The sequence below is a fragment of the Dendropsophus ebraccatus genome, chromosome 3 (assembly GCF_027789765.1).
Source record: "Dendropsophus ebraccatus isolate aDenEbr1 chromosome 3, aDenEbr1.pat, whole genome shotgun sequence".
NCBI classification, from domain to species: domain Eukaryota; kingdom Metazoa; phylum Chordata; class Amphibia; order Anura; family Hylidae; genus Dendropsophus; species Dendropsophus ebraccatus.
In genome coordinates, this window is record NC_091456.1 from 108000854 (window position 1) to 108124813 (window position 123960).

The window sequence follows — 123960 nt, forward strand, 5'->3', positions numbered from 1 at the left end:
GCAGAGGCCGGAGTGATCAGGACAGGTGTCACACTGGAAAATGGTGTCCTTCCTGATCCCCCTGTTACGCCCCACACTGCACTTCTTCTGGGGTCTCCTGTTTTCCAGTGTGGGGGACGTCACCTGGAAAATGTTGTCCTGGTGCGATACGGGGTCCTTCATATCCAGAAGCGCTGGGTCCGCTCCATGGCTGCTAAATATTAGGGCGCTATTACTACTTCTGATATTTTCGGATCGTGCCGCAAGCTACAGGGCAGCGAGGGACTGGAAGAGGGGGCGCTGGTATAAAAGTTATCCCCGTAACCTTTATCCAGCAGTGGGAAGATCAGTTCCCGGACGATCTTCCCACTTGTTCCGAGGATGGGGGGGGGGGGGGCATCTGGGGGCATCTGGGGCTGGATTCGGGTGTCCCTTCCTACATACACTCTAAGGGTACGTGCACACTGCGGAATCGCGACAGATAACCCTTCGTGCATTCCACAGCTGGCACCCACCGGCGGACTGATGCGGGCGCACGTCTCCGTCTGTGTCATAGACTCCATTCTATGCACGGGCGGATTCCGCTCTCTGTCCAACGTATTCATTCTTTGGACGGACGATGGAATCCGCCCGTGCATAGAATGGAGTCTATGACACGGGTAGAGACATGCGCCCGCATCAGTCCGCCGGTGGGTGCCAGCTGCGGAATGCACGAAGGGTTATCCTTCGCCATTCTGCAGTGTGCACGTACCCTAAATCTGTAAGTGTACCCTGAGGTACGCTCACACAGTTTGTAGAATTTCACTCCATACCGTCATCTCTTATTGGGACGGTACTGGCGGAAAAGACGTGTCTGGGGGGCAGCGTACGCTACGCTACCCCCAGACACGTCACTGGATGATGAGGATGAATGGAGGAAAGAAGGATCCCCCCATTCATCCTCACTGGCTGTTTCGGTGTCGGAGGCAATAATAACGTATCCCTCTGACGCCGAAAACACCCTGGGGGCCATCTTTATATGAGGATTGGTATATGGAGTATGTAGTGGTGTAGTGTCAAACTTTATTCAATGTAGTGTGGTGTAATGTAGTGTTTTTTTACAGTAAGTATAAAAAAAAAACCTACGCCAACAAAGGAGTTGCTGATAAATGCCGCACTTATGTGCGGCACTTATAAGCAGACCGTGGCAGTAGAATATAGAAAAAAAACACCCTACGCCAAAAAGGAGGAGTTGCTGATTAGCAGCGCACTTTTGTGCGATGCTGATCAACACTCAGCGGCGATAGGGTGCGGAAGATAGAAAAAAAAATAATTTGAAAAAAAAAAAAAAAAAAACTTTCTACATTCTGAACATCCCTGTAGCTGCTGATAAGTGTATTACACATATCAGCCGCTAGAGGGCAGCAGAGCGCAAAATACGGAAAACGATGCTGGAGCCGAAAATAGCCGAGAGAAGCCGAACGTGACGTCACGGAGGAAGCCGAAGAACCGAACGAAGACGAGGACGCCGTGAACCCGGAAGACGCCGATCAGGAGCCCGGGACAGGTGAGTAATGTACAAATACCTGCTCTGGACCCCTCGGCTACCTAGCTGAGGGGTCCAGGGAAGGTATTTACTATTTTGTGGGACTCTGATCGCCGTGCCACCGGCCCGATCGCCATTACTTTTTACAGTAATGGCGGTCGGTGCCGTCCTCGGACAGCACCGACCGCCATTTTTTTCCGGGTCATCGGGTCGCCGATGACCCGGAAAGGTTCGGATCGCCGCTATTGGCTGATCTGAATTGATCAGCCTATAGTGGCGATCGTAAGCACGGGGGGTGTTAACCACCCCCCGTGCCGTGAAGCTAAGATGGCCTGCTATGATTTATAGCAGGCCATCTTCCCCGATCGCTGTGTGCGAACACGCAGCGATCGGGGAAACATCGGGCGTAAATTTACGCCCTGATGCGCCAAGTACCAGGGCGCGAGGTCGTAAGTTTACGCCCGATGTCGCTAAGGGGTTAAGGCAGGGCAGATCAGATGTGGTGGATTTATTGAAATGATTACCTCTCAATATTTTGGTGCTAGGGTGCACACTAAATACGAAACAAATACAGTAAATTCTGGTTAGGCGACCTGCACTTAGGCTTAAAGTGTCACTGTCATAAAATTTTTTTTTGCAAAAATCAGTAGTCCAGGCGATTTTAAGAAACTTTGTAATTGGGTTTATTAGACCATTATAAATATGCCATTATCTGCATGTAAAAAGCCTTTTCCCAGGTCCCCCCTCCTCTCCTTTCTGTCATCCACTGCTCAGAATCAGGAAATCTCGACTGTTTTTTCATCAGTCGGATCATTCTGGTCTATAAAGGCGGGAGGGGGAAGGAGAGAGATTAAATGGCAGCTGAGAGCCAAGAACAAAGGATTGCTCAGCTGGGGAGCGATTCACAGTGCTATTCAGAGGTCAGAGAGGTCAGTGGTGACTGTCAGAGGAGAGAGCCCCTGATGTGAATGTAAATTAACTTTTTGTTGTCCTGTTTTGCTGCCTCTACTTTCTCTCTTCATAGGAAAAACAAAGAGAGGGAGAGCTTCAAACTGCTTTTTCATGATAAAAAAGCATTTTTTGGCTAATAAAACAAATTACAAAGTTTCTTAAAATCGCCTGTACTATTGATTTCTGCAATAAAAATTTTAACGACAGTGACACTTTAATTTAGTAAGCAACTCCATGTAAACGGGTCCTCTTTCAGGCTATGTTCCCACACAGTATTTTTGGTAAATATTTTGCAATCGAAATTAGGAGTGGATAAAAAACACAGAAAGTCTATGTTCACACACTGTTGAAATTTTATGGATGGCCGTCATTTAACCCCTTGTTGCAAAATGACATTCCAGGAATGTCATGTTGTCCCTGCCTCCCCCCGCTGTCCCTGACAGCGATCGGGCAGCAGGAGGAGGCTGTCTCACATAACAACCCAAACACTGCCCAGTGCGTCTGGGCTGCTATGGGTATAACGATCGGGCCCCTGCACTGATTCAGGGGTCTGATCATGTGAATGAGCTGTCAGTATACTGACAGCTCATCCACTCTATAATACATTACAGCACAGATCATGTGCTGTAATGTATTATATATGTACCTGCAAAAGTGAAAACACACACAAATACATACATAAATAAAAATAAATAAATATACATATTTCCCATCCCCTCTTTATAAATGATCTTGTATAAATAAAATACAAATATGTGGTACTGCCGCGTCCGTTATGACCCCATCTATTAACCCGTTTCATTAATTATACTGCCTGATTTACGCCGTAAAAAAAATAATAAAAAACTAACCCAAATGACATTTTTTGTTAATTACGCTCGCTAAAAAATATAGAAAAAAGCTATTAAAACATCACATGTACCCAAAAGGTGTACTGCTAAATATGTCAGCTTATGCTGGAAAAAAAAAAGCACTCACATAACCCCATTGGCAAAAAAATAAAAAATATTACTGCTTTTACAATATGCAAGACACAAACAGTATTTATAGTATAAATGTCATAAACTATAACAAAAGCTATATAAAACGGACATTGCTGTAACCGTACCGACCTGAAAAATAACAATAACATGTTATATGTAACATATAGTGAACGGCGTACAAAAAAAAAAAGGTGAAAAACAGATAAATTGTGTTTTTTTATACATAAAAAATAAAATAAAAATTGATCAGGGTGTCACAGGTCCCCCAGAATGGTACAGATGGAAACGTCAACTTGTCTTACACAAATATTTTGGCACCTCAAGGCCTCTGTGACATGGTATAATGACTAAAAAAAAGGCCTGAAAATTAAACAGTTCTCTGTCATTTCTGAGGCAGTCACACATGGGGGATTTCTAGAAACATTGGAATAAGGAGAGTCAATAGTGAGTGGAATTTCTCAGTTAGTATTTGCTGTGTTAGAGGGGAAAAAATGGATTAAAATGGAATATCTGGGGGGCGTGGCCTGGCAATGGCGGCATGAAGACCTGTTACTGCAGAGCTCCTGCCACACGGAGGCCGCATTAGCTTTTGTCCCTGCTCCCACCCTCCCTCCTCCGGCCATATGCACCGGCACAGAATCGGGGGCCATCCCAGCACCCGCCGTACCCGTTCCCAGCCGAGACAGAGCAGCCTGGACGGCTTCCTCCGCTCCGACGCCGGACGCTCCACGGAGACCGCAGCTGCTGAGCCTAGGCGCGCGGTTCAGAAGCAGACACCCGGAGGCACATTGCAGGGCGCCCGTGCCCTCAGGTCAGCAGCGGGCACAGTAGGTGCGGATCTTCCCTCTCCCATCAGCTGCCCCATGCCCAACACTAACCGGGTCCTGGCCGGCGCCGCGCCACGTGCAGAGAGCCCACAGGCGCCATCTTCCCCTCTCTTGCTGACAGGCTCCTCACAGACTGTTCAGATGGAGCAGGCCTCCACACAGGTTTCTGCTTCCCCCTCTCCTCAGTGGGATTGGGAGGAACATGTGAAATTGTTACCCACTAGGGCAGAAATGGAGGGTTTTGTACAGCAGCTGGAGAAGTCCTACAGGCAGGAGCTGAGCACCATTAAAGCTGCCATACAGATGACTGAGGACAGGGTGGAGGAGCTAGCAGCAGATCAAAGAAAGCTATCCACACAAGTGACTGATACCTCTAATAAAGTGGAGACTCATGACTATCATATCGCCCACCTTTATAAGCTACATGATGATAATGAAAATAGAAGTAGGCGAAATAATATTTGTATCAGAGGACTGCCAGAAGCAACTAAAACGCCTGACCTCATTCCTACTTTACAGGGGATTTTCAGCTCACTACTAAACTGCCCGGTTAATGATGACCTAGAGATCGACAGAGCTCATAGGGCACTAGGGCCGGTCAGTAAGGACCCTAACAGGCCGCAGGACGTTATTTGCCGCCTACATCATTACGCCATAAAAGAGGACATTATGCTTAAAGCCCGGACTCTAGACACAGTGGGCTTTGATGGCGCTTCCCTGATCCTGCTTCAAGACCTGTCACGACACCTTGGCCCAAAGGCGGGCATTAAAGCCGCTACTAGAATTGCTGCGTGACAGAGAAATACCGTATGTGTGGGGCTTCCCGTTTCAGCTGGTCGTACGCCTCCATGGCCGACGGCACGTCCTTAGAGATCCGGCTGACCTACCTGATTTTCTTGCTGCCTTAAATTTGCCTGCAGTTCGGCTGCCGGACTGGTCTACGATACCTCAGTTCCCAGAAAGACGTGGCCCTCCACCTGCGCACTCAAGCGGTTTAGAAGATGAAGGTTGATGACCTGGACACGTGTGTGTCTCACAGTGGATCCAGTACAGAGACTGCACAGGACACTTCTGCTTAGCCGATGGTTCCTGCTAGTTCCTAATTATCGGATACCAGTCTCTAACTAAACAGTGTTCTAGTTATTTTGTTTATCTCGAATCTCAGATGAGGGGTTCCATTATGTCTTCTTCTGTGTTGTCTCAGATTGAGGGATGATAGTCCTGCTAAATTTAGTTCTTACTTTGCTGTTACTTCATTCATGTTATTCTCTGACTTGAGTGTTTATTGCCAATAAGGGGTGGCCAGTTTTAATTTAATGCGGGTTTTGGGATGTTGGCGGGGGGGTGGGGGGGGGGGGACTTATTCTACATTGCAGAAATGCTGACCTCCCTTGGGGGGGGGAGGGGCTCTGTGGCTGTCATTGTCAGTCGAGCTCTCAAATAGTGTTAGCGCCTTAGGCGCGGTGAATTTTGGTTTTCCTGTGGAGCCTAGGCCTCCACAGTGCGAGGGACCTTCTTCAGATCCCTTGTCATAAGTGTCCTTTTGGTGTGACTCTCTCTCTGTTTCTGGAGCGAGTCTTCATTTGTGTTTTATTCTTCCGTCTCGGATCTTACTCCTCTTTTCCTACTCTCCTTTCTCTCTTTCCCCTTCTACTCGGGTGCCCGGATGTCTACTCTCAAAGTTGCCTCATTCAACGTTAGGGGCCTTAACGAGCCAGCTAAACGATCCAGGGTGTTATACTCTATGCATAAGCAACGTGTACATATTCTTCTCTTGCAGGAGACCCACTTCCGTACCGGTCATGTGCCTCGGCTGCAGTCTCGTCATTTTCCGTACTTTCTACACAGCACCAATCCAGACTCGAAATCAAAGGGTGTCTCCGTTGGTGTCCACAAGTTTCTCCAGCACGTCCTTCTTGACACGCTTGTAGATCCTAAAGGCAGGTACACATTCCTCAAACTGACTATTGCCTCCACACTATACACCATAGGAAATGTATATCTTCCCAACTCTGGCCAGGGTAGGGCTCTCAGTGATATACTACTTGAGACGGACCATTTTATCGACGGCATTTTCGTACTGGGGGGCGACTTTAACATGACGATGGAACCTCTCTTAGATTCCTCCACGGGTACATCACTAGTCCCCAAATCCTCTCGGGTCCTGGCGAAAAGGGCACTAGACTCACAGAGTTTGGTAGATGTGTGGCGGGTTTTACACCCAAAGGATAAAGACTTCACTTATTATTCTCCTGCGCACCAATCCTACAGCCTACTGGACGTGATTTTTCTATCACAATATGCTCTCCTGCACACCCCACATGCTTCTATTGGCACTGGAATATGGTCTGACCATTCTCCTGTCTTTCTATCTCTCTCCATTTTTGGTGGCGCACCTAAAGAATGGTCATGGCGCCTCAATGAAACTCTCCTGCAAGATGTGGTGTGCAGGGCAGCAATTGAAACCGTTATTACCGACTTCCTTTTGGTGCACGCTGACGATCCCACATCCCTCCCTATACAGTGGGAAACCTTAAAATGTGTTCTCCGCAGTGTTCTTATACAAAATGGCGTGCGGTTGAAGAGAGAGAGGAGTGCCAAACTACATAAGCTTCTTACCAATCTATCTGACCTCACGGCCACTCACAAACGCACGCTAGACACTACCACCCTACAGGCTATGACCGTAGTGAGGGAACAGGTCAAGACCTTGATTCTGAAAGCAGAGGCCTCCCACAAACTGAAGTTCCAGGGATATTTATACGCCCAGGCCAACAAATGTGGTAGGGCACTTGCTAGATATATCCACCCACGAACTGCCCCCACTCATGTCCCTTTTATTCAGGATGCAAACGGCACTGTCCATCATAATCCGAGGCTTATTGTCAACACATTTAAAGAATATTATAACTCTTTGTATTCCATTTCTGGGCACTATGCTGAGGCTCCACAGCGTGTCCTTGACAATAGGCTTTTGGATTATATGAGAGAGACGGCATTGCCAACGATAGATGAAGAAACTAGAGAAGGCCTTGATGCACCTTTCACAGAGGAGGAAGTGGGAACAGCTATAGCGGCCTCTAAGAGTGGCAAGAGTCCTGGGCCTGATGGCTTCGCGGCACCGTTCTATAAGATTTTTAAAGAACGCCTACTTCCCTTCCTGACTAAGGTCTTCAACGCTGTATCGGCTGGCGTACAGTTTCCGACACAAGCATTGGAGGCTCATGTGGTGGTCCTGCCCAAACCAGGGAAAGATGCAGCTCTGTGTAGCAGCTACCGCCCTATATCCCTTATCAATTGTCACATTAAAATGTATTCAAAACTGCTGGCAAACCGCCTAAACCCTGTTATTTCGAAAGTGATACACCTAGATCAAGTGGGATTCGTTCCTGGACGTGAGGCAAGGGACAACACGCTGCGCACCATTTCTCTTATAGCTCATGCCCAGACATCTAAAAGCCCGTTGTGCCTGATATCAATTGATGCGGAAAAGGCCTTCGACAGGGTCCATTGGAAATTCTTGGCAGCGACTCTGGCGCAGATAGGTCTTAGCTCCGCTTTCATTGATAAAATCATGGCGCTCTATACCTGTCCTTCTGCCCGTGTCAGAGCCAATGGAGTCCTGTCGGAGGTCTTCTGTATTAAGAAGGGGTGTCCCTTGTCTCCCCTCCTATATGTGTTGACTATGGAACATCTGGCTGTCTCCCTCCGCAATGATCATAACATAAAGGGGCTGGAAATTGGGCAGGACCACCATAAGCTGGCGTTGTATGCAGACGATTTGCTGCTGTATGTTTCATCCCCGCACACATCCCTACCCTCAGTTCTAAAGGCCTTTGAAGCCTTTGGACGGCTTAGCAATTTTAAAGTAAATCTATCCAAGACGGTGGGTCTAAATATCTCCTTGTCCTCATCTGACCTGGCCCAGCTGAAATTTAATTTTAACTTTCGCTGGCAAACAGACAACCTCACATACCTGGGTATACAAATACCGAGCAAACTTGATCTGTTGTTTTCTCTAAACTACGCTCCCTTACAAAAAACGACATTGGAACGCCTCCAAGCTTATCATAGACAATTCTTATCATGGTTTGGCAGGATGAGTGTGCTCAAGATGGACATTCTCCACCGCTTCCTCTATGTTTTTCAAACGGTCCCTATTACTGTGTCGGTGGCGTACTTCCACACGTTGCAGAGGGCCTTTTCAAAATTCATCTGGGGAGGCAACAGAGCCCGCTTGAGCAGGCTGACTCTAACAAAGCCTAAAACTGACGGTGGGGTGGGCCTTCCGGACCTGCGCCTTTACCATGAAGCTGCAGTGTTGGCTAGAACACTAGACTGGGCACACAAGGGGGTTTCCAAGAGATGGGTGGGTCTGGAACAACAGCTCACGCCAGGTAATTTACTCACATCCCTATGGATACTACCATCAGACAGAGAAACAATGGTGGGTTGGCCATTCCTGGTTAAACATACCTTCCGCATATGGGACAGATGGGTGAGGCAGTTTCATATATCATCCCGCCCAGGTCCCATGACGCCCCTACTTGGGAATCCGGCTTTCCCGGCCGGCTTAAATTCGGGGGCCTTTCTAATATGGCACCAGAACTCTAACCCTCGCCTCCATCAGATTGTGATGGACAAACGGCTCCCCGCGTTGCAGGCCCTGCGGGAGGCTAACCCTGAGGGAGCTTTGTCCTGGTTAGCATACAACCAATTGCAGTCATTCCTCCACACACCCACAATACAAGCAGCATTAGATCTTCACCTGACAGACTTTGACCAATGGACGCTAGATTCAGATGGAGGTACCCGTATGTTATCTAGACTTTATTGTATGCTTCTCTCTCTCAGCAACCCTGGCATTGCTTCTTATTTTTCCTCATGGGAGCAAGATCTGGCAGTCTCTTTCACTGCGGAGGACATCGCGAAGATGTGCACCTTCGCGCATGGCATGTCCATGGCATCCCATGCAAAAGAAAAAAACTTCAAAATTTTGTCACGGTGGCATCGCTGCCCGACCTTGCTCCATCACATATACCCCGACGTGTCAGACGTGTGCTGGAGGTGCAATCAAGAAGAGGGGACCTTATTGCACATTTGGTGGGGTTGCACCCGCATCAAACCTTTTTGGGAGGGGGTCCTAAGAATGTATGTGGACTTCTCGGGGAAGCAGGTTGCTAACTCCCCTCAAACTACCCTGTTGTCCCTAATGCCCGGTACACTGTCCACACTCAAGAAGGGCGTGCTAAGACATTTTTTTTACTGCCGCTAGAATGGTGATTCCACGCCATTGGAGAACTGTAAACGCACCCACCCTGCCGGAATGGTTCACGGAACTGTGCGCCATACAACGTGCGGAGGAGATGGTGGCCGAGGCACAGGGCCGCTTGGACGCTTTTAAGAATGTATGGTTAGCATGGTCTTTACATGTCGAGGCTCCTGGCTTCGCAGAAACCCTGAGGTGAGTTGGGAGCGGCCGTTTGGGTCCCCCGTGTGGTCCCTTACTGAATCTTCTCTTCTTCTTTCCTTCCTATCTATGTGTTTGTCTTTCTTTCTTCTAGTGCTTTGTTGTTGGTCTTATATGGGAGAGCCTTAGTACCCTAAGCTTGTTCAGAGGAATTTAAGCAGATGACAGGATGTAGTAGAGTACTATATTGTGCAACATCCAGAGGGCTAAGCCCTCCTCTTATGTCTCCTTGTCTGTAATGCGAGTTCATTGGCCTTACTATGTGCAAGCTCTACATTCTGTTTGTATGTATATTGTGTTTCTTTTTCCTAAAATTTGCAATAAAATAAGAGTAAACATAAAATGGAATATCTGCCAAAAAAAATGAAAATTTAAAATTTCTCCTTCAACTTGCATAAATTTCAGCAAAATACCTAAAGGGTTAATAAACTTAAAATGTTGCTTTGAATACTTTGAGGGGGGCAGTTTTTACAGTGTAGAGATTTATGGGGGTAACTAACATACAGGCCCCACAAATCCACTTCAGAACTGAACTGGTCCCTAATAAAATCAGAATTTGAAATTTGTCTGAAAATTTGAAAAATCGCTGCAAAATTTCGAAGCTCTCTAACATCCTAAGGCTGGGTTCACACTACGTATATTTCAGTCAGTATTGTGGTCCTCATATTGCAACCAAAACCAGGAGTGGATTAAAAACACAGAAAGGCTCTGTTCACACAATGTTGAAATTGAGTGGATGGCCGCCATTTAATGGCAAATATTTGCTGTTATTTTAAAACAACGGCTGTTATATTGAAATAATGGCAGTTATTTACTGTTATATGGCGGCCATCCACTCAATTTCAACATTGTGTGAACAGATCCTTTCTGTGTTTTTAATCCACTACTGGTTTTGGTTGCAATATGAGGACCACAATACTGACTGAAATATACGTAGTGTGAACCCAGCCTTAAAAGTAAAAGATAAAGATGAAGAAGAGTCTTCACTCCAATTTATAAGCATACAAAAATTTGTTCTAGTTGAAAAGGGTTAATCTGGAACAAATGTTTGTATGCTTATAAATTGGAACTTTGATAATATGTTTGACATTCACAGAATATTATATGGAGTTTATATGATGATTATTATGTACACTTATTGGATTCACATTGTATTTTGATGAGCTGTTGTACACCTTGTTTACATGTAAACCTTTAACCTGGGCACTTAGATTTGAACACAGCTGCTCGCTTGAGGAATAATACTTTATATAAAGGGTTAGTGCGGCAGCCCCCCCCCCAAAAAAAAAAAACAAACAAAAAAAAAAAACACAGACACAGAATATATACTTACCATCCCTCCGGTAAAAATCGAATCTCCCGCTGGTCACGTCCCCGCCATCTTCGGCCACCGCCCTCACCTTTGGGTCCGGGTCCAGTGAATTGGAGAGAAAAGGCTGCTGGTGCACATGCGCACCAGCAGCCTTTTCATTGGCTGGAGGGCACCAGGAAACTCAGCCAATCTTGTTCCATTCACTGCAAAAAAAACAGAAAAAAAAAACAGAAAAACCCCCCCCAAAACAAATGGATTTTTGGTAGTTTCAAAACTGGAATAGATAGGTAAGTAATGCTTTATGCTTCTGCAGAAGTTTAATTTTTTTTAACCTCTACTTGGAGTTCCCCTTTAACCTCTTAAGGACGCATGACCTACCCGTACGTCATGCGTCCGCAAGAGGCGTCCAGAGCGGGGCGTCTGAACTGCCGCGATCCCGGGTGCCGTGTGTAGCCCGGGACTGGGGCTATTAGCAGGCACGGTCCGATCACCGTGCCCGCTAATAAGGTAATCAGATGCAGCTGTCTCAAAGTTGACAGCTGCATCCGATTACCTTCTGCAGCACCCCACTGGTGCCTAGTGGCGGAAATCGCCCCCCCCCAGGGACGTTGTCCCGGAGGAGCGATCTCCGTATCTTCAGCCGGGCGGGGGTCTCCGCCAAGATGGCACTGATCCCGGCTCGGTTTTCGTTTGTTTTTGGCTGCAGCAGCCGAAAGCAAATGAGTGCCGATCTCATTGATCTTTACTGTATAAGTATACAGCAAAGATCTCAATGAGAGATCAGTGTGTATATACTAGAAGTCCCCCAGGGGGGCTTCTAGTATAAGTGTAAATTTTTTTTTTTTTAAAAGTGCTCATTAGTAAAAAGCCCCCTCCCCTAATAAAAGTGTGAATCACCCCCCTTTTCCCATGTTTTAAATAAAAGTAAATAAATAAACATGTTTGGTATCGCCGCGTGTGTAATCGCCCGAACTATTAATCACATTCCTGATCTCGCACGGTAAATGGCGAAAGCGCAAAAAAAATCCCAAAGTGCAAAATTGCGCATTTTTGGTCACATCAAATCCAGAAAAAATGTAATAAAAAGTGATCAAAAAGTTGTATATGCGCAATCAAGGTACCAATAGAAAGAACACATCATGGCACTTAAAATGACACCTCACACATCCCCATAGACCAAAAGATAAAAGCGTTATAAGTATGGGAATGGAGCGATTTTAAGGAACATATATTTGTTAACAATGGTTTGAATTTTTTACAAGCCATCAGATAAAAGAAAAGTTATACATGTTATATATCGTTGTAATCGTAACGACTTGAGGAACATGCACAACAAGTCAGTTTTACACCAGGGCAAATGGCGTAAAAACAAATACCTCCCCAAATAAAAGAAATGCGTTTTTTGTTCAATTTCACCACACATTGAATTTTTTCCTGGTTTCGCAGTGTACTTAATTCAGCCTGTCATTGCAAAGTACAATTAGTGACGCAAAAAATAAGGGCTCATGTGGGTTTCCAGGTGGAAAAATGCTATGGCCTTTTAAACACAAGGAGGAAAAAACGAAAATTGGCTCCGTCCTTAAGAGGTTAATTACAAAGTCTTTGAATACAATTGCTTAGCTGGCTTTAGATAAGGAGTGGATTAAGGGATACTTCATGGTTTTCAGGGTCTACCTAGACCCTAAGGTACTCAGCTGTGGGGGCTTTAGGAGAAAGTACCTACGCTTGTGGGTATGAACTTCCACCTATCGATGTCTATGGGCACGGAATGACATAGAAATAGGAACGTAGGCCCCACCTTGTGGACAGAGCTAGCCGTCGGAGTGACTCCTAAGGAAACCTAGCAATCGCACTGGTGTATTTCAGCTTACAGCATTTACCTAGCCACTGTCTTGTTATCCTGTCTTAGTTATCAAGATAGAGAGAGAATAGGGTTATCCCTTTAGTCCTGTTCACCTCAGCCTCCTATGTGATGTTAGCCAGACATGGATGACTTGAAGCAGTTGCAGAAAATATAAAATAAAAGAATCCTTTCTCTCATAGTCCTGCACAGGGGACCTGGCATAAGCCAGGCCCTGAAAGAAAAACCTCCGCAGGAGCTCTCTCTGGTGTAGTCCTCTCTTAGAGAAAATCCTAATTAGACTGACTAGATCTCCCTCAGGGAAATAATTTAACCTTGATTGGCCGGACACAGACTGGAAGGCCTTAATACTGGACAGATCACTTGAGGGGATTGGTCAGATACCTGACTACAGGTGGGCAAGAAACATAGCAGAGACCACACCCGCTCTTGGACACTTCACTAGGGTGAAAAGCATTGTGTCATTGATCTAGAATAAAGAAGGCTTTATCAGCACATCCTCCTGCCTTGTGTGATGCTTTAAATTAGAACTGCAGCGCCAAGGACAACTCTGCATTGGATCCTCTGGACACCTCACAGGATTCCCAGCACCAAACCCTCAATTTACCTCTTGTCTGGGATCCCTTTGGCTAGGACATTGCACGCCTTCCAGAGTTTGGCTGCTCCAGTGTAATACATGCACTTTCAGAAGTTGCGCTCTTAGTACAGCATCTATAGGTGAGTCTGACTGAGCTCACCCCCTCCCCGTTCCTCACGTCGGCACGCCTACGTTCATAGCACGCTGCACATGCGCAGTAGAGCAGGTCCGGTCCATGCTGTACTGCCCAGTTACAGAATACCTCAAACTCACCGCCTGTCGAGATAGTAGCTTCATCTCCAGGACTTCTATTTAGGTGAACTTCGTATCCCTCACTTCCACCGATGAACATTTTAACACACACAAAAATAGACTTATATCAGCTCACCATACTTCATTCTGTGTAGTTATGGCACTCCGTTTTGGAAGCTTTCGGGACCTTTATAGCGGGCCGTCTCCCGTATGGTATTGCAGAAAAAGAAAAAGTATTGGTTCCCGGCTTCTTAAAATTAATACACTTTATTTAAATCGTCCACATCTAAAATCCACACTGTTAAAAACACGCCGACGCGTTGCGAGGTAGACACCTCTTAATCATGCGTCGGCGTGTTTTTAACAGTGTGGATTTTAGATGTGGACGATTTAAATAAAGTGTATTAATTTTAAGAAGCCGGGAACCAATACTTTTTCTTTTTCTGCAACATTTTAACACCCCCCTTCCCCCCACTGCCACCAATGTTCATTTTAACACCCTCATTGCCACCAGTAAAAACTTTTTAACCCCCGTGCCACCAATGATCAGGGTAACCCCCCCTACACTGCCACCAATGATCAGGTTAAACAAACCCCACCTCTCCCCCCCACTGCCACCGATGATCAGGTTAACCCCTTCCACTACAACCAATGATCAGGTTAACCCCCCCTCCCCATTACCATTAATCATCAGGTTAACCCCCACTGTCCCCAAAGACTGTATTAACCCCACTCACTGCCACTAATGACTATCAGTAATCCCCTCACTGCCACCAACGCAATGACTATTAGAACCCCCCACTGCCATCAATCAGTATCCAACTGCCACCAGTGACCATTTTAACCCCATCAGTCCCGCCAATGACAATCAGTAACCACCTCACTACCACCAATGACCATTTATTTTCACTATAAGAGCATCTATGAATACTGTTAACCCCTGCAATAGCAGTAACAAATACTGTTAACCCATACAAGAGCACCAACGAACACTGTTAGACGCTGCAAGAGCATCATTGAATTACTGTTAAACACTCATGCATCCTTTTAACCCCTACCAGGGTCACCAGTGAATACTGTTAACCATGACCACATTCCTCTTTGGGTCCTGCAGTACACAGCAGAGTACACAGCATTGCTGTGTACTGTAGGTACACCCACCGTGCCTCCTCCTCCTCGCTTTATAATAGTCTACAGTGCTGCCGCTAGTTGTAATCTCAGGATCTACACCGCAGCAGAAGATACAGCCAGGATCTTTGAGTATTTGTGACAAAAGGCTGTGATGCCACTTTGCTTTTTTTAAAATGAAGTGTGGAAACACAGCTTTTCAGCACTTCCTGTGTGCTCTTCCCATTCGTATTTGGCGCAAACTGCAGGCAGGCCTTGGATTTTTTTTGTCCAGGTACCTCCTGGTGTTTGCAATTGCATGTCATACTAGTGCATCTGGGAAGAGCAACCTCATCCTTGATTTTAACGGAGGATTTATCTATTTAAAGTTAGATTTTCCTGTTTGGTATTGTTGAAGTTGTGGAAAATACGAGTATCCATGCTCACCCAAAAACATGTCCAACCCCCCCCCCCCCCCCACACACACATTTTTATTTTTAAAACACCGCTAATCTATGAACTACGTCCATGACCAGCAGATTTATTTCTTTTAATAAAATGGTCAAAGAGATGTGGGGGTGTACTTATTTCAATTAAGAAAATTATCACTGTAGGCATGTGTTTGTTTTTTATTATTAGCTTTACAGGCTTAGTAGTTGAAACCTCATCATGGATGGCAACCATTACTAAGCCAGGGCTTAGTGGTAAGCTCTAATTTAGCTCACTAACTAACCTCAGAATTATTACTCCAGTACCCAACGCCACAGGAGTTCTGGAAAGAGCCGAGTACCAGCAGACTAAGAGCGAGACGGTAACAGACTGGTATTATTAGGCTGGGAGGGGCAAAAGTTAATGGCTCTTCCCATCCTGGTACTACTAGGCTGCTGCTGTTTTTTTTTTTTTCTTTTTAAACCCAGCAGGTTATGAAGTATGGGGCGGGTCCTACATGCTTCCCCCCCCCAAATAGCATTTTATCTTTGATATTGAGATACAAATTCTTTTTATTTAAAATAAAACTTTAGTAGGATACCTCCTCATTTTCCTTACCAGCTGGGTGAAAAAAACAAGCATCAGCTGCTTGGTAATACCGGTGTTTGAAAGGCCATTTATTTTAGCGCTTCCCATCTTAATTTTTACAGCCTGCTACCATCTCAGCGACACAGTGACATATTTTTTTTTAACACTGCTTGTACTTGGCTTTTTCCAGAGCTCTTCTGGCTTTGCTTACTGTGAAAGTAATTTAAGGGTTAGTGATAGCTGTTTTACAAGTTAACATTAGGTGTTGGCCTACCAAGAGATGCCGTTAGGCATGAGTGAATTTACAGTAGTAACGAAGTGAGGCACTGCCAGATGCTTCCCTTCATTCCCAATGTAAATTTGCTTATCCCTAGATGCCATCCATCAGACAGCTTTCGCTTCTGAGCCAGTAAAGTGTGCAATAAAAAAATCTGCATTTATAATTTTTAATTGAAATAGGAACCCCCAAACACACCTCTCTGACCTTTTTATTCCAAAAATAAGTATATTGGTTATCAAATTACGCCTCCGCATCGGACATAGTCCTCTGTAGAAATGAGCAAATTCTGTGCACAAAGTAAAAACACTGAACAGGCAGGGGGTGGGGGGAACATGCTACTGAATATATTCTCACCGGACCCCGCATCAATGAGCTCCTGGAACCCACCAGATCTACTCTCATTCTCTTTTTATTGACTGCGTCACAGCTGGGAGGCTGGGCGATAGCACGCCCAGGCAGTCAGTGACTGCATCGGTGTCACGCCCCAGCCACGGACTGGCAGAGTGGGGACACAGCAGGATAGAAGAGAAGAAGAATCCCGGCGGGGGTACAGGAGTGAAACTCGGCACTACAAAGGCTTGGGGTCCAGTGAGTATATGTTCTGTATAATATTCCCCACACCCCCTGCACATTTGGTGTTTTTACTTGGTGCACAGAATCTTGAAGTAAAGTCCTTTATCACAGCAGTCGAGTTCCGGCTGCCTTTGAAGCCCATTCTGCTCTGTGTTGCTCCTCCCCGTGAGTCTGAAAAAGCTGTATCTAGTCCTGTGAAAAATGGGACATTTTTTTCTAGGACTGCATTCAGCTTTTAGTGGCACTCGGAGGAATTGAAAGGCAGCATTAAAAGCCGACTGCAGTGCTAGCTTAGCGTTTAACTTTGTTATTTATGTAAATTCGCTCTTCTCTAGTTCTCAATATTCCCTTGTTGTAAACTAATTATTGTGTTTTGGGTTGCAATCGCTGCATTAGCCATTGGAACATCATTTTGAAGTGGGAACCTTAGAAGTATGCACTTGGTACAGTAAAAAAAAATAAAAATGTAGTTTACTGTTTACATTTTTTTTCATAGCTGTCTGAATATAATATATTTTTTTTAAGGTTGGAATTTTGCGGATTTTATTTATTTAGATATTGATTGAGTTGTTTCTTCTAGTTAGATTTTGGTACATAAGTATATTTTTTTATAAATGTATTAGCGTACTAAAATTTAGATTGCTATACAAATAAAAAAATATTTTATTATACAGTTTTCAAACAAAAATACATTATATTGTTGTTTGAAAACTGTATAATAAAATATTTTTTTGATTTGCATTGCAATCTAAATTTTAGTAAGCTAATACATTTATAAAAAATATACCTAAATCTAACTAGAAGAAACAACTCAATAAACTCAAGCAATATCTAAATAAACAAAATCTGCAAAATTCCAACCTAAGGGAAAAAAATTATATTCAGACAGCTATAAAAAAAATGTAAATAGTAATTTACCAAGTGCATACTTCTAAGGTTTCCACTTCAAAATGGTGTTCCAATAGCTAATGCAGCGAGTGCAACCAAAAACACAATAATTAGTTTACAAGAAGGAAATATTGAGAACTAGAGAAGAGCGAATTTACATAAAGTTAGTTTTGACGTCAGTATTAATATTGTTTTTTTTCTTTACATTAGAAGATCGATTGGATGTCCTGTTCAAGATGACTAAAATTTTTGATTGACACAGTGTCTAAGATCTTATTAATATTAATCTTAATTGATTAATCTTATGGTGCATTACACGTAACGATTATCGTACGAATTTGCGCGATAACGATCGAATTCGAACGATAATCGTACGTGTAAACGCAGCGAATGATCAAACGATGAACGATACATTGCTCATTTTGATCTTTCAACAGGTTATCAAATCGTCGTTCGTAAAAATTCGCAAATCGTTCCGTGTGAACAGTCGTTCGCCGATTTAACCAATGTGTGAGATAGGCTTAAGCGTTCGCAGAACGATCGCAAAACGAATTTTCCATGTTATGGAAAAAAACCCCGTTACTCCGACATCGTTAATCGTACGATCGGGCCAATTATCGTTACGTGTGAACGCACCATTAGTAACCAAATTTCTCTTTTCCTTTCCCTAGCAGGTCTTCCAAGTCAACAAGATGCCTAGTTGTTTAGTAAACTACTGCACTAGCAGTACTAAAGGTTCTTAGTTGCAAATGCAAAATGTAATTCTTTATCCTTTCCCATCTGATGTCCAGAGCATCAAGTTATGGCTAAGTCAGACAGGACAGATCTACAACAATATTGAAGAAATGACAATGCAGATCAAGGAAGGAAACAAAACTAAAAAGTACCAAATGTGTTCTTTGCATTTTGATTCCGACAGCTACATTGTCAATGTGGGTTCATCTGCCAAGATGATGAAGGAAGCTTGCCATTCGTTGGAATAGAAGATAGTGAAAATGTCCCAGGAGAAACAAGTCTGGATGTTTCCTTCAGGTCGGGGATTGCTGATCTTTGTCCTTCAGGACATCCTAAAGCACCACTGATGCAGGACCTTTCTGAAGAAGATCAAGTGAAAGACTGCAAACTTCTAGTATTATATTCCTGCCTGGATGACCTCCTGTATAAGGTAAAATGTCAAGAATCAAACTGCCGCTACTTGGTGAAGAGTTTCCAGAAGAAATTTGACTGAAATTTGACTGCTCTTTTAAAAGTTGTTGGTCAGTGCTACAATGGTAAATTTGAGATTTTTAAAAGTCATCCATGAACAGGTACGTACTATTTTGAAAATCTTTCAATTGCAGCTTCCATCTTATTTAGTGGACAGAATGTCCAGAAGGTAAAGGAGAGATTATGAATATCCTTGGCCTGGTAAGTATGTCTAAGTCAACTTACTTTAGATATCAACCATATATTGTATGTGGCAAGAACAACGTCACATAAATATTGAAGAGTTGTCTACGTTAGCCAGCTGCATCTCTGGGGATGGGCAGTGTGACAGCCCTGGTCACTCTGCAAACTACTGCGTCTACACTATGATGGACTTTTAAGTAGTGCAGCGCAGTTAGTGCACTTCATCAGTGGAAATAGAGAGGGTCGGCTTCTAAATGTGTCTTATTGTCCTTTTCAAAGATGAAGTTATCATCAAGATCTTTGCCTCTCATTGACATATTGGCGTCTGCAAAATTATGGCAACAAAACACTAGGAGATTAACCACCAATTTGATATCTGGCACTAGGCTAAATCTTTGAAAAAACAACTATCAAAAGCCAATGCTCAGAAAAATTTGAAGTATTAGGACCTGGCAAGAGGACCCGGATTGGCTTTAAAAAAAAATGGTTATCACCTCTTCATCACATCAGTGACGAGCATGAATGGGAAGGAAGAAGATAAACTGTCTGTGGTCATGGGAACCTAACAATGGTAAGTGAAGATAAGAAGATACTGTTACTAAAGAAGGAAACACCACTGTACACAAGCATCGAGAAGATAGTGACAAGGAAACAACTTATCAAAGACTTGCCACATCTGTCGTACAATTGCCACAGTGGGTCTTTGGAAGTGTTCCACAGTTCTGCTCCGAAATACTGGATCAAGAGGATCCACTTTAAGGGCCCTATTACACAGGACAATTATCGTGCAAAAAATCGTTAAATCATTCGAATTTAAACGATAATCGTTCTGTGTAATTGCAGGCAACAATCGAAAAATGGTTTGTATCTTGTTGATCGTTAATTTAGATCTGAACCTAAAATTATTGTTAATCGTTCGCTGTAATTCCACATTTGTTCGCTCAAGTTCCGCATTTTTTCACTAATCGTTCAGTGTAATTACACATTGCCCATTGTTTTGCTGGGATCAGAAGGAGTAAACTATCATAGTAATGATTGCAATAACGATTGTAATAACGATCATAACTAATGATTATCGTTCTTGGTTCTTTCTTTTTAGTTCATCCTCAGTATTTTTTTTTACTTGATGTTATGGGGATAAAGTTTATCTCATATAATGTTAGGGGCCTCAATACCCCAGCCAGAAGGTCTTTCATGCGGTCCGAAGTTAGGAAACTACATGGAGATGTTCTCTGTGCTGTTGAGACCCATATTATAGCGGCAGATGCCCATACGATCTGTCGCCAAGCTTACCCTCTTATACACCAGGCACATTACTCTTCTAAATGCCGAGGGATTTTAATTGCTTTCACCCCTTGACAGATTTTTATGGCAATCTGAATTGGTAGACATTTGGAAAGCCCAACATGCATCCGAAAAAGATTAAACTTATTTTTCTCATACTTTTAACTCCTATTCAAGAATTGATCTTGCTTTAACCGACGCTCAAACCCTTATGATGATTGAACAATCCTCCATTGAGCTGCGGTCATGGTCAGATCATTGCCCATTAACATTTACGATAAAAGAAACTGACACCCTTCCTCCTATTTCAATGTGTTGGTGTAACAACTTTATCTCACACCCTACTCATAGGAAGGTTGTTGAATAAGCATTGAAGGAATACTTCCTCCTCAATAAAGTTGATGATATTAAGCCAACTACATTGTGCAATGCCCACAAACCAGTGATAAGGGGGATCTTGATAAAGCTGGGGAGTCAAGTCAAAAAAGAACAGCAGCAGGCCGTCAAATCTCTGCTTTCTGAAATTGCGGCCTTGGAAGCTGTTAAACGCCTACAATCTACATCTCTGACTATCCAAATTAGACAGCTAATATTTTTTTCCCTGGTTTCACAGCATATTTTATAGAAATTAAGTCTTTCATTGCAAAGTACAATTAGTGGCACAAAAATAAGGGTTTGTGTGGGCCTGTAGGTTAAAAAAAGGAAGTGCTACGCCCTTTTAAAAGCGAGGAGGAAAAAATGAAAGCGCAAAAACGAAAATTTGCATGGTCCCGAAGGGGTTAAGGTATACGCTAGACATCTTTCCAACTGCCTTACGGAGGTGCTCCCATCTGTCATCAGAGGAGACCAAACAGGGTTTATTAAAGGAAGACAGGCATATGATAATTTTTTGTTTGAATCTTTCTTCCAGTACTTTGGTTTGTTCTTCAAATACTTCCTTTTCTGTGCAGTTTATCCTAAACATTTTACCAAACGGAATATCAGTTTTCCAGTCCTTTTTATGGTCGCTGTGATAGTGTGAATATCAGTTCACATCAATACGTTTAAAATATGTTTTCCTATGTATTTTTCCATCCTTAATATAGATATTCAGATCCAAAAATGAAATTTCAGTATAACTTCAGTGAACCACAGGCCCGATTAGTTATTATTTTAAAAACTCAAAATCCATCAATCATCTTTAGTAGCCTTCCAAAATATTAAACAATTATCTATAAATCATCCAAAAAAATTAATATATTTCATAAAATTACTATTGGAAACCAATTCCCCTATATAAATTCACGAAAACTGGCGCGCATTTTGCCCCCATTGCGGTCCCGAGGTACTGTTTTAAAAACCAAATTAATTTTCTAAAATGAACTTTACCCCTTAAGGTCAAAGCCAATTTAAATTTTTGCGCTTTTGCTTTTTCCACTCTATATTTTTAAAAGGCCATATCACTTGCATTTTGTCACCTAGAGACTCACATGAGCCCTTATTTTTTGCGACACCAATTGAACTTTGCAATGACAGACTTTATTTTCCTATAAAATATGCTGCGAAATCGGAAAAAAAGATTATTTGCGCTGTCAAAAAAAAAAAAGGAATTCGTTTTCATTTTAGGGAGTTTTGTGTTTATGCCGTTCGCCCTATGGTAAAACTTATCTATGTTCCTCACATCAGTACAATTACAATGATATGTAACTTGTATAACTTTTATTTTGTTGGCTTTTAAAAAATGAAAACCTTTTTAAAAAAACAAAACAAAGGGGGGGCATTTATCAAGGGCTTTGCGCCTGATTTTTGGTGAATAATTGCACCCATTTTTGGTCTAAGTTCTATTTATGAACAAATATTCGACAAGTAATATTTTTAGATGCAACTTTTTTTTAATATGCCTGTTATAAAGAGTCACTGTCGTATTTTTTTTTTTTTTTTTTGCAGAAATCAATAGTCCAGGCGATTTTAAGAAACTTTGTAATTGGGTTTATTAGCCAAATCTGCCATTATCTGCATGTAAAAAGCCTTTTCCCAGGTCCCCCCTCCTTCCTCTTTTTCATCCACTCTGAAAAATCTGAAAATTGTGACTTGTTGCAGGAGTCGTACCCTGTCTGCTCTAGGGAGAGGGGAGGGGGGAGGAGGAAGGAGGGAGTTAGCCGGCAGCAGAAAGCAGATAACAGAGGATTACAGGCACGGAGCTGGGTGACAGCTGTAATCTGAGCTCAGACAGGTCACTGGTGATGGTCAGAAGAGATAAAGGGTGAGGGATTTGTAGATTAACTCTTTGTTGTCCTGTTTTGGTCTTTTCTTTAGCTCTCTCCATAGGAGAACAATGAAGACAGGGGGGAGAGCTTCAAACTGCTTTTTCATGATAAAAATGCATTTTTCGGATAATAAACCCAATTACAAAGTTTCTTAAAATCGCTTGGACTATTGATTTCTGCAAAAAAAAAATTCACGACAGTGACACTTTAAGTATTCACCCAAAAGTTCACATAATCTGGGATTAGCGCCCAATTTATCATTTGCGACTTTTTAAAAAGTCGCATAAACAGGCGCAAGCTTACGTCTGGTCAGAATCAGGTGAATAAAGTTGCTCAATTTTTTCATAGTTGCGCCTTTTTATTTAGATGCATTTACTATGGCATTGCTACATGTTAATGAATCACTCACAAGATATTGGAATAAAATACACACCAATCCCCATTAGAATAGTTGCACTTATTAGACTCCTTAGTAAATGTCCCACAAAGAGTTTAAAATTGCTCTATTCCCATCCTTATAACACTTTTATTGTTTGATCTATGGGGCTCTGTGAGGTGTCAGTTTTTGCGCCATGAGCTGTACTTTCTATTGGTACCTTGTTTGCTTATATATGATTTTTTTTATCACTTTTCCTCAAATTTTTTTTCTGTATTTGATGCGACCAAAAATGCGCAATTTTGTACTTTGGAATTTTTTCACACTTACGCCGTTTATCTTGCGAGATGTGATAATTTAATAGGTTGGACAATTACGCATGGAACAAATATGTTAGTTTATTTATATTTATAAAATGGAAAAAGGGGAATGATTTGGACTTTTATTAGGGGAAGGGATTTTTTTTATTAATAAAAAAAAAAACTTTTACTTTATTTTTTACTTTAACTAGAAGTCCCCATGAGGTTTGACAGCTGCATTTAAATGCTTAATTAGCTGGCGGCAATGGGACCCGGGTCGGCTAATGGAAGCGCTCCCCGGCAGATAACAGCCGGGAGCTGCACTGTTCAGGGCAGGGTATGTAATGGGACGTGAAGGGGTTAAACCGTTTAAAATAAATTGTTTCTGATTATCTGGCATTAAAACATCCTCTTTTAAAACCTGGCCTACCTCTGCAATTTCTATGTTGTGTCGTATATTTGAATATAATGATGCTACATCTAATGTTACAAGAAGGTCTCCTTCCTTCCAATTCGCATTTCAGTTGGGATAATAGATGTCTTGAGTCCTTTAAAGTGACACTTTCACCCCCTTTTTGCATTATGACTTCTCTACACATGTGTAAAGGGTAAATATTGCAGTTTTAATACATCATGGTGCTTGTTCCAGAAAAAAAATAATATTTCATCATCTGCTGTTTGTTGACCGCTGCATCCGATTACCGTATGCAGCCCTTCCCTGGTGTCTAGTGGCGGAGGTTGTCCCGGAGGAGCGATCTCCAAGACTGATGCCGGCCATGCACTCTGCAGCAGCCGAAAGCAAACGAGTGCCGATCACATTAATTTATGCTGCTTATCTATGCAGCATAGATCTCAGTGAGAGATCAGTGTACTTATATTAGAAGTCCCCTAGGGGGGCTTCTAGTATAAGTGTAAAAGTTAAAAAAAAGTGATGTTTCCAATCAAAAGCCCCCTCCCCTAATAAAAGTCTGAATTACCACCCTAATCGCCCATACTATTACTTTATCACATTCCTGTTCTCGCACTGTAAATGGCGTAAGCGCCCCAAAAATCCCAAAGTGCTAAATTGCGCATTTTTGGTCGCATCAAATCCAGAAAAATTGTAATAAAAAGCGATCAAAAAGTCGCATATGCGCAATCAAGGTACCAATAGAAAGAACACATCATGTCGCAAAAAATGACACCTGACACAGCCCCATAGACAAAGGATAAAAGTGCTATAAGCCTGGGAATGGAGCGATTTTAAGGTACATTTATTTGTTAACAATGGTTTGAATTTTTTTACAGGCCATCACATAATATAAAAGTTATACATGTTACATATCGTAAAACTGACTTGTTATATATGTTCCTCAAGTAGTTAAAAAACGACTTGAGGAACATATATAACAAGTCAGTTTTACCCCAGGGCGAATGGCATAAAAACAAATACCCCCCAAATAAACAAAATGCATTTTGTTTTTTTTTCAATTTCACCATACGTTTATTTTTTTTCAGGTTTTCCAGTGTACTTTATGAAAAAATTAAGCCTGTCATTGCAAAGTACAAATAGTGGCACAAAAAATAAGGGCTCATGTGGGTTTCTAGGTGGAAAAATGCAAGTGCTATGGCCTTTTAAGCACAAGGAGGAAAAAACAAAGACACAAAAATCGAAATTAGCTCTGTCCTTAACCCCTTAAGGACAGAGCCAATTTCGATTTTTGCGTTTTAGTTTTTTCCTCCTTGTGCTTAAAAGGCCATAGCACTTGCATTTTTCCACCTAGAAACCCACATGAGCCCTTATTTTTTGCGTCACTAATTGTACTTTGCAATGACAGGCTGAATTTTTGCATAAAGTACACTGCGAAACCAGAAAAAAATTCAAAGTGTGGTGAAATTGAAAAAAAAAAAGCATTTTGTTTATTTGGGGGAAATGTGTTTTTACGCCATTCGCCCTGGGGTAAAACTGACTTGTTATATATGTTCCTCAAGTCGTTACCATTAAAACGATATGTAACATGTATAACTTATATTGTATCTGATGGCCTGTAAAAAATTCAAACCATTGTCAACAAATATACGTCACTTAAAATCGCTCCATTCCCAGGCTTATAGCGCTTTTATCCTTTGGTCTATGGGGCTGTATGAGGTGTCATTTTTTGCGCCATGACGTGTTCTTTCTATTGGTACCTTGATTGCGCATATATGACTTTTTGATCGCTTTTTATTACAATTTTTCTGGATTTGATGGGACCAAAAATGCGCAATTTTGCACTTTGGGATTTTTTTGCGCTGACGCCATTTACCGTGCGAGATCAGGAATGTGATTAATTAATAGTTCGGGCGATTACGCACGCGGCGATAGCAAACATGTTTGTTTATTTATTTACTTTTATTTATAACCTGGGAAAAGGGGGGTGATTCAGACTTTTATTAGGGGAGGGGGCTTTTTACTATTAACAACACTTTTTTTTTAACTTTAACACTTATACTAGAAGCCCCCCTGGGGGACTTCTAGTATAAGTGCTTTGATCTCTCATAGAGATCTCTGCAGCATAGATATGCTGCAGAGATCCATGAGATAGGCACTCATTTACTTCCGGCTGCTGCAGCCGGAAGTAAACGAGTGCCGAGTCGGGGACGGCGCCATCTTGGAGCGGTCCCCGGCCGGCTTCAGAAACGGAGATCGCTCCTCCGGGATAACATCCCGGGGGAGCGATCTCCGCCACTAGACACCAGGGAACAGCTGAATCCGGTAATCGGATGCAGCTGTCATGTTTGACAGACAGCTGCATCTGATTACTGTATTAGCGGGCATGGCGATCGGACCGTGCCCGCTAATACCTACGGTCCCGGGCTGCTTTATTGAATGAATACATCTATGGAATACTTTGGGGAGCAAGTGTCCTTGCTCCCCAAAGTATTGCATAAATGTATTCATTCAGTACATTAGAATATTACAGTAAGCCCGCCGATCCGCCGCATTCCCGCCGCCCGCCGATCCGGACTATATACACTGAACTACAGCTACCATCATCTGCTCATAGTATGAGCAGGTGATGGGAGCTGTAGCTGGGTTATGGCTATGACTTGCCTGCCGCCGCTGATGCCACGGCTTATGCCGCCGGACACACGGGGGAGCCGCTCAGTACACAGGAGCGCTCCCCCCTTCTCCTCCTTCCTGGGAACCTCCCCCCTATCCCAGGGATGACTCCCCGCCTGGCCGCCGCTCTCCCCCCACACATACCGGCTCCCGATGCATGCAGGATCCCATCTCCTGCTTATACTATGAGCAGATGATGGGAGCTGTAGTTCAGTGTATATAGTCCGGATCGGCATGCGGCAGATCGGCGGGCTTACTGTGATATCCTAATATACTGAATGAATACATTTATGCAATACTTTGGGGAGCAAGGACACTTGCTCCCCAAAGTATTACATAGATGTATTCATTCAATAAAGCATACTGTACACCAGCGCTTCTCAAACTTTTTCAACTGGAGCCTCACCCAACACACCAAGGCAATGCCTGGGCCTCACCAGACTGGCCAGGAGGATGCCTGGGCCTCACTATCTGTGGTGAAAGTCCATTTAAAAGCTGAAAATAATGCCAGGGCTGGCTTTCACCCGTCTCCCAAGCTCTATATACTAATAGAGTAAATACAAAATACGGTGAATTATACTCACCGATAATTCTCTTTCTACGAAGTCTCCACGACAGCACACCTGAGACTGCCTCCTCCTGATCAGGGACAGGAAAAACACCAGAGAGGTTAAAACCCCACCCCTTCCTCCAAACACCAGTGTATCTTAAAGAAGAACACCGAGAAGGAAGACTTGAATTATAATATTAAATGAAAAACCGTAACCAAGTGAATAGGGTGGGATGTTAGGGTGCTGTCGTGGAGACTTCGTAGAAAGAGAATTATCGGTGAGTATAATTCACCGTTTCCCCCCTTGTTTCCACGACAGCACACCTGAGAACTAACAGAGAAACACCTAGGGTGGGACGACAGCACTAAGGACTTTACGTCCAAAAGCAGTGTAATGAGCAGAAGAGACATCTAGACGATAATGCTTAGAGAAAGTGTGCAAATTCGTCCAGGTAGCTGCCCTACAAATTTGTTCAACTGAGGCTGAAGCCTTTTCTGCCCAAGAGGTGGACATTGCACGGGTAGAGTGGGCCCTAACTGATATATGGGGAGTCTGTTTCATGACACTATAGGCTTCAGATATAGCGAGGCGAATCCATCGGGAGATGGAGCTCTTAGATGCTTTTTTCCCCTTGTTCAGCCCCGCAAACTGGACAAAGAGATTCTTATCTACCTTCCAGGACTTGGTAGCTTCTATGTACTGTAGTACAGCCCTTCTAACATCCAAGTTATGAAAAGACCTTTCTTTTTCATTTCTTGGGTTAGGGCAGAAGGAGGGGACCACAATATCTTGGGACCTGTGAAATGATGTCACTACTTTAGGTAAAAAGTTAGGGTCTAATTTAAAGAGAACCAATCATCAATGAAAATAAAAAAAAATTTTTTCCCTAATTAGATGTATTTACTTATTTTATTAATATTTGTAAATATAATTTATTACTTTTTTTGCTTTGTTTTTAAAATATTTACTTTTTACTTTCCTATCTCGCGCCGGCTCTTTTCAAAAGAGCCGGCGCGAGACAGGAAGCTCCCGTCATGCAAAGCGGCAAGGCCGGGCGCCGCCATCTTGGTGACGTCACTTGCGTTCCACCGCTGGAACGCAAAAGACTAAATCAAGATGGCGGCGCCGGTCTTGCTGTAGCGGACCAGAGGATCAGGTAAAGTATAAGATACAGACTGCAAAGGCAGTCTGTATCTTCATTCTGTCTATTTATTAAGATACAGACTGCCTTTGCAGTCTGTATCTTATACTTTACCTGATCCTCTTGTTCGGTGCAGGAAGGCCGCGCGCCGCCATCTTGAATACGTCACTTTGCGTTCCAGCGGTGGAACGCAAGTAGCAAAATCAAGATGGCGGCGCCGGCCTTGCTGTAGCGGACCAGAGGATCAGGTAAAGTATAAGATACAGACTGTAAAGGCAGTCTGTATCTTTCTGAAGTCTATTTATGAAGATACAGACTGCATTTGCAGTCTGTATCTTATACTTTACCTGCTCCTTTGTTCCGGTGCAGTAATGTCGGGCGCCGCCATCTTGATGACGTCACGCTGGAACGCACCGCTGGAACGCACGTGACGTCATCAAGATGGCGGCGGCCGGCATTACTGCACCGGAACAAAGGAGCAGGTAAAGTATAAGATACAGACTGCAAATGTAGTCTGTATCTTCATAAATAGACTTAATAAAGATACAGACTGCCTTTGCAGTCTGTATCTTATACTTTACCTGCTCCTTCGTTCCGGTGCATTAATGCCGGCCGCCGCCATCTTGATGACGTCACGTGCGTTCCAGCGGTGCGTTCCAGCGTGACGTCATCAAGATGGCGGCGCCCAGCATTACTGCACAGAGGAAGAGGAATTAGGTAAAGAATAAGATACAGACTGCAAAGGCAGTCTGTATCTTCATAGATAGACTTAGGGAGAGAGAATCTTTGATAATAGGGATAGTAAATTTTAGGTGATTGGTTCTCTTTAAAGACTAGTTTGTCATCCAGAATTCTCAAGAAGGGTTCTTGAATGCTGAGGGCCTGGAGTTCACTTACTCTACGTGCCGACGTAATAGCTACCAGAAATATAGTTTTTAAGGTAAGTTGTCTGAGTGAAATGGAATCTATTGGTTCAAAGGGGGGGCTAGATAGACCAGACAGAACCGTATTGAGATTCCATGGGGGATGATGATTCCTGATTCTGGGTCTGATGCGTTCTGCCGCCCTCAGAAATCTAGTTACCCAGGAGATGTCACAAAGCTTAGAATCGTATAGGGCACTTAGAGCAGATACTTGCACCTTCAGAGTACTTGGGGCAAGACCAAGATCCAAGCCTGATTGAAGGAAGTCCAGAATGAGTGGGATATCTGGAGAGTCAAGGGAGAATTTTGGACCACACCAGGAAGAATATTTTTTCCAGATTTTTAAATAAATTTTCTTGGTAGAGTCCTTGCGGCTGAGGAGAAGGGTATTAATAACCTTTGTAGAGAATCCCTTCCTTTTTAGTATGGATTTTTCAGTATCCATGCTGATAGGTGCATCCTCTGGACTGAGGGATGATGGACCGGGCCTTGCATGAGTAGGTCTTGTTTTGCTGGAAACAATATGGGATCCTCTATCGCCAGGCTTTTTAGAAGAGGATAGCACACTCTTTTTGGCCAAGCCGGTACTACCAGTATTAGCGTGGTCTTTTGAGTCCTGAATTTTGCTAGTACTCGGGATATTAGTGGAATCGGAAACTGTTGATTTAACGCATCTATCCCTGCTGGAGAGTCCCTTGGATTGAGGGAGTAGAATCGTTTTACCTTTGCATTTTTCTTTGTTGCAAACAGGTCGAGTATCGGAAATCCCCATTTTACCTTTATCATGTCGAAGGCCCAAGGGGCTAGGGACCACTCCCCTGGGTCTATAGTCTGACGGCTTAGGAAGTCCGCTTCTAGGTTCCAAGACCCTTTCATGTGAACCGCTTTGAGGGATATTAGGTTTTGTTCTGCCCATTCGAACATTTTCTGTGCTAGATCTTGGAGTGGACTGTGACGAGCCCCTCCTTGATGCTGAATGAATGCCACTGTTGTCACATTGTCGGAATGTATCAGAACATGATGATTTCTTGTGAGATGTTCTGTTGCTTTTAGTGCCTTCCATACCGCCATTAGCTCCCTGAAGTTTGAGGATCTTTCTTGAATCAACTGGCTCCATGTTCCTTGAAGCGACAGACCTGGTAGATGAGCTCCCCATCCTGTCGCACTTGCGTCGGTCGTTATCTCAATTAGGTCGGGTTCATGCCAGTGTACTCCCTTCTCTAGATTTTCCTTTAGAAGCCACCAACGAAGAGACAACTTCGTGTCTTTTGGAAGACAAATTGTTTTGTCGAGGGACGTTTGTTTCTTGTCCCACTTGGACAGGATTAACTTCTGGAGTGGCCTTGAGTGGAACTGGGCCCATGCCACCGACTGGATACAGGATGTCAGGTGACCCAGAACTGACATGGCTAGACGTATCGGGCAAGTTTTTTGAGATACAAACTTTCTTATGAGACTTTGAAGGTTTGATTGCTTCTCTGCTGGTAGGAAGGACATCTGGAGACGGGAGTTTAGCAGGGTCCCCATGAAGACTTGGGACTGGGAGTTAGATTTGACTTCTCCATGTTCAGGATCCACCCCAGAGATTAAAGAAGTTGTAGGGTTCTCTGTAGGTGGGTCTGTAGGATAGACTCTGAGTCGGCAATCACCAGTATGTCGTCTAGGTATGGAATGATTACAATTGCTTCCTCTCTGAGAATCGCCATCACTTCTATCATGACTTTTGAGAAGATTCTGGGAGCAGAGGAGAGACCAAATGGTAGACACACAAACTGGTAATGAAAAATCTGTTTGTTGACCTTTATTGCGAACCTGAGATACTGTTGGGATGTCGGATGTATGGGCAGATGGTAGTAGGCATCCTTTAGAACTATCGTTACCATGACAGCCCCTTTTTTATTAATTGTGATGCTGTTTTCACCGTTTCCATTTTGAGTTTTCTGTAGGTCACAAATCTGTTCAGTGGCTTTAGATTGATGATCGTGCGTGATTTTCCATTTGATTTTTGGATTGAGAACAGACGGGAGTAATGACCCTGACCTATCTGATTCTTTGGAACGGGACAAATTGCGCCTAGTCGGATAAGCTCTTTAACACCATTCCGTATCTGACTCTGATGGCCCTGCGTTGTTACCACAAAATGAGAGGGGGGGGGGAGAGTTGAACTCTATTATATAGCCTTGAGAAATAAACTACAAAAACATGTGGTATGTGTCAGTCTAAAACATAACGTTTAATACTACTATTAAAATATATGGACTTACAACAAAGAATAAATCAGAAAACTCTGCCACAGCAAAATCAATAGCCACAGTTCATCTATATTGCAGAGTGGGGACAGAGGACAGTAACACTTACGGTTATGGTGTTATTCAAGGTCAGTCGACCCCAAGCTCAGTGATGGTCTGGGAAACAAAAAATCCCACAGTGAGTCACAATGATTACTGTACCTCAAAAATTAAAAGGACCTTGATAGCTGGGAAAATGCCCTAATCAGCCCTAGATATAGTCCAGGCTCTCCCTAGCCTGTCCCTGTCCCAAGACACAAGGCCATTGAAAAAATCCTACGGGGTCTCATAAAGACGGGAATCGCAGGCTGCCTTCCATCCATGGTGCCAGGTTCCGCTGTGGGATTTCATCTATCGGTATCCTTTACCCCAGGGACGTATTTATCCTTTTGTATTGACCTCCTGATGAACTCCTAGAGACTTTTATTGCTTAGGAGGGAAACGCGTAGAGGTATTTAGAGGTATTTAAATGGGGTCTGGACAGGATCGCATCAGATTATAACATTATGTTGCGATTCCCGTCTTTATGAGACCCCGTAGGATTTTTTCAATGGCCTTGTGTCTTGGGACAGGGACAGGCTAGGGAGAGCCTGGACTATAACTAGGGCTGATTAGGGCATTTTCCCAGCTATCAAGGTCCTTTTAATTTTTGAGGTACAGTAATCATTGTGACTCACTGTGGGATTTTTTGTTTCCCAGACCATCACTGAGCTTGGGGTCGACTGACCTTGAATAACACCATAACCGTAAGTGTTACTGTCCTCTGTCCCCACTCTGCAATATAGATGAACTGTGGCTATTGATTTTGCTGTGGCAGAGTTTTCTGATTTATTCTTTGTTGTAAGTCCGTATATTTTAATAGTAGTATTAAACGTTATGTTTTAGACTGACACATACCACATGTTTTTGTAGTTTATTTCTTTTGGACTAGTAGGTGGTTGACTTTGATTTTTTCTTTTGCTGTGACTCTATTATATAGCCTTGGTTGATTATTTTGGTTATCCAAGTGTTTGGGATTAGAGCACTCCATGTAGGGCCAAAATGACGAAGTCTGCCCCCCACCTGTATGGCGTCATTGTTTGGTAGCGGACTTATCTTGGTTGGAGTTAAAGATAACGTTTTTTCCCTTACCCCCCTTATTGTAGGACCAGCAACCTGTTTTACCCTTATTACTTTTCTGGGACTGGTCTGATCGGGATTGGCCACGAAAGGAAGATTTAGTAGGTTTAGGCTTATCTGTAGAAAGAACTTTCTTTCTATCCCCAGCCTTTTCCAGAATTTTGTCTAAGTCTGGACCACAGACAAACTGACCGTGGAACGGGAGGGAACACAACTTATTTTTAGAAGCCATGTCCCCAGTCCAGGATTTCAGCCATACAACCCTTCTAGCAGAGGTAGCTAGGGCAGAAGCTCTGGCCGACATCTTAACTACTTTTGCTGATGCATCAGCCAGAATGCTAGTAGCCATTTTAAGGACTGGTAGAGACTCTAATATCTTAGCTCTAGGAGTTTTGCCCTGGAGATGTATTTGTAGCTGGTCCAGCCATACGATCAGGGTTCTGGCTACGCAAGTAGATGCAACATTCGGCCTTAGCATAGTTGTTACTACCTCCCAAGTCTTTTTTAGGAGACTCTTAGCTTTACGGTCCATGGGGTCCCGCAGCTGGGTAGCATCCTCGAATGGAATAGAGGTGTTTTTTGCAACCTTGGCCACTGGAATATCAATCATTGGTACTGTATCCCAATCTGTACTGTCCTTTTCTTCAAAGGGGTAACACCTTTTTAACCCTTTGGGAAGGACGGAGCTTTTTTTTGGCTTAGCCCCCTCAGATTTAATCATAGCATGAATATTTTCATGTACTGGGAAGGCAATAGGTTTACTGGAAGCAAGACCACCAAATATTTGATCTTGAATAGTTTTTGGCTATGTCTCCGCTCCGGACAGTTTAACCCGTTAAATGCCGCTGTCAAAGCATGACAGCGACATCTAACGGGTTCCGGTACCGGATGGCGGCGCAGGTCCACTTACGTGATCAGAGGTCCTGCGGCGCCGTCCAGTCCCCCCGACGTCTCCATGGTAACTCCGGGGGCCTAATGAAGGCCCCCGGGCTTACCATGGACAAGCCATCCTGCTGACAGGGGTGGCTGTGCTACTGCCTGTCAGCAGGATGGTCACATGATACAATACACTGTACTGCAGAAGCAGTAGTGTATTGTATAATGTAATCTAAGTCTTACACTAGTGTACAGTAATGTACACTAGTGTAAAAAGTAAAAAAAAGTGCACCAAACACAATCCCCCCAGCCCCCCCTCCCCCATAATAAAAATGCATTACATTCCCCATACACTATAAAACATTACATAAGTGATAAAAAACACAAATCCTATACATATTTGGTATCGCTACGTCCGTAACGACCCAATCTATAAAACGATATAAATAATTATATCGCACGCCACACGCTGTAAAAAAATAAATAAAAAAACAGTCCCAGAATAGCTGTATTTTATCAATCTGCTTTAGAAAATACGTCATAAAAGAGATCAAAAAGTCATATACATATAAAACTTGGTATCAATAGAAACTACATATCTTCCCGCATAATATAAGCCCAAAAGCAGCTCTGTCGCGCAAAAGATAAGAATGCTATGGATCTTGCAATGTGGCAACAGTTTTTGTGGGTTTTGGCTAGGAAGATAGTTTCTATTGCGCCAAAGTGGTAATAGTTAAAAAAAACCTACACAAATGTGGTATCGTCGTAACAGTGGTGACCCAGAAAATACATGTATTATGTTATTAGTGACCGCCGATATGAATTTTTATGGCGATCACGAATGGGCTCTATTCTGCTGCCATCAGCACTTTATGGCGATGGCGCAGAATAGTGCAGCAGCGCTGGTAATGCCCGCAGCCCCCTCCTCTCAGCTACCGGAGGTCGCTGAGAAGTTGGGGCAGAGTGTGGGCTCAGTCCCGGCCAGTCCCCGCACCGACGATCGCTGTTATTACCAGTATAACGGCGGCCACCGGTAACGGGCATTGCATGCTTTCATGTCCTCTCACAGTTATTCCACAGTGAGAGGAGATGAATACATGTCCACCCCTGTCCCCCCTGGAATAACCTTAGTGTTCACAGTGAATAATTCCTTAGGGTACAAACACGCTTGCCGCATCAGCAGCGAGTATCTCGCTGCGTATTCGCAGCGAGACTCGCTGAGGATCCCGGACCTGTGTACTCAATGGCAGACAAACTTGCAGCAGGGATGTACATCCCTGCTGCAAGTTTGTCCAAAGGCCGACCCGTTAACCCCCCGCCGGAGACTATAAATCACCTGGTCCCGACTATACATCATCTGGTCCTTCGCTGATTCCCGGCACGTCCCGCTCAGCCAATCAGTGCGCTGCCCCACCGCAGCACTGATTGGCTGAACGGGCCGTGAAGACGTCGGGAGCCCCGTAGCCGGGATTACCTGGTGTATAGTCTCTGGCGGCCGGGGAGTTAACGGGGCGAGCTGCGGACAAACTCGCAGCAGGGATGTACATCCCTGCTGCGAGTTTGTCTGCCATTGAGTACACACGGCCGGGATCCTCAGCGAGTCTCGCTGCGAATACGCAGCCAGAAACTCGCTGCAGATACGACAAGTGTGTTTGTACCCTTAAAAAAAGATCAAACTCTCATTCTCTCCACTACCAGCGAGACTCGCTGAGGATCCCGACCGTGTGTACTCAATGGCAGACAAACTCGCAGCAGGGATGTACATCCCTGCTGCGAGTTTGTCTGCCATTGAGTACACACGGCCGGGATCCTCAGCGAGTCTCTGGCGGCCGGGGAGTTAACGGGGCGAGCTGCGGACAAACTCGCAGCCGTTCTGAGCCCGGCTGTGTGCCCATACAGTGGTTTATGTCCACATATGGGGTACCGTTGTACTCAGGAGAATCTGCGTTACAGATTTTGGGGTGCGCTTTCTCTCCCTTTCCTTGTGAAGTTGAGAAATTTCAAACTAAACAAACCTATTATTGGAAAAATTCTAGTTTTTCATTTTTACTGTCTAATTTTGAATACTTTCCTCTAATACCTGTGGGGTCAAAATGCTCACTGCACCCCAAGACGTATTCTTTGAGGGGTGCACTTTCCAAAATGGGGTGACTTATGGGGGGGTTTCACTCTGCTGACACTACAGGGGCACTGCAAACGCACCAGGCGCTCAGAAACTTCTACAGCAAAATCTGCACTGAAAATGCTAATTGGCGCTCCCTTCCTTCTGAGGCCTGCTGTGTGCCCATACAGTGGTTTATGCCCACATATGGGGTACCTTTCTACTCGGAAGAACCTGCATTACAGATTTTGGCGTGCCTTTTTTCTCCTGTTCCTTGTGAAATTTAGAAAAATTTCAAACTAAACATACATATTATTGGAAAAATTCTAGTTTTTCATTTATACTGTCTAATTTTGAATACTTTCCTCTAATACCTGTGGGGTCAAAATGCTCACTGCACCCCAAGACGTATTCTTTGAGGGGTTAACGTTCTAAAATGGGCTGACTTATGGGGGGGGTTTCACTCTGCTGGCACTACAGGGGCACTGCAAACGCACCTGGCGCCTGAAAACTTGTACAGCAAAATCTGCACTGAAAATGCTAATTGGTGCTCCTTCCCTTCTGAGCCATGCTGTGTGCCCATACAGTGGTTTACGCCCCCACACGGGGTACCATTGTACTCAGGAGGACCTGCGTTACAAATTGTGGGGTGCTTTTTCTCTCCTTTTGCTTGTGAAAATTAGATACTTTAATCTGAACGAACATATTATTTGAAAATTTCTATTTTCCATTTTTTTCCAGCCTAATTGTGAATACTTTCCTCCAGTCCCTGTAGGGTTAAAATGCTCATTATACCCCTAGATTAATTCCTTAGGGTGTTTAGTTTCCAAAATTGGGTCATTTATGGGGGTTTCACGTATACAAGCCTCCTAAACACACTTAAAAAAAGAACTGGTCCCTAAAAAAAAATTAGTTTTGGAAATTTCATAAAAAATTGATAATTTGCTGATACATTTCTAAGCCCCGTAACACCCAAGAAAAGTAAAATATGTTTACGAAATTATGCCAGAATAAAGAGGACACATTGGTAATGTGACCTAGTAACTAATTTATGTGATACGACTTTCTTTTTTTAGAAGCAGAGAATTTCAAAGCTTGTAAAGTGCTAATTTTTCACATTTTTCATAATATTTTTATGTTCTTCACAAAAAACACAAAAGATAAAGACCAAATTTTGCCACTAATATAAAGTACCATATGTTACAAAAAAAACAATCTCAGAATCGCTAGCATATGTTAAAGCATCACTGAGCTATAAGCGCATAAAGTGAGACAGGTCAGATTTTGAAAAATGAGCCTGGTCATTAAAGAGTCACTGTCATATATTTTTTTTTTTTTTTTTGCAGAAATCAATAGTCCAGGCGATTTTAAGAAACTTTGTAATTGGGTTTATTAGCCAAATCTGCCATTATCTGCATGTAAAAAGCCTTTTCCCAGGTCCCCCCCTCCTTCCTCTTTTTCATCCACTCTGAAAAATCTGAAAATTGTGACTTGTTGCAGGAGACGTACCCTGTCTGTTCTAGGGAGAGGGGAGGGGGGAGGAGGAAGGAGGGAGTTAGCCGGCAGCAGAAAGCAGATAACAGAGGATTACAGGCACGGAGCTGGGTGACAGCTGTAATCCGAGCTCAGACAGGTCACTGGTGACTGTCACAGGAGATATCCCGTGAGGGATTTGTAGATTAACTCTTTGTTGTCCTGTTTTGGTCTTTTCTTTAGCTCTCTCCATAGGAGAACAATGAAGACAGGGGGGAGAGCTTCAAACTGCTTTTTCATGATAAAAATGCATTTTTCGGATAATAAACCCAATTACAAAGTTTCTTAAAATCGCCTGGACTATTGATTTCTGCAAAAAAAAAATTCACGACAGTGACACTTTAAGGCTCAAATAGGCTTGGTCCCTAAGGCGTTAAAGGACAACTACGGCCAAAACCTATTTTTTAATATGTTATTACTTATGCAAAGTTAGACAAATTCCTAATGTACATTAATTATAAATTATTTTTTTTACAGAATCTGAAGACTCCCTGATCTACTAAATTAAGGGAAATAGCAGTATATGTGCATTTCCCATAATTAATGTACATTAGGAACTTGTCTAACTTTTCATAAGTAATAACATATTAAAAAATACTTTTGGCCAAACTTTTCCTTTAAATTCAAAAGATAGAACGATTATTGTGCCGAAAATCGTTATATGTAATAGGTCCCTTCGTCTTTGTCTTATGTGGTGTTTTGCTTGGGTGTTCCCTGTAGGTAATTCAGGTTGTTCGATTAATGCCATGTTAGGCGGTGAGGTTAATTGGGTACCTTTCAGATCCATAGAGATTTAACGGTGGGAAGAGATTAGAACTCTACCAAGATTACTGACTGGGCTTACGACTCGACCAAAGGGGATGAAGTTTATAAATTGGTTTTCACTGCTTCTCCTTCTTCCTGGGTAATTTTAGGATACTGGATGACGTTTTGTTATGTTCTGCAGCTCAGCTCCTAGAAATGTCTCCTTTTCCAGCATATGTACATCTAAACCCAATATAGATGTGAAATTTGCTACCATATATGCGATATTATAACCTGTGTTTGTGTTTTTTTTGTGGTTTTTACTATAAAAATGGTAAAACAGTTTTAAAAAAAAAAAAAAAGTGGTTAAGAAAGACCTATTTAAAGACAATTCTGAAGAAAAGTGTTTAATTATGTACACGTTGCAATGGTAATGATTATATATTTACTATAACTGAAAAATTTACATCTAGCTATTTTTAGAAAACAAATGCATCAAGTAAATTAAAGTCCATCATTGACTGTAGCAGGCTTTCAGGCTCGGTATGTGAACTGCAAATCACTGATCAGGCAAGTCCAACAGTTTGGTCTCACTGATGGTATGAATAATGCCCTAAAACACATGGTCTGGAATGCAATTACATCAAAGTGTAAGGTGCTGGTCGGCAATGAAGAAAGATACCATTTTGTAAACTATCCTAATGTATGTACACATAGATTGTGTTAGAGTTTGAAGAACAGCTTAAAACCAAAGTGGAACTGACTAAAAACAAAACAGACCAGATACACGCATACAGGTCTCTTAAGAGCATAGATTTTAAAAAAGGGCTCTTGATCCTTGGTTTTCAAATTCTGACCAGGCATCATTTAATTCCATGAATATCATTTTGGCATACTGTTCATAAGGCTGTCCAGTGGCCTACAAAGGAAAAGACAATTTTATTATTAATCTAATAGCACATCTGTAAATATCACACTATCTTACTTAATATTACATTACTTTAAAGGGGTTATCCAGTGTTATATTAACATGGCCATTTTCAGAGACAGCATGACTCTTGTCTCCAGTTTGGGTGGGGTTTTGAAACTCCAGTTGTTGTTTTTTTTAGCTACATTCACTTTAATTTAATGATCTGGAGACAAAAGTCATGCGGTCTCTGGAAGAAAATGGCCACGTTTTTCTAATGCTGGTTAATCCTTTTAGAGTGCGTTCACACGTACAGGAGCCGCACCTAATTTGATGCTGTGTTACCGTATTTAGTTATATAGATATCTGCGCTGGATCCTGTAGGTGTGAATGCACCCTTAGGGTAGCTTCACACGTAATGAATGAGGAAGGTGACAATATAACATAAAAGGGTATATTCATACATCTCATATTCTATACAGTCATTACATACAGAGTGAACTTTTTCTAGCGTTTATTTCTGTTAAAGTTGATGATTATAGATTACAGCCAAGAAAACCCCAAAAGTCAGTATTTCAGAAAATTTGAATAATTAACCCAAAACACCTGCAGTGGCTTCCTAAGTGTTATAAACGGTCCCTTAGGGCCCTTTTATACAGAAAGATTATCTGACAGATTATCTGCCAAAGATTTGAAGCCAAAGCCAGGAATGGATTTGAAAAGAGGAGAAATCTCAGGCTTTCATGTATGACCTGATCTCTGTTTATAGTCTGTTCCTGGTTTGGGCTTCAAATCTTTGGCAGATAATCTGTCAGATAATCTTTCTGTGTAAAAGGGCCCTAAGTCTGGTTCAGTATGCAACACAATCATGAGAAGACTGCTGACACTCCACAAGGAAGGTAAGCCACAAAAGTTCATTGCTAAAGAAGCTGGCTGTTCTGAGTGCTGTATCATAGCATATTAATGGAAAGTTGAGTGGAAGGAAAAAGTGTGACAGAAAAAGGTGCACAAGCAACTGAGAGAACCGCAGGATTGTAACGAAAATGCCATTCAAAAATTTGGGAGAGATTCACAAAGAGTGGACTGCTGCTGGAGTCAGTGCTTCAAAACCCACCACATACAAACGTATGCAGGACATGGGCTACAAGTGTTGCATTCCGTGTGTCAAGCCAGTCCTGACCAATAAACAAGGCCAGAAGCGTCTTATCTGGGACAAGGAAAAGAAGAACTGGACTGTTGATCAGTGGTCCAAGGTGCTGTTTTCAGATGAAAGTAAATTTTGCATTTCATTTGGAAATCAAGGTCCCAGAGTCTGGAGGAAGAGTGGAGAGGCACACAATCCAAGCTGCTTGAGGTCTAGTGTGAAGTTTCCACAATCAGTGATGGTTTGTGGAGCCATGTCATCTGCTAGTGTAGGTTCACTGTGTTTCATCAACACCAAAGTCACCGCTGCCGTCTACCAGGAAATTTTAGAGCACTTCATGCTTCCCTGTGCTGAAACGATTTTTGGAGATGGAATTTTCATCTTCCAGCAGGATTTGGCACCTGTCCACACTGCCAAAAGTACCAATACCTGGTTTACTAACCACAGCATCACTGAGTTTGATTGGCAAGCAAACAAGCCAGACCTTAACCCCATAGAGAATTTATGGGGTATTGTCAAGACGGAGATGAAAGACACCAGACCCAACAATGCAGACAAACTGAAGGCCGCTATCAAAGCAATCTGGGCTTCAATAACACCTCTGCAGTGCCATCAGCTGATCGCCTCCATTCCACGCCGCATTGATGCCGTCATTCATATAAAAAGGCGCCCCGACCAAGTATTGAGGGCATTTACTGTACAGACTTTTCATTTGGTCGACATTTCTGTGTTAAAAACATTTTTTTCAGTTGGTTTTATATAGTATTCTAATTTTCTGAAATACTGACTTGTTTTTTTTGGCTGTAATCCATAATCATTAACTTTAACAGAAATAAACACGTGAAAAAGTTTACTCTGTATATAATGACTTTATAGAATATATGAGGTCACTTTTGGAATTGAATTACTGAAAAAAAAAAAATAATTTTTTGTTGATGTTCTAATTTATTGCAAACCACTGTACATGTGAAGTCTGCCCATTATTGGATCAGAGCGACCCCCTTCTCAAAAAGGTTAGAAGTATCTAACCTGCTGACATGTCCACAATTTGCACTGGGTGCTGAAGATGAAGGGAAGTTTCTTGCCTTCATCCTCTGCGCCGGTTCGGTGCTATTAGGAGTTTAATCTTTAGCTAATTTGGCGTTCTGGTGCAAGAGGGCAGGATTTCCACTTCCAGGGCACCCATCCGCCCCGTCATTTCTAAGGAAATCAGTGGAGCAGACTGGCCAGATTGGTGTACTGGGGGTCCCACCAGTGCGAAATAGAGACATATCAGCAGAATAGATACCCTGCCTATAGTTTTCCTGACTGGTAAGACAGCCGGGCTCCCGCTGTAACTACCCAAGGCTGAGAATCCTCTGCTCTTGGTAGTTTGCTATGTTAGGGCGGGTTCACACTACAGAATTCTCGCGGACAATGCGAATTCCGCGGAATTCCGTCAGCTGTCCGCCCGCACATATGGGCGCCTTTCCTCCGGCCCCATAGACACCATTCTATGGGCCGGCGTATTCCGCTATACGCTGAAAGAAGTGTCATGTCACTTCTTTTAGCGGATCGCGGAATACGCCGGCCCATAGAATGGCGTCTATGGGGCCGGCGGAAAAGCGTGTGCCTGTGCGGGCGGACAGCTGACGGAATTCCGCGGACATTGTCCGCGAGAATTCCGTAGTGTGAACCCGCCCTTAGGGTGGGTTCAGACTAAGAAATCCGCACGGATAAGTTCCGGCGGATCCTGTCACCTGTACACGCTCGCGGCATGGTGCATCTCAGTCCTTCCCATAGACTCAATTCTATGGGCGGGCGAATTCCGCATTCCGACAAAAGAATTGACATGTCACTTCTTTTAGTGGAATGTGGAATCCGTCTGGCCATAGAATGGTGTCTATGGAGCCGGAACTTATTCGCTGTCAAATCATGAACACAGGCAAGGTCTGCCTTCTAGTCTGTGTCCACGGCAGTCCCAGGGGCCTTCTATGGATATTGACTTAGCAAAATGCTGACATATGCAATATATTATATACAATACCAGCAGATTACTAATTAATGTAAAATAGTGTACATTAAAGGTGGGGGGAGAATAAAGCATTCCCCTAATAGAACCCCCCCAAAATAATAAAGAGACATTTAATTTCCCATACAAAATTAATTGTTACATAAAACTTAAAACACAACTATACATGTTTGGTATTGCCACGTCCATAGCGACTCAACCTATAAAAACTATACCATTATTTATGCAGCATGGTGCACGCTGAAAATTGCTGAGTTTTGTCAATCTTCCTCAGAAAAAAAAACATCATAAAAGAGATCTTTAGCATGCGCTGCACAGACATTATTAGCGATGTCCATGCAGCTCTTGCTTTTAAACTGTATACATTACATCTCCAGGGTCCCCTGTGTTGTTTTGCTCTCTGAACACTTCCCGAAGCCGTTGCTGTAGCTTCAGCGTGGGTCTCTGAACTGACAGGCTGCTCAGCCAAACATTAACTGGGACCACCACAGCCACTGATTGGCTGATTGGCCTGTCAGTTCAGAGACCTGCTCTGAAGCTACAGCGGGTGCTCTGGGAAGCAAGCAGAGGAAAGCACATCACTGGGGAGCATGGAGAGGTATGTATACTATTTTATTATTTTCTTTTACAAAGTCATCAGCCACCGACTGCGCATTGCTATTACATGTAGTGATTCGTGGTTGGCATCGATTATTTTAGGTGAAGGCCAAAAGACATGATCAGCCGATGAGAACAATCAACTGATCACAGTCTTTATTAGGGTATGTGCACACTACACCGTGTGCATCTCCGTTGCTCCCATTCTGTGGTTTGCCAGATTCTTCCGTCCGCCTAAAGAATGAACCCGCTCATTCTTTGGGTGGACAGCAGAATCTGGCAAACCATAGAATGAAGTCTATAGGAGCAGCAGAGACGCTCGCTACCGCCAGCCTCTGCGAGCAGGTGAGAGCTGCGGAATCTGCGGCAGGTGTTCCATCAGGATTCCTTAGAGTGCACATACCCTGACACGGAGCAATAATTGGCCTTATTCAGCCGATTATTGATCCGTTTAAATAGGGCGCTGAGGGGTTAAACCACTTACAGTTTTCCCTTTGAGTGAAAAAGGAAAGGGAGGAGGGTCTAGAGTGGGGAAAGTAAAACATCATTTATTTTAATGGAAGTAAATAGTCACTAGATACCAAGCAAAGTCTGGAAACTATCCTACTAACTATTTGTTAAAAAAATAAAGTAATTGACAACAGGGGACAAAGCAGATCTGTCATTATTATACACAACCCTATATAAGCAGGCTGCATATTTAAATAGCTAAATTAGTTTAAATATTCATTACTCTGGTTCCCTTTTTTTTTCTCTAATGACTAAATATAACTAAAATACACATTTACAGCACATTTAAACTACAGTAGTCATGTCAGACTCTGGCCCGCGGGCCAAATCTGGCCCGTGGTGCCATTATTTTTGGCTCGCCGTGCTTTTCCATTGCTGTTAAATCTTGCCAACCTGACGTTGCAGCAGATTATAATATGGGTGGTCAGTAGAGCTGCTTGGACCACCCACATTATGATCTCGTATGCTGCAGGCAGTTTTTAGCCCATGGTCTAAAAGTATCTCAGTAGTGCCCCAATGCTGGCAATGTAGTGAAGTCCAAGCTAAGGGGGCAGTCATGAACAACTACAGTAGGGGATGACTTATTTTAGAGAATATTCTTGAGGACTGGCTTCTACATAAAATACTATTGGGGAGGGCTGGCTACTATATAAGACAATATTGGGAAGGGCTGGCTACTATATAAGAGACTGGCTTCTATATAAGACTATTGGGGAGGGCTGGCTTCTACATAAGAGACTATTGGGGAAGACTGGCTACTATATAAGACACTATGGGGAGGGCTGGCTACTATATAACACACTATGGGGAGGGCTGGCTACTATATAAGACACTATTAGGAGGGCTGGCTATTAAATTGGGCACTTAGGAGGGCTGTCTAATATATAAGACACTATTGGAAGGGCTGGCTACTATATAGGCACTATTGGGGGGTAGGTACTATATGGGACACTTTTGGGAGGGCTGGCTACTATGTAGGTCTCTAATAGTAGGCCTGGCTGGTATGTGGGGCACTATTTAGGGTGGCTACTACATGGGGCACAATTATGGGATTACCTACTGCTTGAGTGATATAATGGGTAACTTTCATGTCAGGAAAATTACTTTAGGATAGGCAGTGCCAGGAACACCGCACGCTGCTCTGACTTTTTAAATTTTGGCCCACTGTGTATTTGAGTTTGACACCTCTGCACTACAGTATTACCTTGTCAGGATGGACCACAAGAGCTGCTTTCCTATAATATTTCTTCACTTGATCTGGTGTTACCAACTCAGACATGTTAACTGGTTTCCATTTTGTTTCTCCTTCCCAAAGCACAGTGTGAAGCGTAGATATTAAAGCTCTTATATTTCTTTCTTTTCCTTCAATCCAGTCTAAAATCTACAGTAAAAATAAAAACAAGTCATGTGTACAGTAGCAGTGATCAGTACCAACGACCATCATTGTAATGACAGCCACCAAAGTACGTTAAACAACAACCATTATTTTGAGTATCAAATAACGGCCATTAAAAATCGTTGTGTGAATATGACGATAATCTGTACAACTCAATTGAAAAAATACTGAAATCTTTTAGGGTGAGCTACAATAACGTGGTTGCATAAATAAGCAGCCTTAAAGGGGAACTCCAGGTAGAGGTCTGCAGAAGCATAACGCATTACTTACCTATCTATTCCATTTTGTGTTTCAGCACTTCCTGGTTAAGCAGTTGTACACAGTACCAGAGGTTGCAGAATGCAATGCTTTCCCTCAGCTGTTCATCACAGTCCTCCACCCTGCCTATTCCCCGCCCAAATCTATTGCAGAACATCTAGGCTGTGTTTAGACATTGCAGTTTCATTGTGTTACTGAATTATTTGCAGTACTTTATCATTTCAATGTTGTCCCACCCACACAGCACGCTGTATTCTCTACCTGTAACACCACACAGCACGCTGTATTCTCTACCTGTAACACCACACAGCACACTGTATTCTCTACCTGTAACACCACACTGTATTCTCTACCTGTAACACCACACAGTACACTGTATTCTCTACCTGTAACACCACACAGCACGGTGTATTCTCTACCTGTAACAGCACACAGCACGGTGTATTCTCTACCTGTAACACCACATAGCACACTGTATTCTCTACCTGTAACACCACACAGCACTCTGTATTAACTGTAACACCACACAGCACGCTGTATTCACTACCTGTAACACCACACAACACGCTGTATTATCTACCTGTAACACCACACAGCACACTGTATTCTCTACCTGTAACACCACACAGCACTCTGTATTATCTACATGTAACACCACACAGCACTCTGTATTATCTACCTGTAACACCACACAGCACGCTGTATTCACTACCTGTAACACAGCACACAGTATTCTCTACCTGTAACACCACACAGCACGCTGTATTCTCTACCTGTAACACCACACAGCACGCTGTATTCTCTACCTGTAATACCACACAGCACACTGTATTCTCTACCTGCAACACCACACAGCACGATGTATTCTCTACCTGTGACACCACACAGCACGCTGTATTCTCTACCTGTAACACCACACAGCACGCTGTATTCTCTACCTGTAACACCACACAGCACGCTGTATTCTCTACCTGTAACACCACACAGCACGCTGTATTCTCTCCCTGTAACACCACACAGCACGCTGTATTCTCTCCCTGTAACACCACACAGCACACTGTATTCTCTACCTGTAACGCTGATATTGGAGTAAAAGTAAAGAACTTTTTGAAATTTTTTATCTTTTCATTTCCGCGCACATATTATGATCAAGCATCTGTTATCTTTGAAGTTGAGCCCCAAAATAAGGCTCTGATGCTCTCTGCCGTTTAGCATCATTTACTTGTGTTACTGCATCAATTTTGTAAATACGCTGCAGTACTGCAATGACACTCCAACATGTGTGAACACAGCCCTAATTTTACTGCACACTTCTGCACAGAGAAATTAGTGCTGCACCTGCTTCTGGCCATTCAGAGATGGTGGATCACTCAGGGGATTGGGGGATCAAGCCAAGCCTCCTGGGACATCACGCCCTGCCCCCTGTCTGCATCATCAGCCTGATCTCAGCAAACACATACAATGTGAGACAGATTTGTCTCCTAAGGTGGGAGTGCAGTGGGAGCAGGAGACAATGTGGATTGGCACAGGGGCCATTTTTTTTTCCATTTCCTGTATTTCTATCAGCTACCAGTGTGGCAGAACCGCACAGATACAATAATACATTGTATAGACAAATCTATATAACTTTTAATGTACTTTTAATAGAAAACAAGTTTTCCTTATCCGGAGTTCCCCTTTAAACGAATAGTTGGTTGAAGTATCCTTTGAATTTCTGTGTTCAGCACCTTCTTCATATTAACACACATTTACAACTATATTCAGCTCTGGGCTCTGGCTGGGCCATTCCAAAATTTTGATCTTCGGGCAAAGCCATTCTTTTATTGATGTAGAGGTATGCCTTGGGTTTTTGGTATAATGAAGGGTAAGATTTCTATTGACATTCAGCTTTTTCAGGTTTTGTGCCAAAGTTGAAGTTTGGAACTGTTTACAATTCCCTCCATCTCGACTAAATGCCCAGTTCAAGCCGGAGGAAACCAAACTCAAAGCATACTGCTGCCTCCTCAATGCTTTATTGTGGGTATGGTGTTCTTTAACAATGCCGACACATAGTGACTGTTCACACATATGCAACCACATTGGTTTAGTTTTGTTATTTTTAGTTCCCTCGTCTAAATGATCTAACAGCCCTTTTACACACACATATATCTGACAGATTTTTGAAGCCAAAGCCAGGAATGGATTTGAAAATAGATAAATTTCAGTATTTCCTTTATGACCTGTTTATATTCTGTTCCCCGCTTTGGCTTAAATGATCTGTCAGATAAATCTCTGTGTGTAAAAGGACCTCAAATTTGATTCTGAATGGAAATGTTGAGTTACAACGAAGGCAGAAATGAATCTGAAATAATTTGTCTTGGTCCAATTTTTCACATGACACTGAAACTGTGCATTTTAACAAGGGTGTGTGAAATTGCCCCGGGCAATGCAGTTAACGCCTAAAGGTTCCCTCTGGCAGTGAAATTAACCCCCAATGGTGCCCCTGATACTGCAGTTAACCCCCTATGGTGCGCATGGTCCTGTAGCTAACACCCCATGATGCCCCTGTCTCTGCTGTTAACCTCTTATGGTGCCCCTGTCCCTATAATTAACCCCCATTGATATCCCTGGTTTTGTTGTTAACCCCCAATTAATACCACTGTTCCTGTAGTTAATCCCCAATGATATCCCTGGTCCTGTAGTTAACCCCCAATGACACCCACGGTCTTGAAGTTTACCTCCAATGGTGCCCTAGTCCTGTAGTTAATCCCCCAGTGATACCCCTGGTCGTGTAGTTACTTGGTCCACGTGGCAGCAGTAAATCGCCTGAGTAAGCCACCATTCAAATCCCTTAAATATACTTACTTTCAACTTTAGAGGATCCATGTCTTTTGTCATCTCTTGCCTTCTCATTTCAGCAATGGTCCTTGGACCCTTCCTGTCAGATTTTGCAGAAAAACCCTGGTTGGTAAGTAGATCCCCAAAGTCACTTTCAGTCACTTTTGGTTTTGGCCCTTTTAAATTGTATAAAAAATATATGAAATATTAAATCTGAAAAGGGAAAATAAAAATTAAAATGGAAAATGTTATAAAGGAAATTTAGCTTACCAAAACCTGGAGCTCTTATGCCTCTTTCTTCTCTTCCCCCAATCACACTAAAATTTGCAGTGTAACTAGGCTTGGTGTTAATGCCAGCTTTTGGTTGCGACTGCCATGATGCGTTAGTGGTTTGTGGTTTAGGAGCTGGTTTGGAATTGTTTTTTTGAAATGACTTGTCAGTGGGACGAGCAGAAAACTGTGAGGAGGATCCTGAAAAAAGACAATAAAACAGTTTATATTTTTAAATAGGTAAGGGGGCATGCGTGTAACATAAATCAAAAGGAAAAGTAAAAAAAAAACTACACAAATAAACTAGCTCCTGGTGCACATGCTGAACTTGCCCATAGAAAGCAGCTTTTCTATACAGAGTGAGGCCATGTTCACACGACGTATGTTGTGTATAAGTCACAGCCGTTGTTGCTTTTGGCAACAACGACCGTGGTTTATATACAACATACGTTGCAATGAATGGAATCCGACCTGGAGTGTATACACATTCCATCCGACTGCAGGAAAAACTGACGTCAGTTTTCTGCGGTCGCTATTCATTGAATAGCGGCAGCAGAGAACCTGTCAGTTCACATAATGGAGCTTGAGGCTCCGGCTGCACGCTCCATTTTGTGCAGCAAGAAATTTTTTATGCGGGCACACATTGATGCACCCGAATCCAAATTCATTAGTAGTAAAGATCATCTGGCCAGTACTGCAGTACCGGCTGAGATGATTTTCAGTAACATCGTCCGTTCTGTAAAACCGGCCAGGTCACAGAACGGCCAGTGTTATATGCCATGTGAACATGGCCTGATACAGCGAAATATAAATTTTACACTTAAAGCGTAACTGTCATGTTTTTTTTTATTGCAGAAATCAGTAGTATAAGCGATTTTAAGAAACTCTGTAATAGGTTTTATCAGCCAAAAACAGCCTCCTTCTGTACTCAAGAAGCAATCTCCCAGCCTCCCCCCCTGACTTTTTATCTGTGCATTATCAGGCAAACACGTCTTCATTACAGAGAAGCCAGTGAAGACGGGCTCTGCTCTCTCCATTCTATCCTTATGGAGGGGGGAGGGGCCGAGGGAGATGAGGGAGCAGGAAGAGGTGACATGAAGGTCAGCTGTTTGTAGACTGTCTGGGCACCTAAACCGCAGGATTCTGGGGTCAGAAAGGTCAGTGCTTATCTATGAACTTACTGAGAGAAGATTGCAGGGTGTTGTGCTTTGCAAGACTGCTCCGTGCTCAGTCACTTCTAACAGCCCCTCCCCTCTCCATAGCCACATAATAGAGACAGAAATCCTGCTTCATCTGATGTGAGGGGGGAGGCTGGAAGATTGATTTTTCAGTCCAGAACGAAAACTCTTTTAGTGCATAAAACCTATTACAGAGTTTCTTAAAATCGCTTGAACTGTTGATATTTAAGGTTTTCAGAAAAATGACCCTAAAATGACAGTTACGCTTTAAGCTGATGGTTGAGAAAGACACTGCGGTGGAGATTTATCAAACTGGTGTAAAGTAGAATTGTCTTAGTTGCCCCTAGCAACCAGATTCCACCTTTCATTTTTCAAAGACTCTGAGAAATTAAAAGTGGAATCTAAATGCTTGCTAGGGGCAACTAAGACAATTCTACTTTACACCAGTTTGATAAATCTCCCCCTGCGTGCCTATAAAGTGGCATACATCAGACAAACATCATAGGCATACTCCTAACACTTGGCTCAACCTACGACAATGGCTTGAAATAAGGTCTTAAACAACCTGGAAGTCAGCCTGAAAAAGTGGTGGCCAGCTTTTTAATGTGACCATAACTGTTCTGCCTTTTGGTAAGGTATCCGTAGCCATATACATTTAGAAAGCTTGGCTTTATTGAACTGTTATCTAAAGGGCATTGATGCACCAGTAACAAACAGCACTGTTACCTTTGTTTTGGAATGATGAACCAAGGCTATCAAGATCAGCGAATGGGTCAAAACTGGAGGACTTTGCTTGAACAAAAGATGAACTTGAGGATGTAGTCATCTGGCTAGAGGTTGTAAAGGCTGAACCTAAGGTATTAACAACAATACTATGAAATTCAAACTAAGGAAGTCACTAGTAAGAAAACAAAAATGTTTAAGGGTGCCTTAACACATATCGGATTCACAGGGGATTTCATGCTGCGAGTTTGCAGCAAAATCCGCTGCGAATCCATGTAGTGTGAAGTTCAATGGGGGTTACATATCCACAGTGTAATTTCATTCCGCTGCGAGTATGTAACCCAGCCCCTTTAACCCCCTGCCGCCCGCAGCCTGGAGCATGCATTACCTACTCCGTGCCGCGGCTGCATGTAAGGCTCTTGGCTCCCGTAGGTCCCCATCAGCCAATCAGTGCTGCCTATGCACCAATTGGCTGATGGGGACAGATGGGAGCCAGGAGCCTCACATGCAGCCGCGGCGTGAAATCCGCAGTGTGAAATCCGGATTTCACATTGCGGATCCGGTACGTGTGAAGCTACCCTAGAGCACAGATTTAAAGTCCTATTGTACCGAACGTTTATTGCCCATACTTGGCCGATTAACGGCCATTGGTGTAATAGTTTGTGCTGAAAGACAATGATCAGCCGACAATGATCAGTCTTTCAGCATGTTGAATTAAATCGATGATAGCTATTGGCCAAGTAGACCCTCCTGCAACTCCCCACGCAAACACCCCCCCCTTGCGTGTAATAGCACCGCCAGCGAGTGGGGAACACGGAGCAAGCGAGCGCTAATCCGAAAGCAGGTCAGTGCACGTTTGCTCCTTAATATTGGGCTGTGTAATAGGGCCTTTAGTCCAGCTATGGTTTGCTACATGCCATTTTTAAATTTCACCCATTTTAGGATGGTACATCTTTTCTTTTTGTTCCCATATAGGAAAGCAGATGACCTGATTAAGCCATGGGTTACACACCGAAACGAGTAGCCGCTGTTTGATCTTAAATGAAAAAGGTACAAATGAAAAAGAGCATACAGCAAGTTTGCTCCTTAAAAAAAAGCAGTGCCTGAGCAAGGAGGTGATTTTTATAGTGTTGCAAATGATTTTACTGGACATGAAGCATTTTTCTGTACAATGGACCATACAATATGTGCTTTTTTTTTGCATTGTGGCTAACACTCAATGTATGCCACTGCATGGGTATATAATGGGAAATACTCCCAATGAATAACTCCAACATATGAATTATTGGAACCTCTCACCCCAAAAACATTTGGGCATGTCAAAAGTTTTTTTGATTGAGGTCTGGATATTCTAAACAAGCAGGAAGAAAATGATGCAGGGAGAGATGAGTGTTAACGCCCTTTGTGGACTTCTTTTAGCTTATTCTCCTGATCAGCAGCAGTCAATACACTCAGAATCTGACCAATGTCTCCATGAAATATTAAAAGTTTTTTTGCTGATTGTCCATTTTAAGTGGGGTTGTCAAGGATTAGTAAAACACACTAGCTTTCTTCTAGAAACAGCGCCACTATTGTCCTCAGTTCGTGTTTGGTATTGCAGCTTGGTTCCATTTATATCAATGGAGCCAAGATGTAATACCACACACAAACCCAAGTGCAGGTGTGGCACTGTTTTTGGGACAAAGTAGCCATGTTTTAATCCTAACAAAAACCCTTTAATGCATAGTGAAAGAATAAACTATTCTAGAAAAAGGAAACATGTTATTACCAGCCAGTATTAATTTGTGTAGCCTGCAGATTTTGTCTTTTGGCTTCCAATCAGCTTCATTAGTACAAGTGTTCATTTTTGATGTATAAAAGCCCTATTACACGAAGCGACTACCAGACATTCGTGCCGATAATAGTTTGGTGTAATAGGACATGTTAAAAGGCCACGATGAGCTGACTTGCACAACGCCGGCTCATTGTGGTCTTTCAACATGTTGAAACAGCACAGTCATGTCAGCGACACCTTGAGCTTCACTAACAGTGCAAACTTTAACGCGCAGCCTGAACGATCTAAGGATCGGCTGGGCAGCCCTTCCCTGCTGCTCCCGAGGTGGAAGGGGGTGCTCAACGGACATGTCGGCGCTCATCTTCCCCTCAATATTATGCAGTGTAACAAGGCTTTTACTGTGCTGAATGGGTGGATTTTCTCTGTATGGAACTTGAGAGCTGCTGGCTCTGAGCCAATCAGCTGCTTTTCCACTACTGCAACTTCTCTTTCAGCATTTCACCATCTAGGGCTATGTTTTAAGGAATCCCATCGACACACTGTCCAATAATATTTTCATGAAATACACAAAATTTAAAGCAGCTGTAAATGCTGCAGATTCTCTGTGCAGAAGATCCACAGCATATCTGCGCTCTGTGGCCTTACCCTAAAGCTAATAACACAAACAACAAAACAGTAGTAGTTGTAACCCTGTACCTTCAAAGGCTGATTTACTGGGTTTCGGAAGATACACATTGCCAGGTTTAGAAGGTTCATCCCATGAATTCCATCCTCCCAAAAGATCTGGATTACTTGCAGATGAAACTATTTTCGAATGGGTTGTTGGTAAATTATCTTAACAAAAATAGATACATTTTATATTAAATAAAATATATATTATAGATACACACACACACACACACACACACACACAAAATGGGGAAAGTAAGTATTTGATACAGTATACATATTTGATAAGTTTTCCCACCCACAAAGAATGGGGAGGTCTGTAATTTTTATCATAGGTACACTTTAAAGGGGTTGTCCGGCGATAAAAAATTATTCACAGAATAACACACATTACAAAGTTATACAACTTTGTAATGTATGTTATGTCTGTGAATGGCCCCCTTCCCCGTGTTTCCCCCCACCCACGCTAGACCCAGAAGTGTGGTGCATTATACTCACCGCATCTCGTGTCGTCCACGGTCTCCGATCCTCAGCAGTGACGTCGGGAAGCACTCGGGAAGATCCGCTGGCCGCCCGAAGAAGACGTCACTGCTGAGGATCGGAGACCGTGGTCGGCACGTGACAGGTATGTATAGCGCACCACACTTCCGGGTACACGGGTGGGGGTGGGTGGGACACGGGGAAGGGGGCCATTCACAGACATAACATACATTACAAAGTTGTATAACTTTGTAATGTGTGTTATTCTGTGAATAATTTTTTATCGCCGGACAACCCCTTTAACTGTGACAGAAAATCTATTGAATGGCTTTTAAATAATTATTTTGCATTTTAATTGCATGAAATGCATATTTCATCACTTACCAACCAGCAAAAATTCTGGTTCTCACTGACCTGTTCTTCTCTTCCTACTCTGCACCCATCACCTGTTTTAATTGCAACTGTTTTAACTTATCTGAATTTAAAAAAAAACAAAAAAAAAAAAACCTGTCCACACAATCACACTCCAACTACTCTACCATGTGTCCTAAGACAGCAGTTTGGTCTTGGCCAATTGTAGAACTGCAAAAGGCTGGGATGGGCTACAGGACAATAGGCAAGCAACTTGAAGAGATGACAACAACTGATAGCGCAATTATAAAATTGAAAAAAACACAAGATGAATAAGCATAGGAATTAGCCGAGAACTAAATGGGAGGACCTGGTCGATGACCCAAAGAGAACTGTGGCCACAGTCTTAAAGATTACAGTTAATAACATACCCACCGTGACGGATTCAAATCTTGTACGGCAAACAAGGTTCCCCTGTTCATGCCAGCACATGTCCAGGTCCATTTGAAGTTTGCCAATGCCTATCTGGATGATCCAGGCAGGGCATGAGCATGCGGTCTCGAGACCAAAATAGAACTTCTTTAGTAATAACTCGCCTAGCCGTGTTTGTAGGAAGAAGGAGGAGTACAAAGTCCCAAGCATGATGGTGGAGACATCACACATTGGGGGTGCTTTTCTGTAAAGGGGAAAGGAAGACTGCATTGTATTGAAGGGAGGAAGGATGTGGCCATGTATTGCGAGATTTTGGCCAGCAACCTCCTTCAACTAGTAAGAGCACTGAAGATGGGTAGTGGCTGGGTCTTCCAGCATGACAATGAGCTGAACAGCAAGGGCAACTATCTCCGTAAGAAGCATTTCAAGGTCCTGGAGTGGCCTAGCCCGTCTTTAGACCTGAACCCAATAGAAAATCTTTGGAGGGAGCCAAAACTCAATGTTGCCCAGCGACATCCCAGAAACCTCATCGATCTGGAGAAGATCTGTATGGAGGAGTGGAACAAACTCACTGCTGCAGTGTCTGCAAACTCTAATTGTAAACACACGTTTCTGTACAAAATATTAAGTTCTGTTTGTCTATGGTATAAAATACTTATTGTATGCAATAAAATGCTAAATAATTATTATTTTCAGGATTATTACACAGTTGAAGTGTACCTACAATAAAAATCACAGACCTCTCCATTCTTTGTAGGTGGGAAAACTTGCTAAATGGGCAGTGTATCAAATACTTATTTTCCCCACTGTATACAATTATAAAATCCCTGCAAATGGGTGTTAATTAGAAACAGTAAAATAAGATCATATAAAAGCACTGTAAAAGGAAAAGAGACTCCATAAAGTAAGATACTAATATACAGTCTTCATGGGTAGTTGCTTACCTAGGTTTAAGAAGTCCATGCTTGAAGCAGGAGGTGGAGCGCTGTGTGTAGAAGGATATACATTGGGAGTGGATGCAGAGTGCGGGCTGATCAATCCTTCAAATAGATCTTGACCACCTGACTTATTTTCAGATACAGTGTTTGCAAATGGGTCAAATGGATCTGTTGACAAAGTAGTCAAAAATTCCACTATTAAAAGGGTTTAGCTTAGGGTGCTTAAAATGGCTCCCAGACCCTACTACCATCTTCCTGTCATGTACTGATGTATTGTCCATGCTGGAACTGACTGAGGACAAAACATGCAAACCCAGAAGCTGTCAGTAGTGGGCACTGGGAGCTGTTGGATTGGCATATCAAGGTAGGTCAATATGCTTGTTTAAAATATATATATGTCATATATATATATATGTCAGCACCCCAAGCAAAAAAAAATGTGTTTAAAAAAATCCAAAAAATGGAGTCCATCACAGCAGGCTTAAATGGGTGGGCCATTATGCATAAGAAACCAAACCAATTGAACATTCTACCCCAGAATATGGTCAGAGAAAAACAATGGAGGGCTGAAGAATTTATCCATCCCCTCCTTGGTTGAACATTATAGACATCGTACACACTGTATGACACAGAAATCCTAGTTTTAATGCCTTTACTGCTTTTGCAAGTGGCCAGGAGTCAGTCTCCTCATGTGCAGTGGCAGAGTTTTCTGCACTGAATTCTTTCCAGACCCTTAACTTTGTGTTACTGCTCCATTGATCTCCTAACTGGATGCTACAGTCACCATTCAGAGAATTGAGGAGGTTAAGCAATCATTCAGAGTGTTCCAATCACTGCAGATAAGGGGGCCACCTTTCTGGCCACTTGTGAAACTCTCACCATGGGCATTAAAGCTTGGTTTCTGGTTAATCCAATCTGCATGATCTTTATCAGGGTAAGTTCACATTGCTTCTTTCCACCTCTCTTTAGCACTGTCAGCAATTTGAATCCTCATTCTCTATCGAACAGCATAAGGCCCCTTTCACAACACATTCTGGAAAGATCTGATTCTTGTGTAAATCATTAACAGTAACCATACACCATATTCATGGTGTCTGAACTATGGGTAAATAAGGGAGTTCTCTGTTGGCTTCTGCGTGGCCCGATAAATAGATATTTCCTTATATCTAAACAAGGGGGCTCAAATCAAAGCTGATATGGTAGGGAAAAACCGCTGGGGCCATCCTAATGACTCATGGTACTAGCAGTATGAAAATCATAATGAAGTAAAGTGGGCTGCTTTTAGCGATTTTCATATCTGTATTGGGTATATGTCTTGCAATTAGCATTTTTTGTATGAGAGTACGAAAGTGATGACAGACCCTAAAAGAACAAAGGAAAGATGTAAGAGAAAGTTTCCTTCTGCTTTGTATCAAGATCTGAAAACCCTTTTGATAAAAAAAAGCTGAAATCCTGCTCAAATTCATGTTTGTATACAGCTCTACTGAAGACTATATAATGCCATGGATTTCAGCTAAGGCCAATATAATACTAATTCTGTACATTTTTAAAAGTCCAGATCTCTGCAACAAAACCATAAATTACCAGAGGCAGAAAGTGTGGTGTCAAACGATGAGCCTGATCCTGCAGATGTTTGAGCTGTGCCACTAAAGAAGAATTCTTCTCCAGATCCTAGCAGGTTATCAGTTTTGCAGTCATTAGAGAAAGGAGTGACTGAGAAGAGATTGCCTAATATAGCTGCATTGCTGGAAGAATTCTTTATTTGGGAGGGTTCAGCAGTACTGTCTGTAGTTGTAGGGGTTGAATTTAGTCCCAATAAATCAGCTTCCACTTCTTCATCTTTGGGTTTTGGAGTGTCTGCACTATTCTCGGACTCAAATAAATTATCTGAAGATTCTGTTTCATGTGACACGATACTCGTGCCACGTTCTTCACTTTCTAGTGCACTATGCACTTGACCAAAGTCATAGAACTCCTCATCGGAAGGTTCGCTTTTATTGTCACTTGTGCTCTCGTTGTGATCTTCCCTACATGAGTATTCATGTGGTCCAGTGTTTATTTCTCCTCCTTCCATGTGATCTAAAGATAAACAACTATTTTGATTAACATTTATGTCAAAATACATTCTGTATGAACATAAAAAACAACTGTAAAATAAAAACATTGAAGACTACAGGTCATAGCTGGGTGCACTCAGTTCACCCGCAGAAGCGCTGAAATAGAATACAGGTATCTACTGGAGCATGCCAATCAACACAGGTGCCAGAAGTATTTAATCTTACAACTGCAAATGAGTGCTAATACTTGTAATTTCTAATTCTAATTTTCCAAATTTCTTTTTAGTACCCATTTATATAAATAATACCTCTGACATCAACATGGGGGGTGCTAGGATTCACTAAATGTTACAGATTTTTGCACAAATGTGACTTTGACCACAATTTGCAACTTTGACATGCCAAAAAACAGGATGAAATTAATAGAAGCACAAAACCACTTAGAAAGGTCCCTAATTTAAATTTGTTACCCCCAAGGGTTAAAACAACACCTATGCCAACCATAAAAAAAACCCTTCAAGTAATTCCAAACACAATTGTTAGAATAAGTTCATCACATCTTTATTCAAATCCATAATTCCCAAAATATCCCATAAAATCAACATTTACACAATAGACATTTAAAAACAAGGTGGAGGGGTGTCACCACATCACGCTACTATCAATATTGGTGCATGTAACAGGCAGGAATCACTGATGTATAAATACCGTATTAAAGTGCTGTAGGGCAATACAAATACAAAGTGCAAGTGCCTATATATAAATATGTAAACCTATGCAACAATTCATCAACATCAATAGCACAATTGTTCCCAGGCTAGATTGCCTATATCATCAACCCTAAATTGCAGCCCAAACAGCTCTCCACCGCCCACCTGCCGCACACACACCCCTCCACCTCACCCTCCAACGCGTTTCACCAAGTCTTTCTCAAGGAGTGGTGAGAGACTTGGCGAAACGCGTTGGAGGGTGAGGTGGAGGGGTGTGTGTGCGGCAGGTGGGTGGTGGAGAGCTGTTTGGGCTGCAATTTAGGGTTGATGATATAGGCAATCTAGCCTGGGAACAATTGTGCTATTGAGGTTGATGAATTGTTGCATAGGTTTACATATTTATATATAGGCACTTGCACTTTGTATTTGTATTTCCCTACAGCACTTTAATACGGTATTTATACATCAGTGATTCCTGCCTGTTACATGCACCAATATTGATAGTAGCGTGATATGGTGACACCCCTCCACCTTGTTTTTAAATGTCTATTGTGTAAATGTTGATTTTATGGGATATTTTGGGAATTATGGATTTGAATAAAGATGTGATGAACTTATTCTAACAATTGTGTTTGGAATTACTTGAAGGTTTTTTTTTTGGTTGGCATAGGTGAAACTAATAGAATCATACGGCAACAGTGGTCTAATACAACAAGGTTTTACATTATATAGTTACCTTGCCAGTCAAGAGTTTGAAAAAAGTTATTCTGTATATGTTCACTGGAGCTGGGTGGTTCTGGAGAATGCTCTGCTGGAGAGATTTCAGCTTCATACTGTGCAGTTGACCCTGGCTGCCTGGGTAATTCAGGTTTTCCTGTAATGCATACACATATCTCAAGTCAGAAGTTTACTGTATTGTATTATATATTACACACTTTATGTATGTTTTCTTATACTCAAATCATTTTAAATTAGATAAACTGTAAACTGATGTGATTAAAATGGTATGGATTAGTAAAATTGGAATTTTCTTTTTTGCAATTCTGCACAAGGAAAAAACATATTAACAAATAACTAAAAGAGGAACACATCACAACATTCTTTTGTGCCTATGACCTTAAAACAGTTCAAGGTTGTGCTATCTGTATGAACCTCCCCCATGCTCCAACCTTAACCTCAAGTAAATGCTTTACCAAATTTAGACAGCATTTCCTGTTGTTCTTCTCGGCTTGAAAAGAGAATCTTAGGAGTCAACCGCTTGGTGTTAAGATTTTCCCAGGGAGGAATGGTGTTTGCCGGCTTGTCTCTAGGAGAGACTTCCACCTCCAAATTCACTTGAAATAAATCAGGATATTTTTCCTGTATGTCACATGCATCAAGATCATACCTGCAAGAATTGTAAGATTTAAACTTGGTTTAGTCCTCTGGTTTCCATCTCATTTTTGCATGCTCCCAATGCTTTTGCAGCTGAATACAAGAGCACAAATAAAAAAAGACACTAAAACAAAACATGCATACGCAGACAAGTGTTTTGGGTACAAGAATGAAAAAAACAGGAAATGAGGCAGTCTGCAGAGAGCAGGGTCAGGAGTAAATGTGCCAAGTTAATATAGGAAATATTTAAGCAGCACATTCTGAAACATTCTGCAGTAAAATCACTTTTATAAACGTTCCAGTAACCTAGGACCATGCAGTTACAGAGCTTACATTAAAAGCTATATTCATACTAGCTATATTCAAACATTGCTGCATGTTAATTGCATACTTTGCAAACTTCACAGTTGTGGCATTGCGGGGTACAAATCCAGTATGAAACTGTATCTGAAACATCTTCATTGAAGTCATCTGAAACAAAAATAATAATTTTACATATTTGTACATGCAAAAAATACTAACAACAAAAGTTCCCTTTACCATTTGAGACAGCCTAGAGAATAATTATTAAATTATACACCATCGAGGGCTGAGCTGCTTTACACGACAGCCAAGTCTGAGGTCAATAAAGGGGTATTCTCATCTGAACTAACATTTAAACAGTTAAATATCTTTAAATATGTTTGGTAAACTGTTCTTCTTCTGATATGCCCGATTTGTCCTCCAATTGTTGACAGCTTGTTGGCCAAGTTACTTATCACTGGTTTTAGAGCAGAACCCCACAAATTTATCTATATTAGTTGAGAAAAACATGGCTCTTTTCTTCCAAAAACAGCGGCACTCTTGTCCTCAGTTTGTGTGTAATACTGCAGCTCAGTTCCACTAAAATTAATAGTGATCCATTGAAATACCACACACAACCAGGTGAGGCACAATTTTTTTTAAGAAATCAGCTATGTTCTTCTAATCCTAGGTAAACCCACTAATTAGATATTTATGGCCTATCCCTAGGACCTTTATCAAAGAATCACTTTTGAGAAATGATGATGAATACAGCTTAGATACTTTGTCCTGCACAGAGACTATTGCCCATGACATTATTTAAAACAGAGTTATTTTACTGCAAAGAAATGGATTTAAAATATTAAAAGTAATTACCTTTGCTTGTAATCTGCCACCTAGTGTGGATCTAGCATGGTATATGACTATTAAGACATCGCCTTGCACAGTCACATCTAAAGGAATTTCAGCTTTGCCATCTTCAGTTCTGAAGTCTCTACACATTACAAATCAAAAGAAAAACAGACATAACTCAGCGGCCACAAAAAATTATATGGATAGAAAACTAGACATGGAAGGCAAAACAGCTACCTTAAAGCGAATGTACCAGCGGTACATTGCTTTTCTCTTTTTACAATGAATAGACTGGCACCGGCATGGGGATGCCAGCCCGGCCTGAAGCACTGGAGGTGGGCCAGACCTCCCCCAGTGGGAGGAAACCCCCACCCCCTCTATGACATGGCTCCATTAGGGCCCTATTCCACGTGACGATTATCGTTTGCATAATCGTTAACTATCTCAAACGACCGCTATTGCGAAAGACCTGAAAACGTTTACTCATTTCCATGGAACGATAATCGTTACTTATGATCGTAATTGCGATAGTTTTTCTTCGCTATTTATTCGCTATTGCGTTCGTATCTATTGCGACCGACCGAACGATGTCTTATTCAATGCGAATGATTTGCGAACGTTTTGCAAACGAGCAACGATAAAAATAGGTCCAGGTCTTATTATTAAGCGATTAACGATTTCTCTTCGGTCGTTAATCGTTAACTGCATTTCAACCGAACGATTATCGTTTAGATTTGAAAGATTTAACGATAATCTGAACGATAATCGTCCGGTGGAATAGGGCCCTTAGAATGTTATCACAATGTCACATATATTCTGCAGACTTCATCTGTAAATGTTAAAGGGGTATTCCAGGGAAAATTGATAAATTGGTAATGGAAAGGGTTAACCAAGGTTAACCCTTTCCTAATATACTTACCTGTCCTTTATTGCCCCCCCAAGGAGATCTCCGGTCCTGCCACGTGATCTTCCAGCTTGCGACTCGTGGATCCTCTTCTTCCGGTTCGGTGACGTCACCATACCCGGCCGGCGTGTGGCTCTGTCTTATTAGCGGCAGAGCACTGAACCCTGACTGGCTTGGTAGCGTGTAGCCAATCAGGGTTTAGTTTTCTGCGTCTCCACCACACACCAGTTACATCTGCAGGGCCGGCGTCAGCACGTCATTGTGAGGGGTCCCTGCGGGGTGCCATCCGACATCACTCTGCAGGACCCCCCCGGTGTCAGCGATGCCGACCTGAGTCCCGGGAGGGGAAGGGATACGGCGGACGGCATCGTTGACACCCGGGGGAGGTCCTGCAGAGTGATGTCGGATGTCACACAACAGCACCCTGCAGGGACCCCTCACAGTTACCTGCTGTACAGTTAGCTGCTTCCCCCCGGCCCCCCTACCTGAGTAATCATTGCGATCCTCCTGGCCCCCCTACCTGAGTAATCATTGCGATCCTCCTGGCCCCCCTCCCTGAGTAATCATTGCGATCCTCCTGGCCCCCTGTGTAATCATTGCGATCCTCCTGGCCCCCCTCCCTGAGTAATCATTGCGATCCTCCTGGCACCCTGTGTAATCATTGCGATCCTCCTGGCCCCCCTCCCTGAGTAATCATTGCGATCCTCCTGGCCCCCCTCCCTGAGTAATCATTGCGATCCTCCTGGCCCCCTGTGTAATCATTGCGATCCTCCTGGCCCCCCTCCCTGAGTAATCATTGCGATCCTCCTGGCCCCCCTCCCTGTGTAATCATTGCGATCCTCCTGGCCCCCCTCCCTGTGTAATCATTGCGATCCCCCTGGCCCCTCCCTGTGTAATCATTGCGATCCTCCTGGCCCCCCTCCCTGTGTAATCATTGCGATCCTCCTGGCCCCCCTCCCTGAGTAATCATTGCGATCCTCCTGGCCCCCTGAGTAATCATTGTGATCCCCCCTGGCCCCCCTCCCTGAGTAATCATTGCGATCCCCCTGGCCCCCCTCCCTGTGTAATCATTGCGATCCTCCTGGCCCCCCTCCCTGTGTAATCATTGCGATCCTCCTGGCCCCCTGTGTAATCATTGCGATCCTCCTGGCCCCCCTCCCTGAGTAATCATTGCGACCTCCTGGCCCCCCTCCCTGAGTAATCATTGCGATGCTCCTGGCCCCCTGTGTAATCATTGCGATCCTCCTGGCCCCCCTCCCTGAGTAATCATTGCGATCCTCCTGGCCCCCCTCCCTGAGTAATCATTGCTATCCTCCTGGCCCCCCTCCCTGAGTAATCATTGCGATCCTCCTGGCCCCCTGTGTAATCATTGCGATCCTCCTGGCCCCCTGTGTAATCATTGCGATCCTCCTGGCCCCCCTCCCTGAGTAATCATTGCGATCCTCCTGGCCCCCCTCCCTGTGTAATCATTGCGATCCCCCTGGCCCCCCTCCCTGTGTAGTCATTGCGATCCTCCTGGCCCCCTGTGTAATCATTGCGATCCTCCTGGCCCCCCTCCCTGTGTAATCATTGCGATCCTCCTGGCCCCCCTCCCTGTGTAATCATTGCGATCCTCCTGGCCCCCCTCCCTGTGTAATCATTGCGATCCTCCTGGCCCCCCTCCCTGTGTAATCATTGCGATCCTCCTGGCCCCCCTCCCTGTGTAATCATTGCGATCCTCCTGGCCCCCCTCCCTGAGTAATCATTGCGATCCTCCTGGCCCCCCTCCCTGTATAATCATTGCGATCCTCCTGGCCCCCCTCCCTGTGTAATCATTGCGATCCCCCTGGCCCCCCTCCCTGTGTAATCATTGCGATCCTCCTGGCCCCCCTCCCTGTGTAATCATTGCGATCCTCCTGGTCCCCCTCCATGTGTAATCATTGCGATCCTCCTGGCCCCCTGTGTAATCATTGCGATCCTCCTGGCCCCCCTCCCTGAGTAATCATTGCGATCCTCCTGGCCCCCTGAGTAATCATTGCGATCCCCCCTGGCCCCCCTCCCTGAGTAATCAATGCGATCCCCCTGGCCCCCCTCCCTGTGTAATCATTGCGATCCTCCTGGCCCCCCTCCCTGTGTAATCATTGCGATCCTCCTGGCCCCCTGTGTAATCATTGCGATCCTCCTGGCCCCCCTCCCTGAGTAATCATTGCGATCCTCCTGGCCCCCTGAGTAATCATTGCGATCCCCCCTGAGTAATCATTGCGATCCCCCTGGCCCCCCTCCCTGTGTAATCATTGCGATCCTCCTGGCCCCCTGTGTAATCATTGCGATCCTCCTGGCCCCCCTCCCTGTGTAATCATTGCGATCCTCCTGGCCCCCTGTGTAATCATTGCGACCTCCTGGCCCCCCCTCCCTGAGTAATCATTGCGATCCTCCTGGCCCCCTGTGTAATCATTGCGATCCTCCTGGCCCCCCTCCCTGAGTAATCATTGCGATCCCCCTGGCCCCCCTCCCTGTGTAATCATTGCGATCCTCCTGGCCCCCCTCCCTGAGTAATCATTGCGATCCTCCTGGCCCCCCTCCCTGAGTAATCATTGCGATCCTCCTGGCCCCCCTCCCTGAGTTATCATTGCGATCCTCCTGGCCCCCCTCCCTGAGTAATCATTGCGATCCTCCTGGCCCCCCTCCCTGAGTAATCATTGCGATCCTCCTGGCCCCCCTCCCTGTGTAATCATTGCGATCCTCCTGGCCCCCCTCCCTGTGTAATCATTGCGATCCTCCTGGCCCCCTGTGTAATCATTGCGATCCTCCTGGCCCCCCTCCCTGAGTAATCATTGCGATCCTCCTGGCCCCCTGTGTAATCATTCAGATACACAGATCACTCACCCCCGGTGTAAGCATGTGCAGCGACGCTGGACCCAATCTCGGCGCCTTTTTCAAACAGCTATCCCCAGCTGACAGGCGCTGTGTGTGAGGCAGTAGAGAATTCTTCCTTGCTCCCTTGTAATTTACTTCTATTAAAAAATCTCAAGTCTTCCTATACTTATTAGCTCCTGTATGTCCTGCAGGAAATGTTTTATTTTCAGTCTGACACAGTGTTCTCTGCTGACATCTCTGGCCAAGACAGGAACTCTTGTTTCGGTTTTCTATGAATCCCCATAGAAAATCTCTCCTGCTCTGGAATGTTCCTGTCTCGGCCAGATATGGCAGCAGAAAGCACTGTGTCAGACTGAAAACAAAACAACATTTCCTGCATGACATACAGCAGCTAATAAGTATGGGAAGACTAGAGATTTTTTAGTAACTTTCTGACACCAGTTGATTTGAAAGAAAAAGATTTTTCACTGGACAACCCGTTAAAGTGAATGGCCCCCTTCCCCGTGTTCTCCCCACCCCGAAAGTGTGGTGCATTATACTCACCGAATTACGTTCGTCCGTGGCCCGCTATCTTGGGACAATGACGTAATCTTCAGGAAGCCGACCGGACTGCTCCAGCCATCCCTCATGCTGGCCCCCCTCCAGCGCGTCATTAGCTGCAATTGGCTGAGCATAACTATGCTCAGCTAATCAGCAGATGACGCGCCAGAGGGGGGCCGGCATGAGGGATGGCTGGAGCAGTCCGGTCGGCTTCCTGAAGATTACGTCATTGTCCCAAGATTGAGCCCGGGGTCGGTGAGTATAATGCACCACACTTCCAGGGGTGGGAGGAACACGGGGAAGGGGGCCATTTACTTATATAACACACATTACAAAGTTGTATAACTTTGTATTGTGTTTTATTTAGTGAATAAATGTGTAGCACTGCACTACCCCTTTAAGACAGCAACAAGGCCAGTCACAAACCTGCTAGCTTGTCCTTGATCAGATCAGACACAGCCTCCAAGAACACTGCCAGTTGAGCCTTGTCGTTCCAGCCCAGTTCTGCAACCAGAATGCAGAACTGGATGGTGTATTGGTCAATGGTTTGTGAACTATGGTATAAACAGAGCAGATGTTGCAGGAGACATGCTGCCTGGTTCCCCCGAAACCATCCATAATGTGTCAAGTAAGGCCTGCAGGTTCCTGGTGTCCAGGCAGTCATGCTCCCAAAGAGCTCTTTAAACAGTAGGAAGATGATGAACGCCACCTTGCATAGTTCAAGAAGCTTTGGCAGAACTTGGGATCCCAATCGTAAGATGGAGGCAGGGGTAGCTAGACAACTGCAGCATTTCGGTATGGTCAAGGAGACTGGAACCACTAGAGGTGCTGGGACTTGAAGTTATTCAAAAAGTGGGGTACTAGTGGTGTTGAGGTGGGCGGAGATGTTACCCACACAATACATCAGGACATCCTGGCGCCTCATTTCTCAAAGCAGCTCTTGCACAGTAGTCTTTGGTTGACAAGGTTGATTATGGTGGATAAACATGAAAAGGATATTAGACCCGCTGTGCTACTAAACAGGGAGCAAAGTCTAATAGCCTTCAGGGTCTTCACCCTTTATCCTGCTCCAAGATTTGGAAACAGGACTTCAGCAGCTAGAAGACACCAAGTTGCTCCACAAACATAGTCCCGGTTTGGGTAGTGGCTGGTGCCAACAACAACAGGCGAAATAAGCAAGCCAGGCTGTCAATGAGAGAATCAGTACAGTACCAGGATTTGAGTTGGCAACAGAAAAGACAAAAAGTTACAGAAAAGGGGCAAGGCAAGCTTAATCCAAGGAACAGGTACGGACCAGGATACATGGAACAGCATAGGAAAAGCATACACTGGAACACACCTTTGCTCAGGCAAAACAGGACTGGTGGAGGCAGAAATAGGTGGAGACACACTGGCCCTATAGGAGTGTGGCAAAGGAGCGGCAGGACCAAGTCCAAGGTGCTGAGCAGCGTATGCAGGACCAGGAGAGTTACATAGCCCCAACATGTGCATAAGTGTATTATACAGGTCATACATTGCTGATACATGCACCAGGTTGTTTACATGCAGGATGCTTCATCACTAAAAGTGGTGTTGGCTAAAGTTAAACTCTCACAACAAGTGGAAAGCCTATGCAACAGGTTGTTTCAGAAAACCAGACATTTGTTATGCTTACCTCATTCTATCATATTCTTGAGAAGTAGTTGCCACTCTCTCATCACCAACATACACTTCACAGAATGGCCGGCAGCCATTGCGCAGTTTGCTGAACAGTGGAACTGGAGTCATAACTATAGCCTTGATGAGAATCGGCTTACTATGGGGAATTATTGGCTCCTCTGCCATCATATCACACATGTACTCTATATATCTGAAAAAAAAAAAAAAAAAAAAGGTTTCTCATGTACTAGGGAAAATGTGTTCATTGATATACACTCACCGGCCACTTTATTAGGTACACCATGCTAGTAACGGGTTTGACCCCCTTTTGCCTTCAGAACTGCCTCAATTCTTCGTGGCATAGATACAACAAGGTGCTGGAAGCATTCCTCAGAGATTTTGGTCCATATTGACATGATGGCATCACACAGTTGCCGCAGATTTGTCGGCTGCACATCCATAATGCGAATCTCCCGTTCCACCACATCCCAAAGATGCTCTATTGGATTGAGATCTGGTGACTGTGGAGGCCATTTGAGTACAGTGAACTCATTGTCATGTTCAAGAAACCAGTCTGAGATGATTCTAGCTTTATGACATGGCGCATTATCCTGCTGAAAGTAGCCATCAGATGTTGGGTACATTGTGGTCATAAAGGGATGGACATGATCAACAACAATACTCAGGTAGGCTGTGGCGTTGCAACGATGCTCAATTGGTACCAAGGGGCCCAAAGAGTGCCAAGAAAATATTCCCCACACTATGACACCACCACCACCAGCCTGAACCGCTTATACAAGGCAGGATGGATCCATGCTTTCATGTTGTTGACGTCAAATTCTGACCCTACCATCCGAATGTCGCAGCAGAAATCGAGACTCATCAGACCAGGCAACGTTTTTCCAATCTTCTACTGTCCAATTTCGATGAGCTTGTGCAAATTGTAGCCTCAGTTTCCTGTTCTTAGCTGAAAGGAGTGGCACCCAGTGTGGTCTTCTGCTGCTGTAGCCCATCTGCCTCAAAGTTCGACGTACTGTGCATTCAGAGATGCTTTTCTGCCTACCTTGGTTGTAACAGTTGGCTATTTGAGTCACTGTTGCCTTTCTATCAGCTCCAACCAGTCTGCCCATTCTCCTCTGACCTCTGGCATCAACAAGGCATTTCCGCCCACAGAACTGCCGCTCACTGGATGTTTTTTTTTTTTCGGATCATTCTCTGTAAACCCTAGAGATGATTGTGCGTGAAAATCCCAGTAGATCAGCAGTTTCTGAAATACTCAGACCAGCCCTTCTGGCACCAACAACCATGCCACGTTCAAAGGCACTCAAATCACCTTTCTTCCCCATACTGATGCTCGGTTTGAACTGCAGGAGATTGTCTTGACCATGTCTACATGCCTAAATGCACTGAGTTGCCGCCATGTGATTGGCTGATTAGAAATTAAGTGGTAACGTGCAGTTGGACAGGTGTACCTAATAAAGTGGCCGGTGAGTGTACATTCAAGACAAACAGAAGATATGTTACAGAAAAAAAGCAGTTGCCCATAGCAACCAATCAGATTACAGGTTTTATTTTCAGAGGCCTTTTTTAAATGAAAGAAGCAATCTAATAGGTTGTTTTAAAGCATAGTGCCCATTTAAGCTCTGATGTACAGAACAATGTAAATGCAAAGAAAACACATACACTGCCATCTATTTTTTCTAATCTAAGTAAATGGTAATGGTGAATGCTGTATTACAATCATCAGCACTCATTTTTCTCCATCCATTAATGTGTTTATTCCTTTTTAACATAAACGTTAAATGCAAACAAAAACACAGTGTGAAACTAGTCTGTGTGTCCATTATGTGGTAAAACTGGGCACCTCTACAGCAGCTCACATAGCATATATAAGCACTAAAAGATCTAACATATCGGAGAGAGTTTGTTTTCTAACAACAGGATTAACAATTTTTAAAAACTGTCAGACAATCTGGAGCATAGCCTTCATTTTAAATAAACTAAAAAGATACCTTTTATGAGAAGGCCAGATGCCAGGCGGACATCTCTTCATGCTAAACATATATACAGCGGCTTCAGCAGTGGTGAAAAGGTGGCAGAAGCACAAGAAGGAACATACCACAACAGCTGAGGCAGCTCTTCCATCCTAAAACACCAAAATGTAGTTAAGAAGTGGACACTGACTATTCAGTATCAGTATTTCATACCAAAACACAAGGATTATTACAGAACACTTCACCTTTACATGTGTTTTTCCTGCAATCAAAGGGAAACTAACAAGCAGGTTAGTGTATACAAACCTCTGCTGTTATGTACTTGGAGTTCTGATGCGGATTACAAAAATATCCTTTACTTTCTGATCTGTTGCGCTTTTTACTTAATTTAAAAATCCGGCTACACAAGCCAAGGACCCAGCCCCTATCTCACTTTCCAAATGGGAACAGGATCTAAGTATTCACCCTACTGCACAGCAATGGTCCCACGCATTTCACCTCACTTCCACTGTATCCCATTGTGCAACCCACCTAGAAGCATCACGTAAACTTTTGTACAGATGGTACTTAACACCTTACTGCCTGTCTAAAATATATGCAATCTGCCCAAGTACAAGTTGGAGATGCGGTGATAATGTAGGTAATTTGATGCACATATGGTGGCACTGTAGCCTTCTTAAATCATTATGGCATTCTGATTTCTTAATGTTGAAGAAAGTACTTCATTTCCTCCCCCTTAGGGACCAGATGTGGCTTTATTGCATCTACGAATGGATGATCTTACTACCCCCTGATGTCACAATTCTTATCCACACTCTTACTGTTATCAAATCTAAATTGCTGCCAAATCGAAGAGTAAAGACCTTTCTTCAATCCCTGAAATAGTAGCAGGTGTATCTCTCAATTGTATTATGGAACATGCTGTGGCTCAGAAAATAAATAAGGTACAACAATTTCCCATCAACTGGGTCAAATGGTTACTCTCTGATGTGCACCTGCCACTGGTGCTCCATGCCAGTAAACTGTGAAATAGTAAGAAGTCATTCCTTTTTCTCACTTAAAAATTAATATGCCCTGGACTGTTTGTGTTCTTGTTTGGAGTTAATGATTTGAACTACTCTCCTTAGTTCTACTTGGTTTTTGGAAATTCTTTTTGCTCTTATACCCCCGAGGATTTTCTTCTGGATTATGGTGTGCTTAGTGTACTATAAGTTTAAGTTGCATATTATGCTCATAATGAGTGTGCTTTTATACGACACACTGAATGTATCATTTATATAATTATAAATTTTATAAAAAGTTTTTTTTTTTCCAAACATGTAAACGAAGTGTTCTCTGGCCCTCAGTGCCCCAGCCTACCCTCCAGATTCTTCTGTTCCATCTACTTATGCATAATGTAGTCCCTTGGCCCAAGACCATGTATGCAATCAGTGTGCAATTCCGGTATCTTCGGCCAGGGGAAGATGTCACTACATTATATGCATGAGTAGGCTGCACAAAAGAAGCTGAAGGGCGGTCTGCTGCACTGAGGTGTCGGGAAACACCTGCAGTGCACCAAAAGACCTAATTTATAATTTTTATAAACTATAAGTAAACCCCACAAAAAGGGTAACTTTGTAATAAGCGTCTTTAAAAGATGAGTTCATTTTATATTACATACTTAACAGGTAAATTGCACCTAAAAACATATTGTTGCCGATTTACTAGTGCAAAAACAAAACCCACAAAATAAAAACACGCAATAGTAAGCAAAATACAGTATTTAAAGCAGATAAGACAATTGTTTGAGCACCAACAGACAAGATGAGCATTGGCATCTCTTTGGACAGGTCTTGAAGAGTGCTGCTGCTTTTGATATTACATTGATTTGATATGATTTAACATCATGTTGCACCAAGAAAATAAAAGTATAGTCCTAGCCTAAAGTAGGAAAGAAGATCTACTTACAAGACAGTGTACAATGCAAACATTTTTAGGGTTTTGTTTTAGCCACTGGTGCATATTTTTACAGATGCTGTACAGGTTCATAAGATTTGGGGCACGTCTTCCAGGCCAACCACATTCAGATACCTGTATACAAGAAATTTGTAACAGAATTTGTAATACTTTCAGAATAATGGCTTAAATTGTAAAGAACACAAAAATTTAAAATTTTTCTACAAAAAAAAAAGTCATATAAAAGACCCATGATAATCTTAGGTGCTACAATACACTGCTGCAGTAACAGCTGACTGGATATGGCAAATACATAGTGGTTTCCCATTAAATAATTTACATATAGAAACTTTAGCAGAGTTTTAGATGACAGGTCAGGGGACTGTGATCATGTTTTCCCAGGTTTTCTTTTTTGCCCTCTTCTTTCTGTTTCTGGATACTGAATAAATCCACACTGATTATTTAGCAGGATTTCTGACTGGATGGAATTAGTGCACATTTATTTGATAGGAATGTTTTAGGGTTCTGAAATGGGACAACCATACTTCTGCCAAGTTAAAAAAAAAAAAAAAGTGTGCTTGTAATTAGAAAAAGCTTTTGACATGTCACCGAAACATACAGGTCAAGAGATCCAACAGCACCAAGATGTTGTCCGATATACCTTAGTTATAATGTGGATGCACTCTACAGGGTCGCCAATCTCAGGGAGTGGCTTTGTGACATCAAATTAAGTCCAATTTCACAATTAGGTTCGGCATTCCGTACAGGGTGGTGCACGCAGATAGGAAAAAATCCCACGTAAATCCCAAATAAAATTTTTTGCACTCACCATTCAGAATCTGCTCATGGTATTTATTGCATCTCAAAAATAAAACAGAATTTTTTTATTTGGGGGCGCAAACGTGTTCGCATTAAATTGGCGCTTTTGACAGCCCCTAAAGATAAAGGGGGGCTTGGTCTTCCTTCGATGGAAACATATTTTTTGGCCTCTCAGGCCTTTTGGCTCCTGGATTGGAAGAACAATCCTTTTTTTTCTCGGCTTGGGGAGAGAGCAATAGACGGTCAATTAGATATTTTCCAGATGCTGGATTCAGGTATTCTTAGGGGTAGAACAAGAGAGGAATGGCCTATGGTGGATGCCCTTGTTAAAACATGGAGTGAGATCTCTAGATGTTTAGATCTGAAAGGTTTTTTGAGCTTTTCTCCTCTGTGGCACCATTGTATTTTGGGGGAGGTGGGGAAAATTGGGGCATTATATGACACTCTGGGCCAAGAGTTAAAACTGATATCAGATGTGGTGGTAATGGGTAAAATAAAACCATGGAGCCAAATACAGAATGAGTATGGCCTGAGTGACTCCCGCTGGTTTGATTATTTGCGTTTATCTAGTGCTTTGAGGACTGATTTTAGTAATGTGGAGTATAAATTGAAAGCTAATTTAATACTAGATAAATTGAGAGGATTGGGTAAGAGATCTAAAGGTGTCTCGATATTGTACAGATGTTTTCTTTCAGAACGGGACATGGAATTTGGGAGTCGGAGGGCTTGGGAAAAAGAGGTGGGGGAGGTGGTGAATTGGGCGGTTGTTTACCGTAACATCAGGAGAGTCGCGCCATCAGCAAACCATCAGTTGATCCAGTTCTTTATTGTACATAGATTGTATTATACCCCCGCCTTTATGTTTAAAATCAAAAAAAGGTCTGATGATTTATGTCCATGTTGTAGTAAAGTGGACGACCTTGGTCACATGTTATGGTCGAGTGCGGAACTCAAGCCTTATTGGTCAGGGGTGTTACAGAGGATTAACAATGATATGGGGTTGTCTTTAGAGGAAGACTTCAGTTTGTTTATCTTGGGTGACACGTCAAGACTACCCAGTAGAATTTCCAGTGCTCAAAGAAAATGTTTATTAAAAATGATGTTCTGTGCGAAGCTATTGATTACGAGAAAATGGATCTCTTCCCAACCTCCGTGTTTAGAGGCGTGGGAACAATGTTTGAGATGGTATCGGGGCTAGGGGGGGCGAGGGAGGGAGTAGTTTATGTTGAATGAATAGTGTTCGGTTTTTTTTTTTTCTTCTCTATTCTCTTCTCCTTTTCTGTGCGTGGCTAAGTTGGGGGGGGGGGGGGGGTGAAGGTGGGAGGCGGGGATGGAGGGAGGGTGGTTCGGGGAAGGGGAATTTGTGATATTATGTATTTTTTTATCTTTTTTATGAAAAGACTGTCGTTTGTTTTTTTTTTTTCTTTATGTAGATCTGTGATATGCCTTTTTGTTCTTATGATGCAAATATGTTGTAACTTCGTTTCTCTTTTTTACTATACAAAATAAAATATATTTAAACTAAAAAAATAAAATAAAACATAAGTATTACAGGACACCTAAGTTGACAAAGGCGTGAGCCAAAACACGTCCTGTAATACTTATGTTTCATTTTTGAGATGCAATAAATACCACAAGCAAATTCTGAATGGTGAGTGCCGAGAATTTCATTTGAGATCAAATGAAGTCCAACAGCATCCAGAATTAGTGCAAATTTTTTTATTTTTTTAAATTTATTTATGAAGCAAAGGCCTGATAACGGATGTTTCGTTCCTTCAGGGTCTCCATCAAGAATGCTATTTATAATGCTTGATAAAGACCTTGAAGTGTCTCTTAGCTGTACTCTGCTTCATAAATAAACTCCTCTGAAAATTTGCACTAATTCTGGATGCTGTTGGACTTCATTTGATATGTCACAGGCATGTCAAAAGTTTTTAACAGTTGGGGTCAAGTGACACAGAATCAGGGAGAGAACACTTCCGGCTCATCTGACCTGAACAATAAGACCACCAAAGAGCAAAACTTTTCATGTGTGTCTATGACATAGCAGAAGTTTTTTCTAATGACAGTGCCCATTTAAAGGGAACCTGTCACCCCCGTGCCGGGGTGACAGGCTCCCGACCCCCCCGTTAGAGCCCCCTATACTCACCTAATCCCGCCGGGTCCCGCTTCTGGAGGTGGTCGGGTGATGAAGATCTCAGCCGCTGCAGCCCGGCGCGCGCGCTGAGAGATGAGTCCAACGCTCATAGAGAATGACGGAGCGCTGGACTCTCCCGTCATTCTCTATGAGCGTTGGACCCATCTCTCAGCGCGCGCGCCGGGCTGCAGCGGCTGAGATCTTCATCACCCGACCACCTCCAGAAGCGGGACCCGGCGGGATTAGGTGAGTATAGGGGGCTATAACGGGGGGTCGGGAGCCTGTCACTCCGGCACGGGAGGTGACAGGTTCCCTTTAAGTATTGGGAATTGAACAAAAGGGCCTTTTACTTTAGTCGATTATCGGCTAGGAGCATTGCTAGAAGCGCTCCTTTGGTCTATAATCTTTTGTGCTGCTTTAAAATTTATTGCTATTGGTCATGCGTTTTCCTGTGTAAACAGAAGATGTGCGGCTGGTAGAAAAGGAAAACTGACAGCATGGATATGCATATATCCTTGCTGTCAGTTTCCAGATGACAAGCTTACTTAGTTACCATCCATGCTGCTGTATAATCCCGCACTGTCAGCTCCCGCCCTGCTTTCCAGCACTGTTGCATCTTCAGGCCGCCGCCCCATCTCCTCCAGCTGTCAATCTTTCTGAAGGAGGCATGGCGGCTGCTGGAGAGTGGAGACAGGAGCTAATAGTGCTGGATCACACAGCAGTGCTTGTATGCACTGCTTGTGTGATCTGGAAACTGACAGCACGGATATATATCTGTGCTGTCAGTTTCCATGGCAGCACAAATGATATAAGGATCATTTCTACAGCCTGGTGGCTCAATTTATTGTGATGTGTCTCATTAATTGCGCTCGCTTGTGGCCACTGATGGCTGAAAACTGCACAATATAAGGACCCTAACGTTCTAAGTAATAAGCTTGGTGCTGGGACAAAAAAACACACTCAAAGTTGTGTGCCATCTTACCCGGTTATGAAATCTGGAAGGTCGGTATTTCCTCAGGCATAAATTATAAACAGCATAAGTCCCAGGATGCTTTGCATCCAGATACAAACGTACATCTTCAATATTATTTTTCAAGGCAGATTCCACACCCTCAGCAGGAAAGGACATCACTAGAGCATAAGAGATATTTAAAACAACAACCAGAAAGTTTCAGCTCACCTGCCAGGTCAAGAGTGTGAACAAGCCGAGCACCAGAATACACTACTCAAAAAAAAAAGTGCTTCATTGCAGTAAAAATTCCGTTCTCAATTTCTTCATAAAAACGCTTACAGAGACAGATAACATGGATGAGTTTTGAATAGTAAAAAAGGTAACAGCATCCAGACATTGTAGTGTGCAAAAAAGCAAATGTGCTTTATTCCAAAGACCTGTATGGTCTTTCTCAAGTTGAGAAAGACGTTTGCTTTTTTGCACACTACACCGTCTGGATGCTGTTATTTTTTTTACTATTCATGGACTTGTATCCTGGTGGACTACAGGATTGGTAACTTTGTTTCATCCCACTTATTGAAAGACTTTTTTCATATATTTATTTTGATCTATGATAGACAAAGGAGTGCTGTGGGAACATTTTTTGTTTTATCAATGAGTTTTGAGTGATCATTCTTAATAATCAGTTGATGATTTAGAGTGATAAATCACTCAGAACTCATCCATGTTATTTGTCTCTGTAAGCGGTTTTAATGAAGAAGAAATAAAGAATGAAATTTTTACTGCAGCAAAGCTCTTTACTATTTCTAATAAAATATATTTGCTACTGACTATATAATATGCTTCCATACATATTTTTGGTCAGATTAAGAGCTGTCATGTTTAGGAATTTTGGTCAGGCTCTGTCATGACTTCTCTAGATAGGTCCCCTTTTAACAAACCTCTAGTGCAGCCTTTTTCTGCTACAGCTGCGATACTAACATTGTGGTCTGCAATGATTACTGGAGTAACCCCTAGTATGATGAAGAGTTTTATTAAATCATGACTATAGTAATCATTTTAACTATAACCCTGCTTTTCTACTTTCTACATCACTCCAACACCAACTAACAATCAGGTGCTATACCTTCATTTTAGATTTATTGGACCAGAAAAAAACTATTGGCTTAAAAAGGTGTACAAACCGTTTAAAGGTGTTTTCTCACAATTAAAAAATTATCCACTATCTATCCAATACCCCCCTCCTCGAGATCTCAAAAATGGGGACCTAAGTCTCCAGTGAGAATAGAGCAGTGGTGGTATATGCGCTCTTTCATTCTCTATAGAAGCTTCTGGACATCGCAAAGTACAGCTTTTGGACCTATTTTTTAGGATCACAGCATTTGGACCCTCCACGATAAGATAGTTGTTCTCTCTCCACAGCACAGGAGATACTAAATTACTTCAATTTAATGTATGTGTCATGCTGTCCAAAGACTTCTTTGTGACCATGGAAAGAATAGTGTATACCTCTACATGCTCATTATCAAATCATGAGTTATAAAATCATGCAAAAGTGGAACAGTATTCCATAACAATCAATTTAGCCAATCTGCTGAAAAGCAAACTACTGGAATCTGATTGGTTGATCTGCACTAGTTTTGGTCCATCAGCGCAACAACTGGACACAAGAACATCATGGGGAGATGCACACAGATTGACACTTTATTAGCCAGAGCATAGAGCCACTGAGGAGACTAGTGACTAGTCTCAATTGTGTATTTTATTTTTTCCATTCATCTGGCTGAGGTAAGACATGGCCAGACACAGCTTTTCTCTGCAATATCAACTTATTATTACTATGAAGTTAATAGTCATAGTAATAATAAGCCAGTAATCCTGAAATTGCTGTTTGCAGCAAAACAATTAAATATTTCACTATTCACATACCTGCAATTCTTGAAGTGATATAAGATAAATCCAAATCTCCTTTTGCATAACTGGAAAAAAAAATCCAAAAAGTTTTCAACTGGTTAAAAGGGGTAAAAACACACTCAATGTGCATTAAAAGTGAACTTATATGCTGCCTGGACCATGAGTCATCAGGACGATTTGAAGTGGCTTTGCTCTGCTCCACCAGCACTTACTGATAGATCCCACCCTATACTCCAACAGGCAGAGATCTGTCAACCAAAGCTGGTGGGACAGGGACAAGGCAGTATGAAAGTGATGCCATTTCCCTTTCATTTCTGTAGGCCCTTTTTCAGATAAATGAGGCACTCAGTTATTACTGTGACCAACCTGCTGCATGTAAAAATACCTTAAGAGTACATTCAATGTGAAATCTGCTCCGATACTTGGTAATGTCATGGCCTATGGCTCCACATTCTTGCAGCGGATGTAGTCAGTGATGGCCCATTTAGCCAATCAGTGGCTGTGGTGGGATAACGTACAGATTGGCTGAACAGGCAGTCAGTGAACGGGGGAGGGGGGGGGCGGAGAAGCAGGCAGGAGAATGTGCACGTAAGGCATTTTTTTGTTTAAAAGTCTGGCCACTGACTTTTTTTTCCTAAACTGCTGGGGAGGAGGTGGGTAAACATAACATGCACCTTCCTCCCCTGCTCCAACACAGGGGTCTACTGTCCTCCACTCTGATTCCTGGACGCTTTCTGGCCTAGTCCGTGGCCATAGCGGGGTTCCACCTCTGACTGGATCTGACGTGTCATTTCCCAGACACCACTCAGACCTAGAAGCGGACAGGAACTGGAGGAGACGACAGTGGACCCCTGAACTGGAGCTGGGGAGGTATGAATAAATGAAAATCCACTGCAAGAATGCAGAGCCATAGGCCATAACAGCACAGAGTATCACAAGAGTATTTCGCTCTGAAACTCACAGCGTGAAATCCACTGTGAACACTGTAAATGGCTTATAGATATAGGTTTCCACCTTTGGTCTGCTTGTGGCCACCCAAGGTCTAACACAGATTGGACTGTTTTACGCAATTTCCATTAATCCTATCAAGACCCAGTCACAAACATATACAAATCAAAGGATAAAACATACAATCTCTAACAAGGTCATACATGGACTTGTATGATAGTATTACTTGTAGGAAGGGTTAAAATTCTTCTAATGCCATCTTTGCACCCATGTCTTTCACTGTGCCACTCTGATATACAATTGAAGTGTGCTTTGCCAGCTTAACCAGGATACTACAGGATATGCCACACACTAATCTTTTAACTGTATGTTGATTTATATCCAATAAGTCTGACTTATACATTTATATATCTTATTTATGACTGGGCTCTTATCCGTAGGGGTTATTGGTAACATTACAATGTTTAGAAGCCTGTGGTTATTTGTCTTTAATGAGAGCTGTGCTAACAGCAATCAGGCTCGAGGGGACTGGGGGCCTGCATCCTTCAACCACTTACATCACACTGGTCTGATTTTTGTCTCTGACAGATTGCTAAATATGGGCCATTGTGTTTATATGCCATAAATAGCCAGATGGGAACACCCCTTTAAAGGGGTAGTGCAGCGCTAAGAAATTATTCACAAAATAACACACATTACAAAGTTATACAACTTTGTATGTTATGTCTGTGAATCACCTCCTTCCCCGTGTCCCACCACCCCCACCCGTGTACCCGGAAGTGTGTTGCATTATACATACCTGATCCATGTCGCGCCCGTCCGCCATCTTGTGCCAATGATGTCATCTTCGGACGGACGGCCGAACCGCTCCCCTCTGCCACGCTCCCCGCATGCCACGTCATCAGCTGCTCAGCCGCGATTGGCTGAGCCTAACTGTGCTCAGCCAATCGCGGCTGAGCATCAGATGACGCTGACGAGGCGGCCGGCACTAGGGACGGTCAGAGCTGTTTGGCCGTCCGTCCAAAGATGACATCATTGGCACAAGATGGCGGACGGGCGCGACACGGATCAGGTATGTATAATGCAACACACTTCCGGGTACACGTGCGGGAGTGAAGGGACACAGGGAAGAGGGCTATTCACAGACATAACATATATTACAAAGTTGTAGAACTTTGTAATGTGTGTTATTTTGTGAATAATTTCTTAGTGCCGCACTACCCCTTTAAAGTTGCCATACACCAACAGCTGTAGGCTAAATGTTCATGGGAGTTATCACTCTTGATCTGATGTACATAAACACTGATCAGGTGTTCTATGAGGCACGGGGGGAATAAACCGCTGCCATCTTCTGTGGCATACCTCCCTAAAAATAAAAGGATCAGAACAAAAGTTGAAATTTGCCTAATCCTCCTATTCTCCTTAACCGACCTTAGAAAAACAGGTAAGGTTGCTTACTTGGTAACAGACTGTATAACCTTTGAAGACGTGTCTTTTATATTACTTAGGAATCGCTCAGTGCCTCCCTTCAAGATGTCAAAAAATCCTCCAGATGTCTGGTCCTCATCCCCAGCAATAACACCTGTTTAAATGTAAATACATAAAAGCATCACTGTTATTTCAGATGACTTTTTAGAATTGGCTATTGAGTGTGGACATAAACAGTATTTCTGACCATATGTCAGTATATGACTTATTATATACTTAGTATATGACATTTTTCAGCACTTTTTGCAACCTGCAGGCTCCAAATTGAATTTAGCAGATGCAACATGGAGGACATTATACAACAGTAATGAGCAGTGCTCAAGTAAATCTGGCACTGATCTGAGTTAAAAAACTTGAACATGAAAACATATTTTAGGTTTCTAAGCCAAATCCAGGAATGAATTAAAAATGTATTTCAGGTCCTCAATTTTTCATCCACCACTGGTTTAGGCTTAAAATAATAACACATTAAAACCTGAAATTGGAAAACACATAACTAGAAGCAATTTTTCGTTTTAATTGATTAACAATAAACAGCGCTTTTGGGCACGACCCGAAATCATTCACCATAATACACGGAGTGATAGTAGTTAGTAAGGCTGGGTTCACACTGTTTAACGTATACGTTTTATTAAAAAAAGTATGCAAAAATGCAAAAGACCGATGCAATTGTATGCCATCCATTTTTCCATTGACTTCCATTATTATAAAAATGGATCCAAACAGATGCTTTTTTTTTTTTTTTAAACGTACACAAAAATAGGATTGACCATGTTTTTCTGTCCGTTAAAAGTAACCAAATAAAAACGGATACGTTAAAGGGATAGGAAAAACTTAGTGTAAACCGGCATTACAAATGCAAATTACGATCTTAACTGCAATCGTTTGTATCCCCTAGTATACAAAGGATTGCAATTATGAACCAACACCAAAAGATTTGTGAACCATCTGCGAATAATTAACAGTTTTATGGTCAGCTCAAAAGATGTGATCAACGACATACAAATTTTTATTAGCCGATTGATCTTTGCTGGCATATACACGAAAAGATTGCCTAAATTCGATCATAATGATTTTTCGTACGATAATCTTTTCGTGTAATATGGCCCCTACGGGGTCAGCCCAGACTACAAAACTAATTCCCTGTGCAACAACTGTATATTTCTCCTACAGGGTCTTGGTCAATGATGTAACTAAAATCAAGTTAAAAAGCTGATGAAATAGATGCCACATATAAAATAAAGACAATATTATCAGCAGACATAAATTGTAGAGAGTTTTCAGCAGTAGAAAAATGACAATTATCTGATTTTTCCTTGTGCCAGATGGAAATATGAATTTTGTTCTGTGTTTCCTAATATACCACCAGGGAATACTTTGCATTTCATGTAATATGGTCGTGAGCACAGGAGAAGCAATGCAGATTTGCTTATTTGGCACCAGTACTTGTTCAACTTTGAAAAAAAAGGATTATATTTAGAATAGATTTTATACGAACCTGAGGACCCTTGGGGCTTAGGGCCTTGTGGTATCACATTGAAGGATTTCTGATTCACAGTATTTCCATATCCACCATTTTGCTGTAGAAGCTATTAATACAAAACACAGTATCTTACATTGTTGATTTAACCAATAAACAATATTTCACACTTATGTATTGTCTTTTCTTTATTTACAAGATAGCAGTTTACAGCATGTAAGGCTGGGTTCACACTGCGTTTTTGCAGTCTGTTTAACAGATCAGTTTTATGTGGAAAATACTTCCAATAAAAAAAACAAAAAAAAATGATTTTTTTTTTAATGTACACAAAAACGTGATTGACGTTTTTCTGTGCGTTAAGTTACCATTTAAAAAACGGATGTTAAATGGACTTTAAAAATACAGTGTAAACCCAACCTAAGAGAGAAGATGACTTTAAGCTTAAAGTGACTGTCACCCCCTTTTTGTATTCTGACTTCTCTACACAGGTGTAAAGAGTAAATTTAGCAGTTTTCATACCATATTTTATATATGTCATGGTGCTTGTTCAAGTAAAAGGTGATCTTTTATCAACTGCAGATTGTGCTAAGTGGGCGGGGCTTCACATTAACATTGTCACTTAGCCCCGCCCACAGTATGGCCGTTGGCCCCTCCCCTTCGTGATATCATCGGCACATAGGCCAGCCTGTTCCAATGGCCGGCGAGGGGTAGGGCCTTTGTGCCTATGACACCACGAAGGGGCCAATGGTGGTGCTGTGGGCAGGGCTAAGTGGCGCTGTTGTTGTGAAGCCCCGCCTACTTAGCACAATCTGCAGTTGATAAAAGATCACTTTTTACTTGAACAAGCACCATGACGTATAATATAAAATAAAGGTTTGAGAACTGCTAAATTTACCTTTTACACCTGTAAAGAGAAGTAAGAATGCAAAAAGGGGGTGACAGTGTCACTTTAACTGAAGCTTCCACTGCTTCTTCTCATCTCAAGCAATATTTAAATATGTATTCCAGGGATATTCAATTTTTGCTTAAAAAGCCTATGCCAAAAGCTGTTAAAGTGTGCAACAGATTTTCAAAAAAAATACATAAATAAATAATGTGATTGTCACTATACTCATTCTCTGGCAGACTACGTAATGCTATCTTTTGCATTGCCTGTCGGCCTTAATCTTAACTCGCATCTCTTTCTCTTCAGTTTCTACATGTCACACATTCCATTAGATTAGGGGTCAGCCTTAACCCCTTAAGGAACGGGCCTGAAATGGCCTTAAGGACCGGGCCTATTGTCACTTTTGCGTTTTCGTTTTTTCCTTCTCGCCTTCTAAGACCCATAACTCTTTTACTTTTCCACCAACAGGGCCATGTAAGGGCTTGTCTTTTTCAGGAGTAGGTGTACTTTGTAATGGCATCTTTCAATCAGCCATAAAATGAATGACGGAACCCCCAAAATATCATTTATGGGGTGAATTTGGGTCAAAGAATGCGATTCCACAAATTTTGGGGGGGTTCCATGTTTACGTAATGCACTTTACGGTAAAACTGGCATTTTTCCTTTATTCTATAGGTCAGTCTGAACACAGCGATATGCAGGTTTACTAGGTTTTCTATCATTTTACCATTTTTATTAGCAGTAAAACATTTTTTTTTGCAAATAGCCTTATTTAAAATGGCCATATTCCTATAGCGCTTTTATTTTTTCACCTGAGCGGTCGTATGGGGCGTCATTTTTTGCATTTTTTTATTAAAAAAAAATTTCTAGATCAAACGTATTTATTGCTTTTTATAAATTTTTTTTAACATAAAATGTCATTTAACCGCTTAAGGTCAAAGCCTATTTTCGTTTTAGCGCTTTTGCTTATTCCATTTTAAGTTTAAAAGTCCATAGCGCTTGCATTTTTTCACCTAGAGACGTATATGAGCACTTATTTTTTGTGAAACCAATTGTACTTTGCAATGACAGGCATTATTTTTCCATAACATATGCTGCGAAACCGGAAAAAAATCATTTGCGCTGTCAAATTGAAAAAAAAACGAATTTGTTTTGATTTCGGGAAGTTTTGCATTTACGCCGTCCGTCCTATGGTAAAACTGACTTGTTATGCATGTTCCTCAAGTTGTTACGATTACTATGATATATAACATGTATAACTTATATTGTATCGGATGGCCTGTAAAAAATTCAAACCATTGTTAACAAATATTCGTTCCTTAAAATCGCTCCATTCCCAGGCTTATAGCGCTTTTATCCTTTGGTCTATGGGGCTGTGTGAGGTGTCAGTTTTTGCGCCATGATGTGTTCTTTCTATCGGTACCTTGATTGCGCATATACGACTTTTTGATCGTTTTTTATTACATTTTTTCTGGATTTGATGCGACCAAAAATGCGCAATTTTGCACTTTGGAATTTTTTTGCGCTGACGCCGTTTACCGTGCGAGATCAGGAATGTGATTAATTAATAGTTCGGGCAATTACGCGCGCGGCGATAGCAAATATGTTTATTTATTTATTAATTTATAAAATGGGAAAAGGGGAGTGATTTGGACTTTTATTAGGGGAGGGGATTTTTTATTAATAAAAACACTTTTTTACTTTTTTTTTTACTGTAACTAGAAGCCCCCCTGGGGGACTTGTATATAGACAGCACTGATCTCTCATAGAGATCAATGCTGTGTATATACACAGCAAAGATCGATTAGATCGGTCATAGATTACTATGGCCTGCTGCAGGCCATAGCAATCTATTGCCGAGCCGGGATCAGCGTCATTCCGACGCTGAGGCCCGGCACGGGCAGAAGAACGGATCTCCCCCCCGCGATCGCATCGCGGGGGGGAGATCCGTCCCACTAGACACCAGGGACGTGCGGCGCAGTGCCTCTAAGTGCAGCTGTCAGGTTTGACAGCTGCACTTAGAGGCTTAATTAGCCAGCGCGGCAACGGGACCCGCGCCGGCTAATAGAGGCACTGCCCGGCTGCATGTGTCAGCCGGGATCAGCGCCGTTCAGAGCGCGGTCCCGGCGGGACCCCGCTCTGAACACCCCGAGCGGCACCATGACGTATCAGATATGTCATGGGTCGCTAAGGGGTTAAAGAAAGCAATCTCTGCGGGAATAGTATTGTTTTATTTTAATAGACCGGGCGATTATGCACGCTACGGTGTATTATATGTTAATTAACTATTACTTTTTATGTGTTTAATGTATGATATGGGAAGGGGGGGGGTGATTTACACTTTTATAGGGGGAGGGGCTTTGGGGCATTTTGTAAAACTTTTTTTTTTTTTTTTTTTTTTTACACTTTTATAGTTCCCTTAGGATCGTGGCGGCCTGCCATTGAGGGTGAGGGCCTGGCTGCAAATAGCAGCCGGTCCTCACCCGCTATGGGGCGGGCTCAGCTTGTGAGCCGGCTCCATACCCGGGACTGCGGCAGGACATACATTTACGTCCTCCTGCCTTAAGCCCTAAGCAGCGGGGGCGTAAATGTATGCCCGTGGTCCTTAATGGGTTAAAGGAGAAGTCTGGCTGTTTTGAAGACAAACGCACTTTCCTCTCATCGTGCCCGCGGTGAGCGTCGGGACCCCTGCCGGAAGGCATTTTTCCCCCTAAGTTGTGATGACGTCACATCTCGGGGAAAAATGGCTGTCCCGGCTGATGGACTGCCCACTCAGGCAGTGACTAGAGCGGAGTCCCGCCCCAGTCACTGACTGGCTGAGAGGCCAGTCCAACATGCTGTGTAAACCCCCCCAAGACCCCGAAGCGGGTCCAGATGCTCATCTCCGGCATTGGGAAAGGTAGGGTTGTACTTGTTATCAAATTCCCTAAAAATGAAATGGTACCAAAATGCATGAAAACCTCAATGGAGTAGTACCTCACCATACCAATCTGCTGTTCAGGCTCTGAAGCGGACATCATGTAACCACTGCAGCCAATCAGCGGCATTAGAGGGGAAGGACCATACTCCTGGCATTATGGCCCATCACTCACCAGTGATGCCAGGATTATGGCCTTTGATGTCACCAATTGGCTGCAGTGGTCACAAAACGTCAGTTCTAGTTAGGAGAGAACTTCAGAAAAGTGTCCACCTGATCGCGAAAATCTTATCACTCCACTCCTGGCATCTGGAGAAATTAGATACTGCCCTAGAACTGCCAGGAAAACATGGATATAACCTATGCCTGTATCCATGTTTTCCCAGGACGCTCTAGGGTGGCATCAAACTTCTCCAGGTGCTAGGAAGTGATGCCAAGTATTTGGGTTTAGCCACGTGGCTGGACCCAGACACTTTTCTGAAGTTTGCTCATCACTAGTCAGCGCCTGGGTGTGTGTTTTTTTTTTAAAATATAATAAATCCATCAGTGTTCTTGAAATAATAATCTACCTCAGTTATGGGAGATTTAGGGTTCACATTTCTTGCTGCTGCAATGTCCTGTAGATGACTAACCAATTCTGTGATGGACAGCCTTTCGTCAGGGTTCACCTTAAGCATAGATTCTTCATAAAAATAAAAATAAAAAAAAATTACTATGTTAAAAAAATCAGACCAATTTTTTTTAAAGAAACATATTGCCTAAATTATTTTTTCAGAGTCGGATACTTAAACATTGGTTTTGTTTTGTTTTTTTATTATCTGTTTCTATTTTGAGATTTTTGAGTATTTTTCTTTTCATTTTTTGTACATTATTATGGAGGTTGCTAACTTGCCTGACCTGAATTTGTGATATATTGCTGCCCATGGTGAGACTAATGGTTACACAGATAGAATTATCTGACAGATTTTTGAAGCCAAAGCCAAAAAATCTGCCAGATAAATCTGTGTAAACACTCCGTAACAAGTATAAGTAAGTATGGGAAGACTTGATATTTTTTAATAGAAGTTAATTAGAAATCTTTATAACTTTCTTACACCAGTTGATTTGAAAGAAAAAGATTTTCGCTAAACAACCCCTTTAATCACAGTGAGTTCATCAGCAATTTGACCTCAGATTAAATCTCCCAGCATTACAAAGAAGCTACAAAGTTACAGATAAAGCCTGCCAGAGACTTGTTCACATCAGCTGTCTCAGAAGGGAGGGGGAAGGAAGGGAAGACAGAGAGAAAAGTGCTCACACAGTTTTATTTTTGTCTTCAGCAGAAAGCAAAGCAGCAGCTCAGAGCTGAGAGGAGACTGAATAGATAAAAACAAGTATAAATTAATACTCTCACCATGGCCAGCAACATATGAAGAGTTACGTTTGAGCAGAATACCCCTTTAACAGCATTTAGAGATATTCTTTACAGCAAGACTTATAGACAGGACCTGTACCTGTATCGCCATAATTACGAAACCTTACTGGGCACACTGACAATTGAAAAGGGGGACGCTGAACTGTGAGCTTAATCTACTGTCTTCTCTACCTACTGGTGTCACCTTTTGCTGTAAGGGTATGTTCACATTGAGTAAATCAGGCGGAATTCCGAGGAGGAGTTCGCGCCTGCCTCAGTGTGCCACAGCCTGTCTATGGGAGAGCTTGCGCACCTACGCTGCCACCACTCAATTTTTTGAGCGGAGAGCAGCAGGAGCGGAGGCACACAAGCTCTCCCATAGACTGACAATGGCACACTGAGGCAGGCGAGATTCCGCCTGATTTACTCAGTGTGAACATACCCTAATGCTGTACAAATCACTTTCCAGCAGCCTCTATCTTCTAGCCACAGATAGAAGCAGGTGTCTCATTTTAGTTTTAGACTCACTGACTAGACTGAAAAGTGGAAGATTTTATAATATAGATAGTAAAATGAAATATTACATAATTCATTAGTTTCTTAAAAATATGTTGAACATAAAAAACATGATTTAAAACAATAGGTCATTTTCTGATGGCACATTACCTTTAAACCCTTCAAGACTGGAAACATTTTTTATTTTAGGATTTTAGTTTTTACATCTACTGAGCCATATTAATGCCACGTTCACACACTGTCTTTTTTAGTTAAATAACGGCTGTTATCAGTCTTCAATAATTCCCATTGAAGTCTATAGAAACAACGGCCATCAGTTCAAACAGTGCATAGAATAAAGACCATTGTTTGTGGCAGACATCAAAGAAATGTTCAGGACATTTATTGGTGGCAATTTAGCGAACAACAGACATTTCAAGTTTCAACAAAATTCAATGGACCTTTAAAAATAGCCACACCCAAAAGGGTGTTGAAAGCCGCCATCATTAAACTTAAAATGGAATAATGTAACAACGGCCATCATTCAATGACGGCCACCAAAGTACGTTAAACAACACCCTATATTTGATCATCGAAACAACAACCGTTAAAAATAATTATTACTTGTGAAGTGAAATTAAAAAGGACAAACTGCAATTTCTTAAGTTTGAAGGTTTGGTTTTACACCATTCACTGTGTGATAAAACTGTGTTCCTCAGGTTAGGACAATTAGAATAATACCCAATATGTACAGTAATCTAGGTTTTGTAGCTAACTTACTAATAAGGCCATGAAAAACAAGGTATTTTGTGTCATCTTCTGGTATTGAATATTTTCCATTGACTATACGAAGCTTGGCTCCATCTTCAAATGGATGTTGCTTGAAGCACAGCAAGTACAGAATACAGCCAAGAGCCTGAGGTTACATAAAACGTTACATTAAAAAGACTGTCAATTAAAGGGGTAGTGCGGCGTTTAACATTTATTCACTAAATAACACACATTACAAAGTTATACAACTTTGTAATGTGTGTGTTATTTAAAGGGGTATTCCCCCCAAAAGTATTTTTGCATTAATACGTTGCCCACTCGTAGCTTTCCATCTTTCCAATATAAAGTTACTACGGATTCTGCACAGTTTTGCTGTTATCTAGAGGCATTCACCCCCACCTAATGCATAGAATCCTCACATCTCAGTCCAACCCGACACGCTCCCTGCTCCTGGCCATCACCCTCCGTGACGGCATCACGTGTCCTCAGTCTCTTCAATTGGCCAGGTTAGTGCTTCTACCCCAGTACACTGAAGAGAGGGAGGACACTGACAGCTGCCGCAACTGACCCGGTGCTGTTAAAAAATGTGAAATCATTTCTAACTAAGCGAATATCAGATTGTTAAAGAGGTTGTCCACTTTATAGTGAAACAGTTAAGTATACCTGTATTCATTGCACTTATACCTGTATTCATTGCACTTACTGACAGAAAAAGTACTGTTGCGCGTAGGTCATTTTTCACTACTCAAAGGAGGTACAATTTAAATTGTGAATATAGAGAGTGGAGAAACAGCAAGCCCGCACTGCATACGAACACAGTCCCAATGATTAGCTACCGGTGGCCCGAAGGAGATCTATAGTTATGACAGCTGGGGTGCTAAGATAGATGTATACAGATATATTGTAAACAGGAGAAATAGTCCAGCACTCACCAGGAGATGTCTTCAGCAGTTTATTTCGTAGATACCATAGCAGGGAGGGGGAAGGTGGATCGGTGGAGGTGCAGGCGCATCACCTGGGATAGCTATTTCGGGACTCCTCCCTTCGTCTAGCTAGTACTTCAGTACAATTGAGAGCAGACAAGCAGTGCCCATCTAGTAGCTGCTCCCACTTATCTTTAAAGTGGTTGACCACTTTATAGTAAAATACCTAATAGTGTACAGTATAAGTGTAGTCACAGCAGCTCCCTGTGTACCTCAGAAAGTCAAAATCAGACTCCCCTCCTCCAGGCTGTGCTTCTCTGTGGTGATTCTGTCCATAAGATGGCTAACATGGAGGAGCATGTGACCATGTCCCTCCCTCTGTGTCCACTACTAAGCCTGTATATGTCTATGGAGGACACTAAGGGCAGGGCATGTCGGCCATCTTATGGACCGAAACACCACAGAGCAGGGCAGCCCAGCCTGGAGGAGGAGAGTCTGATTTTAGCTCTATGAGGTACACAGGGAGCTGCTGTCAGTAAGTGCAGTAAGTACACTTACTAACACTATTAGTATGTTACTATAAAGTGAAGCAGCTACTAGATATGTATAGCAAGTCTACTCACAAAAGTACAAAATTAAAACTGTGCCTCCAGTGATTATTGAAAAATATATCAGTGAACTGTTTGGTGTAGCTCACTAAAACCTTTATGGGCTGAGGTTAAAGAGGTATTCCACCGAAAAGCATTTTTACATCAATAAAAAGGTCACCCATAGCTTTATATATCTGCATCATCATGTAATTATGGCTTCTGCAGTTTCTGTGCTTTCCCTGTAACTCGCTGTAAATTGGCTAGACGGAGCATGTGTCCTCCCCTCCCTCTCTCCAACACTTCTGTACTGCAAACCAACCCCCCACCCCCACACACACACACACACACACAGCTGATAGCCTCCGGGCTGCAACCAACCTGCCACCTCCATCCATGGAAGTTTGTTTTGTATTTCTGATGGATGGAGCTATGTTGATTCCTTAATTGGGAGCCTTGGTGTATTACTACTGGGGGTTGCATGGGTAGGATCTCAACTAATTACCTATCTCCTATGAGAAGATGCCAGCTTTTCTTAAGAATTGTTTCTAGAGAATAAAATAATGCTTTTTCTGGCCGCTGATTTGATAAATATGCTGCATACAGGACTTGTTTCTGATACTGTAATCTGAGGAGACTGCCATAACCCCCAAAATGGTTGCGGGATATATCAATGACAGTCATGATATGGGAAGGTCTGAGAGCAGACTTGGAAATATTTATTTTCAATTTGGAAATAAATAAACTGAACACTTTACTGCCCACATTAGTTATGAGGCAGTAGAATTTCTAGATCTATTAGTTATAGGCAAAGCCTGGGACCCACATTTACTTAAAATCCAGGAATCTGCACCAGATTTTGGGATTCACCCAGGAAGGTGATTAATGGGAAGGCATAAGAGGTGTCATCCCAGATCATTTCATTTATAGCCAGAGGTAGGGGTCTAAGTAGCACCATGAAATGCACCTGGCAAGTTCCTCATCCTTGAAATACATGAGTTAATCACTTTACAGATTACAGTTCTGCAGAATTAAACCAGGGCCCCGCAATCCAAACATCTTACTATGAGATGGCAGAAAGAACAGGACATCGCTACTTATTGCAACTCCTATTACGCTGTTATCCTATTACAACGCAAACTACATAGCTAAGGCTGAGAACGAGGCTGTGCAACTTGCCCAAACAGAGAATGCAACCACGTGGATGTGCAGCCACCCAAAGTGGGAGACTGATCCTGTGTCAGCAATTAACTCCAGGATGTGTGCCGAGGTGAAGGACCATACCGCTTCACATAGATGGCTTCCACTGCCAGGACGGGTGAGAGGTACCTATTGGCATCATTCTGCATGCACTGAACTCTCCCTTAGAGAGACAAGCAATACTGGTCTATTCTTTAACAGCAATCAGTGAGCACCTTGGCCACATACCGGACAGGCTGGGTGGGACTGGTAGTGCCACAGACTTACTAGTGTTTTAACATATTCTGCACTAGGGCATATATACAGTCATGAACTGTGCCATGTAATTGTTTGAAATCAAGTTTATTAGATGATTTTATTCCATTTACCATAAGGGCCGAATGGTATTATATTCTTTATTTTATATCACATTTCATTTTTTATACATACATTGGATTACATTTTCACTCTACACATTTATTAATTCCTGTCCAGTCACAATTATACTTGAATGACCCATACACAAACATTGCCTTGAGGACTAGGCACATCTCCTTGACCTGCGCACAACAGTAATTTTTCTAATATAATGTGTAGAAAAGGCAGAGGAAAAGCCCAGTACTCACCGAAGATGAAGCAATCTGCTGTTTATTAGAGACCCTGAAGCAATGGCATGGAGGGAGGAGAGAAAGCAGGCATGTCCTAAGATGGCAACAATGTTTCGCACTACAACGTGCTTTGCCAAGCCAGGAACTACAGGCCGGAAGGGGAGGTACAATATATCAGGTGAACCATTATACAAATTGAAATGTTCAAAAACTTCGGCTATAGATGCAGCTATAGAAAGGTGAAGTTGTTAAAATTCGACAACTTCGCCTTTCTATTGTGTTCTTGTCTATAAGGCGGGGTTCGCCTTTCCCAGTCCGTAAGGAGTCAAGGTGTTCCTTAAACCATGTCCACAAGGGACGTTTCGTTCTGCCTTACAGACCTCGTCAGACATTACTGCTTGAGAAAGGCTGCATCTATAGTTGAAGCATTGCACTAGTGTGATTAAGTTTGGAAATTTTTTTGCTGGAAATGCGGTCCCTATGCATTTTTTTTTTTTTTTTTGCCTCGTCAGACAAGGACACAATAGCAAAGCAAAGCTGTTAGAATTCAATGGCCTAGAGAGGGTTAATGCCTCACGGGATGGTAGTATGGATAGACACAAACAGCTTCTCATTCGGAAAGCTTACTGAATAGCGAAATTGAATGCCATCAGCCCGACTGGCCTTAACAAAAGAAATGGCCTGAATGTGTTTGTTTAACATTATTTTAAATATTAGTTTTTGCACATTTCACTTTGCTACATTATGTTTCACCTGTGTTCACCTGATATATTGTACCTCCACTTCTGGCCCGTTGTTCCTGGCTTGACAGAGCGCTTTGTAGCGCAGAACACTGTTGCCATCTCAGCACACGCCTGCTTACCATCTTCCCATTCCATGCCATCGCTTCTGGGTCAATAAAACAGCAGATTACTTCATCTTTGGTGGGTGCTGGATTGTTTCTTTTCTACACATTACGACAGAGTGTGCTTCCTCCTCATTTGTGCACCACCAGATATTTGTGAGGCATCTGTCTATATTGCCATATCCTGTCATCATGCCCTACGCGTCATCCATCCGGGTAGTGCTGGCATTTCTACTATAACCCAATTTTTCTAATATACTACAGCTCTGAATTTGCCACTGGAACATTTCCGAGGTTTAAATGCCGTTGTCTGTTTTGACAGCAGAATTTAAATGGTTAATTAACCACACGTAATAGCCATAAATAGCCACAGTGCTGAGAGGGTTCACAAGAAAAGAAAAGAGGGTCCATAAGGGGTTAAAGAGGACTGCTAGAGCCCCTCATACATACTTGATCGCGCTGAGATGAGTCAGTTTGCTCATAGAGAATAAATGGAGCGTCAGACTCGCCATTCATTCTCTTTGAGCGTCGGACTCATCTCAGCGGTGCAGGCGCGATCAAGTAAGTAGGAGGGGCTCTAACGGGGGGTCGGGAGCCTGTCACCCCAGCATCGGGGGTGACAGGTCCTCTTTAAGGAACAATGGAAACATAAACAAGGGGTATCTTGTTTTTTAATATTTACCCATATGTCTTGTTTTTCCCCAATCGGAAAGTTTGAGTACAAATCTATAATTTCTGGCGTCCTGTACATTGGTGTTGTGTTTCTAATCACCTGAAAGAGAAATTAACACATTTCAATAAGTCAAAGTAACTTGTAGTACTCCACCAATGAAGCAGAATTGTGATGTATACAGCCAATACAATGTTATCACTTGGCAAGTGTTTGTTTAATCCTGGAATACTGCTTCCTCTACAGAAGATGGGAAAAATAGAAGCGCTTGGATAAAGAAGGGAGGTGCAAAAAAAGTTTAGGGTACATACGCTGGGTCTGCTATGCATAGCATGAAGGGAACGTGGACTTCCTGTGAGGTATTTACGACAATTTACACTTGGAAGTAGGAGTAAATGGTAGTAAAAACCAACGCTGGCTCAGAGCTGGTGTAGATTATCAAGGATGCTGCAAGACCAGCATCATTTACGTTGGATTATTGAGGCTTGCACCTCTCAATAAATCCCTGGCCATTAAGCTGACACAGGATTGTAACAGCCCATACCCATGAGTACCATTTCCACTAAACATGCATTTTTTAAATATATTATTGAGTAAAAAGATAATGATCTATGGAGGTCTCCAAGGAATGGATGTGTTCCAACCACGAAAACCTTGCTACATTTTTTTCAGGTCAAACTTAAACGGAACAAAAAGGTGGGATTCTCAATCCATTGCTCACTTCATCTTCAACTGTTGCTCTCCTCTGCGCTGTCCAGTTATAATCTGGATAATGTGCAATTGTAGTTGCACTACCAAAGTCACACAGTTTAATAGTTCCTTGGTTACCTATCAGCAAATTTTCCACCTGTAAAAAGCAAAAAAAAAAAAAATGTTTTAGGATGTAAACAATTAATGTTATTTAGGCTGTGTTCATGGCCATTAAGTGAACGTTGTTCATTTGCCATAATGTGAAAACAATGCATGACATGTAGCAAAGTATAGAAAAGCTGTGTCCTGCACATTCCTTCCTATACAGCGTAGTCTCTTTTGGCCTTGCACAGGTCAGTGTGGACCTATTCCTACAGACAATGAGTACTGTTCATGGGACTCTCTCTTTATTGCATGGCCCAAGTAGCATCACACTCCATTTTGCAGACACTACTAAGGTAATCAAAAACCAAGCCCCCTATCTGCGCAGTGCTCTTTCAGTCACCCCATCTACGATCCACTCCTCCGGCAAACCCCTGTTCCCATCTACAATCCACTCCTTCAGCCATTACAGCCCCTACTTACTATATAGTGATTCACAGCAATACTGCCCAGCAAGCAGCAGCACTGTCATGGCATGCCCAATGTTGGCTCACTTTAAATTAGTGTGTCCATTTCCACAATAAAATTTTTATTTATTTTTTCTGTTTATTTTATAAAATAATCCTGCAATGGGCAGTCTAAATAATCTAAGAATCCTCTGGGCAGCCCCTCGCGCCCATAACTGCACGTCTGTGCGTGTAATAGTACAGGCAGCGAGCAGGGAATGAGGAGGAAGCAAGCACTGATCTGACAGGTATCCCCTATTACAGGAAGAATGACAATTTAAGGTGACTCCAATATATAGATGAGATGGGATCATGCCATTCACGATAGGTGATGCCAAATGCTCAGTCTGTCCCTGTCCCTGCACAATGACCTCGTTACAGGTAGCAGAGAATACCCAGAAAATTTTCCCATAGAATTCTATGGGGTGAGCACCCAGTCTATTGTGCCTATGCCCATAGGGCTTGTGGTAAAGTATGTCTCTAAATGTTGTTAAAGGGAGTTTTCGAAATCACACGCAGAGAACAACAATTTGAAATTGTATATGTTTAACCTAAACATCTCTAGTGTTCTAATCTTATTTATTGCTTAAAGGATTTTTAATAAAAATAAAGCAAAAGCCAACACTACACATCCCTCACCATGGCCACATGGCTATTTTTTTTTTTTTTTTAAGATTTGCTTACAGGTTCTGAAAAGTGACTGACTGCTTTCCAGTAAATACCCCAATATAAATTCACTCTTGATTCAGCAACAAAAAAAAATGCTATTCTAAAACTAAGGAGTACGAGTATGTAAAGGAGTTAAACCGCTCCTGTGATATAACTTATCTAATGGTACAGATGCCTGTCCTGGAAGCTTCTGATCAAAGGAGCAAATGTACACATATAATGAGTAAGATATGTGCAAAAAACTATCACATGCATGCAGAGTGATGTATAAAAAAACATAATAAATTATACAATTATATCTGTGTAAAGGCACTGCAAATGAGCACCGATCTCACAGACTGGCGCATCATTAAATGTAATGAAGAACCTCTAGGGGGGGAAACCCTTAGGTAACCAATTTCTCCTCTGCTAACTACTGTAGTAGAAAGTCTTCTATCATCTGAGGGCTGATTGGCCATGTATTTACCTTGAGATCTCGGTGGATTATGGGAGGTTTCTGCTTATGCATATGCTGGACTGCTCGACAAGTTTGGTAGAAAATCTTTAATATCGTATCACAAGACAAAGGACCTTTACTTTCAGCTTTGTTCAGAAATTCTACAAGCTGTCCTATAAAAGCAAACAGACAACAGTACAATAAAGGCAATTCATGATGCACAGCATTTTCAGACCCCAGAGCTCTGGGCATAGGAGAGATTAGTAATATAACCTATGCTGCTAATTCTTGGTCTCACCTTTGCATAATTCTGTAAGAAGCAGGAATTCTCCTTGGCCTGTATCAGACTCCTCTTTTCCTATAGAAGCAGCGGAGCAGAATTGGACAATGTTTGGGTGGCCAGATAACTTTTTCTAAGCACAATATCTTCAGGAAAATAAGTAGCACTCAGAATCATATAGAACAATTGCAGATACATTTAATACCACAAATATTTTAAGTTTTTTTTTACCATTTTGACATACATAGTATTATGCTGTTTTTAGATTAAAAGAGCTTTTAGTGTGTGACAAACAGAAAAAAGGTTAGAGTTTAAATCATTTTTCTAATCACAAATTATTTTGTCTAAAATGTATTTAAAGGACAACTCCGGCGAAAAATTTTTTTGGCTTATTTAACACACATTACAAAGTTATATAACTTTGTAATGTGGTTAAATACCCGGTCTGGCCCCCTTCCCCCACTTTCCGACCCCCGACCCCCCACCCCGGAAGTTAAAGAATATATACATTACCTATTACGGTCGTCACGGTCCTCTTCTCTGGTGTCGGGTGATGTCAGAGCTGGGGGCGGTCCGGGTCTTCTTCCTCCTCGGCGTCTTCATTGAGAGTGAATGGGAGAGAAAAGGCTGCTGGTGCACATGCGCACCAGCAGCCTTTTCATTGGCTGGAGCGCATCACATGGCTTCCAGCTTGCTCAGCCCTGATTGGCTGAGCTTGCTGGAAGCCATGTGATGCGCTCCAGACAATGAAAAGGCTGCCGATGCGCAAGCGCGCTGGCAGCCTTTTCTCTCTCATGGACCCGGAAGAAGGAGACATCGCTGGACGGCGGACGCAGGTGACGGTGAGGCGGACGGCGGGCGAATGGAGTGGCGATCGTCACCGGAGGGATGGTGAGTATGGTGTCTGTGTTTTGTTTTTTTTGGGGGGTCCCGCCGGAGTTGTCCTTTAAAGATTAGGAAGACATACCGAGTCCGACCATCAGGTATGTAGAGATGCAAGGGTGTGCAGGGTGGGATAGTTGCCAAAGCCTCCATTCGACACTCAGCAAGTATTATACAAGGGTCCTATTCTAATAAATGAGGTAGTGTAATGCACAACCCCTTCATGATTTTCTGCGTGTGTTGTTTTTATGCCATTCACCATGCAGTAAAATGGATGTTATTCTGTGGGTCAGTATGGTTACAACAAAACAAACAGTTAAGCTTACAGCGACTCTGTACCCACAATCTCCCCCCCCCCTGTACCTTCAGATAGCTGCTTTTAATGCAAGATCTGTCCTGGGGTCTGTTTGGCAGAAAATGAAAGTTATTGTCCTTAAAAAACAACTTTTAAACTTGCAGCCCTATTCCCAATGGCCGTGGCCTAGAGTATCTGTGCCCTAACTTTGCACCGTCCCTCCTCCCCACCCTCTTCATTGGGAATCCCACTGGAACATTTTCTCCTGTCTGAACATTGCACAGGTGCCTTAACGATCCAGCCCATGTGCCGTGCTGACACAGGTGATGAATAGTAGACAATCTGCCTGGAGCATTCCTAAAGATGAAGAGGGCGGGGAGGAGGGACAGAGAGGGTGTGCCAGCCTAATGCATAGACAATCTGGCTGTTGGGCACGGGCTGCAAGTTTAAAAGTAGTTTTTTAGGACAATAACTGCATCACCTGCCGAATGGACCCCAGGACAGATCTTGGATTAAAAGCAGCTATTTGAAGGTACAAGCTGTTTGGGGGTGGGGAGGGGGAAAGGGTCGGATTGTGGGTACAGAGTCACTTTAACCACTTCCATACTTCCCCAGCACACACCTGTCCTGTCACACATCTACAGTAAATGTTGCCAAGAGGTTAAAATAATTGGGTTGTCCACTGGAAAAAAAATTTGTGTAGGAGATAAACTAGGGTAAAAATAAAATAAAAATAAACTAATGCTAATGCTCACTGAGTCACTGTTGATGTACACTTCCTGGCCCTCTCTTGCCCCACAGAAAATGCCCACTCAGCCAATAACTGACTGAAGCTGGCTACTGCCACAGCTGAGACTGGTCAATGCTGAGACAAGAACAGTGAAGACTAGAAAGCACCTGAATGGTAACAGCAGGGAGGTAAGTAATCCTTTTCTTAACCTATGACACATTCATAAAGCCTAGAAATGTCAGGCCTTAAAGGGGTTATCCAGCGCTACAAAAACCTGGCCACTTTTTTGCCTCTTGTCTTCAGATTGGGTGGGGTTCATTGAAGTAAATGGAGCTTAATTGCAAACCACACCTCAACTGGAGAGAAGAGCGGGGAAAAATTGGGCAAAAAGTGTCAGCCACTTGCCTTATAGCTTGACACAGGAGACGTAACAGAGTGAATGACAGATCACATGGCAGTATACTGCAGTATAAGGCTGGTGGGTACAAAAGGAGGAATTGGTGGCTTCTTGGATTATTATTGTGTAGTTTCTACATATTGAGATTCTTTCTGTTTGACATGACCTTAGAAAGCAAGTAATCTAAGTGAGGGAAAACCTGTTTGCTTACATGCAGCCTTGTAAGATCTCATACACACACATAGTTCGGTAAGAATTGTCAGTCTACATTGTAATTCTGTTTTTGTACGTCAGTCCATTTCACAATGTACATTTTAGAAATCCAGTACTGTCTGCTAGTACACAACTGAGAAATATTGCTGCTTTTGTTCATTGGCTGTGTTTGGTATTACAGCTCAGCACCACATAGAAGAGAGTCATGAGTTGGGAACAACCTTCAATAAATTCCATACTCCTTAACAGAATATATAGATAGAGGTTGTCCAGATAGGACAGCCTCGTCAAATAGAACAAGATTTGATAATCATTTTTAGATGTATACTGTTTCATACAGGGGGAAAAAATTCTTTAGCAGGAAAACCAGCCCAACACCATTGTGGCTTCTCCGTGCTCATGTTAGCTGCATTACTCATCTGTCAGAGCAACCTCACCAATTTCTTCCCTCCTCCATAATTGTTTACAACTTGAAAAACAAATCCATCAGCATCAAACATAGATTAGGGCAGCACACATTAAAAGGATACCATGAAGCATATCTCTTGAATAATTGCTTTATTCTTTTCTTCTTCATTAGACAGCAACCTCTACAAAGAAACAGAAATCAACCAATTTGACTCTCTGCTAAAAAGGGATAGTTTAAAATATTTAATGTTAAAAAAATAAAAAAAAGAATATTCCAGTAGTTATCAGCTGCTGTATGTCCTGCAGGAAGTGGTGTATTCTTTCCAGTCTGATACAATGCTCTCTGCTGCCACCTCTGTCCTTGACAGGAACTGTCCAGAGCAGTAGCAAATCCCAGCAGTACAAAATCTCTCCCACTGTTCAGACTGGAAAGAATACATGACTTTCTGCAGGACATACAGCAGCTGATACGTACTTGAGATTTTTTAATAGAAGTAAAAATTACCCCTTTAAAAGGAGAAGTCCCATGAAATTTCAAAAAAAGAGGGAAGGCTTGGGGGTGCAGGAAAAAAGTAAAGTAAACATAACAGTCCTTGTGCTTCATAGCGTCGCTTCCAGATCACGCTGACCACCACCAGTGTCCTGCAGCTCTTCCAGCTGCAACGTCACGTACCCAGGTGAGTGACTGACCACTGAGCGAGCGATCTCTCAGCTAGGCTGTGATGTTAAAGCTGGAAGAGTTGGGTATGTGACATACCCGGTTTCTAGCAGATGTCAGTGGGACCAAGAAGGGGCACTATGGAGGCATGGGAACAGGCAATTTCACTTTGTTTATTATTTTCCAGCACCCTACCCCTGTCCTCCATTTTTTGAATTTTGTGGGACTTTTCCTTTAAAGGGGTTATCCAGCGCAACAAAAACATGGCCACTTTTCCCCCTCTCTCGTCTCCAGTTCAGGTGTGGCTTGCAATTAAGCTCCATTTACTTTAATTGAACTGAGTTTTAAACCTCACCCAATCTGGAGACAAGAGAGGGGGGAAAAGTGGCCATATTTTTGTAGCGCTGGATACCCCCTTTAAAGACGTAATTTATCGTAAATAGACATTTTCAGATAGAACTCTATCATTTTTAATGGCACTTTTCATAAACAGACTTTGCTAAAGTGTGCCTGTTATTTCTGGTACATTTACAGGATAAAACTGCCGTGTACACACAAAAAAACAGCACTGTGCAGTATGTAAATTTGCTGTATGTAGCTTGATCTCTTAATGAGAGTCCATCTTGTAAATACAGGGAAGAACAGAGGTTGTGTTTTACCCACCCGAGTGAAATACAGCTTTTTTCTTTTTAGTGGTGATGGCTGAGGCTTTTCTCTTTTTGGTGGTATTTGGATATTGTGTTATTGATTTAGGCACAATGTCCGAACAGAAGCCAGATTGCACTGAAAATGCTGGCAGAAAGGTAGGGATTAAAGGGGGAAGGAAATTCTTAACCCCTTGCCTCCGCAGCCTGTTTTGGCCTTAATGACCAGGCTCATTTTTCAAAATCTGACCTGTCTCACTTTATGCGCTTATAGCTCAGTGATGCTTTAACGTATGCTAGCGATTCTGAGATTGTTTTTTCGTCACATATGGCACTTTATATTAGTGGCAAAATTTGGTCATTACTTTGTGTGTTTTTTGTGAAAAACAAATATCATGAAAAATTTGAAAATTTTGCATTTTATGAACTTATGAAATTCTCTGCTTCTAAAAAAGGAAGTCATAGCACATAAATTAGTTACTAAGTCACATTATCAATATGTCCTCTTTATTCTGGCATAATTTGGGAAACATATTTTACTTTTTTAGGCTGTTATGGGGCTTAGAAATTTATTAGCAAATTATCACATTTTCATAAAATTTCCAAAACTGATTTTTTTAGGGACCAGTTCTTTTTTTAAGTGGGTTTAGGAGGCTTGTATACTGGAAACCCCCATAAGTGACCCCATTTTGGAAACTAGACACCTTAAAGAATTAATCTAGTGGTATAATGAGCATTTTAACCCTACAGGGGCTGGAGGAAAGTATTCACAATTAGGCCTTAAAAAAAAAAAATCGAAAATTTTAATTTTCCAATAATATATACGTTTAGATTAAAGTTTCTCCTTTCCAAAAGGAACATGAGAGAATCTGCACCCCAAAATTTGTAACGCAGGTTCTCTTGAGTACAACGGTACCCCATATGTGGGCCTAAACCACTGTATGGGCACACAGCCGGGCTCAGAAGGGAAGGAGCGCCAATTAGCTTTTTTAAAAAGTTTGAGCGCCAGGTGAGTTTGCAGAGCCCCTGTAGTGTCAGCAGAATAGAATCCCCCCAAAAGTCACTCCATTTTCGAAAGTACACCCCTCAAAGAATTCATCTTGGGGTAGGATGAGCATTTTGACCCCACATGCATTAAAGGAAAGTATTCAAAATTAGACAGTAAAAATGAAAAACACAAATTTTTCCAATAATATGTTTGTTTAGTTTGAAATTTCTCAATTTCACGAGGAACAGGAGAGAAGCTGCATGCCCAAATCTGTAACGCAGGTTCCCCTGAGTAGAACGGTACCCCATATGTGGGCATAAACCACTGTATGGGCACCCAGCCGGGCTCAGAAGGGAAGGAGCGCCAATTAGCATTTTCAGTGCAGATTTTTCCGAAGAAGTTTCTGAGCGCCAGGTGCGTTTGCAGAGCCCCTGTAGTGTCAGCAGAAGAGAACCCCCCCAAAAGTCACCCCATTTAGGAAAGTACACCGTTCAAAGAATTCATCTTGGGGTGCAGTGAGCGGTTTGACCCCACAGGTATTAGAGGAAAGTATTCAAAATAAGACAGTAAAAATGAAAAACTCGAATTTTTCCAATATATGTTCGTTTAGTTTAAAATTTCTCAATTTCACGAGGAATGGGAGAAAAAAACGTACCCCAAAATCTGTAACGCAGGTTCTCCTGAGTACAACGGTACCCCATATGTGGGCATAAACCACTGTATGGGCTCACAGCGGGGCTCAGAAGGAAGGGAGCGCCAATTTGCTGGAGCAAAACCGCAGCTAGTAATGGTTATTAGAATAGCGCAGTTACTAAAATACAATAAAAAAATGAGATTACAGGTAATGTGGGGTGGTTACGAATAATCTGGGGTGGTTATGGGCAACCTGCGGTGGTCACGGGCAACCTGGGGTGGTTACGGGCAACGTGGGGTGGTAACGGATAAACTGAAGTGCTTATAGGTAATCTGGGATGGGAACCTGTAACGGGCGGTGGTCGGGGGCAACGGGCGGTGGTCGGGGGCAACGGGCGGTGGTCGGGGGCAACGGGCGGTGGTCGGGGGCAACGGGCGGTGGTCGGGGGCAACGGGCGGTGGTCGGGGGCAACGGGCGGTGGTCGGGGGCAACGGGCGGTGGTCGGGGGCAATCTGGGGGGAATTACATGTGATTAGGGGCAACATGGGGTGGTTACAGACAATCTGCGGTGGTTACGGATAAACGGAAGTGCTTATAGGTAATCAGGGGTGGGTACATGTAATTTTGGGTGGTTACGGCAATCTGGAGGGGGTCACTGGCAACGTGTGTGAGTTAGAGGCAACGTGCGGTGGTTAGAGGCAATCTGGTGGGAATTACATGTGATTAGGGGCAACCTGGGGGGTTACAGACAATCTGCGGTGGTTATGGGCAACATGGGGTGGTTACAGACAATCTGTGGTGGTTACGGGCAACCTGGGGGGGTTACAGACAATCTGCGGTGGTTATGGGCAACATGGGGTGGTTACAGACAATCTGGGGTGGTTACGGATAAACTGAAGTGCTTATAGGTAATCAGGGGTGGGTACATGTAATTTTGGGTGGTTACGGGCAATCTGGAGGGGGTCACTGGCAACGTGTGTGAGTTAGAGGCAACGTGCAGTGGTTACATGCAATATGGGGGGGTTACGGGCAATCGGGGCTGATTACGGACCATCTGGAGGGGCTCACTGGCAATTTGGGGTGGTTACGGGCAACGTGCGGTGGTTATGGGCAACGTGCGGTGGTTATGGGCAACGTGCGGTGGTTATGGGCAACGTGCGGTGGTTATGGGCAACGTGCGGTGGTTATGGGCAACGTGCGGTGGTTATGGGCAGCGTGCGGTGGTTATGGGCAGCGTGCGGTGGTTAGTGGCAACGTGCGGTGGTTAGTGGCAACGTGCGGTGGTTATGGGCAATGTGCGGTGATTACGGGCAATCTGGGGCGGATACGGGCAATCTGGGGCGGATATGGGCAACCTGCGGTGGTTACGGGTACTTTGGGGGGGCTAGGGGTAATCTGGGAGTAAAGTGCAATTATTACTATAATAAAAAGTGTGTGTTTTATTTTTTTGTATGTTTTTCACTTTTTGTACTTTATACATTAATTTTCACTGTATTACTATGATTACTGTGATATTTTCTATCACAGTAATCATAGTTCAGTGACAGAGACCAAATTGGTCTCTGTCACTTAAAATTTTCTGAGATAACTGATTCTGGAGCACATGCGCACTTCAGAATCAGCCTGGACGTCGAGGAGGACGGAGCTCCGTGGATCAGGTAACGTATGTGGGGAAGGGGGGGTGACTGGGGGACGGGGGTGACTGGGGGGGTGGGGGGCGACTTGGGGGGGGGGCACGGTGACACTTTGTATCCCCTGTCACCAATGATTTATGGTGAGAGGGGATAAAAAGTGCTGATCAGCACTGGGAACAGGCGATCGGCGGTATATAGTATATACCGCCGATCGCCTGCTCCGGGACCACACGGGGGGGTCCCCGATCACTGCCCCATGCTCTCCGCTACCTCCGGTGGCGGAGAGCATGGGGCTTTGATCACTAATTAATTTCCATCCCTGCGAACAAACATCGTTTGTTCGCAGGGATGGGGGCGGCCCGGGTAGGGTGATCGGGGGGCTGATCTGGGGTCTGAAGGGACATTTTTCATCTCCCCCCACCGTGGATTCACGGTGGGGGGAGATGAAAGCTATTGGCGGCGCCGGTAATGCCCGGTACCGGCGGATCGCCGCTAAAACGGTAGTAGCGGCGATCCGCCGGTATCGGAGGACGAGGGGAGGGGGCCGGGGGACACAGACTGAGTGGCGGTGGGGGGAGGCAGCGTTCTGCAGCCGCCGCCCGATCTGCGGGGGACACAATCTCCCCATAGACGCTGCGGTCGCATTGACCGCGGCGTTTATGGGGTTAACTGCCCGGGGGGGGGAGCGCGGCTCCCCTCCGGGCAGTGGCAGCAGGAGGAGGCTGTGTGACACAGCCTCCTCCTGCTGCCCGATCGCATCTAGGGACAGAGGGGGGAGGCAGGGAAAGCATGACGTCCAGGGACGTCATAATGCATTCTGCCACTGCTTTTCATGACGTCCCTGGACGTCATATTGGGGGAAGGGGTTAATCTACCAAATACAGTAGTTCTAATTTTAGTCAACCAACCAACAGGTTTCTCTCAATGATTTGGCAAGTGAGAATAGAACCACCGAGATCTTTCCAATACTGGATATACTGAAGAGATTATCGCTAATACTATCAATGACTTGTAGAGCACTTCTGACTTCTGACACTTGAAAATGCGAATCAGCACTTTAAAGGGATTGTCTCACCAACAACACTTACCCTGATTCTACAGGACAGGGGAATAGTGTATTATCGCCGGCGGTCCTATGGGCCTTCATAAGGCCCCAACTAAGATGACAACCCACTGGTACCCTGGGATCATATTGGGGATGGTATGGGGAGTTATCTGAGAAGATCATAGCAGAGGAGGCAAAAACCTGCCTAGGTGTATTCGCCTCACTCCTGCAGCATCATTATAGAGTCATAAGGACAAAAGTAAAGAGGAAAAAAAAAAATGTCAATTCAACAAATCCTTACCTTCAGTGCATAGTCTTTCCCGGAACCTAGATCTTGAGCTTCATATACAAATGCAAATCCACCTGGAAAAAAAAAAAATAAGCAAATTGGATTAGGTAAGATGCTGCAGGTACTTTAAGCTCCAAAGGGTAAGCAGTCATATTACCAACAGTTCTAAAGGAATAAACTAATATTGCTCAGAAAACTACATTCACACGTACAGGATCTGCAGCAGATTTGATGGCGCAGACTTGATGCTGTGTTCAGTCAAATCTGCTGCAGATCCTATTTGTGTGAAACTACCCAAAAGTGGGCAAAAGTCTTCAATAACTGTGGGCCGAAGTTATTTCTCCCATCCTTCTCACACATATGAACGTTTTGCATGGCTGAATGTTCTGTGTTCTCTATGAGGAGAGGTAAGCCACAGCAAGACAGCAGCAGCTTATTTCTCTGAGAGTTGTGCAGTGATATTCCATAATTTTTCCTATCCCCAACCAACATCATCTGCTCATGACGGAATCAGACAACAGAAGTATAAAGAGTATAGGGACCTTTAGAATCCTAAGAGGTGAATGACAGACAAGGCTTTATTTGTAAACATAGGCCTCCTCTTGACAGCTGCTATTTCACAATGTTTTTCTGACCATATTCAGTAAATAGTTGGCTAAATATATATTCAAAGACAGAGTATTATACATACAACGTGAGTAAAGACTAGAAAATAAAGGGATTGTTTTAACAGCACAAGCCTTTTCTATAAACCTTGCTAGGGAAGACCCCCCCTTTACGAACAAGGACAACCACTATTAGCAACATATCCTTCTGAAAGGGGCACCTACACCTGTCTTCTCCCTGGGATAACATATTCTGGGCTGAATCCAAATGCATAGAATCCTAATAGGATCCTTCCGTTAAGTTCATAAGGTGACCCTGTGTTTTCCACAACTGGAATCAAAAGGATGGGCACCAATGGGATGGGAGAAACGTGGCGGGCGAGCCTCCCATAGACTGTCATTATGACAAGGAGGCTGGTGGGTTTTGGAATTTCGCCATTTTTGCTCCGTATGAACGAAGCCTTAGGGTGTATTAGGGTGCCCGGCAGAGAATCCCGCTGAATGAGAGGGCGCACGCTCATCCACTGCCGCCGCTCTCTGCTCGTAGGAGTGACATGTCACTTTGAGCGGAGAACAGCAGCTGCGGAGGAGCGCATGCTCTCCCATAGACGGGCTATGGGACACTGAGACAGGCGAGATTCTGTGGCGGAAAGTTCCGCTGCGGATTTTCGCCTGTTTTACTCAGAGTTACTGCTTGGAGTTCCCTGAGGAAGTCGGGGTTGGCGAAACGATCGTAGGGACAGTCGTGACCCACATAGTGAACATGGGTGAGTGGTAAATACTATGGAGATTTTATATTGTCTGTGGGTAATTATATAGTCCTTTTACTAATATGGTGGCTATGTTTACATATCCCTGACATTGTAGTAGACACTTTCTAAACACTCGCAATCTGGTAAATCATTCATGTGGGTCATTTTTTACATGTAATTTTATTATTGTGTGGTTATTTTAAAAGTATATTTAAAATTTTTATATAATATTTTATTGTTAATCATGTTATGTTATGCATCATGGTAAATAAATTTTGATATTATTCAGACTTTATGCCCATAGTTTTTGTTGTGTATCCATTCTGTTGGTGGGTTGTTCTGGTTGTATGGTGGAGTGACGCCCGGGGTTGCAGTACATTTCTGTGCCCTATATAGCGATATTGGGTTATTGTGTCTTACCCACCAGTGAGCCTTTTTGTGTATATTCCTACAATACACCAGTGCCTGTCTGCCTTCTCTAACATGTCCTCCCTATATCAAAAACTCTATCCTCCGAAAACTGGATTTCTTCAGTTAAAGGGGTTATCCAGTGCTACAAAAACATGGCCACTTTCCCCCTAATATTGTCTCCAGTTTGGGTGGGGTTTTGAAACTCAGTTCCATTGAAGTAAATGGAGCTTAACTGCAAACTGCTCCTGAACTGGAGACAACAGTAGGGGGCAAAGTGGCCATGTTTTTGTAGCGCTGGATAACACCTCTAAGCCAGGCTTTCGGGTAAAAATATACAAAAAAAAAAAAACAGAGGCAAGTGGAAATGCTTTGCACAAGTAATAGGACAGGTTTGTGTCCAAGATTAAATTCCTAACTGTGCTGTATTTTTACCAAGCCAAAAATCCTGACTGTCTGGGTGAATAGGCCCCAGCAACTTACTGTGAGAAGCCTGTGGAAGGGGAGTAGGCAGGGTAGGGGGACTTTAATGGAGATTTGAGAGGAAGCAATGCATTCTGGGAACTGTAGTACTGAGCAACTGCCTCAGCCAGGAACTACAACAAATACAAAACTACGAAAACAAATGGCTTTTTAGTAGTTTTAGAACTGGGCCAGACAGGTAAGCAATGGTTTACACTTCTGCAGCAGGTTGCTACTTAATACTAGCTGTATGTAAACTTCTGAGCCACTAGCAATGCAAAAACAAAAGTTGAAATAAATAATTGTCTTTTCAGCTGCGATTTTATGAGCAATTACATAATAGATATGTAAACTGGTAATTCACTTTCTCTGTTGACCCAATCACAGTTAATTGTTATGGTGCGTTTACACAGGCAGATTTATCTGACAGATTTTGGAAGCCAAAGCCAGTAATGGATTTTAAAAAAGGAGAAAGCTCAGTCTTTCCTTTATAACCCGTTCCCTGTTTATGGTATGTTCCTGTCTTTGGCTTCAAAAATCTGTCAGATAAATCTGCCTGTGTAAACGCACTATTAGGCTGGGTTCACACTACGTATATTTCAGTCAGTATTGTGGTCCTCATATTGCAACCAAAACCAGTAGTGGATTTTAAACACAGAAAGGATCTGTGCACACAATGGTGAAATTGAGTGGATGGCCGCCATATAACAGTAAATAACTGCCATTATTTCAATATAACAGCCGTTGTTTTAAAATGTTTAAAACAGCAAATATTTGGCATTAAATGGCGGCCATCCACTCAATTTCAACATTGTGTGAACAGATCCTTTCTGTGTTTTCAATCCACTCCTGGTTTTGGTTGCAATATGAGGACCACAATGCTGACTGAAATATACGTAGTGTGAACCCAGCCTTATACTGCGTTTACACTGAACGATTATCGTTCGAATTTTCGCAATACCGATCGCATTTGAGCGATAATCGTTCTGTGTAAACACAGCAAACTATCAAGCGATGAGCGAAAAATCGTTAATTTTCATCTTTCAACATGTTCTCAAATAGACGTTCATCGTTCACTAAAAATTCGCAGATCGTTTCTTGTAAACAGTCTTTCAAAGATTCACCCTATGTAAAAGATGGGCTTAAGCGATCTTAAAAATTTTCGCATTAACGATTTTTCTAACGATTTATTCGTCTAAATGCTCAGTCATAAAATCCAAATCGTTGCCTCAAAATCGTTAAACGATCGATTGGGCGAATTATCGCTTCGTGTAAACGCAGCATTAGTGTCTGAATGAAAAGTCCAATTCTATATGTCTGGGTATCAAGAAACGCTTTCAGCTGTAGTCATGGCCAAATGGTTGGAGAGTTACACACATTTTGGTTTTCACAAAGTCTGCTGTTTTAGTGTTTTTGGATTTTTTTTTTACGTTATACTGTATACTTCTCTGAATGTGAACACTAGGCACTTAACTACCTGTGTCTGGAAAAGGTGGATGCAGCCAGTGGATTGGCTAGAAATCTTGGATACAGTGTATGGCTATGTTCACACTACGTAAAAGTACAGCCGTTGTTGCCTTCAGCAACAACGGCTGTATTTTATTCAGCGTGAAACATTGCCTATTCCTTTATGGGATCCCGGCTGGAGCGTATACACATCATATACGCTCTGGTCGGGATCCTAAGCCGGGCCGCAAAGAACTGACATATCCGTTTTCTGCGCCTGCAATTCAGTGAATTGCGGCCGTAGGAAACCCTGTCAGTTCACACAATGAAGCGAGCGGCTCTGGATGCTTGCTTCATTGTGTCCTATGGGGAGTTCTGATGCGGGCGTGCACTGATGCACCTGCATCATAACACTACGGCCATAAAGATCATCCGCCCAGTACTTAAAGTGACTGTACCATCAGGCCCGGACTGAAGCACTTGAGGCGGAACGACCCACCCCAAGTGGGAGGAAACCTCAGTTACTCTATGATACAGCTCCCTAGAGGGGCAGGGGTTTCCTCCCACTGGGGGGTGGGTTAGCCCGCCTCCAGTGCTTCAGTCCGGGCCTGATGGTACAGTCACTTTAAGTACCGACCGGGATGATCTTAGCAGAGACCGGCCTGGTCATGGAACGGCCAGTCTCTTACAAAGTGTGAACATAGCCTATGGCCGTATCCAGGTTTTCCAGGACTATTTAGGACGGCATCCCCCTTCTCCAGATGCGGGGAGTTAAATGCGGAGTGTTTGAGTAGCCAAACTGGGACACATTCATAAAGTTCGCTTAACACTACTAAAGTACAGTTAAAGCATTTTCATACGTTCTTTTTAACAAGACAAATACAAGAAGTTTATGCCAATAGTCAGTAGTTACAGCGTCTTTACCTTCCCATCAGGCTCTTATACAGATAAATGTATTTCTGTTTGTAAAATGCACCAAAAAGGAAACAGCCAGAAAAGCATAGTGTGAACCTGGCATTACACAACATCCAATATCAAACATGGCAATGCTGTGGACTGCAAAATTAAGAGGGGATTCTCAGACCAGGGCAGCAGTAGAGCAGAAGCTTTTAGGTGTTGTACTCCGCTCCCTCTGGCTTCTATATCAGGTGTCTGAGGGTCTGACCCTAAGTACAGCCCACAGCTGTGTAATACACTGCAGTAACACCTGTCAGCCCCCAGCAGTAACACCTGTCAGCCCCCAGCAGCACCGGGCAGTGCCTGAGGGTGGGAGGAGCTGGAGCACAGGTGGGCCCAGCAGGTGCATAATCCTCCATCCCAGGAGCCCGGGCACAGATCACATACACTCACCCTCAGCGATCACCCGCTTCACCCGCAGCTTCATCTCCCCCAGCTCCACAGTCTGTCCCACGAAATCATGTTGGTCTCTGCCGGCGGCCCCCAAAGAGCCAGGCCCGGAGAGGAAATCCAGAGCGGACTGCAGGAGAGACATGCCCGCAATGTACACGATGGACACCGGGCAGCCACAGGAGAGCTACCCCGGACTAGTAGATGTCAGCGGCCGGCTCTCACCCCGTGCCCAGCTTCCGGCCTCTGCCCTGCTTCCGCGTGCGTGACGTCACCGCCGCTGACGTACGAGCAACTCCCAGCCCCGCCCCTCCAGGAGCTCTGGAATGCGTCGTGCTGGTGACGTGTACGCTCCGTGTAGGACACCTGCCGGGCTATGGAGGGGTCTGCGCGTCCGCTGGGAGAACCGGTCCCACAAGCCAGGGACTGTATAGCTGGCTCACGGGTTAGCAGGGGTGGATTAACTTTACCATAGGCCCCAGGCTGTTCACCAAGCCTGCCCCCCCTACCTCACTGTAACTATGGTAGCACTAGCGCGGTGTTCATAAAACTGGATAGATAATGTCATGTTGCTCAAAATTGTGCAAAATTGCGGTAAAAAAGAAGCTAATTTTTACAAATCATGGCAGAACTGTAGCCAAGAGGCAATACACCACTGAAATTCTAAGGTTTTTTGGGTAGCTGTGGGCCCCCTAGTAGCTCTGGGCCCTGGGCTGCCGCCTGTATGGGACCTATTATAATCCGCTACTGCGGGTTAGCCATGGAAGTTGGCTTCTAGTTCGGCCACTTTATTATACACAGGATTTTTCGTTTTCATTCTTACTCATTTATATTAATCACTAGAAAATGTACCCGACGCTGCCCGGGTATAAAGTGGCAGTGTGTTAGATTTGTTCCAAGGTCGCCTAGGAGGCAAATCTATGCCCTTGGTTATTTTTTGTTGTTGTTTAAGGGTACAAACTTGCTGGGGGGATCTGCCACGAGACGCAGCGGATCCGTGCCCTGTACCCCCTATAGTCTAGCTGCGGATCCGTGCCCTGTACCCCCTATAGTCTCGCTGTGGATCCCTGCCACTTACCTCCTATAGTCTCGCTGTGGATCCGTGCCCTTTACCCCCTATAGTCTCGCAGTGGATCAGTGCCCTGTACCCCTATAGTCTCGCTGCGGATCCGTGCCCTGTACCCCCTATAGTCTCGCTGTGGATCCCTGCCACTTACCTCCTATAGTCTCGCTGTGGATCCGTGCCCTTTACCCCCTATAGCCTCGCTGTGGATCCGTGCCCTGTACCCCCTATAGTCTCGCTGCGGATCTGTGCCCTGTACCCCCTATAGTCTCGCAGTGGATCAGTGCCCTGTACCCCCTATAGTCTCGCTGTGGATCTGTGCCCTGTACCCCCTATAGTCTCGCTGCGGATCCGTGCCCTGTACCCCCTATAGTCTCGCTGCGGATCTGTGCCCTGTACCCCCTATAGTCTCGCTGCGGATCTGTGCCCTGTACCCCCTATAGTCTCGCTGCGGATCCCTGCCCTGTACCCCCTATAGTCTCGCTGTGGATCCCTGCCACTTACCTCCTATAGTCTCGCTGTGGATCCGTGCCCTGTACCCCCTATAGTCTCGCTGTGGATCCCTGCCACTTACCTCCTATACTCTCGCTGTGGATCCGTGCCCTTTACCCCCTATAGTCTCGCTGCGGATCCGTGCCCTGTACCCCCTATAGTCTCGCTGCGGATCTGTGCCCTGTACCCCCTATAGTCTCGCTGCGGATCCGTGCCCTGTACCCCCTATAGTCTCGCTGTGGATCCCTGCCACTTACCTCCTATAGTCTCGCTGTGGATCCGTGCCCTTTACCCCCTATAGTCTCGCTGTGGATCCGTGCCCTGTACCCCCTATAGTCTCTCTGCAGATCTGTGCCCTGTACCCCCTATAGTCTCGCTGTGGATCTGTGCCCTGTACCCCCTATAGTCTCGCTGTGGATCCGTGCCCTGTACCCCCTATAGTCTCGCTGTGGATCCCTGCCACTTACCCCCTATAGTCTAGCTGTGGATCCCTGCCCTTTACCCCATATAGTCTCGCTGTGGATCCGTGCCCTGTACCCCCTATAGTCTCGCTGCGGATCCGTGCCCTGTACCCCCTATAGTCTCGCTGCGGATCTGTGCCCTGTACCCCCTATAGTCTCGCTGCGGATCCGTGCCCTGTACCCCCTAAAGTCTCGCTGCGGATCCGTGCCCTGTGCCCCCTATAGTCTCGCTGCGGATCCGTGCCCTGTACCCCCTAAAGTCTCGCTGCGGATCTGTGCCCTGTACCCCCTATAGTCTCGCTGTGGATCCCTGCCACTTACCCCCTATAGTCTCGCTGTGGATCCGTGCCCTTTACCCCCTATAGTCTCGTTGCGGATCTGTGCCCTGTACCCCCTATAGTCTCGCTGTGGATCCCTGCCACTTACCCCCTATAGTCTCGCTGTGGATCCCTGCCCTTTACCCCCTATAGTCTCGCTGCGGATCCGTGCCCTGTACCCCCTATAGTCTCGCTGCGGATCTGTGCTCTGTACCCCCTATAGTCTCGCTGTGGATCCGTGCCCTGTACCCCTATAGTCTCGCTGCGGATCCGTGCCCTTTACCCCCTATAGTCTCGCTGCGAATCCGAGCCCTGTACCCCCTATAGTCTCGCTGCGGATCTGTGCTCTGTACCCCCTATAGTCTCGCTGCGGATCCGTGCCCTGTACCCCCTATAGTCTCGCTGCGGATCCGTGCCCTGTACCCCGTATAGTCTCGCTGCGGATCCGTGCCCTGTACCCCCTATAGTCTCGCTGCGGATCCGTGCCCTGTACCCCCTATAGTCTCGCTGCGGATCCGTGCCCTGTACCCCCTATAGTCTCGCTGTGGATCCGTGCCCTGTACCCCCTATAGTCTCGCTGTGGATCCGTGCCCTGTACCCCCTATAGTCTCGCTGTGGATCCGTGCCCTGTACCCCCTATAGTCTCGCTGTGGATCCGTGCCCTGTACCCCCTATAGTCTCGCTGCTGATCTGTGCTCTATACCCCCTATAGTCTCGCTGTGGATCCGTGCCCTGTACCCCCTATAGTCTCGCTGCGGGTCCGTGCCCTGTACCCCCTATAGTCTAGCTGCGGATCCGTGCCCTGTACCTCCTATGGGCAGACAAACTCGCAGCAGGATGCACATCCCGCTGTGAGTTTGTCCGCAGCCCGCCCCGTTGACCCCCCAGCCGCTGGAGCCTATAAGTCACCTGGTCCCCGCTCCGTCTTGCTTCGGGGGTTCGCGGCAGGTCCCGCCCAGCCAATCAGTGCGATGCCCTGCCGCAGTGCACTGATTGGCTGAACGGGAGGTGAAGACACCGGGAGCTCCGAAGCAAGTGGGGAGCAGGTGATGTATAGGCTCAGGGGGGCGAGGGGTTAAAGGGCCAGGCTGCGGACAAACTCACAGTGAGTTTGTCTGCCCATAGGGGGTACAGGGCACGGATCCACAGCGAGTCTTGCTGCAAATTCGCAGCGAGAAACTTGCTTCGGATCCCCCCAGTAAGTTTGTATCCTAAGGGGAAATCGCCAGGAGCCCTATTTACACTATATACCCCGACAGTTCTGCACTGTTTATGTAAATTGTAGCTTATGCCCATTAGAAATAAACTAAAAACTTTAAACATCCTAATAGCCAAACTGAGATGTCATGTGATCAGAATGTATACAGAGCCTGGTTATATACAACATTGTCAGTGTTATATGCAGCTTGGTTATATGCAACATTGGCAAAGTTATATGCAGCCTGATTATACTATATACAACACTGGCAGTTTTATATACAGAGCCTGGTTATACTATATACAACATTGGCAATGTTATATGCACTCTGGTTATACTATATACAACATTGGCAGTGCAAAATACAGCTTGGTTATATGCAACATTGGCAGTGTTATACAGAGCCTGGTTATATACAACATTGGCAGTGTTATATACAGAGCAGCCTGGTTATATACAGAGCCTGGTTATATACAACATTGTCAGTGTTATATACAGCCTGGTTATATACAACATTGGCAGTGTTACTGCCAGGTACATAGACAAAGATTTTTACCTGATACAACTCTGGAGCAGCAACAGACAATTGTCCATGCGGAAAACATGCAGAATCCAGATTTATGCCGCCACCTGCAGTGATTGCAGGTCATGGGCTTTGTTTATTGTCATTGCAAATGGTGCTTAAAGTGACTGTACCACCAGGCCCAGGCTGAAGCACTGGAGGCGGGCCGACCCACCCTTAGTGGAAAGAAACTCCAGCCCCTCCATGACGTGACTCCATTAGAATCAATGGAACCCTATCATAGAGGGGCTAAGGTTTCCTCTCACTAATGGTGGGTCGACCCGCCTCCAGTGCTTATGCCTGGGCCTGGTGGTACAGTCACTTTAACAGGAAACTGCTATCGTGTAAAAGGTATCGTTCCATCTGTGTTAATCAGTGGAATTTGTGTATACCTGTAGTGCATAGTTGGAGGTGTTCTGTAGACCTAAAGTGTATAGTTTTTAGGGGTCCTGTATACCTGTAGTCTATAATTTTGAGGTCCTGTATACCTGTACTGTATACAGGGCCGGCTTCAGCACCCGGCTTACCTGGGCAAGTTCCGGTGGCCACAGCATCCCTAGGGGCCCTGTCCCGCCAGGGCTGCTTTCATTCCTCACTGAGACTGGCTGGAGGTAGGGAACATTCACCTCCCTACCTGGCCAGTCAGCGTCTTCTCCGTGCTGTAGATCAGCCTGAAAAGCTGAAAAGCCACTGAAACAAAGATTTAGGGTCTGTTCACACGTACAGACTCGCTGCGTATTTATCGCTGCGAGTTTCTCGCACATAAATCCACAGCGATACTGATTGCTATCAAGTCAATGTATGTGTATTCTCGCTGCGTGTTTGGTGCGATTTTTACCTGCAAGTTTTGATTTTCACAGGCGAGTTCAACACCACAAAAATGCAGCTACTTTCGTGCGAGTTCTGTGCGAGTTTTACGCAGCGAGTCTGTACGTGTGAACAGACTCTTAGGAGGAGAGTTTATTTAGTGCAGTGTTCTCCAACATGTGACTCACTCTCCTGTTGCTGCAAAACTACAACTTTCATCATCCACTACTTGCAGGACATGATAGGAGTTGTAATTCGGCAACAGCTGTCGAGCCACTGGTTGGGAAACACTGATTTATGAGGACGATAGCACAATTTATCTAGGGGGGTAGTGGCACAGTTTATTAGAGGGGGCAGTGGCAGATTATTGGGGGGCAGTGAGAGATTATTGTGGGGAGGGGGGAGCAGTGTCACAGATTATTGGGGGGGCAGTGGCACAGATTATTGGGGGGGGCAGGGAGAGTTTATTGTAGGGAGGGGGGAAGCAGTGATACAGTTCATAAGGGCAAAGTTCATTTTGCACAAAAAGAGGGCCTTACCACAGATTGAAGCTCAAAGGGCTCACTTACAGATGAGGGGCACAAAGTTGGCCTGAATACTGATATGCACACTAAGAGGGGGCACAGCTACAGATAGGGGTGAAGAGAGGGGCACAACTACAGATGGGATCCCAACTACAGAATAAGGCATAAAGAGAGGACATGACTTTAGGGGCAACAAGAGCGTCCTATTACTGTTGGGTGCTTTTATAGAGGAAGGTGCTGAAGTGCCTTAGATGTTTGTCTGGCAGAGGGGGGCATCTATAAGGGGCCTAGACAGAGGGGGACCTACTGTTTTACTGTCACCGCGTGATTTGCTCCACAAAGGGGCCCGCTGAGGCTTTGTCATATAAGGGTCCACAAAACTCTGGAGCTGGCCCTGACTGTATATTTGGGGTAGGGGGTCTACCATTTGGTTCTGTGGATGTTGTGAGGCAGCTGGCCCTAGCAACCAATCAGATTCCAGCTCCCTATCAAAATGAAAGTAATAATCCTATTGGTTGCTAAGGCCTCCAACTGCCATTTCCACTGGGCAGCTGCAGCACTAATTATATCACCTGTGTGTGCAGCAGGGGCGTAACTACCACTATAGCAGCCATAGCGGCTGCTATGGGGCCCGCCGCATCAGGGGGCCCCATGGCCTGCTCCTGCAATACACTGGGCCCCCTGAGCCTTCATCATTTGCAGCACCGGGTGGCCCTGCTGGTCTCCTGGGTTTTGCAAATGTCCCTTTAACTGCAAGCACTCCTGACCAGAGCTAGCAGTTATGTAGTTATGACTTCACTTGACCGTTTTGTGGTCAGTCGGGGGGGGGGGGCCCAATCAAAAGTTTGCTATGGGGCCCAGCCATTTCTAGTTACGCCCCTGGTATGCAGTGTGGAGATTTTCCCATTCATCTTTATGGGGCGCTCTTCCCCCTCCCCCTCCCCTCCTGTACATCTGGTAAGGGCGGGACCTTCGCTCTAACCTTCCCGGGCACCCAATGTATCTGTGGGTTAAATTTGGAGTCAGACGGTTCAGGCTTTGGAAGTCTATACGGGACAGACAGACAGACTTTCATTTTTATGATATAGATAATATACACTCAAAATGGTCCGAGGGCAAAGCGGGTAAGAACTGCCCAAAATACCCAGTGGTTGGCATACAAATGGGCATCAACCTGGAAACACAATATCCTATCTGCCACTTTGATGCCAGATTTTACACCCAGTACCAGTTTGGGCCAGGCGGGACTCTTTTAGGCTTGAGGTGGGGCATCCCTCCCTTTGTGTTGGCAGCATGAGGGGCCTAACACTTACACCACTAACACAGGGAGGGATGCCCAGCACCAGCCTAGTGATGTCACGATACCAGAATTTTGAGTTCAATACCAATACCAACTTTTTTTTTTTTTTTTTTAATGCCCGATACCAATTCGAAACTTAATACATTATATTTAAAAAAAAAACCATAAACACAAGAATAGAAATGCCCCCTGACTGTCAGGTCCGTACGAACCAATTTATGTTCCTTTAATTTTATTACTTTAAGTACTTTAAGTTCACCCGTACAGGATCTGCAGCAGATATGATGGCACAGATTTGAAGTTGCAGATTCAATGCAAAGTAACTCTGAGCCATCGAATCTGCTGCGGATCTGCTGCAGATTCAAATCTGCGCCATCAAACCTGCTTTAGATCCTGTACGTGTGAACGCACCCTTAAAATGCAGTCCTCATTATTTTAAATAAATGTTTTAAAAAAATTGCCCTCCTATCACTTTTTTTTTATCTCTCAGCCTTTCTGGCTGTGGGGTGAGGGGGCATTTTTTTTTGCGCCGTGATTTGTAGTTTTATTTAGTACCATGTTTCTATCTGGTACTGAATTTGGTGGTTTCTGCGCTTGCTCTGTTTACCGTGCATGATCAGGAAGGTGACAGGTAGTATGGACAATAACACTTCAGCTGCCAGGGATGGGGGTTGTAGTCATGTAACACACACCAGCTATCAGGGGGATGATGGGGGTTGTAGTAATGTCACACTTTGCTATCAGGGGGATGATGGGAACTGTAATCATGTAACACACTTCAGATATCAGGGGGATGATGGGGACTGTAGTCATGTAACACACTTTAGATATCAGGGGGATGATGGGGACTGTAGTCATGTAACACACATCAACTATCTGGGGATTATTGGGGTAGTAGTCACGTAACACACTTCAGCTATCAGGGATGATAGGGGTTGTAATCATGTAACACACTTTAGCTATCAGGGATGATGGGGGTTGTAATCATGTAACACACTTCAGCTATCAGGGATGATGGGGGCTGTAGTCATGTAACACACACTTCAGCTATCAGGGGGATGATTGGGGTTGTAGTAATGTCACACTTTGCTATCAGGGGGATGATGGGGACTGTAGTCATGTAACACACATCAGCTATCTGGGGATGATAGGGGGAACAAAGGTGTGCGGGCCGAGGAGGTGACAGGTGGGAGCAGGGGGCGGCACACAGCCGCCGGCCGTGTTCTCTGCACTATACTTTATGTTAAGCTGCATATTAGCGCAGTTTAACATAAAGTATCGATACCAGGAAATGCTGGTATCGAACAGTTTTTGGACCGGACTATCGATAGTAGTATCGATATTTCGGTGCATCGCTAGTCCAGCCTGGCCCAAACTGGTTCTGGGTGTAAATCTGGCATCAATGTGGCAGATAGGAACTGTGTATGATTGGATGCCCCACATAAACCCAATAGAGACCAGTCTGGCCCTTAGAAAACACCAGTTACTTAGACATACAAAGTGCCCACCTGCCCACATTGGTAGATGTGGCGCTGTGTGACGGGAGAGCTAACCATACAATAGGAGCACCACCAGGATTCTCTGCTACAGAATGTGGATGGCAGAAGCTGTATATTTGCTCTCAGGAATGGCGGTCATTCAATACCAAGCCATGTCTGTGAGTGTGCAAAGGACTTAGACTTCCTGTGTTTGGTCTCTTATTTTGTTTTCAAAAAAGTTTTATTAAATTTTTTCAATAGATAGCTGATGTAATAACAGCGCAAATCCGGACAGACAGCATTAGCCCGTTTCAATAGGTGTATACATATCACACTGAATAAAAATGTATAAATCTCTATACATTCCATGTTGTTCCTTATTGCTGATGAACCTGTTAACTCACATCATACTATAGCTAACATTAGCCCTCCAAATAACAACTCTTTTAACAACATCTCATTTCAGGGGCGGACACAGACTGCAAAGGGCCCCTGTGCAAAAAATGTGTTTGGGCCCACCATAACCCATTTGTTTCTCCATCTATGCACACCTATGTACGCCTGGGCATCCGGTACATGTGTCCTGGTTTCTAAGGAGGGCCCTACAGCGCAGCACAGATGCCAGGGCCCACTAGAGGACTGTACTGCAGTCTGTGCAGGCCCCAGTGTGGGACTGGGGTACCTGTGGCTCACCAATAGAACTGATCATGGGAGGCCCCCAAATAAAGAACCCGTCAGAAGCGACATGCTGACCTTGTCCCATCTTGGACTGATGTATCTGTGAGCACAACTCCTGGAATAACAATAACTACAACTCTGAATGCCTCAAACTTATTAAGCTCTCAGAGAATGTTGGGAGTTGTAGTTTCTGATGGGACAACCGCTTGAGTTGTCTACTCATTTGTATTTCAAATCCCAGCACATCCTGAGGACTTCAGACTGCAGTAAATGCTGGGAGTTGTAGTGTTTGCAGCTGTTGTAATTGGAGGGTCCTGGGTGCACTATACACTGGATGCTGGTGGGGGGAGAGTATATAGCTCAGAGTGTGGAAGTGACCCCAGAACAGCAATGATAGAGGATAGAACAAATGAGCCCTTAATCACTATTGGGGCACAGGTGGGATACATGTACTGTATGTGGCTGCACAGGTGGGATACATGTACTGTACGTGGCTGCACAGGTGGGATACATGTACCGTATGTAGCTGCTGTACAGGTGGGATACATGTACTGTATGTGGCTGCTTAGGGGGAGATGAACAACAAAAATAACCTGCAGGATCCCTTTCAGCCCCTGTCACCACATCCTGTCCCTGGAGGCCATAACCCTGCAGGATCCCTCCAGCCCCTGTCATCACATGCTCTCTCTCCTCTCCTCCTCATACAAGATATGCCAGACAGTTAAATACAGGAGGGGGTGTCAGCAGCAGCGTGCAGGAGGAGAGGAGAACCAGCCCTGACCAGCATCCAGTGACTAAAGGGGCCCCACAGGAGCATGGGGCCCACACTTCCTGGGTCCTGATGCGGCCTGGGGGGCCCACTACAGACATGTGCCATGATGAGCTGACACTTTAGAGTCTGCGCCTGGTGGGACGCTCTATTGGCCTGGGCCCCTGTGCAGCTGAATAGGCTGCACAAGTGATAGGTCCGCCTCTGTCCCACCTTAAAGCAACTCTGTACCCACACAATCTGCCCACCCCAAACCTCTTGTACCTTCGGATAGCTGCTTTTAATCCAAGATCTGTCCTGGGGTCCGTTCGGCAGGTGATGCAGTTATTGTCCTAAAAACCAACTTTTAAAGGTGCAGCCCTGTGCCAAACGGCTGTGGCCTAGAAGATGTGTGCCAAACTTTGCACCACCCCTCAGTCCCTCCTCCCCACCCTCTTCATCATTAGGAATGCCACTGGCAGAACTTTTTCTATTCCTCTGCAGTGAAAACTGCACAGGTGCCTTAAAGAGGATGTACCATCAGGTACATCCTCTTTAATATGACCCAGGGAAAGAACGGCGCCAGCTTCCCCGTGACAGTGCTGTTTTATCCGTGGGTCATATTAAAGAGGGTGTACCTGATGGAACATCCTCTTTACTGATCCAGCCCATGTGCCGTGGTCACACAGGTGAGGAATAGGAGACAGTCTGCCTGGAGCATTCCTAATGATGAGGAGGGCGGGGAGGAGGGACAGAGAGGGTGTGCCAGCCTGAAGCATACACAATCTAAGCCCTGGCCGTTGGCACAGGGCTGCAAGTTTAAAAGATGCTTTTTAGGACAATAACTGCAATCACCTGCCGAATGGACCCCAGGACAGATCTTGGATTAAAAACAGCTATCTAAAGGTACAAGCGGTTTGGGGTCGACAGATTGTGGGTACAGTCACTTTAAGTAAACAAAAACTTCCAGCTTTAACACCAAAATGGGACCTAAGCAAAGAAAGAGAAGAGAGAAAGGAAGAAAAGCAAGAAAAAAGGCAAAAAAAGAGGTGGGGCGTTTCCTCGCGCCTCCTTTGGGAGCGATTACTGACAAAAGCCATGCACAGAATGTCACAACTTATGTTGCAGATCTGCTACGGGCTTATAGTGTTTTTCCCTGGCTTTAAATAGGTTATCCAGTGCTGCAAAAATATGGTCACTTTCTTCCAGAGACAGCACCAATCTAGTCTCTATTTCAGGTGTGGTTTGCATTTAAACTCCATTCAATTCAATGGAACTGAATTACAACACCCTACCCAAACTGAAGACAAGAGTGGTGCTGTTTGATCCCACTCACCTGACGTGGTTGTGCAATATCATAGGCACAACTCTACAAAGCTCATGGATAAAGTGCGGTGCAGCTCTCCAAGGACCACTACTGGCAATCCATTCACCATTCAGAGTGTGTGCAAATCAAGCAGGGACATCGACCCGGACCAGGCGGATAAAAGAGGACTTCCTCATAAGATGAAAGCGCAACCAGCCAAACATTATAATTTGCCTGGTCCAGGTTGATGTCCCTGCTTGATTTACATCACTATGGCTGACCCCTCTATATCACAAGAATCTGGCATTGTTAGGCTAGGTTCACACTGCGTTTTCAGCATCCGTTTAACGGATCCGTTTTTTTTAACGTCCAGAAAAATAGGGTCAGCCACGTTTTTTGGTCCGCCAAAAAAAACGGATCCGTTTTTTTTTTATAATGGAAGTCAATGGAAAAACGGATGCAAACAAATGAATCCGTTTTTTGCAATCCGTTTTTCATGCGGTTTTTGCAAAAAACGGATGCGTTAAACGGATGCTGAAAACGCAGTGTGAACCTAGCCTTAGCAGTTTTTTTTTTGTGTATTGTGAATATTTAGTGAGAAACCACCTGCTCCATCTAGTATAGCTTTGAGTTGTTCAGGACATGGAGGCTGGAGACTAGCTACACACACACACACACACACACACACACGGGAATCTGCTTTATATCTTTGCCTTATTCTTTCAGAAAGACACTTGAGAAAGAAGTCAGCACGACTTCGAAACGCGTTGTGTCATTGTTTTAACAAATTTTTATAGTTCTATCTACTTTTATCTTGCCTATCTTGGATCTGCGCCTGAATATACCCAGAGTTTTTGGAGTGGAGGATCTGACTATTTGCTTACCGGTTTGGTCTCTGGGAGTGGCTGCGGTCCACACACATGCGTTACTGAGTGTTGTGCCTTCCATATGCACAACCATTACAGGTGAGAGTCTCCAATTACTCGCCTGTTTTTTTGCACATTTGCCATCAGACTTCACACTATGGAGCGCTGTCCACACTTCTCTTATTCTTTCAGAAGTCATTCCTGGATCATGTAGGACATAAGAAGTAGCTGCTGAGCCAGATCTACTGGCAATTTATGAAGGAGCTGGAGTCGGTCCCTGATAAAATCAGAAGTCGGAGTTGGAACCGCGACTTACCAACTCCACAGCCCTGCTAGCAACACAGGGGGAGAAATGTATTGGGCTAATAGCAAACTCAGGCAGCTAACAGCTGTCTGGGCAGAACAATTGGTCACAGAGTTCAGAGACTACTGTCTAAAAGTACTCATTCATTTTCAATAACATGGCCAGACGATTTTGGCCAGCTTACCTATACACTTGAACGTTTGAAGTGTTCCCTATGAGAAGGGATAAGCCTCAGACTGACTGCTGTGGTGGTGGCTTCTCGCTTCTAGAACAGAGGAGTCAGGCAGTGAAAATCCATCATTCTCTTTCTTGACATGACACTGTGGTGGATTGGTCATCCCTAACCATTCATAGGCTTGGGCCCAACACGCACACACTTGCTGTGTGGGGCTTATGGTCGCTTTACAGGGAGCGATAATTTGCACAATCGAACAATTATCGATTTCAAAGTAAAAATGTTTTTTATAATGATCAGTGTTTAGATGTTTAGATGTTACGATAAACAGTTTGAAAAATTCGTTAAACCCATCACACACATAGGATGAATTGTTGAAAGACTGTTTAGACGATGCAATCTGCTAATTTTCTGCGAACGACCAACGACAATTTTAGAAAAGATCATAATGAACGAATTATCATTCGTCGGTTGATTGTACGCAGTGTTTACAAGAGCCGATTGAAAATTGGAACGATAATCGATCCGTGTAAAGGGACCATTAAGGTGTGATCCCAATCGGTCTCCGCATGATAGCATCCTGGAACACCTGATATTCCAATACTTCTACCCATGTGATGGGTGTAAAATTAACTGAAATCTTTACTGCATTGTGGAGTACATACCAATTTCACTTCTCTGTGGAACAATCCAGATTTCCCACACCTCTACCATCTAGAGAGTGCCAAGTACTGGGAAGATAGAGAGGTATGCATGTTATCGCAGTAGTACAGTTAGGGTCTTTTTAAAAGCTTCACCCAGCTAAAATTTTGAATTCCCTCATTTTGTATTTTTCTACTGTTTGCAACTGCACCATGATGCGGAGACACAATTTTCGGAGATAGACTGCTCGGTATATGGACTCTAAAGTGCTAATCTTACCAATATACAATGAGCTTCTGACCTTCTATCCTGAGGATAGACCTCTTACGGTGAGAGAACAGTGGGAACGGGATGTGGGCCCCATAACACTGGACTAGTGTTCTAGGATCATTGCAGGAGACAAAAAACACTGGTAGAATAGAAAGGATAGGTTCTTTCATTATAGCGTTTGTTTTTTTTACGCAGAGCATGTGGCATGTCAATGTGAAGATATCCATAGCTATGCCACTAGTAATTCTACTACCTGCCTGTTTTCCCCAAGCAGAAACTTATTGGTGAAATGTATAGTAAGCAAGAATTAGAAATTAGAATTCGCTTTTGAGTTATAAGCTGCTGTGTGGGCCTCCCTTCTAGGGGCAATTGCCAGACTATCCATGTATAGGAATATAGGAAAGTAACTACAGATTTTATTACATGCACCCCTACTTTTACTTTTCAGGCACAAGTAAGGAATTAATATGATACAGCCAGTGACAGTGGTGTAGTGTGGGCAGGACCAAAGAAGCATATGCCCTGGGTAGGAGATTCATAGGAGGAGGAGATAAGAGATTGCATGAAGCAAAGTTTATGAAAAAAAGAGTACAAAAATAAGTTACATCCATGTACAGTTTTTCATGTAGTTCAATGCTACCATATATAAACACACACACACACACATATATATATATATATATATATATATATATATATATATATATATACACACATATATATATATATATATATATATATCCCCAACATCACTGGATCTAGCGGACACTGTCACACTGTAGATATAATCCATCAGTTCTATACAAAAGCAAGCAGCCTCTATTACTGTATGTATATGTATATATTAGTCTGTGCAACGGTGCTACATCATGGTACTGTAATGCTTTGCAGAAGTGGAACAGACAAATGTTTACATGAGCAGTGATGCATACACATGTAAAAGAGTCTGGTAATAGGCTGGAGTCCCTGATCCTGTATGTAGATTCCATGGCATGGTGGCTGCTGCATGATGAACTTCATAGATTAGGGAGCACAATGCTTATCTTGCCTTGCTACTTTTTTTGTAAGAAACAAACTAGAGGATATAAAGTATGGAAGACATATAAATCTTTCTATTACACCATACTCTGTTTAGGTTCCACTACTGCAATCTGACACAGTGCTCTCTGCTGCCACCTCTTTTCATGTCCAGAGCAGGAAAGGTTTGCTACTTCTTTGGAGAGTTCCTGACAAAGACAGAGATGCCAGCAGAAAGCACAATGTCAGACTGGAAAGAATACATCACTTCCTGCAGGACATACATCAGCTGATAGGTACTGGAAGAATGGAATTAAAGTAATTTACAAATCGGTTTAACTTTCTGTTACCAGTTGATTTAATAACTATTTCTCTCCTCCAGCGTACCCCTTTGAAGATTTACCTGTCAGGGACAAGATAATGTGTCTCTCCACAATACCATATCTCTGTCTTTAAAAATAAACAATAAAAGAAAAGAACAGACTATAACTATAAACAATTTTATTTAACAAAGCAAATGGAAAGCCAAATAACAGTATAATGAAAGCGGCACTGTCATTTAAAAAACCTTTGCATATTTTCAGTATATCAGTATCTTACATATTTGTAATTCACTTCAATAAACAAAAAAATCTGTGTTTAATTGAAAGTTATAACATAGGCCACTAGATGTCACTTTTTCTGCTCCTCTGCCTGTTTCTATACATGTTCGTCTATGACAACTGCAGGAGGTGGGTGGTTGCCCGAAGAACAGGACGGATGCAGAAACTATCACAGATCTGCCTCTGTTCCTTCTTTTACAAAGACGCCAGATTACAGAGCAGTGATAAAGGTAACTAAATAATCCTTGTAATCCGTGTAATGGGCTACTGGAAATTTGTGCTGGCAGTTTCCCTTTAAGAAGTCTGCTGCTGGGCTCAGCGAGTCTCCTGCCCCCACACTTTCTGTATTTCCTGCAAGCTCTGCAGTTGTCCTGGACCAACCTGTATGGACAACAGGCAGAGAAGCAGAGACAGTGACACCTAGTGGCTGATATTATAACTTTCAGTTACCCAATAATAAAGTGAATTACCAATATGTTAGCTATTGATGTCTCTGTCTAAATATGCAAAGTTGTTTTTAATGACCGCACCCATTTAACAATAACAATATTTACTTATGCAACAATTGCATAACTGTACAAAACTGTTGTGTATTAGGTCATGGAAGAAAAATAAAAATAAGTGAGTTTATGATTTTCTTTTGCTTTAAAGCGACTCTGTATCCACAATCTGACCCCCCAAACCACTTATACCTTCGTAGAGCTGCTTTTGATCCAAGATCTGTCCTAGGGTCCGTTCGGCAGGTGATGCAGTTATTGTCCTAAAAAACAACTTTTAAACTTGCAGCCCTGTGTCAAATTGGTGTGGCCTTCAGTGTGTGTCTGCCCTAGGACTGCAACTCCCATTTGCCCCTCCTCATCACCAGAAATGCCCCGGGCAGGATTTTTCCTATTCATCACCTGAACACTGCACAGATGCCTTAACGATCCAGCTCATGTGCAGTGTTCACACAGGTGATAAATAGGAGAAATTCTTCTAGGGGCATTCCTAATGATGAAAAGGGCCGGTAAAAGGATGGAGGGGTGTCGCAATTTTAGGGCACAGACACTCTAGGCCACGACAATTTTACACAGGGCTGCAAGTGTAAAAGTTGTTTTTTTTATGACAATAACTGCATCACATGCCAAACGGACCCCAGGACAGATTTTGGAATAAATGCAGCTATCTGAAGGTACAAGCGGTTGGGGGGGGGTCAGACTGGGGGTACAGAGTCGCTTTAACTATCAAAAATTGGTCAAAGACAGACTACCCCAACCTTGGTACCATGCTATAAATCAGTGTTCACTTCATATTCAGTTTAATTTTTGCCTTTAAGTGAACAATCTCTGTAACACGTGGCAGGTATCATAAATCTCTATAGCCATTGATTTTTCATACTTTTTACTGTATTTTCTTTTTATGAAAAAAAAAAAAACAAAACTCAGCATATTTTATAAACCAATAAAGGGCCACAGCAAGTGTACATTATTGTCCTTGTATATATCATTGCATTATAAATTAACCTGCATATAATCAGTGCAGATATAACGTTTACCTACACTTCTACATATCTTCAGACACATTTGCTGTGATATTTTAGAAGACAGCACTGGTGTGGACAGCACGTACATTGCAGCTCGATTGAAATCAATACAGCTTAGTGATATCAAAATGTGAAATATGAGAAGGAGTATAGCTCTGTAGTATAGAATGCTTCCAACAATCCCATCCTTACTTGTCTACAGCTCTGTTCACATCTACTGAGCCTGGATATCTGATAATTACAGTAGTTTTCTCATCTCCATCCTCAACACTATGTTCACTAAACCTTCATTTTAACCTTCAATATGTAAATTAGGCAGTTTGGTGCACTTGGTGTGGGACTCTCTTTGTCACTCTACAGTGATGAGCACTAGTGATTTCCCTGCAGAGCGCCAACCTCAATACTCAGGACAGTAACAAACATGGCTGCTTTTTTTTTAATCCAGTTACATGTCACTTTGGACATTCTTAGATCAATTTCTAGAGTCTAGATGATATACCCAATTCCCCAGTGGCTAAAATGTAACTTTTATTAGAAATTATTTAAAAATCAAAAAGAAAATTGTGTGAGTGCAAGATAAAATGCCAATGAAACGGTAAGGAGATGCAGAGTAACCCCTTTGCCAGATGTATTGTGTGACAATGCTGTGGGTCACACTGTTATTTTGTACAGGGTATCAGAGTTTCGGTGCATCTCAAAAACCTATAGAGGATTCCAACGGAGGAACACTAAGCAATATAAAGTATTGAGGTCTGTAAGCTAAGCTGCACAGTGTCGGATAACACGGAACACTCCCTGTGTTGGTTCCTCCGTGGGATACTGCGTGGTGTAGAACTATGATCAAAGTGATGGGGGCTGTTGTCTGGCTAAAACTGTCAAGACCTCTGTTGAAAGCGGTTTAATATACGTAATCCCTCTAGTTCCCCATTACTGCATCAGTCTACCT

General features: G+C 43.5%; 1 protein-coding gene across 1 annotated transcript; it reads right to left on the minus strand.

The window, feature by feature from the left end:
- Positions 1–37945: 37945 nt before the first annotated feature.
- Positions 37946–106957, minus strand: GAK (cyclin G associated kinase). Its single transcript, XM_069962471.1, has 28 exons — positions 106686–106957; positions 101675–101736; positions 95893–95952; positions 92864–92978; positions 92596–92738; positions 90884–91009; positions 90175–90264; positions 85361–85496; positions 83262–83374; positions 78908–78998; positions 77380–77503; positions 74989–75038; positions 73090–73238; positions 69164–69286; positions 67235–67368; positions 65239–65433; positions 59309–59426; positions 58542–58621; positions 57970–58163; positions 57513–57650; positions 55594–56088; positions 54016–54177; positions 51836–51973; positions 49369–49494; positions 47465–47665; positions 47222–47370; positions 43928–44104; positions 37946–38473 (listed from the first exon to the last, which is right to left on the minus strand). Exons 1-28 carry the CDS (start codon positions 106825–106827, stop codon positions 38372–38374), a joined length of 3933 nt encoding a protein of 1310 aa, XP_069818572.1. The 5' UTR covers positions 106828–106957; the 3' UTR covers positions 37946–38371.
- Between the last annotated feature and the right edge of the window lie 17003 nt (positions 106958–123960).

Coding starts and splice junctions, on each gene's coding strand:
- GAK (XM_069962471.1), bottom strand. CDS start 106,827: ATGTCTCTCCTGCAGTCCGCTCTGGATTTCCTCTCCGGGCCTGGCTCT. Junction 65,434..67,234: donor ATCTGGCCTTCTCATAAAAG/GTATCTTTTTAG, acceptor TTTTTTTTTCAG/ATATATAGAGTACATGTGTG. Junction 51,974..54,015: donor CATGGACTTCTTAAACCTAG/GTAAGCAACTAC, acceptor ATTTTTGTTAAG/ATAATTTACCAACAACCCAT.